Source organism: Bufo bufo, chromosome 6, assembly GCF_905171765.1.
Source record: "Bufo bufo chromosome 6, aBufBuf1.1, whole genome shotgun sequence".
NCBI classification, from domain to species: domain Eukaryota; kingdom Metazoa; phylum Chordata; class Amphibia; order Anura; family Bufonidae; genus Bufo; species Bufo bufo.
Window position 1 is genome coordinate 372,809,714 of NC_053394.1, and position 144,179 is coordinate 372,953,892.

Genomic DNA, 144,179 nt, shown 5'->3' on the forward strand with positions numbered 1-144,179 from the left:
AAGCTTGTCCCCAAATTCCCTAAGTATCCAGCTTGGTACTTTGTGCCAAAAGTACACAAGTCCTTATCGCACCCTCCAGGGAGACCCATTATTGCCGGTATGGGGTCCCCGACAGAACCCATTTCAAAATATATAGATTGGTTACTTAGGCCTCTTTTAGTCGGTACCCCCACGTATCTCAAGGACACCGGGGACTTCCTCTGCGCCGTCAATGATGTTGAATGGCGGGAGGAATTAGACCTTGTGTCCTTGGACGTGGAGAGCCTATACACCCGTATCTCACATGATTCTGGCCTCAGAGCCATTGCGTCAGTCCTTGCCCGTACGGACAAAAATACAGTGTTCTCCCAATTTGTACAGAAGTCCCTCCATCTGGTACTCAGTAATAATGTCTTTCAGTTCAACCGCCAATGGTACCGCCAGATACAGGGTACTGCAATGGGCACACCTGTGTCATGTACCTTTGCCAACCTGTATCTGGCGGTATTTGAGGAGACCTACGTATTCTCCTTGTGTAATCCCTTTCTCCCATTGCGTAGGATCAACAGCACCGACGCTGACTTTTACAAGCAGTCACACCAACTTATGGGTAGACTGCTGGAGAGGGGTTACCCAAGGAGGACCGTATTGGATGCATTGCATCGAGCGGCTATTCGCCCTCGCTCTAGTCTCCTCGGAGATAACATAGGCGGAGATAAAGACGAAAAATTTGCTTTCGTCTTTAAATACAGTCCCGTAGCCAACATTATCAAACGGGCAGTACATAACAACTGGGACCTTCTGAAGCATGATTCATCTCTGGGCATAGTAGCATCCAGCAAACCGCTCATTACCTTTAGGAAATGCCACACTTTAAGGGACAAATTGGTCCACAGCGCTCTTCGGCCACCTAAGAGGTCTGACTGGTTGCAAAGCAGAATCCCCATAGGCAACCACAAATGTGGAACCTGTTCATTTTGCCGTCTGAATTCTCAAGCAAAAAGTCTGTCTCTAGGGGGCGTCGCACATAAAGTTACACAGTTTATCAACTGCCGTACTCCCTTCGTGGTATATGTCATCTCATGTAGTTGCAACATGTTCTACATTGGAAAAGCAATCAGGCCAATGCTTGAACGGGTACGTGAGCACATTAATTCCATCCGTACCGGACGAGGCTCTCCCCGCTTAATTGAACATGTATGTACAACTCACAATGGTGATCCCTCTGGCCTCTCCTTTGCTGGCATTGAGGCCGTGGGACCCATCCCTCGGGGAGGTGATCGCCACCGCCTCTTGCTGCAACGGGAGGCCAGATGGATCATCAGGACCAATGCCATGGGACCCCATGGACTCAACGACAAGAACGACATGGCTGTCTTCTTGTGACCTTATCTTCCCGCCATCCACCTATCGCCGCTATCTCCATCATTATACTCTAAAAACATTTTTGATTATTCACATCCCCTTTTTCTTGAGAATTCCCCACATAGTCTCTTTCCCACGTTTACCTTCCAGGTATATAAGATATCTAGATAATTATCAACGTCCCCATACATGATTCGGCTCCTGAAACTTGTCGCCTAATTTAAGAATGAGTACTTTAGTTTTTGCATCAACTTTTGCATTGTTTTGCTAATTGATACTTTTTGTACTAATGCCTTGTGTCTCTGTTTATATCTGTTTTGCAGCTGCACACAGGGGAGGTCTGGGATCACCACAGTGACGCCCAGCATTTCTCCCTATAAAAAGGTTTACCTGTGCACCTGCACGTCATATCCGGCCTGAAGAAGCGATATCTCTGCGCGAAACGGCCGTCGCGGCCGACGCACATTGTAGCCATCCCGCTCCCCTGCCTGCGCAGCATGCCGCTTGACTTGCAATAAAAGCAACCAGCAACGACCTTTGGTGAGTGCCGCGTCTCTCTCTACATATTCATTTCTGAGAGCTATAGTTTCTTTATTTTTTGAGAGATTTTCTCATGTAGGGGCTAATTTTTTGCGGGATGATGTTACGGTTTTATTGGTACCATTTTGTGGGACATATGCGTTTTTGATCACTTGATGTTGCACTTTTTGTGATGTAAGGTGACAAAAATTGCTTGTTTTGACACAGTTTTTATTTTTATCTGCGGCTATACAGGACCTCATTAAGGCGGTTAGAGACACCCTCAACGTGCAGGAGGGTACTCCCTCTTCTTCTCAAGACCCGGTGTCCTTCCGCCGTTCCAGGCGTTCCATGTTGGTTTTTCCTAACTACCCGGACCTTGACGCACTCCTGGCCAAAGAATGGAGTCAGCCTGATAAGCGCCTGCAAATTTCTAAAGGTTCGGACGCTCTGTTTCCTTTCAGTGCAGAATCCGTGAACCTCTGGTCAGTCCCAACTCTGGTTAATCCTCAGGTGGCCCGTTTGGCCAAGGCCACCACCCTTCCCTTGGCCGATGCAGCTTCCTTGTCGGATTCCGCTGACCCGAAGATTGATTCCTTGGCTAAGGCCATTTTTGTAGCGGCAGGCTCCGCTGTTCAGCCTGCTTTTGCCGCCTCCTGGGTTGCCAAAGCCTGCGTGGTCTGGGCGAAGCAGCTCATCCGTTCACTGCCAGTCTCTGCTCCAAGTGAGGTTTCTATTCTTACCTCTCAGCTTCTCCAGGCTTCCCGTTACCTATGTGATGTCTCCCTGGAATCGGCACGCCGATCTAGCAGGGCGGCCGCTAACTCGGTGGCCATCCGCTGTACGGTCTGGTTCCGTTCATGGGTGGCAGACGTAGCTTCTTAAAAAGCTCTTATCTCTCTCCCCTTTCAGGGCGAAAAGCTGTTTGGGAAACGCCTGGTGGAGCTCATTTCAGAAGCCATGGGAGGAAAAAGCTCCCTCCTCCCCCAGAGGTCCAAAAATTTTCACTCCTTTCGGGATTCTACCTCCCGCTCGGACAAGAAGTCGGGGGGCCTTCCTTCAAGGCCAGACCTGCCTGGCACTCTCGCCCTAAGCCTTCAAAGCCCCTGTGTCACAGGGCGCCAAAGGCGCACTTGGTCTCCCATCAGCCGCAGACCTGCTGCTTAGCTTCGGGAGCGAGGATCTGTGTTTGGCCTTGTTCCCAGGGCGGCTTTGCTAGCTGGGAGGCTCCCTGCTCCTAGGTCTGCCTTGACTTGCCTGTCTGTCGGTCATGTGACGCTGGCCACGTCACATGACCCTCAGACCCCACTATAAATACAGGCAGCCTGCTGGCCACAGGTTGCCTGTTAATTTTAGGTTCCTGGCTATTTGTTGGACTATTGAATACTCTCCTGATCCTGTTCCCTGACGATCCTTTGCCTGCTCATCCTGTACTGCGCATCCCTCCTGGTATTATGACCTCGGCTCCCACCTGACTACGCTTTGCGGACTCCTCTGGTACTTCTCTACTCTCCTGGTATTTGACCCCGGCTTCTCCTAACCATTCTTTGCTTAACCCTTTGTACTGCGTAGCTCTCTTGGTTCTGACCTGGTCCGTTCACGTTCCGTATTTTGTCTTGTCTGTCTTCCCTGCACATATCCTAAGTAAGGGACTGTCGTCCAGTTGTCCCCTGTCATCAGGACTCGTGAGGCAAGTAGGCAGGGCCAGAGGTGAGGGTGGAGCGCAGTGGTCACTATCCTTCCCCCTGTGTGTGTGTGGACGCGACCGTTACACCCAGTCTGCGAAAACCTCTTCTGCATGACTGCGCTTTACCACATGTGGGGGCCGCTTGCTCGACTTCCAGGAGTCATGGCAGGCAAGCGTTGACGACGCATGGGTCCTGGAGATCATTTCCTCCGGTTACAGAATAGAGTTTTCCACTCTTCCTGCAAGTCGTTTCTTCATGTCAGGCCCCCCCAAGTCTCCCGTAAAAGCGGCAGATTTTTTCCGGGCCATTCATTCCCTTCAGTCCCTCGGAGTGATCGTTCCTGTCCCCGAGTCCGAACGCTTCCAGGGATTTTATTCATATCTTTTTACAGTTCCCAAAAAGGACTGCTCCCTCCGTCCTATCCTAGATTTGAAGGCGCTCAACCGCCTGGTGCGGACCCAACACTTCCGCATGGAGTCACTCAGGTCGGTGATTTTCTCCCTGGAGGAGGGCGAATTTTTGTCGTCCATAGACATACAGGACGCATACCTCCATATTCCCATTGCCGTGGCCCATCAGCAATTCCTTCACTTCGCGGTGGGTTCTCTGCATTTCCAGTTTGTGGCTCTGCCCTTCGGCTTAGCGACCGCCCCAAGGGTCTTCACCAAGGTTCTGGCCCCTCTAATCGTTCTCTCCTCCGCACTCGGGGGGTGGCAGTGATTCCCTACCTGGGCGACCTGTTGGTGAAGGCTCCGTCTCTGGAAGACAACCTGACCACCCTCAGTATGACCCTGTCTGTCCTATCTCTGTTCGGGTGGTTGGTCAACTTCCCCAAGTCCTCCCTGGTTCTCCGCCAGAGAATGGATTTCTTTGGCATGACCTTAGACACTCGCCTCTGTCGAGTGTTCCTTCCCCAGGACAAGGTAGCTGCTCTCCAAGATGCAGTGGTTCGCCTTCGCAAGCCGTCCCCTCTACCTCTTCGGATGTGCATGCAGGTTTTAGGCCAGATGGTTGCCTCCTTCGAGGCGATCTCATTTGCACAATTCCATTCCAGGCCTCTTCAGCTGGCGATCCTATCCAGCTGGGACAAGTCCCATCCGGGTCTCGACCGTCTGGTTCGTCTTCCCCGTCTTGTCCGCAAGGAGTTGTGCTGGTGGCTTCTACCTCGCACCCTATCTCTGGGCAAGTCCTTTCTTCCCCCTTGTTGGCAGGTGATCTCCACGGACGCCAGCCTGACAGGTTGGGGAGCTGTTTTTGGATCCCTATCAGCTCAGGGCCTGTGGTCAGCAGTGGAATCCTCCCTGCACATCAATATTCTAGAGCTCAGGGCGATCTTTCTGGCTCTATCTCATTGGACAGACCTTCTCCGTCTTCCAGTTCGTGTCCAAACGGACAACTCCACTGCGGTGGCGTACCTGAATCATCAGGGGGGCACCAGAAGCAGGAGGCTCATGGAAGAGGCATCCCGCATACTTCAGTGGGCAGAGTCCTTTGTTCCGATCCTCTCCGCAGTCCACATTCCTGGTGTCGACAATTGGGCGACGGACTCTCTCAGTCGCCAAAGCCCCGATCTGGATGAGTGGTCTCTTCACCCAGAGGTGTTTGTTCGTCTATGTCAGCGTTGGGGCACGCCGGACATAGACGTTTTCGCCTCTCGTCTCAACCACAAAGTCCCGCTTTACTTCGCCAGGTCTCGGCACCCTCAGGCCCTGGCCTCGGATGCTTTGGTCCCAGTTCGGTCTCGTTTACCTCTTTCCTCCCGTTCCGCTCCTTCCCAGGGTTCTCAAGCGCCTGAAGTTGGCCCGGGTTCCGGCGATTCTGGTGGCCCCGGACTGGCCTCGCCGAGCATGGTATGCGGATCTTCTGTTCCTACTGGCAGACGCGCCGTGGCGCATCCATCTGCGTCCCGACCTCCTTCCCCAAGGTCCGCTACTCCACCCGAATTTACATCAGCTGCGTTTAACGGCGTGGCTGTTGAGGCCGCGGTTCTGAAGTTCGGCGGTCTCTCGGAGTCTGTTATTCAGACTATGCTCCACGCACGCAAGCCCCAGTCTTCCAGAATTTATCATCGTACTTGGAAGACTTATTTTTCCTGGTGTGAGGCTGCTCAGTTTCACCCCATCTGTTCTTTTCCAGAACTCCTGGCTTCTCGCCATCAAGTGAGGACTTTTATGCAGGGGGTCGCTCACCGTGTTCCGCCTTTTCGTCCTCCTGTGGAACCGTGGGACTTGAACGTTGTCTTGGACGCTCTTCAGGCCTCTCCCTTTGAGCCGTTACAGGATATTTCTCTTTCCTTTTGTTTAAGGTCGCCTTTCTTGTGGCGATTACTTCTATTCGCAGAGTTTCTGAACTTGCTGCGCTCTCTTGCAGATCCCCTTTCTTGGGTTCTGCAAGCAGCCGTGAGTTAGTTGCGTTGCATGGCAGTTTTATTGTTCCCCTCCCTTGTGGCCTGCTTTAGGACGTCCCATGGTGCTGTGTCCCCCAATGCATTCAAGAGAACTGGATTTTTGTACTCGCCGTAAAATCCTTTTCTCGTAGGATGCATTGGGGGACACAGATCCCACCCTTTTGGCTAAGTCTTTCTGTTGGTCCCTTCTGGTTTAGGACTTGTTGGCTTACAGTTTTTTCTTGGGCTCCTACTGCTTTTCTACCTACTCGTTTGCTCCTGCATCTGCAGTTGGTATAGCCCAGATAGGAGGAGCCAACACGTTTTACTTCTAGTGTCAGCCTCCTAGTGGCAGCTGGGCATATACCCATGGTGCTGTGTCCCCCAATGCATCCTACGAGAAAAGGATTTTACGTGACTGCAGTGAAATATCTCATCAGAGACTACTGCTCTCGAAATGCATGGCCTGAGACGACGAGCCGTGTAGTATTACATGGTGCCATTCACATGCATGGCCTACCATGTAATACACAGCAGAACGGGAGAGGGTCCAACAGGGCGACATACTGCTCACCTCTTTCTGCGCTCATTTCCAGTTCAGGAGGAGCATACTCTGATTTTTATCATGGCAGCTGCTGCATGGACTTTCTGCCCGGAAGTAGTGGTCTGTTGGCAGCCCCTGCCGGGAGATTTGGAGCTGATGCTTTCAGAGGCAGGATATAGGTAAGGCCAAACAGGGCAGAACTGGTGGGGCCATGGTGTGGATAGAAACCACCTCTGCCGTTTTATAATTAAGTTTTAGGGGCTGTCTCTTCTCCTGAATTGTCTGTTTTAGTAACTACTTGCATTCACCACGTAATAACTATTCTGCAGCATCTTTTTATATAACTATGGCCTCTTTCACACTTGCGTTGTTGGGATCCGGCATGCACTTCCGTTGCCGGAGGTGCCCGCCGGATCCGGAAAAACGCAAGTGTACTGAAAGCATTTGAAGACGGAACCGTCTTCCAAATGCTTTCAGTGTTACTATGGCACCCAGGACGCTATTAAAGTCCTGGTTGCCATAGTAGGAGCGGGGAGCAGGGGAGCGGTATACTTACAGTCCATGCGGCTCCCGGGGCGCTCCAGAATGACGTCAGAGCGCCCCATGCGCATGGATGACGTGATCCATGCGATCACGTGATCCATGCGCTTGGGGCGCCCTGACGTCACTCTGGAGCGCCCGGGGAGCTGCACGGACGGTAAGTATGCTGCTCCCCCGCTCCCCGCTACACTTTACCATGGCTGCCAGGACTTTAGCGTCCCGGCAGCCATGGTAACCACTCTGAAAAAGCTAAATGTCGGCTCCGGCAATGCGCCGAAACGACGTTTAGCTTAAGGCCGGATCCGGATCAATGCCTTCCAATGGGCATTAATTCCGGATCCGGCCTTGCGGCAAGTGTTCCGGATTTTTGGCCGGAGCAAAAAGCGCAGCATGCTGCGGTATTTTCTCCGGCCAACAAACGTTCCGTTTCGGAACTGAAGACATCCTGATGCATCCTGAACGGATTTCTCTCCATTCAGAATGCATTAGGATAATCCTGATCAGGATTCTTCCGGCATAGAGCCCCGACGACGGAACTCTATGCCGGAAGACAATAACGCAGGTGTGAAAGAGCCCTAAGCTGTGTCATTTCTCTATTATTACTGAATAGCCAGTAGACTGCAGTAAAGGTCCATCTGGGTGTTACCAGTTGGTGGTGTCCCTGCACAGTTTGCAGAAGGACTATCAATTTGAAGATCCTGGACGGCCCCTTTAAGCCCTTAAGGACACGGCCATATTTCACCTTAAGGACCCGGCCATTTTTTGCAAATCTGACCAGTGTCACTTTATGTGTGAATAACTTTAAAACGTTTTTACTTATCCAGGCCATTCTGAGAGTTTTATCGTCACATATTGTACTTCATGACACTGGTAAAATGGAGTAAAACAAAAATATTTTTTATTTATTAAAAAAATACCAAATTTACCAAAACTTTGGAAAAATTAGCAAATTTCCAAATTTAAATTTCTTTACTTTTATAATACATAGTAATACCTCCAAAAAAATATATTTTACATTCCCCATATGTCTTTTTCATGTTTGGATCATTTTGGGAATGCCATTTTATTTTTTGGGGACGTTAGAAGGCTTAGAAGTTTAGAAGCAAATCTTGAAATTTTTCAGAAAATTTCTAAAACCCACTTTTTCAGGACCAGTTCAGGTCTGAAGTCACTTTGTGAGGCTTACATTTTACAAACTACACCCCTCAAGGTATTCAAAACAGATTTTACTAACTTTGTTAACCCTTTAGGTGTTCCACAAGAATTAATGGAAAATAGAGAAAAAATTTCACTTTTTTGGCAGATTTTCCATTTGAATCCATTTTTTCCAGTTACAAAGCAAGGGTTAACAGCCAAACAAAACTCAATATTTATGGCTCTGATTCTGTAGTTTACAGAAACGCCCCATATCTGGTCGTAAACTGCTGTACGGGCACACGGCAGGGCGTAGAGGGAAAGGAATGCCATATGGTTTTTGGAAGGCAGATTTTGCTGGACTGGTTTTTTGACACCATATCCCATTTGAAGCCCCCCTGATGCGCCCCTAGAGTAGAAACTCCAAAAAAGTGACCCCATTTTGGAAACTACGGGATAGGGTGGCAGTTTTGCTGGTACTAGTTTAGGGTACATATGATTTTTGGTTGCTCTACATTACACTTTTTGTGATGTAAGGTGACAAAAGTATACTTTTATTTACTTAAATTTTACACAATACCAGCATTTTTGAAACAAAAAAAAATGATGTTTTAGTGTCTCCATATTCTGAGCCATAGTTTTTTATTTTTTTTGGGGGGATTGGCTTAGGTAGGGGGTCATTTTTTGCGGGATGAGGTGACTGTTAGATTGGTACTATTTTGGGGGGCATACGCCTTTTTGATCACTTGGTGTTAAACTTTTTGTGATGTAAGGTGCTTTTTTTAACACCGTTTTTATATTATTTTTTTTATGGTATTTATCGGACAGGGTGGATCATGTGATATCTTTATAGAGCCGGTCATTACGGACGCGGCGATACCTAATATGTGTGTGTGTGTTTGTTTTTTCTTATGTTTTTTCTTATAAAATGAGGGGAAAGGGGCGTTTTGTTTTTTCTTTTTTTACTTTATTAATTTTATTAAAAACATTTTTCTTTTACTTTTTTCTTTACTTTATTTCTGATGTTCACTTTTGGGGTCTGATGCCCTCTGCAATGCAATACAATACATCTGTATTGTAATGCATTGCCTGTTAGCGTATTACACTGAGTCATACACTAACAGGTTGCCTAGGAGACCGGGCCTGAGGCTGGATCTCCTCTGCTCCTGTAGAAGGCAGTTCCCGATGCCGTGCAAGGCATTGGGCAGCCACTGCATGGCATCGGGCTGCCTTTTGAGACATCGAGTCCCCGCCACAGCAGCACGGGGACTCGATGGGCTCCCTCGAACACAAACCCCTTCTATGCCGAGGTAGCGGCCTAGAAGGGGTTAATCCGCAGCGATCGCCGATACGGGGAGGTCACAGAACCCCCCTCGGCATTGACCCAGGGTTGCCTGCTGATTGATTTCAGCAGGCACCCAGTTCCGATCATCGACCGCCGCACGGCAGTGATCGGAAATGCACAGGGCGTACAGGTACGCAGTGTGTCCTTAAGTAACGGGACATCATGGCGTACCTGTACGCCCTGTGTCCGTAAGAGGTTAAAGTGGTTCTTTGGTATTAGTATTTTGTGTTCATTTTCATGAAACTGTTCTGTTTTTTCCACAGTTTATAATAGTAAGGATGAGCCAGTAGCATTCATCTAATTGCGACTAGATGTGTGTATGCGGAGTGCAGTGTACACAGCTTGTCCATAAGTTCAGCTACAGGAAAGCATGTATATCGAGAAACGCATTCCTCATGCAGTGTTTCCTGTGAAAATGCAATCAATGTGACTTCATATCACTAACGGGGAGCCAATTCTAAAAGGTGGCGCTAGCGAGATGGTTTTCTTTCCCTGGGAGATACCTTTTTGCATATTATGTTCCCATGGAGCATTGCCACTAATACTCCATACACAGCTGATCTCCTTAAAGGTTATGTGCACCTTAAGGGGCATTTTTTATTGCATTGTACTCATTCTGAACTAAAAATCATATTTTCATTTGGTCTTTATTAGGGATAAGCGAACTTCTGTTTTAGGGCTGTTTCACACGAGCGAGTCCATTGCGGGAATCACGCTCCGTGTGTGTGTGAGATCCTCCGCTCTGGACTAGCAGGGAGCGCACAGCATTATCATGATTTATAATGCTATGTGTCTCTGCTTGACCTTATTTCTACAGAATCATACTGACAGCTTTATGTCACTATGATTCTGTATCAGAAAGGTCATGCAGAGACACATAGCATTATAAATCATGATAATACTGGGACCTCCTGCAAGTCCAGAGCGGAGGATCACACTCGCACACGAAGCGTGATTCCCGCAATGGACTCGCTCGTGTGAAACAGCCCTTAGAAGTTCGGCTTTCGGTTACCACAGAAGTGCGCTTATCCCTAGTCTTTATTAAAAATGAGTCCTTTTCTCTGTACAGCCTTGAGATTCTCTTGTAGCATGATGACTGTTTTCACTGTTTCTGAACTCCTAAACATTCATTGTAGCTCAATTCTTATTTAAGCCACATTCTTGACAGTAAGTGTTTATGACCTTTTAGTAATTTGGAGATAAGGGTTATTAGATGACCAAAGTACAATTCTCATAGCAAGACAAATAGTTAACCCTTTGTGACAGAACGGCAGAATATTTTTTGAATAAAAACCAATTGAAAAAAAGATTTTCAGCCCAAAATGAGTACAATGCAATCATTAAAAAAAATGCCCCCGAAGGTGTACATAGCCTTTAAGGAGAGCTAGTACCTCCCCTAAGCTGCATCCAAGGCCCCACACTCAGCCAACCAGCATCCTACTCTGTACAGATAAAGGGCAAGCACCCAGAAACAACTGTCTATGATGGATATTTGTCTTGGCTAGGTTCCCTTGTCATGTCTCAAGACTTCTTACAAGGTCAGCTTTTGACTCATAGGGAGCCACTTCCACAAGATGACACTAGTGAGATGGTTCTTTCGCTAAGAGATACCTCTTTGCATATCGACTAGTGAGACAAAGGGATTTGTCCAGATTCTTGCAGAAATGGTGCCCACACCTGTCCATAGGTTGTGCCTGCTATTACAGCTCACCTCTTTTGAAATAATTGGGGCTAAGCTGCAATACCGCACACAACCTACGTACAAGTGTGGCACTGTTTTTGGAAGTAAGCAGCCATTTTTTTTTTTTATAATCTTGGACAAACCCTTACCATGTTCTGAGCCCTATATTTGCTGTATGTAGTGGAAAAGCTCTGTGGTTGTATACGTCAAAGGTATCCATAGCGCTCCATTCACCTGATAAGAGGCCAAAGGAGCGTTCTTGTTGCGCGTGCGTAACGGTATACCATTTTTCCACTGTATAGTTGATAGCGCTTTTCTAGTCTGAGGCATTCTGCAAAACTACTATGCATTATACGTTTTTCTTTACCATGGGAGCCCAAGGGCGATGAATGTCACATTACGGCTTCTCAGTGGCGTATATCAGAAGCCAGGCAGTGCTCCTGATCGAAGGCTCAGACCCCAACAGGTTTGTAAGAAAAAAATCCATGAAAAACACTTATAATTCATGATGTTTTTTTACTAGTTCATCTAACTCCATCAGGAGACAAATCTATGTCAGAAACATTTGTTTTTATTAAAATGATTGCTCCTTGTATTACTGCCATTGACCACTAGATGGCACTAGAGCATCGCATTGTTTGGGTAAATTCGCTCCCCGCGTCCGCATGCTGAAAACATATTCTCTCTGCATGTAATTCAGTGAAAGGTTAAGAAATTTCCTCCGTCTTCTCCCACATTGTCGTACATTTCCTTAATTGCAAAAGAAAATAAAAAGTACTGCAGATAGGTATTTCCATCTATTACTGTCCGTGCCGATGAACAAGTAAAGGTTTTAATTTAGGAAGGATGTGACTCCCTCCATTGCTGCCGCATTAAAAAAAAAAATGGAAATCTATCCTGGTGAGGTTAATTGCGGCAACGCTTCACTAAGTCTAAAATTAAACAGATGAGGAACAGTAAAACTTTCATTTGAAAGTAATCAAATTTTCATTTGAGGACATCTGCTGAATAAAGAGAGCGGATCCGAGGAATATTAGTCCTGTCCATTCAGAAAAAATAAAAATTCCGATAAATTCACCCGTTAACGCGAAAATTAAAAACTTGACTTGGAGAAATTGACTTCTATGTTGATATAATTATTAGAATGAATTAAAAATCTTTATGGGGTTTGGATCTTGTTTTTTAGATACAAAGCCCTACCGTTGCCATAGATTTAAAGTGTAAAGCCTCAGGCACACGTCTGTGGAACACGGACCGTGAGATACTGGCCAGGATTCCTGCTGAGCGCCGCCGCTGTTGTACTGTACAGCAGCGGCCGCACAAAGCGCACGCCGTCATAGCAACCAATGACACCGCGCGCTCCTGCGCTCAGCAGGAATCCAGGCCGGTATCTCACGGTCCGTGTTCCACAGACGTGTGCATGAGGCTTAACTGTCTTTTTATTTTTTTTATTTGCTAGTTTATTAGAGCTAGGCATGTATACCGGAGGTTTTTTTGTTTTTGCGTTTTCATTTTTCTTCCCTATTTCCCGTGAGCCATAACTTTTTTATATTTCCGGCCACATGGATGTATGAGGGCTTATTTGTTGCGGGATAAGTTGTACTTTCTAATGCCACCATTAATTATGGCATACAATGTAGTGGAATTGGAAAAAAAATCGCAATCCCTCCACCGTTTTACGGGTTTTGTTCCAACGGTGTTTCGTTTACGGCAAAACTGACCCATGCCCTTCATTCTCTGGGTCAGTACGATTACAACTATACCCCATATGTATACATTCTTTATGTCTAAATAGTGTATAAATAAATTTAAACTTTGAGAAATATTTTTTTTTTATATCACCTTATTCTGACCCCCAAAACTTTTTTATACTTATGTCTACTGAGCTGTTTATGGGCTAGTTTTTTGCGGAACAATCTGTACTTTTAATTGATACCATTTTGGAGTGTGCATGACTTTTTGATCACATTTTATTACATGTTTTGGGGTAAGAAAAGCAATGAAAAAATAGCAAATCGGCCATTTTGACCCTTTTTTCCGTTATGCCATTTGCCGTATTGGATTTTTTTTTCTATTTTAATAGTATGGGCATTTTCGGTCGCGGTGATACCCATGATGTTTATATTTATTGTTATTTAGGTATTTTTTAATTATACGGAAAGGGGGGTGATTTAAACTTTTATATATTTAAAAAAAAAAATTTTTGTGATCATTATGTGCCTCTTATTAATTTAATTTTTTTTTGGTCTATCAGAAATCTTTTTAGCAGCTTATTTTGCTTACTTTTGCTCATTTCTTATCCTGGCCTGCCATCTGGTGGCCAAAATAAGAATTGCAGCTTAAATACTGTTCGCCTCATACAGTATTCAGCGCAACTGCCTATGCCCGGATTGGACACACGGAGCATCGGTAGGAAGCCCCGAAGTGTGAGCTTCTAGGTTTTTGTGCATTTAGATGCCGTGATCTCACTTGATCACGGCATCTAAAGCATTTAATTACTGCGATCAGCACTATTGCCGGTCACTGTAATTAGCCGTAGGTCTCGGCTGTATGGAACAGCAGAGATCTGCCGGCCATGACTCCCGCTGCACGTGCGAGCGGGCGTCATGTTTACACATCGCACCAGTGCCGTACATGTATGGCGCCAGTAGCGAAAGGGTTAAAACAGGGTTCAACTCCAGTCCTCAGGGCCCACCTATCGGTCATGTTTTCAGGTTTTCCTTAGTATTGAGAAGCTGATATAATTAGTGTCAGTGCATTAGGACTTACCACAGGTATTCATTCTGTGGGATATTCTGAAATCATGACCGGCAGGTGGGTCCTGAGGACTGGAGTTGAGAAAACTGCCTTAAAAGACTGTTGCTAGGGCTTGTCTGTTATCCTGTTAGTATAAACAGAAGACACAGGGGCGGTCCTTCACACTGCATGCCTGCATTAGGCTTCAGAGTGAGGAGGTGTATCTCTCAGTAATCCAATCTGATTGGCTGGCAGGGAGCTGCTGGCTACAGCAGGTGTATGGGAAGTGAGGGAAAGCAGTTTTGGCCTCACAGAACTGGCAGAGAAGCCATCTTGAGAAGGTCCTCATATTGTAAATGTTTAAACAGCCGTAGCTAAGGAAAAAACTCAAGGAAAACAGTGGTATGTGAAGTAAATAAAGATTGCATAATGCTGCTGCAGCAGTAACATGCTAAAATAGTATTTTTTTTTTATGAAAACATGACCGTTACCCTTTAAATAATAATATTCTAGCTACCTGCAGCCACCACTAGAGGAGGCTCAAGAACAAACTATATTAATTATTGGGTTCCATAGGAGCCATATAAAATCTGTCTTTAGTAACCTCCCCCTAGTGGTAGTCAATTAATTAGGCTGAAAGAGTTCGAAGTGCAACCTCTTAGCACTAGGGGCTAGTGGAAGCAACATCTTGAGACATGGGTGAGATTTCAGCTTGGATTTCATGTTTACGACCACAGAATTAAACCGCTGTTCTATGTAAACGGTGTTCCAGTCCACCCCACGCGGTCGTCATGATGTCACTTTACAGCCTTGAGAAAGTTAGCCTTCTTCCACCGTAGGTGCTCGTTCCGTTCATCTGATGCATCGGTAAAATCAATTGTTCTTCTACATCCGTCTGTCTATCCCCCGAAGCGTGAGAACGACCTGTCACAGAGGGTTAAGGGCAATTAGAAATATACACCCCTCAATCCATTTCTACATATTGTAGAGCTGTGGAAAAAGTATTTGCCCCCTTGTAGGAGTGACCACTTTTTACTTGTTTGTTGCACTGAACAGTCTCTGCTGCAACCAATAGGACTGCTGTATAATTGGAAACAGGCCAATGCTAAATATATGTACCGTAGATTGCGTTTGGCTTCACAATTGTTCTAGGCACTGATGCCCCCATAGGGGGAACTTACTGTCAATATAGAAGTTATTGCATTAAATTCCCGGAACTGTGCTCATTGCCACCGATGTCTGATCAGCGGTGGTCCAGCGCCCTCAACAATCAGCTCTTCTGTAGTAGTTCTGGCACCACATAGTGGATGGAGCTGGTTAGTGCAGCAATGTTCCCATTCACCTCCATGGTCCGTCCACTACACAACGCACCAACTTATGGCGCCAGAGCTACTGCAGAGCAGCCGATTGGCGGGGGTACAGGATGTCTGACCCCAGCAGATCAGATATTGATGGCCTATCTTGAGGATCGGCCATCAAAATCTAAGTTCTGGAAAAGCCTTTTAATGAGCTCCCCCTAGTGGTGAAAAGATGCAGAATTAATTTTCAATACTACTCTATCGCTGTGCTGCAGGGTTGGGCACCAGGTACAAGCTACAAGGTCAGTTTCTTATGTGTACCAAGGATGTGACTACAGTTTGATTCCCTCCTGGTAATAATTTCTGAACTCACGTGTAGAGTCAGAGACATTTGTTTGCTGCCTGAATACATACGGACTGGTGATAGATATTTTTGAGGGATAAGCCCTTTAACCCCTTAATGACTGGGCCATTTTGCACCTTCCTGACCAGGCTTATTTTTTGAAAATCTGACATGTCACTTTATGTGGTAATAACTTTGGAACACTTTTATTTATCCAAGCCATTCTGAGATTTTCTCGTCACATATTGTACTTCATGACAGTCATAAATTTGAGTCAATATATTTTACCTTTATTTATGAAAAATTCCAAATTTACCAAAAATTTTGAAAAATTAGCAATTTTCTAAATTTTAATTTCTCTGCTTTTAAAACAGAAAGTGATACCTCATAAAATATTTATTACTTAACATTCCCCATATGTCCAATTTATGTTGGCATCATTTTGTAAATGTCATTTTATTTTTTTGGGACGTTAGAAGGCTTAGAATTTTAGAAGCAATTCTTAAAATTTTTAAGAAAATTTCCAAAACCCACTTTTAAGGACCAGTTCAGGTCTGTAGTCACTTTGTGGGGCTTACATAGTAGAAACCCCCCATAAATGATCCTATTTTGGAAACTATACCCCTCAAGTTACTCATAACTGATTTTACAAACTTTGTTAACCCTTTAGGTGTTCCACAAGAATTAAAGAAAAATGTAGATTAAATTTCTAAATTTCTCTTTTTTGGCAGGTTTTCCATTTTAATCCATTTTTTTCTTTAACACATGAAGGGTTAACAGCCAAACAAAACTCAATATTTATTACCCTGATTCTGCAGTTTACAACCATATGTGGGTTGTTTATGTAAACTGATGTAAGGGCACATGGCAGGGCGCAGAAGGAAAGGAGCGCCGTATGGTTTTTGGAAGGCGGATTTTGCTGGACTGGTTTTTAGACACCATGTCCCATTTGAAGCCCCCCAGATGCACCCTACAGTACAAGCAATCAAAAAGTGACCCCATTTTGGAAACTACCGGGATAAGGTGACAGTTTTATTGGTACTATTTTGTGGTATATATGGTTTTTAATCACTCTATATGTTTTTTGTGAGGCAAGGTAACCAAAGAATGGATGTTTTGGCACCGTTTTTACTTTTTGTTTTTTAAAACGTTCATCTGACAGGGTAGATCATGTGCTATTTATATAGAGCAATAGAGCAGGTTGTTACGGACACAATGATATCAAATATGTCTACTTCCTTTGTTTGTTTGTTTTACATAAAGCATTTTAGAAATTTTTTTATTTTGTGTCTCCATTTTTTGAACGCCATATTTTATTTTATTTTCTGCCGATCGTCTTGTGCAGGAGCTTGTTTTTTGTAGGCAGAGTTGACGTTTTTATTGGTACCATTTTTGGGTACATAGGATTTTTTTTATCATTTATTATTACACTTTTTGGGGCAAGGTGACCAAAAAATTTGTAATTTTGGCACGGTTTTTGTTTCTTTATTATTACGGCATTCACCTGAGGGGTTAGGTCATGTGATATTTTTATAGAGCAGGTCGTTACGGATGTGGAAATACCTAATATGTATTATTTTTCTTATTTATTTAAGTTTTACACTAATACCATTTAAAAAAAAAAATAATAATGTTTTAGTGTCTCCATAGTCTGAGAGCCATAGCTTTTTTTTATTTTTTTGCCGATTTTCTTATGTAGGGTCTCATTTTTTTGCGGGATGAGATGACGGTTTGATTAGTACTATTATGGGGGGCATACGTCATTTTGATCGCTTGGTTTTGCACTTTTTATGATAGGTGACAAAAAATTTCTTTTTTGGCACTGTTTTTATATATATTTTTTTTACAGTGTTCATCTGAGGGGTTAGGTCATGTGATATTTTTATAGAGCTGGTTGTTACGGATGCGGCGATACCAAACATGTTTAGGGTATTTTATTCTCTTCATTTTTACCCAATTATAAATGTGCGTATATGGGAAAATGTTAGATATTTTTTTTCCTTTTTTCCTTTTTTTTTTTGTACTTTTGACTCAGACCCACTTGGTTTTTGAAGATCCAGTGGGTCTGATGGCTCTACCATACATCTGTATACAATCTGTATAGTGTACTGCAGTCTGGCTTACATACCATGGCAAGCCTGGATGCCTGTGTAAGGTGTCCAGTTGCCATGGTAACCATCGGGACGCTGCCACAGTAGAGCAGTGGCCCGATGGGAGGGGAGAAGAGGGGGGGGGGGGTGATCAACACAGCAGCGCAGCCCTGATCTCCTCAACACTCACTGAGGAGATCGGAGCTTCGCTGCTGAATGCTGCGATTGGTCAGTCAAATCTGACTGACCAATCGCAGCGATTCAAACGCAGGGACCATGCTGATTGGTCCCTGGTGGGTGCCTAGACAGCTCTGCTTTCCGTGACACCCGTTTACATGCCGTTGTGACTGCAAGTGTACTTGTGGTGACACTTTGATGCGGTAACTAACACCACATCATGACATACACAGTACGTCATTGGTCATTAAGGGGTTAAAAGAAATAAAAGGGTTATTACCCCACACAGAGCACTAGCAAGAACTATTTTTCGTTTTCCATGATGCAATATCAATTTCTTCATAGATAGCCCTGAAAGACAGAAAACACATTATTAGCACCCTGGTCAGTAACCTACAGGGCGTATATACCTAAAATAATCAAAATAGTAAAAGTTACCATTAAAGGAAGGCTGTCAGCAGTTCTGACTATGCTGAACTGTTGACAGCACTAGGCAGGGGCTGGGGCAGAGCAGTATAAATGTACCTTTTTGTTGAGCTTTTCTCATCAGGTGTGTATATGAAGTTTTATTCTGCCAGGTTCTGCTCCTGCCATTGCACTGGAGGCAAAGCTTTACTGTAAAGTGATGTCTGCACTAAGCTGCTGCACAGCCCCGCCCCTCTGCTCTGAGCGAGAGATGTAGCATCCAACCAGGAGATCACTAGAGCGGTCACTCAGAATTTATTTTTACCGCTATTTCAGGGAAAATCGCTTTGCTACCACGAAGCACGAGGTAATTCGGCTTCGCGGCAAATCGAATTTTCCCTGAAATTCGAATCGAAATACACTTTGTGGCCTTCAGTTAAACACTAATTACAATAGTAGGCTACACTATTTGATCGAACAAAAAAAACAGTGCACAGTATATGTTTACTACTATGCAGTGGCATATGTTGGAGACTTCTGTTGGATGTGTACGTCGGGAAATCCTCCTGACATATACAGTACAGCAGCTTTACATGTGGAGGACACGTGGTACTATTATCCGTATAGGAAAGGGTTCTATATAGTAAGAGTGCTCCAGCACAACTGATGAGAATCTCGGATCTGCGCGTATCATATCTGTATAATTACAACTATATTAGGAAGAAAATTAGTGTTGACCCCACAAGGACAGATGAGATCCCCGAGTTAGTCTTTGTGAAGGTGGGCATACATATTAGATGAGTGTTGGCCAAACCCAACAGCTGCTGTGTATGGGGGTATTCCTCCTACTTTCCTAATCAACCCTATTAAACCAGGAACACTGCCTGGTAGGATTGATCCTGCTGATTAAAATGATACTGTCACCACCAGACATCTGAGAAGCTCTGACAGACGTTCTTCAGAACCTCCCACTTGAGGTTTCTTTTGTTTTGCTTTAGTTTCCTCATCTCGTTAGCCTCTCTCAGCTGTCATGTAGTTGCACTGATTGCATCCCTTTAAATCCCTTCCCATACTGCATCACTTTGCGGTTTATACAACTTCCCGGAGTGTATGCATGCTGGATGCTACTACTGAGTCTCCTACAGATAAGTTTTGTTCATTCATTTGTATTTTCCTGTTTGCTGGATCCCAGGTGACCCTGACTCCCTCCGTATCAAGTGTAGGGAGCCGGTGGTCGTGTCCCTTCACTATTATAGGGTGTTCAGGGGTTATACAGTCGAGGTACGAGGATATGCGATCTTCTACCATTGAGAATTTTGCATAGGCTGAGCAGTTAGGGAGAGAGCGAGGTCTGTTGCAGGGCTATCCCTTTGGTTCCTTAGTTTTGGATCCAGTCAGTCGGATCTTCCTTTTGTGTCTTTTAGTTTGCTGTACACCTTCCGTGACAGATACCTGTCTTGTGCAAATCGGCTGCAGCGTTCCCGAGAAAAGAGACTTTGATTCCTTATGCGGAGTAAGGCTTCAGGGCCCCGAGGAGGGGGGGCCTATCCCCTCTGCTCTCCTCAGCTTTCCAGTGCTGTCCACACCCCTTGCTATACAGAAGCCCTAATCTGCATAAAGAATAAAAGTACTTTTTCTCAGGAATGCCACAACCGATTTTCACAAGATATGTATCATTTTAATCAGCAGGATCAACCCCAGCAGATAATATACCTGGTGTAATATATTTTATCCTGCTGAAAGGTGCCCTTCAAAAGAAATAGATACTTCTTAAATAAGTCAGATCATAGTCTTGGTATTTTACACCTTCTCTGGTAAAGATATTATATAAATCACATGAAATGACAGTGATGGATGACGTTTGCAGTAGGTATTGTGCAGCAGTACTTACTCCGTCTTGTTACTGTCAACGAGCGGATCAAACTCTAAAAGCTCGTAGTAGTTTGGCAATGGCGTGCAGGTGTCTGAAATATACATTGACATGGAAAATCAGAATGAAAAACGTAGATTTGTGTATTTGGGAGAATTTAAAGGGGTCATCCCACCAAATTTATTTCTTGCCTATCCACAAGACAGGCAATAAATATTGGATTGGGGGGGGGGGGGGGTCGGACCACTGGGACCCCTGTGATCCTGAGAACGTAAGCTCCCTGAGTCCCCTCTCTGCATGAAGCAATAGTGTCCATCGCTCCATTCACTTCTATGTTAATGCAATATTGATCAGATCGGTGGGGGTCCTACTCCTGGCACCCCCACTGTTTGAAAGGGCTGAAGCACACTTGGCCTCCTGACAGTATGGCAAGCACAGCGCCATACCTTGTATAGTGGTCATGTTTGGTATTGCAGCCCAGCCCCATTCACTTGAATAGGACTGAGCTGCACATGGGCCATGTGACTAATGAATGTGACGTCATCGGCCTAGACAGAGGCTGCAGCGCTCACCACAGTGCCACAGCCTCTTCAAACAGCTGATCAGTGGGAATAACTAGGGCAGCGGCACTGGATCTTCTAGGAAAGCAATGCTTCCATTATTATTGTGGCCCATGTCCCAGCGTTGTCCGTTTTCTTGCTGAAGCTGGACAACCCCTTTAATACCCACAACAGGATTTGAATGGACATTGACCCAAGCTGCTTTGTAGCTGGTACCTGAAGGTCTCTTTGCGGGTTCCTTTGGTAATGGCACAACTGTGGGACTTAGAGTCGGGACTGCAGGTAATAGAGATGAGTTTCTTTCCGCAGGTAAAGGAGGCGTTGATAAGGGAACTGTGGGCAAGAGCGGAGCTGGATGCTGGGCAAATGGGAAAAAAGGTGTCGAAGCCGGAACCCTTGGGAAGAACGGGGCTGCAGTCTGTACTGCAGGAGGGAACGGAGGACGATAAGGAGCCTGTGCAAGGAAGAAACATAAAATATATTGATGTTCTTGATGTTGACATCCATTCACAGAATACAGGCTGCCACCCACCGCTGGCTCAGGATGGCTGCAGTAAACTATTCCCTGCAGTCCTGTAAGGCTATGTTCACATATGCCACATAAACTCTAGTACTCTGTTCAGGCAGAGGAACAGAGTACCGAAGTGTACCGTGTCAGCATAGCCAGAAACGGCAATGCACCGCCAAATCCTCATTGACTATAATAGGATCTGACAATGATCCGGCCACTTTCCGGTATAAATGCTGGCTTTGGCTGGACGAAAAGTTGCACATGCAGGATTTTTTTTTTGTCCAGCTGAAAGCCGGAATTTATGGCAGAATGCGGCCAGATCCCCGTCGGACTCATCATAGTCAAAGTTGATCCGGCGGTGTGCGGCCATGTCTGGCTATGCCAGATATGGTAAATTCCGGTACTCTGATTCTCTGCAGGAACAGAGGTACCGGAGTTTTTGCCTCACATGTGAACACAGTCTAAGATCACTATCGGAACTGCTTCAGGTTTCTAAAGTAGATAAAAAGATTATATTAGAGAAACCCTATTCTGCAAAAAGGGACCGTCCCGTGGAGCTTCACTTTCAAGGGGTTGTTCAGCCGGAGGCAACATAGATGTCACATGGATGTCATCCTTATTTTGCGAATGCGTTATTTGAGGACCTCAAAATACATACGGTTGTGTGCACGAGGCCGAAGTGATAAATTACCTTACTGGTTCCCCACCAAAGTCCCCTGTTGGTCTCTACTTTCTGGTCCCTCTTGACACCCATGAAATGTCCCGTCAGCCAATCACTGGCTGAGCTGGGTCACTAGGAAGCCAGTGGTGGGGGGTCGGTAAGGACAGGTTGGACTTTATTCTTTTACACCATGCAGAATCTTTTTTTTTTTAAAGAATATAACTGGCTGGACAACCCCTTTGAGAGCAACACTACTTCACCGTCAATAGAAGTGAGTATCTCAGCGGCGTTAATAGCCTGGGGGGGACCTTCAGCTGTTTGGTGCCATTATATGGGTGGTATTATTTTGTGGCTAGATGGCAGTCTCTGTGTTGTGTTCTCTTTTTCTATTGGGTACATATGTTATTACTAGCCTGGGCTGTGCTCTCCCATCCTCCATAAAGGGATGTTTGCTCAGGTGTCTCTGCTGTGTTTCGCAGTACATTGCATGCTGCAGAATTCCTTCCACAGTGAAATCCCTCAGAGAGCAGTGCACCCCTGAATACTCCATCTCCAGTCCCTCTCTCTCTCTTCTCCTGAACGATCTTGTAAGCTGGCTTATGCCCAAATCAAAGTCGAACCTTGACGGATTTCACTGTGAATGGCCTCCTGCAGTTTGCTATGTCCTGTGAAACGCAGAAGCTAAATGAAGCAACAATTTTTTATAAAAACCTATTCCAAAAATGTGATCAAATCATCATGTCAGATGCAGATTCATGGTAAAACATCACAGATATGTGCCCCTCAGATGTGTGATTGGATGGTTTCATGAATTAGACTTACATTATCATACAGGTTTCTCAGGGGAAGTGGCGGCAGCTGGTTCTGACCTCCATACGGAAATCTGGTTAGAAAGTTAATAGAATAAGAGCTCATTTTTCTCCGAGAGTTTCAGTGAAGTTATAACATTTCTAAGTGAATGAATCCATCGGATGAATGATCCTAAATTTATTCCATAGCAAATATTTCCCCCAAAGTCAACCAATAAGGGCGAGCTCCCGTCTGCGCTGAAGCCTCTGTCTGGGAGCCGGTGTCACAGATTCCATTAAAAAGCCCAGAAGAAAAAGTCCTGCTTGCAGAACTTTTTTGTCCGGTAAAAAAAAAGAGGATTCTGAAGGGAAACTGATTGGGCTCCATTTGGGTCAGTTTTGGGCCCAATCCGGATCCTCTAATGGAGCAGAACAATGGGGAAAAATAGCAGTGACCCCGGCCTTAAAAACATGCCGAGTGTGCATGTGTTCTGAGTGGATAGAGTGGAGTAAGGGTACTTTCACACTAGCGTTTTTCTTTTCCGGCATAGAGTTCCGTCCTAGGGGCTCTCTACCGGAAAAGAACTGATCAGTGTTAACCCCATGCATTCTGAATAGAGAGTAATCCGTTCAGGATGCATCAGGATGTCTTCAGTTCAGTCTTTTTGACTGATCAGGAAAAAGATAAAACCGCAGCATGCTACGGTTTTATCTCCGGCCCAAAAAACTGAAGACTTGCCTGAATACATTTCCATAGGAATGTATTAGTGCCGGACCCGGCATTCAAAATACCGGAATGCCGGATCAGTTTTTCCAGATGGCAATGAAAAGACGGATCTGGCATTTCAATGCATTTTTTTTGACTGATCAGGCATTTTTGAGATTGATCAGTCATACGTTTTACCGGATCTGGCAGGCAGTTCCGGCGACGGGACTGCTTGCCGGATCACTCTGCCTCAAGTGTGAAAGTAGCCTTAGCCGCTGCCAGACCCCTCAGCTTATCCCCCCCTGAGATCAAAAGGATTAAGCAATTGTTGAAACACAGTAGGTTCCATCTCCGACATCTACTGTCAGGACATCCTCATACACATCCTCGGCCAGTCCCACTGGTGAACTGGCTGAAAATCTAAGGTGTACTGGACGTCTTTCAACTTGCCCGATCCTTTGTTCTCCAAGAAGATAACCCACCACAGGGAGTGTCGGCCAGTTCTTACTTCCTATTACCCCCCCATTCAAAACACACGCATGCTTGGCCAAACTGAGCATGCATGTGTATGGGAAGGTTGAGGGGAATAGCTGTTGACTTTGAATGTGTATGGTCAGCTTAAAGTGGTTGACCCACCAACAACTTTTAGAAGTTATCTACAGTATAGGTGATAAATGTAGGATTCTTAGGACCCCCAATGTTTTCAAAAACTGGAGTCACCAAGTCCCGTGTGTGAATGAAGCAGTAGTGCACATACATAATCACTACTCCATTTACTTCTATAGAACTGGTGTAGATGGCCAAGTCCAGTCCTCCCTCAGCCAGTCCCATAGAAGTGAATGTAGCATGCATACTACCACTCCGTTCACACAGAAAACTCAGGGACCCCCATTCTCGTGGTCACTCCAGTTGGACCCCCAGTGATTATACATTTATCACCTATTATATGGTGAGGTGATAAATACTGTTCATGGGCAACCCCCATAAGGATAGGATCAGCGTTTAAGACTGATGTTAGCCCAAGGGAGCGTCCATCCAGCAAAGACGTAGGACTAGGAGATCATTCTTCACGTACGGAGTATTTACAGCCGCCCTCAGTTCCATCAGGTCCATCTGTGGGTACAGGAGGTCCCTGCTGTTATCATACGGTGGAGGTTCTGTGCTTCCAGTATCTGCGATATAAAGTCAGACTGGTTATAAATGACAAAAAATAACATGGTCTTATGATGTCATCAGTATCTTCCTAGCGACGGAACGATGCACCAACTCCAATGATGTCAATACTTGGATTTGGAATTGATTTCTTAAAGGGGTTATCTCATAACCAATCATATAATCCAGGGATTTATTCTAAGATTTGGAGTCGGGAAGGAATTTTTCACTCTAATATGGAATAATCAGCATCCGCCTCATGGGGTTTTTTGCCTTCCTCTGGATCAACACAACAGGATTAGAAGTTGGACTTGATGGACCTATGTCTTTTTTCAGCCTTATGGACCATGTACCTACGGTTCGGCTGTAACTTTTTTTAGGGTTCCTGGGGGAAGGACAAGCATAGGTAACATTCACACATGCACCAGGTAATTTTTCAAAAATACAATGTGAAGATAAATACTAAGAATGCTTCGGTTTCAATGATCTATAAGATCTAAAGAGCTTTACTTTAACTGTTTCATCAATACACTTCTTGTTGGCGACCCTGACGTCCACTCTTGGTTGGTGACCCTTAAGTCCACCTTTGGTGAAGACCCTGACATACACTCTTAGTGGCGTCCCTGACGTCCACGCTTGGTTGGCGTCCCTGACGTCCACGCTTGGTTGGCGTCCCTGACGTCCACGCTTGGTTGGCGTCCCTGACGTCCACGCTTGGTTGGCGTCCCTGACGTCCACGCTTGGTTGGCGACCCTGACGTCCACCCTTGGTGGCGACCCTGACGTCCACCCCTTGGATGGCGACCCTGACGTCCACCCCTTGGTGGCGACCCTGACGTCCACCCTTGGTGGCGACCCTGACGTCCACCCTTGATGAGGACCTGACGTCCACCCTTGATGAGGACCCTGACGTCCACACTTGGTGGCGAGCCTGATGTCCACTCTTGCTGGTGATAACAATAATAAGTACTAAATATGTTTCCCAGGTAACCAGTTCTAGGATTAGACAAGGAGAAATGTAAATGATGAGAGGATCCACAGGTTCTGCTCACCTTGGTTACCATGACTACAGAGGTTATATTGCTCCTTCTTACTCTGTACAGTGACATATATATGGCGGGGGGTCACATGTAGTTTCCATGGCGCTCTAATACCATATGCATTATATGGAGGGAAATGGATCAAGTTAAAGAAATATAACTGGGCTATACAGAAAAAAACAAGGTATTATGGTCTACTCTTGGCAACCAATAATGTGCAATTTGGTAAGAAAATCGAGCACCTGTCCGAAAGGATCAACCCTATTAGAAAAAGCCATACTGCCTAGTAGGGTTGATCCTGCTGATTAACATAATACCTGTCTTGTGAAAATCAGTTGTGGCATTCCTGAGAAAAAAACTAACAAACTTGTATTCTTTATGCAAATTGATTTCTTAAAGGGGTTATCTCATAACCAATCATATAATCCAGGGATTTATTCTAAGATTTGGAGTCGGGAAGGAATTTTTCACTCTAATATGGAATAATCAGCATCCGCCTCATGGGGTTTTTTGCCTTCCTCTGGATCAACACAACAGGATTAGAAGTTGGACTTGATGGACCTATGTCTTTTTTCAGCCTTATGGACCATGTACCTACGGTTCGGCTATAACTTTTTTTAGGGTTCCTGGGGGAAGGACAAGCATAGGTAACATTCACACATGCACCAGGTAATTTTTCAAAAATACAATGTGAAGATAAATACTAAGAATGCTTCGGTTTCAATGATCTATAAGATCTAAAGAGCTTTACTTTAACTGTTTCATCAATACACTTCTTGTTGGCGACCCTGACGTCCACTCTTGGTTGGTGACCCTTAAGTCCACCTTTGGTGAAGACCCTGACGTCCACGCTTGGTTGGCGTCCCTGACGTCCACGCTTGGTTGGCGACCCTGACGTCCACCCTTGGTGGCGACCCTGACGTCCACCCCTTGGTGGCGACCCTGACGTCCACCCCTTGGTGGCGACCCTGACGTCCACCCCTTGGTGGCGACCCTGACGTCCACCCCTTGGTGGCGACCCTGACGTCCACCCCTTGGTGGCGACCCTGACGTCCACCCCTTGGTGGCGACCCTGACGTCCACCCCTTGGTGGCGACCCTGACGTCCACCCCTTGGTGGCGACCCTGACGTCCACCCTTGATGAGGACCCTGACGTCCTCACTTGGTGGCGAGCCTGATGTCCACTCTTGCTGGTGATAACAATAATAAGTACTAAATATGTTTCCCAGGTAACCAGTTCTAGGATTAGACAAGGAGAAATGTAAATGATGAGAGGATCCACAGGATCTGCTCACCTTGGTTACCATGACTACAGAGGTTATATTGCTCCTTCTTACTCTGTACAGTGACATATATATGGCGGGGGGTCACATGTAGTTTCCATGGCGCTCTAATACCATATGCATTATATGGAGGGAAATGGATCAAGTTAAAGAAATATAACTGGGCTATACAGAAAAAAACAAGGTATTATGGTCTACTCTTGGCAACCAATAATGTGCAATTTGGTAAGAAAATCGAGCACCTGTCAACCCTATTAGAAAAAGCCATACTGCCTGGTAGGGTTGATCCTGCTGATTAACATAATACCTGTCTTGTGAAAATCAGTTGTGGCATTCCTGAGAAAAAAACTAACAAACTTGTATTCTTTATGCAAATTAGGGCTTTGGTGCACTGAGAGGCGTGGCCTCCATTTGCTGAGGCGCACTGAAAGGCTTAGCCCCGCCCCTCGGTGCAGTGAAGCCGGCATTTGCATGAAGAATAAAAGTCTTTTTTTTCTAGGGAATGCCACAAGGCATGTATCATTTTAATCAGCAGGATGAGCTCTGCCCCAGGTAGTATGCTTGGTTTAAAAGGGTTGATCCAGCTGATAGGTGCTCTTTGAACAGCTACAGAACTGAGCTTGCTGAAATGTACAGCGCTAGATCTGTTTGTGATTAACCCTGAAACCACTGTGCCTTTTTGCGTTGACATTTTGATTGTGAAGTTTTCAATGACCGCTGTAAGCCCTTCTGTCAGTATTGGTTATGTCTGCGGGCGTAAGCAGAACATGATATTGGTGAAGGTCTGGGAGTTAGGGAGCCTCCTGCTGCTGAGGCTCGACCACCTTGGATCCTAGATCATGCGACCTCCAATAGGTGCTGCAAAACATCCTTATCTACCGTATGTAGTGTATGACATTTAGATACATGGGTATTATCTGCATACTGTATGGCAGTATTATTTAGACACAAGGTTATTATCTGGACACTGTATGGTAATATTATTTAGATACAAGGGTAGTATCAGGGCACGGGTAGCATTTGGGTACTGTATGGCAGTATTATTCAAAAATAGGGGTTGTATCTGTGCACTATATGGTGATATTTAGATACATGGAAATAATCTGCATACTGTATGGCAGTATTATTTAGATACAGGAGTAGTATCTGTGCACTATATGGCAGTGTTATACAGACATAGAGCTAGTATCTGTGCACTATATGGTGATATTATATAGACACAGGGGTTATATCTGTGCACTGTATAGTGGTATTTAGATACATGGGTATTTGCATACTGTATGACAGTATTATTTAGACACAAGGTTATTATCTAAACACTGTATGGTGGTATTATTTAGATACAAGGGTAGTATCAAGGCACTGTATGGCAGTATTTAGATACAGGGTATTGTCTGTATACTGCATGGCAGTATTATTTAAATGCAGGAGTAGTGTCTGGGCACTGTATAGCGGTATTATTTAGATACAAATGTACTATCAGGGCAATGTATGGCAGCATTTCAATATAGGGTATTTTTTGGATAGTGTATTGCAGTATTATTTGGTAGTATCTGTGCACTCTATGGTGGTGTTATTCAGGCAGAGGAATAGTATCTGTGCACTGTATGGTAGTATTATTTAGATACAGGTGTAATATCTGTGCACTGTATAATAGTATTATTTAGATAGAGGGCCAGTATCTGTGCACTATATGTTGGTATTATTTAGACACGGGTGGTATCTGTGCACTGTGACGGTGGTATTATTCAGACACAGAAGTAGTATCAGTGCACTGTATGGTGGTATTATTTAGACACAGGGGTACTATCTGTTCACCGTAAAACAGTATTATTCAGACACAGGGGTGGTATGTGTGCACAATATGGCAGTATTATTCAGACACAGGGGTAGTGCCTTGCACTGTATAGCGGTCTTCATACACAGGGGTAGTGCCTTGCACTGTATGGCGGTAATATTCAGACATGGGTAGTGTCTGTGCACTATATGGTGGTATTATTCAGACACGGGTGGCATCTGTGCACTGTATGGTGGTATTATTTAGACACGGGGTGGTATCTGTGCACTGTATGGCGGTATTATTTAGACACAGAGGTACTATCTGTTCACTGTAAAACTGTATTATTCAGACACAGGGGTGGTATCTGTGCGCTGTATGGTGGTATTATTTAGACACAGAGGTACTATCTGTTCACTGTAAAACGGTATTATTCAGACACAGGGGTGGTATCTGTGCGCTGTATGGCAGTATTATTCAGTCACAGGGGTGGTATCTGTGCACTGTATGATGATATTATTGAGACACAGGAGTAGTATCTGTGCGCTGTATGGTGGCATTATTCAGACACATGGGTGGTATTTGTGCACAATATGGCAGTTTTATTCAGACACAGGGGTAGTGCCTTGCACTGTATAGCGGTCTTCATACACAGGGGTAGTGCCTTGCACTGTATAGCGGTCTTCATACACAGGGGTAGTGCCTTGCACTGTATGGCGGTAATATTCAGACACAGGGGTAGTATCTGTGCGCTGTATGGTGGTATTATTCAGACACGGCTAATATCTGTGTGCTGTATGGCGGTATTATTCAGACACGGGTATTATCTGTGCACTATATGGTGGTATTATTCAGACACAGGGGTATTACCTGTGCACTATATAGCGGTATTATTGAGACACAGGGGTGGTATCTGTGCGCTGTATGGCGGTATTATTCAGACACAAGTAGTATCTGTGCGCTGTATGGCGGTATTATTCAGACACAGGGGTGGTATCTGTGCGCTGCATGGCAGTATTATTGAGACACAGGGGTGGTATCTGTGCGCTGTATGGCGGTATTATTGAGACAAAGGGGTGGTATCTGTTCACTGTATAGTGGTATTATTCAGACACAGGGGTATTATCTGTGCACTATATGGCGGTATTATTGAGACAGAGGGGTGCTATCTGTGCACTGTATGGCGGTATTATTCAGACACAAGTAGTATCTGTGCCCTGTATGGCGGTATTATTCAGACACAGGGGTGGTATCTGTGCGCTGTATGCTGGTATTATTAAGACACAAGTAGTATCTGTGCGCTGTATGGCGGTATTATTCAGACACAAGTAGTATCTGTGCGCTGTATGGCGGTATTATTCAGACACAGGGGTGGTATCTGTGCGCTGTATGCCGGTATTATTCAGACACATGGGTGGTATTTGTGCACAATATGGCAGTTTTATTCAGACACAGGGGTAGTGCCTTGCACTGTATAGCGGTCTTCATACACAGGGGTAGTGCCTTGCACTGTATGGCGGTAATATTCAGACACAGGGGTAGTATCTGTGCGCTGTATGGTGGTATTATTCAGACACAGCTAATATCTGTGTGCTGTATGGCGGTATTATTCAGACACGGGTATTATCTGTGCACTATATGGCAGTATTATTCAGACACAGGGGTATTACCTGTGCACTATATAGCGGTATTATTGAGACAGGGGTGGTATCTGTGCGCTGTATGGCGGTATTATTCAGACACAAGTAGTATCTGTGCGCTGTATGGCGGTATTATTCAGACACTGCACTCGCCTGTGTCTGGGGGATCAGGTCTTTGTGATGTTGTGTCTGCCGGGCTGAGGAACCTCATGGTCCAGGATGAATATCCGCACGCTACAAGACCAGGATCGCTCACTTGTTTTCTTGTATTTCTGATGGATACGAGCAGTGAGGCGGACATGGCGGTGGAGAACACGCCATGCGGGGAGGTGGGTGCTGTTATTCCGCCTCAGTACTCACTCAGGTGGATCAATAGGAACGTGCACGACAAGTGGAGGGGGGTTAAAGAAGCCAAGCCGGTCATTGTGAGGGGTGTAATAGTCACAGATGTAGCAGAGCTGAGATTGTGATCCATCTTAACTCATTAGGTACCAGAAGGAATCAGCCATACGTCTTACACTGATTCCTCACAAGACACTGTATCAGTGATAGTGTTTGTCACCTTAGGTACCAGATGACGTCCGGGCCCAGCAATGGCACTAAACACGTGCATGTTCGGCTTGTGTCAGGAGAGAAAGCTCTGGTCCGAGTGCTTGCCGCTGTCTAATGTGTGTGGCCAGCCTTAAACAGATCGCTCACCCATCCTGACGTCTGTTTTAGTAGATTGTATTCTAAATGACAATTCTAGAGCATCTATTCTTATCTCTATATATTGTGATGTTTCTCTATTATTCCTACTAGAGATTTAGGACTGGGTGTTACAAGTTGAGGGCGTGTCCCTGCACGGTCTGACACTGTCCAATCAGGGCTGCCAGTATCAGACTGGGAAACGGGACACCCCTTTACCCCTCTTATAAGAGGGAATGGTAACGCCCATCCATAAACGTCTAATAGGAATAATAGAGGAAAAACACGACATACAGTTACTAGAAAAGATAAATGCAATTAGTTAGTAAAACCGGTTAGGAGGGTCCTCTTTAAAGGGGTTGTCTGGGGCTTAAATACTGATGAATTATAGGAAGGAAGTGGAGCCTCTATGCAAATGAGCATCAAGGAGCAACGGGGGCGTTGCTGTTGCACCTAGAGGCTCAGTTCTCTCTGCAACTGTTGCGCACTCTGATTGACAGGACCATGCAATGGAAATGTCATCACACCTGGCCCTGTCAATCAAAGTGGAGAGGGCAGGGCAGTTGCAGAGAGAGCAGAGCCTCTAGGTGTAATGGCAACGCCCTTAAAACATCATTTTTCTCAGTAATGCAGGCACATATGAACATGGGACCAACACAGATGTCTTCAGCTGCTAAGTGCACATGTAATAGGTCAGCCAGTGTCGTAGGTGCAAAACTGCTGACAGATGCCCTTTAATTCAGCCTGCTGGAACTTTATGTTCCTCTCTATCTTGTTGCGCCGCACGCTCCGGTTGTCGGTATCACGCCCGCTGTACGTCGTCCTTGTTCCATTAGATACTCGGTGACAGCCATTTGTAGATTCTCCACAATGTGACAATTACAAGGAACGTACACGCTGCAATGTGACACGTGTGTGATGTCTGATCACGCTCCCAGCTCCAAGCAAGCTCAGCATGTGTACACCCGCTCCCTGCCCTAAGGGGCCCAATTATCTGGCACGCATACAACTCCATTGATTAGCTATACGAGGAGGATGGGAATGTAGTTCTTTAAGATCCTAGTCACCTCTGCTAAGATTCTCACATGCACAGAATTAGGGCTTGTTCACACGACTGTGTCGTTTTTTGTGGTCCGCAGATTGTGGATCCGCAAAAAACGGATCAATTTAAGGGTCAATTTAAAGGGGTTGGCCACTCTAAGTATTTTCAACTATATAGTGGGAGGTAGGGTAAAACAGAGTTTCCTAATATACTTTATAAAAAAAATCTGAATGGTAATGTTTTAATAATGAGCCCCGCCCCCTCAGCCCCGCTCTGCACGCGACATGGAGGAGCTTTAGAGAAAACTCGTCCATGGCTTTATTCTAACTGCACATGCGCTGCTTTTCCTAATAAGAGCAGCGTATGCCCAGTCTGCCCCTGCCACTGGCGCGCACTTACTTTTCTTCCCGCTCCGAACTCTGACAGGAATAAGCCGGTTGTAGAGACAGAGTCGGAGCAGGGAGCGCGCCAGGGCATGCGCTGCCCTTATTAGGAAAAGCAGCGCATGTGCAGTTAGAATAAAGCCATGGACGAGTTTTCTCTTAAGCTCCTCCATGTCGTGTGCTGTCATGGGCGAACTGGCTTCACGCAGAGCGGGGCTCATTATAAAAACATTACCACTCAGAGTTCAACACATCGCAGATCGGGTTGACCGATTACTGGGAGGGGCTGGAGAAGATCCAGCAGTCATGGTCCTTATCGGAACCAATGACAAAGTTATAGGTAGGGATTTAGGTCAAAAGCTTAGGGTAAGGACCTCAAAGGTAGTATTGTCCGAAATACTACCTGTACCACGGGCCACACAAGAAAGGCAGCGGGAGGTTAACAAGTGGCTCAAGAACTGGTGTAGGATGGAGGGGTTTGGGTTCCTGGAGAACTGGGCCGACTTCTCTATCGGCTACAGGCTCTATCGTAGGGACGGGCTGCACCTCAATGGGGAAGGGGCAGCTGTGTTGGGGGAGAAGATGGCTAGAAGGTTGGAGGAGTGTTTAAACTAGGGACTGGGGGAGGGTAATTACGTTATAGGAGGGGAAGATAGTGCAGATAGAGACCGGGGGCAAGGTAGTGGGACTGGGGGAGGAATGGAAGGAGGGACTAGAACAGTTCAGAAGGAAAGGTGTAGGGTAAAAAATATACATAAACCTCTCAGATGTATGTATACTAATGCCAGAAGCCTGACTAATAAAACTGGTGAACTGGAATTAGTGATGTGTGAGGAGGACTATGACATAGTGGGAATAACTGAGACATGGCTGGATGATGGCTATGACTGGGCAGTTAATGTACAAGGTTACAGTCTGTTAAGAAAGGATCGTCAAAACCGGAGAGGGGGAGGGGTTTGCCTTTATGTAAAGTCCTGTCTAAAGCCTACAGTCCAAGAAGATATAAGTGAGGGCCATGAACATGTGGAGTCACTGTGGGTAGAAATACATGGAGGCAAAAACAATAATAAAATACTAATAGGAGTTTATTATAAACCACCTAATATACCAGAGTCCACAGAAAATCTACTACTAAACGAGATAGACGAGGCAGCAAATCATAATGAGGTGGTTATTATGGGGGACTTCAACTACCCAGATATAGACTGGGAAACTGAAAGCTGTACATGTAGTGTCCCACTACGAAAAGGTGGGCACTACTAAGGGTTATGTTGCTCCCACCTCCTGTGAGAGAATGGTGTTTTGTATTGCATTGTAATGCCATGTTAATTCCTGTGTACCAGGCCTGTTAGGGGTGTAGTTTCTCCTCCCAAGCTGTAGAGGGAGCTAGGGCACCCCCTAGTATATATAGTTAGGCCCAGACAGGAAAGGGTCAGTGCAGTATATTCCAGGAGGTTAGTGAGTACAGTCTAGCCTGCCTGATGTTCCTGAGCAAAAGAAGCTCAGAAGTTGCACCAGGAGAAGAGTCTGCCTCCTGAGAAACCAAGTTCCTATAAAAGTACAGTGTAGAGCCAAGTTTATTCCAGCCAAACAGAGAGAGCTGAAGGGCAGAAGGATATATTCACAGCAAGGAGACATATACTAGAGGAAGTTTTCCCTACCAAAGGATAAAGCCAGCAATAGGGCATACGGGCCTTGGAGAAAGACAGACAGGATCCTGAGGAAAAGTGCAGCCTGATCTGTAAGTGTTTAACCCTCTGAGTATCTTGCAAGACCATTGCCTGCCATTTGATATCAAGCCTGCCTGTCACAACCCTTTTACATGAGGAACTGCCTAAAGACTGTAAATAGTTAAACTGTTCAGTAAAAGGACGTTTTGGTTCACTGCAACGTGTGTTCCTCAATTATTACTTCAACAAATCGGTGTGCCACCGTTACCGGCACTGGCGTCACGAACTTTAAGGGATCTTGCCACAGGCAAACTAAACCTACAACACCTAGGGCACCTCACCTACCACCTGGCCCTGTCCCTATACACAGAGATTGCCCCAGAGGATCCATGTGCCAACCTCTCCATCACTGCTGTACGCCTGCCCAGGGTATATAAAAACTGTGAGTACCAAGAGCAACCCTCGTTTTGCCTATTAACCGTGACCTCACATTCGCTCACCCTGCAGGGCTGCGTACTGCATACATCTCATAAAGGAAACAGGTTCTTGGCAATAACCAAAGACCATTACCTTTTCCAACTGGTTCAGGACCCGACTAGAGGGACGGCCATACTGGACTTAGTATTAACCAATAGGCCTGACAGAACAACAGATGTGCAGGTTGGGGGACACCTGGGAAATAGTGACCATAAAGTAATAACCTTCCAATTATCATTCAAAAGAGCGTTTCTACAGGGAGGAACAAAAATACCAAACTTCAAAAAAGCTAAATTTAGCCAACTAAGAGAGGCCATAGGCCTAACTAACTGGGACAAAGTCCTCAAAAATAAAAATACAGCCACAAAATGGGACATTTTTAAAAGCATCCTAAAATCTAATTGTGAGAGGTACATATCTTATGGGAATAAAAGGTTAAGGAACAAGAGAAAACCAATGTGGATAAATAGAAATGCAAAGAAAGCAATAAATGACAAAAATAATGCATTTAAATGACTAAAACAGGAGGGTAGCGAGGAAGCGCTGAAAAACTATATGGAAAAAAATAGATGTGGACTATGGAACTCTCTGCCTGAGGAGAAGGTGATGGTGAGTACAATAAAGGAATTCAAGAGGGGCCTGGATGTATTTCTGGAGTGTAATAATATTAAAGGCTATAGCTACTAGAGAGGGGTCGTTGATCCAGGGAGTTATTCTGATTGCCTGATTGGAGTCGGGAAGGAATTTTTTTTCCCTAAAGTGAATAAAATAGGCTTCTACCTCAGTTTTTTTTTTTTTTGCCTTCCTCTTGCAGGATAACAGGCCGAACTGGATGGACAGATGTCTTTTTTTGGCCTTATGTACTATGTTGCTATGTTACTAAGAAACCTGACCCTAATGCTGCGATGTCAAAAGACTGCGGGCGGTCATATAGACGTTAAATAAGAACATTCATGTCCTCACCTGACGGCATGCCTGAGACATCAATGACATTGCCAAAGAAGCTTTATGTTGTAGAAGGTCTGACCTGAGGGCTAAGGGGGATCATGGGGCTGTTCCAACAAAAGAGCTCATCATCTATTCAAAGGATAGGTGAAAAGTATTTGATTGGATGGGTCCAGCCACTGGTACCCCCCACCAATCATGATTTTCTGGGGTGAGCGGCGCTATGGCCATGCATGAGCATTGCCGCTCTATTCATCTCTATGGGACTTCTAGAGATAGCCGCGCGCTGTTCCTGGCCTCTCTTGGACAGAAGCATGGGGCGTCCTACTGCTGTAGCCTCAGCAATCAACTTTTATCTGCACAGGAAGTGTTCAGTTCCCCTACAGCGCCAAAATACGGAAAGTCAAGTACTGCATAGCGCCCTCAGACCACGGGATGAATGGACAGGTGTCCAACCAACCAAATAGATGAGGATCTAGAACAGAGAACCCTCCTGGTAATTCAGGATTCACAATTGGTTTTTAGGATTTAGGCGTCAAGACCAAACAAAGACGTTACCGATATTGGGGGCTTGCTGTGGATGGACATTTGGCACCGAAACAGGAACAGTGGCGGCAGGTGGAGGGTAGCCATTAGTCTGGTCATGTGTGGTCGGCATTGGGTCAAGGTCAAGTTCAATGAGTTCACTGGAAGGTGCTGAAGGCTGATTCTTTCCAATCTGTAAGAAGAATGTAAATTCGATTTAAGGGGTTTTCTGGGACGTAGATATTGATGGCGCATCCTCAGGATCTGTCATCAATATAAGATCAGTGGGGGTCTGACAAACAACACCCCCACCATTCAGCCATTTCTGGCAGCTGCTGGTGCCGGACACTACACAGAAGTCTCCATGTGTAGTTTCTGGTGCTGGCATATTAAAGCTGGGGAGATGAGCGGCGCCCCCCGGAACATCTACTACACAGTAGATGGAAGCATTACCCCCCCCCCCCCCCCACGATAGCTAATACCGGGCTTTAAAACCTAAGACCCTCGGGATCAGCTGGGGGGAGACGACCCCTTTAGGCTGTGTTCACACATTGCTGTTCCATCACAGTTTGATCTGTGCAGAACCTCGGGGAAGATGGCACAGAGCAGAAAACACAATACAAAAGCAACGTGTGAACACAGCCTAAGGGTGCATTCACACGACCGTAAGGTGCTTTGCGGTCCGCAAATTGCGGATCCGCAAAACACGGATCCCTGCACATGGCCGGCGCTATCTAGAGAATGCCCAAGCGTATCTTTTTTGCGGGGCCACGGAACGGAACAACGGATGCGGACAGCACACGGTGTGCTGTCCGCATCTTTTGCGGCCACATTGAAATGAACGGGTCCGCACCCGTTCCGCAAATTTGCGGAACGGATGCGGATCCATTTATATGGTCGTGTGAATGCACCCTTACACCCCCAGTTACAGTATTTACCCCGCCCTCAACTGACCCCCACATGACCCGTAATGTATGTGCAAATAGACATGATCGAAACAAAAATAACCCCTTACCACGCCATGGTCCTGTCTGTCATTGGTCACCTGGTTACTTCTGTTGCGTAAGAACCTGAAATAGGCAATAAACGGTTTATATATATATAAAGTTACTAAACTTTTTTTAGACACATGGGTGGGGGAGGGGTGTTGGGGGGAATTTATCACCCCCCGAAGCCACTTGTCTGGCATGAAAAAAGTCACAAGCCTCACATTTGCAACTTTTAAGATGTCATTGTGTCTAAATCTACTCCTCCCTCATCACTTTCCTGAAAAGGGGTGTGGTCAGGGCAGAGATGGGGCGGGGCCAGCAGGCACAACAAATTTATCTTCATTTATGCCAGTTTTCTGGTGTAAATGAAGACAGAGATCTACGGCAGCTCCGACCACGGGCTGCCGAGGTTGTACCTAGGCGCATAGACCAAGTTCGGACCTGGCAGATGTGGTGTAGATTTTCTGTGTGGCGAATCCGCAGCAAATTACGGTACACTGCATCCACATCTAGCGGAAATTTCCTGTGCAGACAAACAAGCATGCTGCGGATTTTCACTGTGAATTTCACCCCTTCACTGTATAGGGGTTAATGTGCCGTAATATGCTGCTCATCCGCTGCTGGGAAATACCCACCATAGGTCACACAGGAGGGAAATCGGATTCTGTGCAGATTTTGGTGCGGGAAATGTATCAAATATCAATGACCCCCCATACAGTATAATGACCCCCAGAGCCCTCATTCAGTACAATGACTCCCAGTGACCCCCATACAGTATAATGACCCCCAGTGGCCCCCTCACTGGGGGTCATACTGTATGCAGGGGGCACTGGGGGTCATTATACTGTATGGGGGAGTCATTGGGGATCATTATACTGTGTGTAGGGGGAATGGGGTTCATTATACTGTGTAAGGGGTCCTCACACAGTATAATGACCTCCCAGTGGCCCCCTCACATACCTATCATTGCTGAAGTGCAGAGGAGCCGGCGGTCCTTTCATTCACGAACCGCAGCTCATCTCCCTGCGCTCCTTCTCTCCTCCGGCCCGCTGCAGCAGTGAGACACACGTCACAATGTCACCACTGGGCCGGGCCTGGAGGAGAGAAGGAGCTGCGGTTAGTGAATGAAGGGACCGCCAGCTCCCCTGTGCTCCGGCAATGAGCGTTTCCATATGTATTGATGGAAGCGCTCATAGCAGCCGGCCCAGCCCCCCTCTGAGAGCTGGACTGACCCAGCCCCTTCCTTGGCATGCCAGGTATGCCGGGTGCTGACGCTGGCCCTGAGTAAAACCCACATTTCAGAAGAGGCGGTTGATCCTCTCTATACTATATTAAAGGGATTGGCCGCCTTTTTTTGGGAGGGTTGAAATACTCTGGGTCCTGGCTACTTCGCTCTGCGTCCTTAGCTGCGTCGCTTGGGGCCTCTGCTATCGACATCCGCTTTGACGCTGCTGCTGCCCATCACTGGCCACAGCAGGTGTCCTGCCCCGTTGTGTCACATGACAAACTGACCTGACGCAAGGGGAGCAGTTCACTGCTGCGGCCAGTCATTGGATGCAGCAGCGTCAAAGCGAATGTTGACAGCAGGGGACCCAAGCGAAGTAGCCGAGGATGGGGAGCCAGGACCCAGCGGCGGGGAGCAGGTAACTATGCTTCCCTTTTGCAGGTCCGGCCAAGAGAAGGGGTTGCCAAGACCCCCTAAAAAGGTGGCCGACTCCCTTAAAGGAGTATCCCAGAAAACATATTCATCACCAATTTAGAGGATAGGTGCTAAATATCATTTTTTGGGGGGGATCCAATTGCTGGGACCCCAGGTGATCCCCATGTGAATGGAGCTGTAGTACGCGTGTGGATCCACCGTTCCATTCACCTCTATGGGACTGATGTAGTCACCGCTCCCAGATCCACAGAAGTAAGTAGAGCAATGGACCTACATGCGCCCTACCGCTCCACTCAGAGAGGTGACTCGGAGAACCTCGCTCTCGGGATGTCCCGGTGGTGTGAATACGGGACTATTCGACCCATATGGTAGCGATATCGATATCTCTGAGTTGAAGGAAGGAGAAGAATATGAACGGAAACGCGTTACCTGCTGTGTCTCAGGAATATATTATTCAGGTCATCATTGACTTGCACCAGTTCAATGATCACGTCCTCGTTTTGGACAATTTCCAAGAGTTTTAAGATCCTGGCTTGCATTTCCCGGCACGCCTTCTCCAGCTCCTGTCAATGAGGTGCAGCCATTAATGAGGGACATGTCGCTGAGGTAAGTACTGTCTGCTGACGGCGCAGGCTGCCTCCTCTCATTTGTAGAGCCTGGAGGCACCGACGCGGAAGCTGACAGAGCAGTGCCACTGCCATTGATCTACAGGTAATGGCGGGGACTGGGTGTTAATAAGAGAGCGCGCTTCCCACATTGTTACCGAGAAGAGCGCCATCATAAGAGATAAGAAATGTGCCTGCGGAGCGAGAGGAACGAGGAGGATGAAAGGAGGAGAGGAAATCAGGAGATTGCTGGATGGGGGATAATGCAAAAGGAATAGATGTGAGAGAAGGGCGTTTTAAAGGGATGTTACACTCTATGTTGAATTTTCCTTTGCAGTGTAGCTGCCGGTTCAGTCACTTCTCCTGACATGTCTACTTTAGTAAAAACGGGTATTCCCCATTAGGCCTCGTTCACATTTCCGTTTATCAATGACGTGTCCTGTCTGCATTTTCTGTGGACAGCGCACGTACCCATTGATTTAAATGTTTCTGTATTTTTTTTTTTACTGACCATTGGAGACCTGCACTACTTTGATCTGTGATGCAGACCAAGAACGCCCATTGAAGTCTATAGATCCGTGAACATCACGGACACAACACGCATGGCATCCGTGTTGCATCCATTTTTCACTGAAGACTAGTCAGTGAATTACGGATGACACACGGATGGTAAAAACGGACACACGGACCAACCACAGATCCCTCACCGACATCTTCACGGATGATACATGTACGCTTTTTTTCATGGACGTGTCATTGACAACGAAATGTGGGCGAAGCCTTAAATAATTCTGGATTAGTGATGAGCGAACTTGTGTTTTAAGTTCTGCGTCCAAAGTTCGGGTTCGGCTTATCGAAGAATCCAGTTATGGATTCCGCTACCACGGATCATGACGGAATTTGGAATCCATAACGGGATTCTTCGATAATCCGAACCCCAACTTTGGACGCCGAACTTAAACCACAAGTTCGCTCAACACTATTCTGGATCATATTTTCTTACTATTTTACTGTCTGCCCTTCCCCTGTTATTCCCTCTAGAAATGTAGGGTGTTACCAGGTGGGGGCGTGCCCCTCCACAGTCTGATACAAAGGAAATGGTAAAACCGGTTGTCTGTTTATGATCCAGCATTGGGAAATACAAGAATTTACTAAAGCAGACATGTCTCTTTGAGGACTAAGCCAATTGTGGCCAGCAGGGTCTACCCTGTAAAACCACGCCACAACCGATTTTTACAAGGCAAGTATCATTTTCTTCCATGGGATCAACATAGGGTTGATCCTGCTGACAAGGGGTATTAGGCATAGGGGATAACTATTAGATCTTCCTGCTGGGACCCCCACCAATCACAAGAAAGGTAGGGCCCGTATACCCGTAGAACCCTGATGGTTATCCCCTATCCTGTGGATATCAGATAACTTCACATAACCGGAACCCCCCTTTAAGGGTCAGAGGAATTTCTTTGTTTTTGCCTCTCAGCATAACCTTTTTATTTCACACCTGCATACAGTTACCGTATAGGACAGGGGTCAGTAACCTCCGGCACTCCAGCTGTGGTTAAACTACAACTCCCAGCATACTCTGTTCACTTCCGTGAGAGTTCTGAGAATAGCAAAGCAAGTGTGCATGCTGGGGGTTGTAGTATCACCACAGCTGGAGGGCAGAAGGTTGTTGATCCCTGGTCTAGGACATTGTTTTATTTTTTCTGACATCTTAAGTAATAGAAAAGAGTAACAAACCGGAAGGAGGAAAGAAAATGAAGGCAAAGAGATTGGGGGCTGTAGGCAGCAGTGAGGCCATAGGGTTGTAAGCAAGAAAACTTTCCTGGGTTTTCAACATAGGTCTGTACTCAAACTTTGATTCACTCCACCCTAATGATACCTGCAGGAGGTCCACGTCCTGTGGTATCTCTGCTCCCGGGGCGTTCTCCAGCATGATCTCCGACATGACTCTCACGTTCATTTTCACCATGTCCAGCTCACTGTACAGTTTACCGATCTGAGGACAAAGGACACTTTCATGGAAGCTTACCGAGGTGACATCATACAGGAGTGGACGACATTGTCCCCGCAACCCAACATCAAAAACCGCTGCATGCCTTTATATGACATCGGAGGCCCCATACACCTCTATGGCGGCATTATCATGGCTCCATACAACACATAGCTAAGAGGGCCATGAGGCCTGAAGAGGAGCCGTCACCTCTCCTGACGTGTCCGTTTTAGTAAATACTTGTATTCCCCACGATATAACAATTCTGGATCTGTTCTCTGAAATTTGCACTTTGTTATTCCTCCTAGAAATGTATAAATAAATTGTATGTTACCAGATGGGGTTGTGTCCGTGCACAGTGTGACATTGTCCAATCAACGGTGAGAGTGTCAAATTGTGCAGGATACCCCCCTTGGATAAGGGCAATGGTAACCCCCAGTTGTCAATTTATTCATACATTTCCAGGAGGAATAAAAGAAGAATGGCAGAGTGCAAAATTCAAAGGAATGATGATCCAGAATTGTTATTTCATGGGGAATAGAAGTATTAACTCCTGACTTGTCTGCTTTACTAACTACCTGCATCCCCTATGTAGTAACCATTCTGGAGCATCTATTTGTATGGTTCTATGATGTGTCATTCCTTTATTATTCCTACTAGAAACTGTGAATGAGTTACTAGCATTTTGCAATAAAGGTCCAGATGGGTGTTACCAGTTGGGGTGTATCCCTGCACAATCCGACACTGGAAGCACTGGCAAGTGTCAGTCTGTGCAGGGCCCAACTGGTAACATCCATCTGGACCTTCATTGCAAACTGCTAGTAACTTCTAGTAGGAATAACAAAGGAATGACACATGATAGATTCAAAAGAAAAGATGCTCTATAATTGTTATTATATGGGGGATGCAAGTAGTCACTAAAACAGACATGTTGGGAGAGGCGACCGCTCCTCTTTAAATAGAAGGGTAGTGTTACTAGAAGTCCCATTTTTTTAGATGTATACATGACATCCTCTGTGACACAGTACCTGTTCAGGTGAAAGCTCCTGCGTGGACGTCTCTGTACATGATGGGGTAGTAGTTCTGTCCGAAATAGCCTGCTTTTCGGCCTGAAGAAAAAGCAAAGACCACATGGATTTAGCTATTCTTATTATCTGCCGCTGTTACCGTTGAAGTTAAAGGGGTTGTCTCATCATAGACAATGGGGGCATATCGCTAGGATTTGCCCCCATTGTCTTACAGGTGCGGGTCCCACCGCTGGGACCCTCACCTATATCGAGAACGGAGCCCGGCAAAGTGGTGGCTGGAGGACTCCGGTCCGGCCAACACCAAGCCGGCTCCCGATAGAAGTGAATGGGAGCGTACCGCGCATGCGCGGCCCCCGCTCCCATTCATTTCTATGGGGCCGACGGTAATAGCCGAGCCAGCGCTCAGCGATTTTCGCCAGCTCCATAGAAAATGAATGGAGGGCAGCTGTGCATGCGCAGTGCGCCCTCCTTCACTTGCGGGGCTCTGTTCACGATATAGGTACGGGTCCTAGCGGTAGGATCCGCACCTAAAAGACAATGGGGGCATATCCTAGCGATATGTCCCCATTGTCCATGATAAGACAACCCTTTACATGCACGCGAACGTTGTTTGTTTCCGTGTCCATTCCGTTTCTTTTGCGGATAGGATGTGGACCCATTTCAATGGGTCCTCAAAAAACGCAGACAGCACACCGTGTGCTGTCCACATCAGTATGTCCGTTCCGCCGCAAAAAAATTATGCTTGTCCTATTTTTTTCTAGTTTGCGAACAAGGATAGGCATTATTACAATGGATCCGCAAAAAAAAACGGATACCATATGGAACGTCATCTTTTTTTTTTGTGAATCCGCAATTTGCGGACCGCAAAACACATACGGTTGTGTGCATGTAGCCTAATGCACACGACCGTATGTGTTTTGCGGTCCGCAAATTGCCCAAAGGACAAGGGACAAGGGATTATGGGGCAGCACCGACACGACCGCTGCAGTTTTTAAGCAACTGGTGGGAAATTGCTGCTTCAGCCTGCAAAACCTGCAAAACAAGGTGGAACAACTATTTTGTGGCCAAATCAGTTAAATTGGGTGTACCACGAAACATAATCTACAGTTTTCAGACCAGCACCTGGATTGGAATACTTTTGCATTTGCATATAATTAAAAGTTTAGTATAGCTAGTAAGCTATTCAATAAAATGCATTTGTATAGCGCCACCTGCTGTTTGTTCTTTTCCTTATTTCTAGTCCACCTTACTGAGCTGGTCGCACATGCTCAATTTAAATCTTCAACTGCCACCAGCCACATGTTCTATTAGAAGCTGTGGCTGTTACAGGGAAAGAGCTACAGCAGAAAAGACACGCCCTCTGAGAAAGAACACGCCCCTGAGGAGCCAGTATGAAGATCATCTGACAATTGGAGCAGTGAATGTGAAGATCCCTGGATCCATGTGAGGTACAGGCTGGTTCTAGCATTGTTATAAAACATGACAATCTCTTTCTATGATGCCTGATTTTAATTTTTTACATCAATCATGAAATAACCCCTTTAACGACTACTTAACATCAGTTTAAACTCCCCTGTCGCCGCATGCTGCCACAGTTTTCGCCCTTGTTGTCACCGGGTCAGTGCCGTCCTATGTGGCCCTATCCTTACTTGTCTATAAACAGGCATGTGACACATTTGTGCCGTACAGATCCCGCTAATTACTAAACCCCCCTAATCTTGTCTTACTCAGTCTTACATGTGCACCCTCCAGTATCTGAGCTGCTGCCTGAGCCTCCTTGGCTTTGTTTCTGGAGCGGTGTCATAAAATGATAATGCGATGCATGATAGCAGCCGCCGTGCTCATAAAAATGTTCCTGCCGACTCAGCTGCTTCTGGCTATTAAAGAAGTCATGAGCGTCCGGGAAGAAATCTATAAGATGAATGTATTTGTTTAAAAAGGACGTGTCCGGTGGCACCGCCGTGATGGTCCGGCGTGGAACGGGCCTCAGCTTATGGATTCTTTAACCTTTCAAGCATAGGCAGCATGTTAGATCTCCTTATGGAGACTTATTGGCAATGCTCCATGGGAAAACAACTCAGAGAGGTATGGCCATAAGAAAGACAAACAACTCGCTAGCGCCACCTTGTGGAAGTGGTGCCCTATGATACGACTTTATTAACAAGCCTTGGGACATGACAAGGGAAAATAGCCAAATATCCATCCATGGAACGTCGCCAATAAGTCTTCATACACAACTGATCTCATAAAGGAGTCGTCTCACTTCAAAAATGGCATTTATCATGCAGATAAAGTTAATACAAGCCACTTACTAATGTATTGTGATTATCCATATTACCTCCTTCACTGGCTGGATTTATTTTTCCATTACATTATACACTGCTCGTTTCCATGGTTACGTCCACCCTGCAATCTATCAGTGGTGGTTGTGCTTGCACACTATAGGAAAAAGCACCAACCCGTTGTGAGCTCCCTAGGTCCAGGCCACCAGACAGGCCAGCACTTTTGCCTATAGTGGGCAAGCACGACCACCACTGCTGAATTGCAGGGTGGTCGTAACCATGGATACAAGCTGTGCATAATGTGATGGAAAAATGAATCCAGCCAGCAAAGGAAGCAATATGGACAATAACAATACATTAGTAAGTGGCTTGTATTAACTTTCTCTACATGATAAATGCCACTTGCTGAAGTGACACAACCTCTTTAAGGAGATTCAGCACCCTGCCTAAGCTGCTTCCAAGGCATCGCACTCAGCCAGCCAAAGTCCTACTCATTACTGATGAGGGGCAAACACCCCGAAACAGCTGTCTACAGATGGATATATGGCTTGACTATTTTCCCGTGTCATGTCCCAAAGCTTGTTATAAAAGTCGGATTTGGACTTACAGGTATAGAGAGTCACTGCCACGAGGTGGTTCACTTTCCTTAAAACCTCTTTGCATATTAAAGGGTAACTTTCATGTTTTCATCAAAAAAATCTATTTTAGCATATGTTACTGCTGCAGCAGCATTATGCATAAAGCAATCTTTAGTTTCTTCACATACCACTGTTTTCCTTAAGTTTTTCCCCTAGTTATGGCTGTTTAAAAATTTAGGACTTTCTCAAGATGGCTCCTCTGCCAGTTCTCTGAGGCCAAAACTGCTTTCCCCTTACTTCACATACACAACTGCTGTAGCCAGCAGCCCCCTGCCAGCCAATCAGATTGCATTACTGAGAGACACGCCTCCTCACTCTGAAGCCCAATGCAGGCAAGCAGTGTGAAGGACCGCCCCTCCGTCCTCCAGTCTTCCTAGTCGGAGACAGACAAGCCATACCAACTGTCTTTTAAGGGAGCAGTGGAAAGGAACAGGAGACATTAATGAAAGTTGTTATTATATAAGGTAATTACAGATCTTTTGACAATCACTGACCGACTAACTCAGGTATACATGCCTAGCTGTAATAAACTAGCAAATAAAATAAAAAATGACAGTTACACTTTAACCTTTCAAGTAAAATATTACCACGTAAAAGAATCTTATATCCATAGAAAGTGCTTGAAGAAACTAGCATGCATTCTTAGTCGAACTGAGCATGCATGTGCATTCTGGAGTCAGGAGGAATAGCTGTAATAGCCGTCTGGTATATGAAACCTTAAAAAGGTTTGATACTGATGGTCTATAGTCAGGATAGGTGAGTGTCATGGTGAGGTCTGACTCCTGGCGCCCCCGCCAATCAGCTGTATTAAGAGACTGGAGTGTTTGATGAGCCCTGCATCTTCTTCAAACAGCTAATCGGTGAGGGTGTGGGAGTCGGCCGCCTGCCAATCTGATATTAATGGCCTATCCTGAGTATAGGCCACTAATATGAAAATAACACCAACAACACAACATCTAGACTAAAGGTAATTATAATAGTAAGAACACTAGATGTAATCAAAGTGTATTCATTCATTTTACACAGAAAACAATATTAGAAGCAAAACACAGTTACATGATAAAATATACTGTAAAACAACATTTCATTTATTTGTTTAAATTAGTGATGATCGAGCATGCTCGGCCGAACACCAGTCGCGATGCTCGGCACATCGCAGTGTTGAGTCAAATACCGCGTGTGCTCGAGCGCCATGCTCGAGTCTCCTCCCCGCACATTTGTTGGCTGCTACGCAGCCAATAAACGTGCAGGTAAGTGCTGCCACTCACTGTAATGCCGTAACCATGTTGGTAAGGCCTCATGCACATGACAGTTGTGTGTTTTGGGGTCCGCAAATTGCAGATCCGCAAAACACAGATGGCGTCCGTGTGCGTTCCGCAACGGCACAGAAAGCCATTGATATAACTGCCTATTCTTGTCCACAAAACGGACAAGAATAGGACAGGTGTCACAGCCAGACAGCTGAGAAGCGCTCACAGGAGCTTCTCAGATCCTCCTCCTTGAATTTCTTTGTTTTGGTTTAGTTTCTCATCTCGTTAGTCTATCTCAGCTGTCATGCAGTTAGACTGATCGCTACCCTTTAAGTTCCTCCCCATAATGCAGTAGTGTGCGGCTGATACAACTTCCTGGAGTGTGTGTGCGCATGCTGTTCCCAGTTCCCAGTCGTCATTCGTCTGCAAGATAAGTGCTGTTTATGTATTTATGATTTTGTCTTTTCTGGATCCAGGTGACCCTGACTCCCTCCGTGTCAGTGTAGGGAGCCGGTGGTCGTGTCCCTTTACTATTGTAGGGTCTTCAGGTAATAGATAGCCGAGGAACGTGGATATGCGGCCATCCACCTTTGGGGTGTTCGCATAGGCTGAGCAGTGAGGGAGAGCGGCAGGTCTATTGCAGGGGTCTCCCTTTGTTCCTTAGTTGTGGATCCAGAGAGACATTGTTTATATGGTATTGTCTTGTTTCCTGTACACCATCCGTGACAACAGGTTATATTTTTTTTGCGGACCACGGAACGGAGCAACGGATGCGGACAGCACACGGAGTGCTGTCCGCATCTTTTGCGGCCCCATTGAAGTGAATGGGTCCGCATCCAAGCCGCAAAAACTGCGGCTCGGATGCGATACCAAAACAATGGTCGTGTGCATAAGGCTTTACTGGCATTATAGTGATTGGCTGGATGGAACGAGTCATCGGGTGCTATAAAGCACCCGATGACACGTGGTTCGGCCAATCTTAGTCAGGGAGAGCTGTGCTGTAGATGGGACAGATAGTGTAGGGAATTGAATTTTATTTTTTGGTGAGGAAGGGTTGGTGTTAAAGACCTTTTAAGGACTATAGTTGTATCTGGCAGCAATATACACTCACCTAAAGAATTATTAGGAACACCATACTAATACGGTGCTGGACCCCCTTTTGCCTTCAGAACTGCCTTAATTCTATGTGGCATTGATTCCACAAGGTGCTGATAGCATTCTTTAGAAATGTTGGCCCATATTGATAGGATAGCATCTTGCAGTTGATGGAGATTTGAGGGATGCACATCCAGGGCACGAAGCTCCCGTTCCACCACATCCCAAAGATGCTCTATTGGGTTGAGATCTGGTGACTGTGGGGGCCATTTTAGTACAGTGAACTCATTGTCATGTTCAAGAAACCAATTTGAAATGATTCGAGCTTTGTGACATGGTGCATTATCCTGCTGGAAGTATCAGAGGATGGATACATGTTCTCATTCTGTTTACGCCAAATTCGGACGCTACCATTTGAATGTCTCAACAGAAATCGAGACTCATCAGACCAGGCAACATTTTTCCAGTCTTCAACAGTCCAATTTTGCTGAGCTCGTGCAAATTGTAGCCTCTTTTTCCTATTTGTAGTGGAGATGAGTGGTACCCGGCGGGGTCTTCTGCTGTTGTAGCCATCCGCCTCAAGGTTGTGCGTGTTGTGGCTTCACAAATGCTTTGCTGCATACCTCGGTTGTAACGAGTGGTTATTTCAGTCAACGTTGCTCTTCTATCAGCTTGAATCAGTCGGCCCATTCTCCTCTGACCTCTAGCATCAACAAGGCATTTTCGCCCACAGGACTGCCGCATACTAGATGTTTTTCCCTTTTCACACCATTCTTTGTAAACCCTAGAAATGGTTGTGCGTGAAAATCCCAGTAACTGAGCAGATTGTGAAATACTCAGACCGGCCCGTCTGGCACTAACAACCATGCCACGCTCAAAATTGCTTAAATCACCTTTCTTTCCCATTCTGACATTCAGTTTGGAGTTCAGGAGATTGTCTTGACCAGGACCACACCCCTAAATGCATGGAAGCAACTGCCATGTGATTGGTTGACTAGATAATTGCATTAATGAGAAATAGAACAGGTGTTCCTAATAATTCTTTAGGTGAGTGTATATTTTTAGCGCAACCTGCTCTAAATAGCTTGAAATTATTTGGCCGCTGCAGCGACATTATCTGCACTACATCTCCTGTGTAACGTGTGCAGATCCAAAAAATATCTGTGCCATCCGGTGCACTTTTTCCGTAGCCTGTGTCCGCTGCGGACAGTGACATTAAATTCCAGCAATATCAATATACATGGATATATAATGGGGTAAATAGTTGTAAACAATTCCAGCATATAGAGTAACCCCTAGGACAGTGACATTACCTGCGCTACATCTCCTGTATAACGTTTGCGCATCCTAAAAATATCTGTGACATCCAGTGTACTTTTTACGTAGACGGTGTCTGCTGCGGACAGTTACATTACCTGCGCTACATCTCCTGCATAACGTTTGCGCATCCCAAATAGCTGTGACATTCACTGAAATTTTTTATTAGCCGCTGGTGACACCAGCGACATTACCTGCTCTACATCTCCTGTATAACGTTTGCGCATCATAAATATCAGTGACATCCAGTGTACTTTGTACGTAGATGGTGTCCGCAGCGGACAGTTACATTACCTGCGCTATATCTCCTGTATAACGTTTGCACATCCTAAATAGCAGTGACATTCAGTTTAATTTATTTGCGCATACAATTACAAAACCTGCGCTACTGTACGTGTGACATACTTGCAAGCATATATACCATTTAGTATGCAGAAGGCAAGCAGTAAGGGACCGGGAAGTGGCCGTGCTGCTGATGGGGCACGCAGAGGCCGTGGCCCTGGGCACGGTGAAACTGTGCCTGCTGCCGAAGCAAAAGAAACACACTCATCCACAATGCCTAGCTTCATGTCCCAGTTTTCAGGGCGGCGCAGGACACCACTCTCGAAGTCAGACCAGTGCGACCAGGTGGTCGGTTGGATTGCAGCAGATAATGCTTCCAAGTCGGTTAAGCACCACCCTGTCTTCCACAAAGTCCAGTCTCAGTAGTCAAGAGTCTGGTCAACAGAATCCTCACCCTGATCCTCCTTCCTCCCAGCATGGAGAGTCTTGCCAAACAAGTGATCCCACACTCGGATATTTCGAGGAGCTCTTTTCATCGCCATTCCTTGATTTGGGCCTCTCGCCAAGCCCGCTTGAGGAGGGACATGAGGAGATCGTGTGCACCGATGCCCAAACCCTTGAGCATCCACAGTCACAAGAAGATGACGGTGGGGGGCGGCAATTAGTGTTTCACGAGGTGGATGATGATGATGAGACACAGTTGCCAATATGTCAACGGCAATTATTATCTCAAGAGGTTGATGATGAGGATGAGACACAGTTGTCAATAAGTGAGGTTGTTGTTAGGTCAACAAGTCAGGAAGATGACCAGAGTGAGGAAGTGGAAGAGGAGGTGGTGGACGATTAAATCAATGACCCAACCTGGGAAGGTTGCAAGCCGAGCGAGAACAGCAGTACAGAGGGGGAGGGATCCGCAGCACCGCAACAGGTTGGAAGAGGCAGTGAGATGGCAAAAGGGAGAAGGCGGTAGGTGGGTAGGTGTTCCGCAGTCTGGAGCTTTTTTGAGGAAAGTGCTAAAAGAATTGTCATTTGCAACCTGTGCCATACCAAAATGAGCAGGGGCGTGAACACTAGCAAACTCACCACCACCAGCATGATCCGCCACATCAAAGCACCCTAATAGGTGGGCCGAACGCCTGGGTCCACAACTAGTGTCTGCAGGTCACACCACTGCCTCCTCTTCCCCTGTGTTACGTGCTGGCCAAATCCCTGTCCAAGACGCAGGCCGGATGCCTCCCGCCCTGCACCTGGACCTTCGCAAGCACCATCAGCTAGCACATCCACTTCTGTGTCCCAGCACAGTATACAGATGTCCATACCCCAGGCCTTAGAACGAAAGCGCAAATACCCAGCCACCCACCCACAGGTGGCACTAAAAGCGCATCTTTCCAAATTGCTGTCCCTGGAAATGTTGCCATTTAGGCTTGTGGACACTGAGGCTTTCCGCAGCCTGATGGCGGCGGCCGTCCCTCGTTACTCAGTCCCCAGCCGCCACTATTTTTCCAGGTGTGCCGTCCCCGCCTTACACCAGCATGTGTCCCGTAACATCAGCCGTGCCCTGACCAACGGAGTTTTGGGAAGGTCCACTTAACGACTGACACATGGACAAGTGCTTGTGGCCAGGGACGCTACATTTCCCTGACAACACACTGGGTGAACGTTGTGGAGGCTGGGAGCTAATTGTACCCTGGGATGGCACAGGTGCTACCGACGTTGAGGATTGCGTGCCCTACTTCCATCAGGATTTCCGCCACCACCTACAATCAGTGTCGGACTGGGGCGCCTAGGGCCCACCAGTAAAATTTATTTTGGGGGCCCACCATACAGATACATTCAAATATTACCTGCAAGATACTACCAGATGATTGAATACGGGGTTTCCTGCAGCAACTCTGAGAAGGTAGGTCCTGGGGAGAAGAGGACACTGGCAGCTTTCCTCTATACCTAGAAGTCATCTCAGGCTCTGATTGTGTCCATAATAATAAACTGGGGAGTATCTATAATAATCTATCAGGTTTTTTTTATATGAACATAGGCTGCTTGAGGTTCTGTACATTGAATATATGTATGTAGTGCAGTAAGTCTACTGTGTTATGTGCCACTTGTGCAGGGGGTGGGAGACTAGGGGCCCACCTTGCTCAGGGGCCCACAGGGGGATTCACCTGTACCCCTGTGGGCCAGTGCGAGCCTGCCTACAATAGTAGCGGAAAGCCCCCCTTCTCCTCCTCCACCTCCTCCACTTCCACCTCTGAATTCTCATCGTGCAGCACCAGTCAGCCATCAGTCAGTAGCTGGAAGCAGTGCAGCACTGCAGTGGGGAAGCGGCAACAGGCCGTGCTGAAACTAATTTGCTTACTGACAAACAGCACACCGCCGCAGAGCTGTGGCAGGGGATAAGAGACCAGACTGAGCTGTGGCTCTTGCCACTCAACCTAGAACCAGGCATGGTTGTGTCTGATAATGGCCGTAACTTGGTGGCTGCTTTGGAGCTCGGCAAGCTCACACACATACCATGCCTAGCCCATGTGTTCAACTTAGTGGTTCAGCAGTTTCTCAAAACCTACCCCAATTTGCCTGAGCTACTGGTGAAGGTGCGCAGCGTGTGTGCCCATTTCTGAAAGTCATCTACAGCTGCTGCCGGTCTGGCAACGCTGCAGCAGTACTTGTAATTGCCAGCTCACCGACTGTTGTGTGACGTGAGCACTCGCTGGAACTCCACATTCCACATGTTGGCCAGGCTTTGTGAGGAGCAGAGGGCAGTAGTGGAATACCAGCTGCAACATCGTTGTCGCCTTTCCAGTCAGCTTACGCTGTTCATAAGCGACAAGTGGGCATGGATGTCTGACCTCTGTGAGGTTTTATGCAACTTTGTGGAATCAATACAGATGGTGAGTGGCGATGCCGCTATTATGAGCTTAACCATGCAGCACGCCAGACCTGCAGGGTATAGCGAAGTGAGGTCACGGTTATGGGCAATCGAGGGTTGCTCACTGTATTGGAGAACCCTGGGCAGGCATGCGGCAGGGAATGAGAGGTAGACACAGTTCCTCTGGGGCACACTCGGTATGTAGGGACCAGGCCTGATGGTGGATGAGGTGCCCTGGATGTTACAGGTATTTTGAGTGCCTGGGGCAAGGTCCCTTTTGGATTCGTGACGCCAGTGCCTGTAACGGTGGCACACCGATTTATAGTTGGAATAAGTGAGATACACAGGTAGTATAGTGAACCAAACGTTGCTTTACTTAACAGTCCAACTTTGTACATACAGATGGTAATACAGTCCTTTAGATCAAGTACTTCACAAGCAGGCTTACTCCACAAGATGGCAGGTATTGATCATGCAAGATACTCAGAGGGTAAATCCACAACACACTCAGAATCAGGTTGTACCTTTCCTCAGAAATGGCGTACACTGTTCCTTTCTAGAACTCCTGTCTGGTTTCAATCCCAAGGCCCGGATGCCTAAATGGTGGCTTAAATCCTTGGTATATATATCTTCCTCTCGTATTAAATCCTTGCTTTGCTTCCTAAAGCATCTGCCTATCAGCGTTACTTATCTTTGCTTGTAATATCCTTGCTTGACTGGTGAAGGACTGCGGGTTTCTCCCAGGAGGTGCTGTCCTGCAACTGGGGTGTCTCTACTGAGCTAATCCTAGCCTCAGGAGCTTCAGGTGGACGAAGTAACTCCTCTAGTCCCCTGGAATGAACTACCACTCCCCTGTCTGGGCCTTCCTATATATATCTAGGGCTCTCTAGCTCCCTCTTACCTCTGGGATGTCTAACTACACCCAACTAGGCCTGCTAAGCATTTACACAGGGAAATGCATATAAAAACACATTAGATGTAATAAAGACACATTAACCCCCTTTTGTGCAGTGCCCACCTTCACCTAGTGGGACACTACAACCATCCCACTTCTGTGTGTACTCAAACGCTCGCTGCTCACAATGAAGGCAGACGCTTTGCATGTGGAAGAGGTGGAAATGGGAGAAGACAGTACACAGGGTGATAGCCAGACCACCCTCCGTTCGTCTTCTCAGCGCGAATTGGATGATGATGAGGAGGAGGAGGAGGAGCAGGAGACAGTTGCCTCCGCTACAGAGGGTAGTACCCACAGCAGGTTTATTCCATTTGTTCAGCGTGGATGGGCCCAAGAGGAGGAATAGGATGAGGAAATTGAGAATCATCCTCCTGATGAGGACAGCGAAGTCTTGTCTGTTGGGACTCTGGCACACATTGCTGACTTCATGTTATGCTGCCTTTCCCGTGACCCTCGCGTTATACACATTTTGGCCAACACCGATTACTGGTTGTTCACCCTTCTCGACCCCCGCTACAAAGAGAACTTCTCATCTCTCATTCCTGTGGTGGAGAGGACTAGCAAAATGGCGCAATAACAGAAGGTCCTTGTGGAAAAATTGCTCCAAAAATTTCCAGCTGACAACGCTGGCGGCAGAGTACGTAGTTCCTTGGCCAAACGAGGAGGGGAGACGAGGGGAACCCTTAGCAGTTCCAACAGAGGCAAGGCAACACTCTCCAAGGCCTGGGACAGTTTTATGACACCCCATCAGCACCCTCACCCTGATGTGCGGCCTGGTGTCACAAGGAGAGAAAGGTTTTGGAAGATGGTGAATGAGTACATAGCAGACCGTGTCAGCGTCCTCAGTGATCCCTCTGTGCCTTGCAACTATTGGGTATCCAAGCTGAACAATGGCACGAACTGGCACATTGGAGGTGCTGGCCTGTCCTGCCGCCAGTGTTTTGTCAGAGCGGGTATTTAGTGCTGCTGGGGGCATAATAACTGATAAGTGCATCCGACTGTCAACTGAAAATGCTGTCAGGTTGACTCTTATCAAAATGAACAAGGCCTGGATTGCCCCTGACTTCTCTACTCCACCAGAGGAAAGCGGCTGAACATAAAGGCATTCTAAATGTGGCTTTTATGGTGTATTGAATACACTGTATTCCCATGCAACCCTTCCACCACAAAAAAGGGTATATGGTTCAATCTTCCTTTTCTCGTCCTCCTCCTCGCTCCTAATGTTTTAGAGGGTCAGCTCAGCAGCAGGCCCTCAACCATAATTTTTTCGATTGTCAGCTCAGCAGCAGGCCCTCAACCATAATTTTTTCGATGGTCAGCTCAGCAGCAGGCCCTCAACCATAATTGTTTCCATGGTCAGATCAGCAGCAGGCCTTCGCCCCTAATGTTTTAAAGAGTCAGCTCACCAGCAGACCCTCAACCATAATTTTTTCGATGGTCAGCTCAGCAGCAGACCCTCACCCCTAATGTTTTAGATGGTCAGATCAGCAGCAGGCCCTCACCCATAATGTTTTGAGGGTCACCAACAGGCCATCAATCATCATTTTTCAAGGGTGTGTATGATGACCTCTTTTATGTGTAATAAAGGGTGTATTGGAGTGCCGGTTCCTTGCAATTTTTGGCAGCCCTTTCACTTAGCGCATAGGCTTTATTAGTGTAGTCCCACTACCTGAACAATTGTTCCACAATGTGAATGAGGTCCTCCTTTATGTGATATACAGGTTGTATTGGAGTGCCTCTTCCTTGTAATTTTTGGAAGCACGTGCACTTTATAGACAAGTAAATATACAGGAAAGAATGTTTCCTAACAATTTTTCCTCTAAAATCGATTTTATCTTTGGTTTTGTGCGTCTGTAAAAGTGGCGTACTACTCGGACAACATCGTTCCCAGCAGCGACCTGGGAGTCCAAGATGCATCCAGACATCCTCCCCAGGCTGTTCCCGAACCATTTCAGTGGTGTCCATCAATTTCTGACCTTTTCCTAGGAACCAGACACCCTCCCCTCTTCAGAGCAGGGGGTGCCTGTTTAATGCTTTGGTTCTCCCATTGACTTCCATTGTGCTCGGGTGCTCGGTAGAGCACCCAAGCATCCCGAGGTGTTCTACTCGAGCACCCGAGCACTTTGGTGCTCGATCAACACTAGTTTAAATATAAATATTGACACAGAAAATTAAAAATAAATTGTCTTTAACATAAAAACGTGATTTAAACATTTTCTGATGACACATACAATTGTTTGTTCTCAAGTCATTCTGCATATTTTCAGCAGCACATCCTTAGTTTACACAAGGCAACGTGCTGCCGACAAGGATTTTTGGTGCCCCATGAAAGATAGGATCTCCTGATCGGCGACACTTTTACAAGGTCCAGTTTTTGGGAATGAGCGCTCATACAATACATAAAATCGTACCTGATAATCGGCCTGTGTTTGTGCATTTCTTTTGTCTCTTACAATCCTAAAGTAACCCACAGTATTACAACCCTGGCCCAGATTTACTAATCCTAAAGATGGTGTAATCTTAGACTGCCACCAGATTTACTAATCCAAAAAATGGCGTAATCTTAGACTGGCACCAGATTTACTAATCCTAAAGATGGTGTAATCTTAGACTGGCACCAGATTTACTAATCCAAAAAATGGCGTAATCTTAGACTGGCACCAGATTTACTAATCCTAAAGATGGCGTAATCTTAGACTGGCACCAGATTTACTAATCCTAAAGATGGTGTAATCTTAGACTGGCACCAGATTTACTAATTCTAAAGATGGTGTAATCTTAGACTGGCACCAGATTTACTAATCCCAAAAATGGCGTAATCTTAGACTGGCACCAGATTTACTAATCAAAAAAATGGTGTAATCTTAGACTGGCACCAGATTTACTAATCCTAAAGATGGTGTAATCTTAGACTGGCACCAGATTTACTAATCCAAAAATCGGCGTAATCTTAGACTGGCACCAGATTTACTAATCAAAAAAATGGCGTAATCTTAGACTGGCACCAGATTTACTAATCCTAAAGATGGCGTAATCTTAGACTGGCACCAGATTTACTAATCCTAAAGATGGTGTAATCTTAGACTGGCACCAGATTTACTAATCCTAAAGATGGTGTAATCTTAGACTGGCACCAGATTTACTAATCCCAAAAATGGCGTAATCTTAGACTGGCACCAGATTTACTAATCCCAAAAATGGCGTAATCTTAGACTGGCACCAGATTTACTAATCAAAAAAATGGCGTAATCTTAGACTGGCACCAGATTTACTAATCCTAAAGATGGCATAATCTTAGACTGGCACCAGATTTACTAATCCTAAAGATGGTGTAATCTTAGACTGGCACCAGATTTACTAATCCTAAAAATGGCGTAATCTTAGACTGGCACCAGATTTATCACAGGGGCTCAGACTGGATGATAAATCTGATGCATGGAGAGACACTTTTCTCTGGCTCTATACCAACTATTGGTTGGCTTACTTTAAGACAGATTTTTACCCCAAAATTGTGGCGCATTTTTGGCACAAATTGACATAATAGGCTCTACCCATTTTCAGAGAAGCCCAACCCATTCAGATAAGCCACACCCCCTTGCCAAGCACAGCTGAAAAAAGTGTAGAAATCCTAGGTGCACAAATTGCACCATTTATTAGACAGATTTTTGGCGCACCTTGGACGGCAAATTCTGGATCGATCCATCGCATATCTCAGTGAAGAGGCCTTAATGGTATAGCACAAGCTACCGAGAAACTTTTACATGACCATCAGTTAGAAAAAAGTTATTTGCTTGAAAATGTCCCATTTTTATAAAATTCCTTTTCCCTTCATAAACGGGAAAGAAAAATCTTTTCATTCCACTGAAGTATCTACTTTAAAGAATTTATTTCTTCAGATCATCGAGTACACAGGCCGGGAAGTGCTTGAAAACATTTTATTTCTCTATAAATCACCAAGTACAGGTTGAAAAATGCTTAGGGACCAACACTGGCACCTCCGAAGCAAAAAGCAAAAAAAAAAAAACTGCCATAAAATGTGCCGTAAAACCACAGCACACTGTATAGCGGTGATAACGAGATGCACAAAAAAAAGACACAATTAGTAAAAAATAAAAATAAAATAATAAAAATTCTGCTTTGCAATCTAGGACTTGAGGAATAAAATAGAGACTGTTGTGTTACGTCTGTACAATGATAAATTACTTACTGATCTAATTTCCTCCAGAAGCTGGCACTATAAATATAGGTCTGGAGAGGTGAAGGATTTAATCCAGGAATGATTGCTCTGTGAAGATTGGGTCCTCCCAGACCATGTTATGAGGACAGTGAATGTGCCAACAGCTGAGAGTTTATTACTTTGGTGCTAAGGGCCAGCAACTGCAATGAGCTCCAGAACACAACACTCCCCGGGACTGTCGCTGCCCCCCTCTAACCACCATATACAGTTTTTATTTCCTATTATATGTCCTAAAAGAGCTCCTTATGCTTGCTGGCGGAGGTTTCCCACATGTGGGAAGCAAAACACATTGACTGGTATTTAACCCTTTGAGGACCGGGCAATTTCCCCTTTTTTCTTTGCGTTTTAATTTTTCACTCCCTGCCTTACCAAAACCATAACTTTTTTATTTTTCCATTCGCATAGCCATATGGGGGGCTTGTTTTTTTTTTGTGGTACAAGTTGCATTTTCTAATGTTGTCACCATTTAATATTGCATATGATGTACTGGTAAAAAATGATTCCAAATGGGGTGATATTGGGAAAAAATGCAATTCCACCACAGTTTTATAGGTTTTGTTTTTACAGCGTTCCCTATGCAGTAATAAACTGTTCCCTTCATTATCTGGGTCAGTACAATTACAGTGATACCACATTTGTATAGTTTTTCTTACACAAAAAAAGATAAAAAAAACTTTTTACATGTACAGAGCTGAGTGAGGGCTCATTTTTGAAGGGTGATCAGTACTTTTCAGTGATACCAATTTGTGTTGTGGCAGACTTTTTAATCACTTTTTATTACATTTTTTGGGGGAGGTCAAGTGACGAAAAAATGGCAAATCAGCAATTATTTTTTTTCCATTACACCGTTCAGCATTTGGGATAAATATTTTTAGATTTTAGTAGTATGGGCGTTTTGGGACACGGCGATGCCTATGATGTTCATGTTTTTATTATGAAGAAAGGGTATGATTTGAATTGTAATAAAAAAAAAATTAAAATATTTTTCAAAACTTTTTTATTTTACACTTTTGAAAGTTCCCTTAGAGAACTTGAACATGCAATCAGCAGATCGCTTGTGTCTTAGACTCCAGTTCATTAGCATTGAAGTCTATGAGAAGTTCACTGTGTTCGTATGGAGCCCTGCCACAAGGAACATGCCTCTGGCAGCCATGTATTCTTCAGAGGGACTGAGGCTGCCGTAAGGAATGAACTCCTCTGATCGCCGCTATGGGGGAGCTGATTCAGCCCTGGGAGTGCAACACTCACAGGTTTTCACCGCTCAGATGCAGTGGCCACATTTGAACACGGCCTCTCAGGGGTTAAATGTCTGCGATCAGCATTACCGTCAATCGCAGACATTAGCCCCAAGTGTCTGCTGTGTGAAAGAACAGGCACCCGGTGACTATGGCACTTTCTCCACTCTGGAGCGGGCGTGATTTTTAAAGAGACGACATCTGCCGTACATGTACAGCGGATGTCAAGGGGTTAATATGCTGGTCTTAGTATAAATTCTGCTGGTGAAAGATGGTCCAAAATTGCTAACCCCTTAAGGACTGGACAATTTTTGTTTTTTTGTATTTTCTTTCCCACCTTGGGAGGGCCATACTAGGGATAAGCAAATTGATTCAAATAAATCGATTTGTCTCATTAGCAAGACTTCTTCACCTGGGATGTCCCCAGAGGTAAAGCAGCACCATTTGATTGACAAGACTGGACATAGCCCGGCCTTGTCAATCTCCTGCCTGTGCTGCTGCTGTGAATAGCTGCGCAGGTACCGAAGCCAACATTTGGGTCAGAAGAAGCGACTGCGCATCCGCCGCTACTTTTATGATATGTTTTACTCCAGATAATTTTTTTAATTCATGGAATAACCCCTTTCCTAAAAGCCTGAATATTACTATGCCCATGCATAGTCCCTACATGGGTACCTGAGCAGCCCCAATGTGCAGAATCTAATCTCTACCTGAAACCGGCCAGAAACACAAGCATTACCGCAGGATTGTAATGACCGGCGTCACGCAAAGGGAGGGAAATGGGAAGGCCCTGTCCAAGGGAGAGGGAAAGGTGGTGACCCCTGACTCACCTTGCGGCTGGCACCTGACTGCCCTGACGTCCCTAGACGGGTTCCTCATCACGTGCCTAAACCCTGGCTTTCCCTAAGATGAGCCCTATGTAGTGAACGGGGCGGTGGGATCACTAGTCCGCACCACTGACACTAAGAGGAAAACACCAAGGAGAGGACAGACAATACAGACAAACATATAATCCCAGGTGGGCAACAACAGCAGACCACGAAGGCCCAACAGGGATCCGGAGGGTAACGCTCTGGAACAACATCCAGGGATCACAGTTACACAGCTCCAGTGGGTCAGTATAGAAGTCCAGGCAGGAAGCTCTATATCTGGCAACCAGAGAAGTGGGAGAGGGGAATATAAGGAGGTTGGGAGTGCTGGACAAGAAACAGCTGAGGAGAAGGAGCTACGGATCCCTGAGTGAGCCAAAAAGGGTTGCAAGGCAAACCCAGAAAGCTACCATAAAGAAACAGCACAATCTTTCTACATAGAGCGCGCAGCCACCCGCTGCGACTTCCTGACCCCGGGTATAACGGAGTCAGGCGTGGCTCTTGACACCCTCGTGACAAGGACGATAGATTTTTTTGGGTAAGCCCAACCTCCATCAGGGTCAAAGAAAATGACATCAGGGTTGTTGGCAGGTTTATTACTGTACATTGTTCTCCACCCAAGCTTACGCAATCTACAGGATTAACAAATCTGGGTCATGGTTGTCTGCAACACACCTGACCTGATCATAACTGTGGCTTCAGGCTGTTATAGTCACACACATACACTCACCTAAAGAATTATTAGGAACACCTGTTCTATTTCTCATTAATGCAATTATCTAGTCAACCAATCACATGACAGTTGCTTCAATGCATTTAGGGGTGTGGTCCTGGTCAAGACAATCTCCTGAACTCCAAACTGAATGTCAGAATGGGAAAGAAAGGTGATTTAAGCAATTTTGAGCGTGGCATGGTTGTTGGTGCCAGACGGACCGGTCTGAGTATTTCACAATCTGCTCAGTTACTGGGATTTTCACGCACAGCCATTTTTAGGGTTTACAAAGAATGGTGTGAAAAGGGAAAAACATCCAGTATGCGGCAGTCCTGTGGGCAAAAATGCCTTGTTGATGCTAGAGGTCAGAGGAGAATGGGTCGACTGATTCAAGCTGATAGAAGAGCAACGTTGACTGAAATAACCACTCGTTACAACCGAGGTATGCAGCAAAGCATTTGTGAAGCCACAACACGCACAACCTTGAGGCGGATGGGCTACAACAGCAGAAGACCCCACCGGGTACCACTCATCTCCACTACAAATAGGAAAAAGAGGCTACAATTTGCACGAGCTCACCAAAATTGGACTGTTGAAGACTGGAAAAATGTTGCCTGGTCTGATGAGTCTCGATTTCTGTTGAGACATTCAAATGGTAGAGTCCGAATTTGGCGTAAACAGAATGAGAACATGTATCCATCCCCTGATGGCTACTTCCAGCAGGATAATGCACCATGTCACAAAGCTCGAATCATTTCAAATTGGTTTCTTGAACATGACAATGAGTTCACTGTACTAAAATGGCCCCCACAGTCACCAGATCTCAACCCAATAGAGCATCTTTGGGATGTGGTGGAACGGGAGCTTCGTGCCCTGGATGTGCATCCCTCAAATCTCCATCAACTGCAAGATGCTATCCTATCAATATGGGCCAACATTTCTAAAGAATGCTATCAGCACCTTGTTGAATCAATGCCACATAGAATTAAGGCAGTTCTGAAGGCAAAAGGGGGTCCAACACTGCATGCATCAAGCAGAGAAAACATCTAAGGAGATTGCAGAAACTACTAAAATTGTGTTAATAACTGTCCAACACATTATTAAAAACTGGAAGGATAGTGGGGACCCATCGTATTCGAGGAAGAAATGAAAAAATCCTGAATGATCGTGATCGGCGATCACTTAAACGTTTGGTGAAATCAAATCGAAGAAAAACAACAGTAGAACTCAGGGCTATGTTTAATAGTGAAAGTAAGAGCATTTCCACACGCACAATGTGAAGGGAACTGAAAGGATTGGGACTGAACAGCTGTGTAGCCATAAGAAAACCACTAATCAGTGAGACAAACCAGAAAAAAAGGCTTCAATTTGCTAGGGAGCATAAAGATTGGACTCTGGAGCAATGGAAGAAGGTCATGTGGTCTGATGAGTCCAGATTTATCCTGTTCCAGAGTGATGGGCGCATCAGGGTAAGAAGAGAGGCAGATGAAGTGATGCCCCCATCATGCCTAGTGCCTACTGTACAAGCCTGTGGGGGCAGTGCTATGATCTGGGGTTGCTGCAGTTGGTCAGGTCTAGGTTCAGCAACAGTATGTGCCCCAAGAACGAGGTCAGCTGACTACCTGAACATACTGAATGACCAGGTTATTCCATCAATGGATTTTTTCTTCCCTGATGGCACGGGCATATTCCAAGATGACAATGCCAGGATTCATCGGGCTCAAATTGTGAAAGAGTGGTTCAGGGAGCATGAGACATCATTTTCACACATGGATTGGCCACCACAGAGTCCAGACCTTAACCCCATTGAGAATCTTTGAGATGTGCTGGAGAAGGCTTTGCGCAGCAGTCAGACTCTACCATGATCAATGCAAGATCTTGGTGAAAAATTAATGCAACACTGGATGGAAATAAACCTTGTGACATTGCAGAAGCTTATCGAAACAGTGCCACAGTGAATGCGTGCCCGTAAAGGCGGTCCAACAAAATATTAGAGTGTGTGAACTTTATTTTTTGGTGGCGACTTTTTTTTTGGACAGGCAGTGTAGTAAATCTGCTAATGTACTTAGTAGCCATCGGCCCACAGCTATTCCTCTCCTCCTCTTGGCTGAGCATGCATGTATTGTCAATGGGGAGAGGGGATTAGGCCGCTGTCACACACCTCTGACAGACGCTTATCTCCTGCAGGGCAGGTTGAAATCCAAAATGCCCAAATCTTCTTTCCTTTGACATCTACCAACGGTGGAGAGCCACCCCCTTACATACTGGATAGACAGTGTGGTGTGGAAGACATTTATATAATGTATATGGACTTCCTAACGTCAGATGTTACATCTTGTGACATGGCCTGACATGTGCAGTGATCCATGGAACCAGATATTACTGTGTGGGCTGGACTTCAAATACACCATAGCAGGGCTCGGTATAGTAGGAAATGCCTTTCTATAAGGGGGTCTCTTAGTAATAACATGATTACAACTGTAAACTGAAAGCTGTAAGCAAACGTGTTTAATTTACAGCGCCACCAGAGGACAAATCAAGAAGTACAACCCACTGGGAGGAGGATGGGAGTGGGAGTTGTTCATGGTGGCTATCCTCACTCTGGTGCTCCCTAGCACCAGGCAACATTGAATGGAGGGGCACAACCCTTCTTGCTATTGGGGCATGCCCTGGCATTGGGGCTCGTGCCTGGTGTTAGGTGGGATGCCCTGGATGGTGGGTGTTTGGCAGGGTGCAAGGCAGAACAGCTGATGCAGGGCCAGCGCATAATGGAGGCAGTAATCAGGCCCATTGATTGCAATAAATAAAGTCTCTCTGTAGGCTAGCTTCACACTAGAGCTAAAATCACCCGGCAGGCTGTTCTGGCAGAGGCCAGAAACTGCCGGAGCACCGCCAGGCCCCATTGACTGTAATGGGACCTGGCTGGGATCCGGCCTGTTTCCGGCATTAGTGCCGAGATTCAGCTGGACAAATATCACTGCAAGTAGCCGTTTCTGTCCGGCTAAATCCCGGCACTAATGCCGAAAACAGGATGGATTCCTGCTGGGTCTCATTATAGTCAATGGGCTCTGGCAGGGAAAAGGTAGTGTCCTGATATACCAGATATGATGAGCGATTTTATCGCTAGTGTGAAATTAGCCTTATTGATTTGATGATGAGAGTAGTAGTACAGAAAGCAGAAAATGCACAGTTCTGAGAGTAGGATCTCCCCAATAGCTGTATATGGGCAGCAACAATGATGGTAACAGTAGTACTCCCTGTCTCTCCCTATAATTACACTTTGCATTCTCTCCAAATAACTACAGACGTGCATTTCCATACTCTTTCTGCAATTTCAGGGCTCAGGGGTGGAGATCTTAGATCAGATGGCCAGTTGTTCTCAAAAAGTGGTGGGTGCCGAAACAATATACCCTTTCCATCAGCAGTAAAGTCTTTTGCCATAAATGAGCAGTACCTTACTGACTTTTCTAGGCACAGCCTCCAACATGGTTCTAAACCTTTCCCTTAGGGGTAGTTATTTACTTCAGTTGTTCCCTGGCAGCTTTTTAAGTCTCAGGAATGGTGTTTCCTGGATGAGGGTTTTCCTTTGGGCCTAGTTAGCAGGAGCTCACACATAGACATCTTCCTTCTAGCTCTGCTTAGCTAACACCTCCTATCACCAGGGAATGGGGACAGCCCATCACCCTAGCAACCTAGCTAATACTGCCAAAGTTAAATACTAGTTACCCATACCACAGGTAGTTTTTTTTTGCATTAAATCACAGCACTTACCTTTTTGCATACAATTAACTCTTAGTAGTCATCCACTGGGTCACTGCACACAGTTCCCATTCAAATCAATAGGTTATCTGCGTAATATAGGACAGGAAAGTTCCTCCAGAGCGAGAAACGCTCTTTATAATAACTCTCTGCTCTAGCCAAGAGATTAGTATCCCATGCAGTGGACCCCCCTTTATTAAAAGGGTTGTCTTGTCTACAGATATTGATGACCTGTGTTCAGGATAGGTCATCAATACCAGATAAGCAGGGGTCAGACACCCAGCACCCCTGCACCATCATTACAATGGAGACGGCATGTTGGTAAACAATAAAGAGGCCCTTCCAACAGGGTAGGGGTGTCAGAAGTCAGACCCCCACGATCTGTTATTGGTGACCTATCCTGGGGACAGGTCATCAATGTCTGTAGCCCGGACAAGCTCTGTAACTCAGTATTCTCCATTTCCTAAACTGAAAAACCCCTTTAAATGGAGTTGTATTTAGCCATTGGGTTGACTGATCCCGAAACCTGAAGACTATACAAAAACAGTGAATTTAATACTGTGTTTCATGATATCAGACACCGATTGCACTAAAAGGTCTGTTTACCTGGACCCTTAAAAAAGGCAAATGTAACCACAAATGGTAGAGCGGAGTGCATAAAACGCGTTAGTGGCCAGTCATTTGTCATACACAATTATTAAGGGAAGAACAACCACTGAAAATGCCTTCACCGGCTGATATATTACCCAGCATAAACAAAGCTGCTGGACAAACAAGATAAACAGGATCTAATTACATCCAAGTACACAGGCCTAATTAACTGCTTCAACGAGCCATAATTAAAAGAAACGTTCTGATAACCTCTACAAGCCAGAACATTGCAAATGAAAAGAAAATGTGCTCAAGGCAACACGCAGAGGGATTCTCCATCCATGGGTAAAATACATCTTGCCAGTTCTATACAATATATTTCGGCAAGTCCTCTTAAAGGGGTTTAAACGTGGCTACTTTATTCCAAAAACAGCTTCACACCAGTCCATGGGTGGTGTCTGGTATTGCAACTTAGCTCCACCGAAGTGAATGGGGCTGAGCTGTAATGCCACACACAACCTGTGGACAGGGGCGGTGCTGTTTTTAGAAGAAAGCAGCCCTCTTTTTTCTAGTCTTGGACAACCCCATTTAATATACAGAGAGGGCATCAATCACAAAATGCTAAATATTCATCAAGAAAATTGTGGAGATTTCAAGCCTCCAGAGACTGTTATTTTTGTCACTGGGACTCAGGACGTCTCTGTTGGCTTGAAATAAAGGATGGAGAGTTGGATTTTAAAGGTATATCTAACTTAAAAGTTTAAGGGGTTGTCCAACTATGGCTGAAACGATTAATCGATTGAATCGAGTAACTCGAGACAAAAAAATCCTCAATGCAAATTTTTTGCATCGAGGATTCGCTTGTGTCATGTAACCATGGAGCGGGAGTGAAGTGCTTGCTATTACCCACTGCTCCGTGGTCTCCCGCCTGCCCGCACCGCGCTGCACTGGATCCTGACACATCGTCAGGTCATAGTGCACGTAAGCGCGCCATATGACCTGACGCTGTGTGCCGTCAGGTCCCAGTGCAGCGCGCAGAGAAGAAGATGGATGAGCTGTGGAATGGTTCCCCTACAGGAGAGGTAAGTGTTTTGTTTCACTGGTGCTGGGGACATGGCTAGGAGGGGAAGATGGTGGCACTGGGGGGGAGCTGATGGCACTAGGGGGGCTGATGAGTTTTTATAAAGAAACCTTCTTTGAATTAGTTTTTGGTTATTAGAGTACTCGATTAATAGTTGGATTAATCAATAGAATACTCGATTACAAAATTAGTGAATAGCTACAGCCCTATGTCCAACGTTTTGATCTTTTTTAACTATCCATAGCAGCCTGTTGTACCTGCTGTAAAAATCATACTCACCTGCTCCCCACTTCTAAGTTCCTGCTCACTTGTTCTCTTCAGAGGTCTTCCACTTCCCGTCCTATAAGCTTTTGGATGGATGGGGTCACTTGCACTGCTGCAGCCAATGACTGGCCTCAGCGGCATGCCACTGCTGAGTTATGTGCTACAGGAGGGGACACATCATGGCTGAAGCCAGTGATTGGCTGCAGAGGTGCCTGTGAACCCATTCGTCTAGACATTTACATGACATTGACCATAAAATTGCTGAAAGAAAGCTTGGGACCGAGGGAATCTGAATGGAACGGCGGGTAGTATGTGAGTATATGATTTTTTTCAACAAGTACAGGCTGGGGTTCAAAGTTAAATAAAATCAAAAAGTTGGACAACCCCTTTAAGGAAGCAAAACCTGCTGTCAGCATTGGTGGACTGACACAAGCCAAGACAGTGCTCCATCTCAATTGCAGCAAGTTGTCCGGTCCAGAGCTGTACTGTCCATCACCACAGCTCCCGATGCTGAATATTTATTGTAGATTTGCTATGTTTGACCCGTTTTTCACACAGTGGTTATCAGTCTATAGAGTTTTCTGCATTTTCCGGTAACAGTCTTGTAGAAATCATACAAGGATTTGTTTCCTCCTTATGCCTCCCATGATGTCATGTCATGTCTGGCAGATGGAGGAGACTCGGACCATATCAAGAGTTTGGATAGAGAACAGACGGACATGTCTTATGGAGACAGACTCCTTATAGCCAGATACATATCTTTGAAAAGGAGAAGGGGGAATGGCTGACCACCTGGGGTGCATTAACTAAAGGAGATTTCTTTATATATTCTCACAGTTATGATTAAAATATGAAAGAGGATATATATATATATATATATATATATATATATAAAAGGAAGTATTACTTTACTGAGAGAGTAGTGGATGCATGGAATAGCCTTCCTGCAGAAGTGGTAGCTGCAAATACAGTGAAGGGGTTTAAGCATGCATGGGATAGGCATAAGGCCATCCTTCATATAAGATAGGGCCAGGGACTATTAATAGGATTCAGATATATTGGGCAGACTAGATGGGCCAAATGGTTCTTATCTGCCGACACATTCTATGTTTCTATGTTTCTAGGATAGGAAGTAAGCGAGAAGTAGATTAAAGGTGGAATTTTTTACCATTTGTGTGTTTTATTTTGCTATTTCATTTCAAATTTTGAGGATTGTCTCTCAAATGCTTAAGGGTCCTTTTAGATGGTCCAACGGAGGGTTCTAAAAAGCACTGGGTAACAATAAATAAAGCTGATCGTCAGACGTTTAAAACAGGACTAATCGAAACTGCATGAAGGATGAATAATCGTTACTACGATCATTCATCCCCTATACGCTTTACATTATAACAGCAGCACCTTCCCTGTTTTTATGAGATGTGCTGCTGATTAGCGAACTTTTTGTGATCGTAGAGAAGATCAGCTGACAAATGAGTGGCTCATCGTGTTTAGTAAGGCTGAAGATCGGCTGAACGAACGTTCCTATGAAGATTCATTCACGATCATCAGTCCATTTAAAAAGGCCCTATAGACTGGTGTTTATTTGTATTGTCCACAGTCCAAAAAAGAATGAGATCGGCACCACTTTAAGCAGAGTTTGGGCCATTCGTAACAGTAAACACCTGTAGGATATCCCGGAGGCCCTCCCAAAGCCTAAGCAAAGTCCAAGGACATTCCCATAAAATAGATAGCTGTGTCCCTCACTGATAATACTTCATCCTTTATTGCCTTTCACCCATTAAATCAAAGCCATGGGCTGGGGAGCATGAGTAGATCCAGCCGACGTTTCACATTCCTTCACTCTTCTCCCTAGTCCATGGCTTTGTGATAATGGGTGAAAGTCAATAAAGAATGAAGTATTACCTGTGAGGGCCACAGATACATTTTTGATGGGAATTCACTTGCATTGTCTATGGAACATAGTGGACGCCCTCTTTAGCCAAAAGTTACACAGATATAGAAGAGCTAAAGTTTGTTGTTTGGTAAAACTTATCGTCATGCTGCCACCTTTTCCACAAACTATTAGACAAAGTCTTAGGAATTGAAAAGATTTAGACATTTTATGAGAACCAGAATACTAGGCAGGAACCTGGAGTTGATCGGTGCTTAGTAATTTGAAGTTGGTCTTTTTAATAATTTTTTGTACTTGCTGCTGAGATAATCTTTTTAGGCTCATGACTGTGAGTTACAGCTTTTATTTCAGTCCAGAGCTGCATTCATAATTCTGCTTGGAAATGGACAGACACCCAAACAATTTAGCTGAGCTCCTACGGTTAAGTAGACAAGTGTGTCCCACCCCTGAAGACTACAGTAAAGTTGACACTTCCTAGAATTTATATTTTGTGTCCGTGCCCTGAGGAGACACTGCACAATCTGAGAGATTTCACCTTTGAAGGCTGCAGAATAATTAATGCAGCCCTAAAAGATACGTAATACAATGTATTAACAAAGTTGCTCAACTATTTGAGTGTGAGCTGTAAATTGGAGTTTATATGATTTAATACTAGCACTGGTTGTGTGTTCACATATTATGTTTATACTAGATCATATCTCCCATACATTGTCACCCCCTGGAGGTCCACTACCCATATAGACCAATGGAAATACTCAGAGTATGTACAGTCTTACCCTTTCCATCTCTGTGGTTGTTTCTTCATTCGCATCCAATGGAGGGAACTGGATTCCTTTCTTAATCATTTCCAAATACAGTTCTTTGACCTCTGTTAAGTCGACATTCACGTGTGATTGTGTAGACCATGTCTGGTGAGAAAAAGAAGAAAAATGGCAATGATTATCTTCTAGAATGTGTCTTATGGATGGTCCTATAAATTATACCCAATTCTACTTCAAACCTAGCAGCATTATCCATCATTCCTATGTCATATTCAGTACATTGCCGGCTTTCTGTGCCACCTATGGAAGCAGCGACAGGTACAATGCATGTGCCCTTTGTTGTTTTTGTGGATATATAGACCTGTGGGTTCCTGCAATTGCATTGTAAATAGTTATATATTTCATGTTATCTGGCCGTACTTTCCAGTAAAGGATGCGGTTGGTAGGAATAGGGCTAACCTCCCTGTTCCTCTACTCTTGGCTGGTCTTGCTTACTGCCAGGAAGGGGAATTCCTGTGTAGAGGGGAGAGGAAGCACATGGCAGAGCTCCTGCTCCTTTTAGATTTTCTCCAGAGACCAATTTGAGTCAGTCTCAAGAACATACAGGTGAAACTCGAATATCGTGCAAAAGTCCATTTATTTCAGTAATGTAAATTAAAATGAATTGCATTAATGCAGCTTAAAGTTAGAATTTTGTGAAAAGGTTCAATTTTCTAGGCTCAAAGTGTCCCACTCTAGTCAGCTAATTAACCCATACCCCCTGAGCAAAGGGGACCTTAAAATGGTGACCTTGGGGTTTCATAAGCTGTAAGCCATAATCATCCAAATTATAACAAACAAGGGCCTAAAATATCTCGCTTTGCATGTAACAAGTCTCATGTGTTAGTTTCACCTTTTAAGTTGCATTACTGAAATAAATGAACTTTGCACGATATTCTAATTTTTCGGAGTTTCCCCTGTACTTGAGAGACAAGACAACAGAGTAAACAGCTGAAAACTGCATTCCAGACACCGCTGCAAAGTGACAGCATCTCCAGTGAATCCTTTATTGGGCGGACTTTACAGAAAGTGTGCCATAAAATCAAGCAGCAACGTTGCTGCTTGATTTTATGGCACACTTTCTGTAAAGTCCGTCTAATAAAGGATTCTGGAGATGCTGCCGCTACCTCTCTTCATTTACTATACGGTCGACTGCTGAGGATCTGCGGTCGTAGCTCGGCTGTTGCATTACCGGTGTGGCCATTTATGTCCGTGGGTGCTGCTCTACAATCACTTTTGTCTACTGCTGCAAAAGTCGGCTCAGACACCCATCACCCAAACTACCACAAGGCCAGATAAAACTAAAGTCTAGACCTGATAGTGGCCACCTATACCCACAAGGGCTAGGTTACAGCCATCTGCCTCCATACTTCTTTACTGGTGCCAGAAATTGCACTTTGAATCTGCTGCTGTTGAAGGTACCAAAAGTTATATTTTGCACTTAGTAAAAAGAGACTTTATACATTAACTTCTGGTCTCATTCTTCAAACTACATTTGCACTGCACCAATCCCAAGGGAGCAACGGCCTGAGGGAGTATACCGTGACACAACAATTCATCAGGGCCACTAACACTCCCATCCTCCTCACTAGCTCCTTAGGGGTCTATTACATGGGCATAGACCTGTGATGACTAACCTCCGGCACTCAAGCTGTGGTAAACTACTACTCCCAAGATGTACACTTGCTTAGCTGTTCTCAGAACTCCATAGAGATGAATGGAGCATGCTGGGAGTCGTAGTTTCACCACAGCTGGTGTGCTGGAGGTTAGCCATCACTGGCTTAGGCCCTTCTGGGGAGGATGTTATTAGGTGTATCTAAATGTGTACAGTAGCAGCTTTCGTCTGTTTTGCCGGACCGCTTACTTCAGAAAACAAAAGAACTGAACCACATTCCAGGCTTCATGCAAACAAGGACTATTTTCATCTGCCAATCACTGTCCGCAGCACTGAGCTGTCCCCTATGCGGTATGTCACTGAGACATGTATGGCGTGAGTGACAGGCCAATGTCACGACCAGTGATTGGCTGCAGCGGTTATGTGGCCTCTGTCAAGAGGGTGTTGATTCCGGGAGACCGCAATCTGCGGAGGAGGCCGTGGAGTGATGGAGCCGGAACCCAGATGCGGGGACCAGGTAAGTATGATCACCACCATGGGTCCGGACACTCTGTGAGGTCTGTTAGCCTCTTTAGCCTTTTCAAATGAATCCACAGATTTGTTACATCAGCTGGTAAAACGATATATATTCCAGATAAATACAGACATTTCACTCACAATAACGTCTACTCCACAATTGCACAGGGATTACTGTACCATGATGAAGCGGAGGATCCTGTTTTGCATGCTGATCGGTAGATTGTACTTGGGGTTTAGCAGTTTGACCAGCACATCCTTGCAGAATTCCTTCTTCAGAACCAGGGACTGAAATGTTGTAATGCAGTTCTGCATGCACATCTCCAACAGCTGAATTTCAGACGGAGAAAGCACAGAGATACAGTTACCAAACACTAAAGGATCGCTTTGTCTCTGATCCGCACCTAGTGGCTTTAAATGCTGAAGGCAACATACAGGTGGATCTCAATAAATTAGAAAATCATCGAAAAGTTCATTTATTTCATTAATTCAATAAAAAAAAGGAAATTTATATATTTCATAGATTCATTATACACAGAAGGATCTATTTCAAGTGTTTATTTCCTTTAATGTTGAGAATTTTGGCTTACAGCTAATGAAAACCCAAAAGTCAATATCTCCGAAAATTTGAATATTATAAAAGACCAATTAAAAAATTGAAGAAAAAAAGCGATTAGCCTGGGGCACTGCTGAGGTGTTATGGAAGCCCAGGTTGCTTTAATAGCAGCCTTCAGCTTGTCTGCATTTTTGTTGGGTCTGGTGTCTATCATCTTCCTCATAGGTTCTCTATGGGGTTTAGGTCAGGGGAGTTTGCTGGTCAATGAAGCACAGCAATACTGTGGTTATTACACCAGTTATTGGTACTCTTGACACCATGGGCAGGTGCCAAGTCCTGCTGGAAAGCATGAAGTGCTCCAAAGTTTCCTGGTAGATTGCTGTGCAGACTTTGGACTTGATATAACACAGTGGACCAACACCAGAAGATAACATGGCTCCCCAAACCATCACTGACTGTGGAAACTTCACATTGGACCTCAAGCAACTTGGATTGTGTACCCAGTCTCTACTCTTCCTCTAGACTCTGGGACCTTGAATTCCAAATGAAAAGCAAAATTTACTTTTATCTGAAAACAGAACGTTGGACCACTGAGCAACAGCCCAGTCATTTTTCTTCTTAGCCCAGATAACACGTTTGTGACGCTGTCTCTGGGTCATAAGTGGCTTGAAACAAGGAACGCATCAGTTATAGCCTATGTCCTGAAACTTATTTTGGGTGGCTCTTGAAGCATTGACTCCAGCCGAAGTCCACTCCTTGTGAATCTCCCCCAAATTCTTGACAATCCTTTCAGGGTTGCCTTTATCCCTGTTGCTTGTGTACTTTTTTTCTACCAGACTTTTTTCTTCGACTCAACTTCCCATTAATATGCTTGGCTACAGCACTCTGTGAACAGCCAGCTTCTTCAGCAATTACTTTTTATGGCTTACTTACTGATTTGTGGATGGTCTCAATGACTGTCTTCTGGACAACTGTCAAGTCAGCAGTCTTACCCATGATTATGCAGCCTACTGAACCAGACTGAGGGACCATTTAAAGGCTTATGAAACCTATGCAGGTGTTTTGTGTTGATTAGCTGATTCGAGTGTGACACCATGAGTCTACAATATTGAACTTTTTCACAATATTCTAATTTTCTGAGATACTGACTTTTGGGTTGTCATTAACTGTAAGCCATAATCATCAACATTAAAGAAATAAATGCTTGAAATAGATCACTCTGTGTGTAATGAATCTATAGAATATATGAGTTTAACTTTCTGAATTTAATTAGTAAAATAAATTAACTTTTTGATGATATTCTAATTTATTGAGATGTACCTGTATGTGGCTGACTGTTACCTTCACTGCACACTGCAGCTTTGTTAAACTATTATAGAAATCTGCTGGAGAAAAGTGTAAACTAGTATGATATAATGGCATGGCTGTCAGATTTCAGATTTAGATGGGTTAAGGCTAGATGACAATCAGAGCCACATGGACAGTCCCTTTAAATATTTAGAAATGGCTGTAAAGTATCATGTACATCAATTTACACCTTTAGGCTCATGATACTTACAGAAAGTGAATACCTGACTTCTTTCTTATTGTAGTTTTTGCTCATTCTTTTCTTTAGAGCTTTAACTGCATCTCGTGACCTAAAACAAAAAATAGTGAAAGTCTTCAAAAGAAGGTCACAAACACCATGTAGAGTCTTAATCAAGGGGTGCGGCCTCATCAGGTTGTACAGTTTAGGCAGTGAATGAGTTGCAGATGGGTCCTTTCCTCTTGGTTGGACGAGATGAGCAGCTTTTTGAAAGAACATGATTTTGTGCCACGAGATGTCTATCCTATATGTGTAATCACCCAATGGTTGTGTTGTGTGTGGCAGTGTGGTACCAAACCAGTTGCATACATAGTGAAGTAAGAGCCCCATAGCAAGGATCAAACCAGACCCCCCACACAGGACAGAAGGGTTTCTGCCTAAACCCTTTTCAATGACCCTTGAGCCATTTTTCCACTGCCTCATTTGCTAAAAGTTCTTCCTTTAGAGGGTAGAGTCCTGACCAAATATTCATCTCCAGATCTCCAGTAGAAAAGATAATCCCAACTAAGACCGGGCCTCCTCTTGCCCTGGGCCCCATAGCAGTCGCTTGGTCTGCCGCTATGATAGTTACACCCCTGTACCAAGCATTCATTTTGGATTTGGTTTATACATTGTGTTTATGCTTGATATTTATGTGCTCTATTTTGGTCTTTTGTGTTCATTGTTATAGGAAGGGAGAGGAAGACTCTCCGAGACTCCCTTAGCTTATGTCCCTGAGAGCAAAATCATTGAACAGTTGAAATTAAGCTTGCAGATGTCGGGGGAGAGTCAGGAGGCCTCATACGTATTACATGGTCGGCTGGTTCCACCAAAATTGCCAGATTTGGGGAACATACATCCAATGTGTAAGGCCAACTTAAAGGGATTTTCCAAGACTTTTATACTGATGACCTATCCTCTGAATAGGTTATCAGTATTTGATTGGTGGAGGTCCAACACCTGGGACCCCCGCCAAGCAGCTGTTTGAGAAGGCACCGGTGCTCGCAGTAGTGACTCAGCCTTCTTGCAGCTTATCCTAGACCAGTGATGGTGAACCTTTTAGCGACCGAGTGCCCAAATTGAAACCCAAAACCCACTTATTTATCACAAAAGTGCAAACACGGCAGTTTAACCTGATTACTACAGTCCAATGTAGTATCTTTCATGTACTTTATCATTTAGCTATAATACGTGCCTACATTCAATGTGCTGCCTGTGCTGTTGATAGTGCGCCCTGCGCTGATGAATGCAAGAAAAGTCTAAGCTATATTGGTACACCCAGGGGCGGACTGGGAACCTAAAGTGTCCCTGGAAAAAATACTAAAAGTGGCCCCGATTTGTAGTCCTGTCCAAATTGATGGAAGGCAGGGCCAGCAATACCATATTGTGGCACATTATACCACCGCAACAGAGCCAAATACCACAGTCCTTTACAAAATACTGCCAGCAACACAAAATACATCACCAAAAACTTCCACTGGCCAGTTGTGAGGAGGGCTCAGACACCCCCCTGGGTATCGGCCCACCGGGAAATTTCCCTGTAAGTTCTATGGCCAATGCGCCCCTGGGTACACCACAGACTTTTTCCAGGGTGTGGGTGCTCTGAGTGCCACCTCTGAAACCCGTGCCATAGGTTTGCCACCACTGGCCTAGACCATGTGATGGCAAGTTCATTGGTCACATGGTGTTGGGGCAGCTCAGCCCCATTGAAGTTAAGGGCTGAAAAGGATGTTATGCAAACCGGAAAACCCCTTTAAGTCTTCCGTGTACTCACCCATCAGGAGTGGAGTTAATAACATCGCAGATGTTCATAAACTGGCCCCAGTCTTCTGATTTGTTTGTGGAACTTGTGTGAATTTCTGTAAGAAATAAATGAAATGTTAATGCAAAGGTGGACATACCCTTTAAGAAACATTACATTTCTTTTATGATGTTTGGATGTTTTCTCTTATTTATGTTTGGATTAAATTTTCTCTAAAAACACAAATCCAGACCCCCCCCCCCCCTATAAAGCTCTTTATAAGGCTACAGACACATTTGACATGTAAAAAAAATATTTTTACTAGTTGCTTATTTTTTGCTAGTTGTTACTAACCACCTTAAAGGAGTTGCCCCATGAAAAATATTCTACAGTTTTCAAACCAGCACCTGGATCTAAATACTTTTGTAATTGCATGTAATACATTTTTTTTTATAGCCACTGAGTTATTCAGTAAAACGTATCTTTATAGAGCCACTTAATTTCTTATTTCTTTGACCTGTTCACAGAGAAGGCCGCACATGCTCAGTTTCATCTTTCAACTGCCTCCTGAGCTGTGATAGGGAGAGCTGAGACACGCCCCCTAAACTGTGATAGGTAGAGCTGAGACACGCCTCCTGAGCTGCAGCAGAAAAGACACTCCCCTTGAGCTGTCAGCTTGATATAATTCTAGCATTGCAATGAATGGGGAGATCTCGGATCCATATGAGGAACAGGGCTAGTTTTAGATTTGTTAGAAAGAGATTGTCCTGGACTATATGATATCTGATTTTCATTTTTTACATTATTCATGGGATAACCCCTTCAAGTTACTTTAAGTTTCAGGTTGCAATCCTGATTCCTTTATTCATAGTCAGACCCCTGTGTGCTGTCCGCATCCGTATATCTGTTCTGTAGCCCCGCAAAAAATATAGAGCATGTCCTATTCTTGTCCGTTTTCCGGACAAGAATAGGCGGGGTTACAATGGATCCCCAAAAAAAACAGATGCAATAGGGATGCCAAAAGGACGTCATCGGTATTTTTTCTGATCAGTGTTTTGTGGACCGCAAAACACATACGGTCGTGTGAATATAGCCTAAACATGCACTTTGAGGGCCATGCACAGAAGAAGCTGAATTTACAGCAATCCTATAGTAAACAACAAATGAGGGCTCATACACACGACCGTTGGCTGTTTTGCGGTCCGCAAATTGCGGATCTGCAAAACATTGATACCGGCTGCGTACATTCCGCATTTTGCAGCCCATTGAAGTGAATGGTTCCACCTACGGGCTGAAAAGAAAAAAACGGTACGGACACGGAAAAAAAATATATTCGTGTGCATGAGCCCTTATACATATAATAAGACTCCGGTTAGCTACACTGACAAACACAGCTCTTCTACATGTGATTATCAGTGATGCAGGAACTTGGTGACTACGCTTTCATCATTTCATCATTCCTGTCAAATAGCTGTAACGCGCAGTCATGAATGCCAAGAGTGTAATCGCTTCTAATGTGTTCATAGTTCAAAGATCATATCTGAAAAACAAACACTGATAGTAATGGAGCTAATGACACAGCCCCAGGGAAAAAGACATGCCTCCGTATCGCAGCGCCAATCTAGTCATAGGCTTTTCTTACATTGCTTATATCAGCTTTCAAATAGCGTTACATAGTATTGGGACATTAAAATTAAATAGAAAAACAAATCTAACCTCTTCAAAAAGCAAACAGGCATCACTAGCCGATAAAGAGAAGGATCTGTGTCTGCCTACATTGCCCTATGGCTAAGTTCGTGTGTGACCCGTGCCCGTGCTGCAGGCCGCAATGCACGATCGCCGGCCGTAGGTCAGCCGCATCGGATCGCGGACCCATTCACTTTAATGGTCAGTGGTCAGTGGTTTATACGTGCAGATCTCTGCGAAGAATCCATGTTTGGTCCGTGTATCCGTTTTTACCTCTTCGTGTGTCATTGTATACCATAGCCACTGCTAGGCTGAAAATTTATTTCCAGAGCATCTCCTAGCAATGATTTGTTAATTACACAAACCAAACATGGATGTGGTTTTCACAGACCCATAGGGCCAGATTTATCATTAGCTCAGGTCAGAATAATGGAGTGAAAAAGTCCCAAAAAAGTCCCAAACGCTAAAACTGCGCACAAATTTGCGACTTTTTTCTGCTCTGCACTATGCTCGCCAGTTTTCTGAAAGTGGGCATGTTTTCTTATGTAAATGAATCTCTAGACAGATTTACTATTGGGACTATTTAAAAAAGTCGCAAAAAAGTCGCAAAAAAGTCCCAATTTCACTCCAGTGAGGACCATGCTTATCTTCTGAGACTTTTTAATAGAACATGCGACTTTTTCATAAAAACGTGCGACTTTTTCGTAAAGATGTGCGACTTTTGTAAAGCTGCTTACTGACAAATAAACTGCTACCGTCAAACCACATTTATTACAGTCTTAAAGGGCCGATCATAAATCTGACTTGGCTAAAACTGACTTTAGCCATATGTGAAAGTGGAGTGAGTTGTCAGAGTAATGATATATCTGGCCCATAGACTGTAATTGCCACAAGCCCGGGAAGAGCGAAGCGGAGCATGAGAGTGGTAGTGCCTCTGGCTGCAATAATTATTCAGTGTCTATCCTAACACGGATGATGCCTGGGGCTGGACAGGATGGCACACCCTTACATCCTTCATGGCATACTCTGATGCTGCGGCTCCTGCCTGATGGTAGTTTGGGTGCCCATGATGTTATAAGTGTTGTATGGCAGGATTTGTAGGTGCTGTGGCCGGCGATTGGTGCTGGAGTCAGAACCAGGCCAGCTGTAGAGAATAAACAAGTCTCTCTTTACTAAAGTGCAGAATGGGAGTTGTAGTACATTCAATGATATCAAAACACAGTTCAAAACAATTCGCAGTGCAAATCTTCCCAGATACTGATGATGATATAAGCAAGGATGGGGATTGTAGTACTCCTCCTCTCTATCTCTCCAAAGTCTCTATCAGCCTTAGGCCTCATGCACCCGACCGTTGTGTGCATCCGCGTCCGTTCCGTCATTTTTCACAGTTTAGCGGAGGTCCCATTCATTTCTGTAGAGTTGTAAAAAAAAAACTGATAGTCCTCCGTTTTTTCTCCGCGTCCGTGACCCGTGATTCCAGTCGGTCAAAAAAATATAACCTGTCCTATTCTTGTCAGTGGAAAACGGAGGACGGACCCATTCAAGTCAATGGGTCCGTTAAAAAAAAAAACAACGGATGCACAACTGGTATGTCATCCGTGTCCGCTTTTTTCTACAAGACCTTGGTGCAATAAAATTACACTTTTCATTAACCTTCCTTTTTTTTCCCCTGTCAGACAAAAAAAAGGGCGACACGAGGAAACACAACTGAAGCAAAATCGGACACGGACCACTGAAGCCAAATCACTGACAGTGAAAAAACCCTGTCGTGTGCATGAGGTCCTAAACAGCAAACACCTTACAAACTGACTCCAGTGCCCGGCCATACAAATTTTGGACCTTTTTGGTTCTTTCTCCATCTCTCTTTCTGGAGCACTGTAGAGTAGAAAAAGGCTTTCTGCCTATAGATCTCTCAGAGGGATTGATTCTCTGGATCTTTGGCCTAGTCCTGTGAGGAGTGGACTACATGTCACTGCTCTCACTTCCTCTGCTAACTAGACTGAGCTAGGGGCGGACCTAAGTCCACACCTACCTTCCTGCAGGGGCAGAGTCAGGATTATTAACCCCAACAGATTCATACAGAACTATACTGAGTATATTACAAAACATTAAATAACACCCTAGAGCCCTGGGGAATCCATAATCACAGACAAAATACTGTAGGACACGTTTCCCTGGTCCACGGAAAACCACTGATGTGTGAATACACATATTAAAGTCAATGGATACATGTGCTGTCCGTGATTCACTGATGTGTAAAAGAGGTCTTATGGGGGTCATTTACTAAGACAGGCATTTCACGCACCAGTCTTAGGCTACTTTCACAATCGCGTTTTGGCTTTCCGTTTCGTGAGATCCGTTCAGGGCTCTCAAAAGCGGTCCAAAATGGATCAGCTTTGCCCTAATGCATTCTGAATGGAAAAGGATCCGCTCAGAATGCATCAGTTTGCATCAGTTCAGTCTCCATTCTGCTTTGGAGACGGACACTAAAACGCTGCTTGCAAAACGGATCCGTCCTGGCACACAATGTAAGTCAATGGGGACAGATCTGTTTTCACTGACACAATCTGACACAATAGAAAACGGATCCGCCCTCCATTGACTTTCAATGGTGTTCAAGAGGGATCCGTCTTGGCTATGTTAAAGATAATACAAACAAAACCGTTCAGAACGGATGCAGACGGTTGTATTATCTGAACGGATCCGTTTCATGAGTATGACAGTAGCTTTAGTAAAAACAGTGCTGGAGGAAGGTCCCACCCGTTTATTAAAGTGTTTTATCTTGCACTCTCCATTTGTGGTGTTTTGTGCACCACCTTTCCGGTTGGGCTGCAGAGCTCCCACCTGTGGCCTACTCCCTCCCTGTCTGCTTGGAAAAATTGCAATGGTGTCTGAAAAAAAAACCTAAAAAGTAATAATTTTTGTCACAAAATGCCACTTTTGACAAAATTTGAGACTTTTCTACCTCAGAAAACTAGCATAGAGCGGTGGTAAATGACCCCCAATGTCTACCCTCCAGCTCTGCCCCACATCACAAGAAGTGCTTTGTATGGCAGTGCAGGGGGAGATTTACCAAAATTGGTGTAAAGGAAAACTGGCTTAGTTACCCGTAGCAACCACTCAGATTTTACTTTTCATTTTCCAAAGCAGCCCTGAAAAATGAAAGGTGGAATTTAGAAACATAGAAACATAGAATGTGTCGGCAGATAAGAACCATTTGGCCCATCTAGTCTGCCCAATATACTGAATACTATGGATAGCCCCCGGCCCTATCTTATATGAAGGATGGCCTTATGCCTATCCCATGCATGCTTAAACCCCTTCACTGTATTTGCAGCTACCACTTCTGCAGGAAGGCTATTCCATGCATCCACTACTCTCTCAGTAAAGTAATACTTCCTTATATTACTTTTAAACCTTTGCCCCTCTAATTTAAAACTATGTCCTCTTGTGGTAGTTTTTCTTCTTTTAAATATTCTCTCCTCTTTTACCTTGTTGATTCCGTTTATGTATTTAGCAGTTTCTATCATATCCCCTCTGTCTCTTCTTTCTTCCAAGCTATACATATTAAGGTCCTTTAACCTTTCCTGGTAAGTTTTATCCTGCAATCCATGTACTAGTTTAGTAGCTCTTCTCTGAACTCTCTCTAGAGTATCTATATCCTTCTGGAGATATGGCCTCCAGTACTGCGCACAATACTCCCAAGTGAGGTCTCACCAGTGTTCTGTACAGCGGCATAAGCACTTCACTCTTTCTACTGCTTATACCTCTCCCTATACATCCAAGCATTCTGCTGGCATTTCGTGCTGCTCTATTACATTGTCTTCCCACCTTTAAGTCTTCTGAAATAATTACTCCTAAATCCCTTTCCTCAGATACTGAGGTCAGGACTGTGTCAAATATTCTATATTCTGCCCTTGGGTTTTTACGCCCCAGGTGCATTATCTTGCACTTATCCACATTAAATTTCAGTTGCCAGAGTTCTGACCATTCTTCTAGTTTTCCTAAATCCTTTTCCATTTGGCGTTTCCCTCCAGGAACATCAACCCTGTTACATATCTTTGTGTCATCAGCAAAAAGACAAACCTTACCAGCGAGGCCTTTTGCAATATCACTTATGAAGATATTAAACAAAATCGGTCCCAGTACAGATCCCTGTGGAACCCCACTGGTAACATGACCTTGTTTTGAATGTTCTCCATTGACTACAACCCTCTGTTGTCTGTCACTCAGCCACTGCCTAATCCACTCAACAATATGGGAGTCCATGCTCAATGACTGCAGTTTATTGATAAGTCTTCTATGTGGGACAGTGTCAAAAGCCTTACTAAAATCTAGATATGCGATGTCTACTGCACCTCCACCGTCTATTATTTTATTCACCCAGTCAAAAAAATCTATAAGATTTGTTTGACATGATCTCCCTGAAGTAAACCCATGTTGTTTTTCATCTTGCAATCCATGGGATTTTAGATGTTCCACAATCCTATCCTTTAATAGGGTTTCCATTAATTTGCCTACTATTGATGTCAGACTCACTGGTCTATAGTTGCTCGATTCCTCCCTACTACCTTTCTTGTGAATGGGCACGACATTTGCCAATTTCCAATCTTCCGGGACGACTCCTGTTACTAATGATTGGTTAAATAAATCTGTTAACGGTTTTGCCAGCTCACCACTAAGCTCTTTTAATAATTTTGGGTGTATCTCATCAGGCCCCTGTGACTTATCTGTCTTCACCTTAGACAGCAAACTTAGAACATCTTCCTCTGTAAAGATACATGCATCAAACGATTTAATAGTCATTCTTTCTAGTGGAGGTCCTTCTCCTTTTTCTTTTGTAAAAACTGAACAGAAGTATTCATTAAGGCAGTCGGCTAGCCCTTTATTCTCTTCTACATACCTTCCGTCCTTTGTTTTTAATTTAGTTATTCCTTGTTTTAATTTCCTTTTTTCATTTATATATCTGAAGAATGTCTTATCCCCTTTTTTCATAGACTGAGCTAGTTTGATTGGTTGCTATGGGCAACTAAGCCAGTTTTCCTTTACACCAGTTTTGATAAGTCTCCCCCACTGAGTTCTGTAAACTGGACGATTATTTCGCTCCTGGTCTTATGCCTAAAGACTTGGCCGTCCCCCATATACTGGTTTGAAGAGAAGCTTGGCTTCTACGTTACAGTCCTGTCTCTTACACCAGATGGCCATTTATGACCCATTAAAATGGGATGATGAAATCTGTTGGCACATCAATAGGTATCAAAGGTTGTCAAATCTGTAAGGAAATAAACTATACAAGAAAAAAATATATATATATATAAAATCAGATAACGTCTTCAGGAGTAGATTTGACAGCAGGCCAAGCATATCATGAAGTTCAGGCCATGTTTGAGGCTTCTGTAGGAGGTCTCCCGCCATATACAGAGTGCCCCTATGCAAGAATAAAAACTGGCTTAGTTGCCCATAGCAACCAATCAGATTCCATCTTTCATTTTGCAGAGCTCCTTTTGAAAATGAAAGGTGGTTTCTGATTGGTTGCTATGGGCAACTAAGTAAATTTTCCTTTGCTCAGTTTTGATAAATCCCCTCCATGTGCTATCTATCTGTTTTACAATATGCAAACAGCAGAGTACAGTCTATTACACCCATATTTTCCAACTCTCCTGGAATGTCCGGGAAGCTCCCGGAAAAAGGAAAGACCTCCCGGAATAGCTTCCAAATCTTCAAAGCACAGCATGAAGGGCTGCTTGTACTGTAAGGCCTCTTTCACACGGCTGTATGCTGGCCGGGCCCGTGCTGCGGATCGCAAATTGCAGTCCGCAATGCAGGGGCACCGACTGTGGGGCAGCCGCGTGCGGATCGCGGACCTATTCACTTGAATGGGGTCCGCGATCTGTCTGTTTCGCAAAAAGATAGAACAAGTTCTTTATTTTTGCACAACGGAAGCACGCAAAGCAACACCATGGAAGCACTCCGTAGTGCTTCTGTGGGGTTCCTTTCCGCACCGTATCTCCAGATTTGCGGACCCATTCAAGTGAATGGGTCCGCATTCCGTGATGCGGAATGCACTGATATTGCGGAATGGATGCGGACCCATTCCACGGACGTGTGAAGGGACCCTTAGCTATGGTCACATGGGAAGCAGTGATGTCAGTTGGTTGCAGGTTGCAGGTCTCTCTAAACACATGGCACGATGTGACCTCACTTCAGAGAAAAGACACGCCCGCTTGCTGGCACAAGCCTTTTAACCTGTAGCCGGCCCCTTCCCTCCCGGCCTCTGGGAGGGGTCCACTCCCCCTCTTCTGGGCTGGCAGCAATTGAGCCACAAAACCGATTAGGGCTCATGGCTCCAGACCAGAATGTCGCAGGGAGGTGGTTCTGGGACCAATGGATCCGCCTGGGTTCCGGCTACCAGCAGAGTCCAAGCATGGTACCGTTATTTGGTTTCTGTGGGGAGATATGTGTATCTCCCATCCCGGGCATCCCACCGCCCAACTATGACCACGGGCCTGTTCATCGTGGCCACAAGGACCCAAGTATGTATTTGGTTTACGCCTGTGATGAACGGGCGATTCATAATTCCTTATGAATAGCCGGTTCCAGAAAATCTGCTAATTTTGATTGAACCGGGGAATGGCCTAGAACCTTGCAGAGAGGTTTTTCCTGTTCCATTAGCTGGGTTCCTGATTGGCTGAATGGAGGTGAGAAATTGTAAACAACGGTGGCCTGCTAGAGGTTCTCTGCCATATGGCTGGACTTTGAGGGCCCACCTGTGGAGTTCACTACCTCCGTTATCTGACAGCAGATGGCTGACAGTAAATAATAATCCATATTCCTCACAGTTGGCATGTATGATTAAATTACACTTCTGGAATCACGTACCGTACATTAGGCACGTGATCCTAGCCTGGGGTTAGAACTCACAGCGCATGTGTGAATCTGAATCAATCACTAGTGCTGAGACGAGACATTCAGACTCCGTCATGCGTTGCAGGTTCTAACCCCAGGCTAGGATCACGTGCCCAATGTACAGCACATGATGCCGGAATTGGCCACCGCACAGGATCACGGCTCTACCTGGATAACCCCTTTAAAACAAATGGAAATCTATGCTCTTTCTATGCTAATGATAGACTCCTAAGCATAGAAAAGGCAGAGGGTTAAATGAATGAAATACAATACATTTACCACAAAGCTATATATGCAACTGCTCAGCTCCTCCTGCTCTATGACCAGCTGCCCACAGATAGGACTGCTTGCACTATGTGACAGCAAGCACCATAAAACCTAGAGGAGAACCTTGCCATCTGGAGTTATCAGTGAGGTTAATCATTTACTAATTTTCAGACCTTGAAAGCTCAAAAAGAACTGGCCTGTAGACCTTACTTTGCAAAAGTTTTCAACCCCCTACAAACCCTCTTACAAATAACACCTTCAGTTAATGCAGTTTCCAGGAAATATATTCAGTGCAAACCATCATTCTCTAAAGGCCGCTTTAGACTGGCCGAGTGCACAAGCGTTTGTAGGAATGCTCGTTAGCAATGACCTGGTGTAAAGGTACCGCCGATTATCTGATGACCGAACCGTCACCTAAATAATCATTTGCCGGCAGAAAACTGTGTTGTCTAAGCTGGAAAACAACTAGTCGGTATGGGGATGAGCGATGGCATTAGTGATCACTGCTCCCCATACTGTGGAGGAGATTGCTGCATGTACATTGCTCTTTCACTGATGAGCAGATGATTACCAGAAAGTAACTCTTTCTTCTCGACAATCTCGGCAGTTGAGCAGTGTAAAGGGTCCTTTAGGCGATCTTCATGTGTGGCAGATTTGTTGCAGACGTTTCTACGACTATCCCTTTCACCTAAATGGGGCTTGTATAAATCCAGGTGTTGGCCATCAATGGAACTGAACTCCGCCAAATTTTTGCATCATATCTGCTGCATGTGAATTTACCCTTATGCCTCATTCACATGTCAGTGATTCACGGACATGTGCCCTACGTGTTCTCCACAGACAGCACACGTACCCATTGATTTTAATGTGTGTATTCACACATCCGTGTTTTAGCACGGTCCGTGAAACATGCTAAATCATACCCATTATAGTCTATGGTTCAGTGAAAAACATGGACGCAACATGGATGCCATCCATGTTATGTCCGTGTTTCATGGACCAGTAGGAGGAGAATCTATGAAAATTATTTTTCAGCTGTACAGTATCCGTGAAACACCGATGACAAACAGAGCAAATGCGAAAACTTCACGGATATCTTAACGGATGCATCAACGACCATCTTATCATGGATTTCATGACGAACACAGACGTGTGAATGAGGCATGAAAGGGTTGTCCAGCTTTATACAAATTTTTACATTTGACCAGTACTACGTTGTACCTATAAAATAAATACACTCAACCTGCTTCTCGTAGTTTCATTCCAGTTCCAATTCATTCCAATTCATTCTCCTTTTGGTCCCCAGCCTGAAATCTTCCAGAAGGGGTCATGTGTGCTGCAGCAGCCAATGACTGTCCTCAGCGGTAATGTATCCCCAAGTGGCACGTGACCCAACAGTGACATGATGACACTTGTGGACGTGTCACCTCTGAGGCCAGTCATTGGCTGCAGCGACAAATGTGAGTATGACTTTCTTCACTGAGGACATCTGGCTGGGATTGAGGGTTAAAGTGTAACTGTCCTATTTATTTTTTATTTGCGTTAGGCGTTGAGTTAGGCAAGTATACCTGAGTTAGTCAGTCAATTATTGTCAAAAGATCTGTAATTATAATAACAGCTTTCATTAATGTCTCCTGTCCCTTTCCACTGCTCCCTTAAAAGACAGTTGGTAGGGCTTGTCTGTCTCTGGCTAAGAAGACAGGAAGACAGAGGGGCGGTCCTTCACACTGCATGCCTGCATTAGGCTTCAGAGTAAGGAGGCGTGTCTCTCAGTAATCCAATCTGATTGGCTGGCAGGGAGCTGCTGGCTACAGCAGGTGTATGTGAAGTGAGGGAAAGCAGTTTTGGCCTCAGAGAACTGGCAGAGGAGCCATCTTGAGAAGGTTCTCATATTGTAGAGGTTAAAACAGCCGTAACTAAGGGAAAAACTCAAAGAAAACAGTGGTATGTGAAGAAACTAAAGACTACTTTATGCATAATGCTGCTGCAGCAGTAACATATGCTGAAATAGATTTTTTTATGAAAACATGGCAGTTACACTTTAAAGGGTTTTTCTGGCTGTTGAATAGGTCATCAATATTTGACCAGTGGGAGTCCGGCACTCAACAGAGTGCTGTAGCCTCTTCAAACAGCTGATCGGCGGGGGTCCTGGGTGTCAGAACCTCACTAATCTAATATTGATGACCTATCTTGAGTATAGGGATTGGCCAATTTCTGGCTACTTGTGACCATTGTGTATGTAAGATGACTATATGGCAATTAGTAATATAGATGTTGTTGATATCCTGTGTCATTTGCTATATTTTGTAAGCCATGCCCCCTTGATAGGCAGATCTTCTGTGCTGTCCACACAGAGGTCGTGTCCATAAAATGGCCGCTGATGGAGGGTCATGTGAGACAAATCACCTCCATGTGATGTCTCCTCCATTCAAACACACTGCACTAAACTCCCAATAGTACATGTGCAGATGGCAGGTGCAGTCTATTTGAATGGAGGTGACATCACATGTAGGTGATCTGCCTGATCACATGACCCTCCATCGGCAGCCATTTTATGGAAAACAAGGGGGCATACCTTATGGAATATAGAAAATGGTGCAGAATTTCAACATAGGCTTTATTAGTAAGTTCCATATAATCATCTTACAAACACATTGGTCAACAGTAACCAGAAAGCGGACAACCTCTTTAAAAACCCCTTTAGAAAAAAAAAAAGTCCATAAAGCTGTACAAACCCTTTTAAGGGGTTAAGTAACATTCACACAAGGTGATTTAAAAAAACAAAATTGGAAGAAATTCTATCAACATCTAGAACAGTTTTCTCCCTGAGGGAAACAGGAGAAAATGTTCCCTAATATCAGAAAATAGTTCTATTCTTCGTCCTACTTGGGAGGAAATTACAAAAGTCACAAACCGCCTCCACTACAGACGGACTAAAGTCTGTGCAAACACAGGAGACTAAATGAAGAGGGGAAATTTCATATCAATGTGCCATAAAGTAATATAAAACTGATCTGCACTTATTTGTTTTACTCGGAGACACAAGGCCAATAAAGCCGCGCTGGCTGGATGTGGGATTCCTTCCTAGGATTCATTATCCGAGAGTCAGAAGCAGAACAGTTGCCGAACATTAAGCAAATGCAATATCACAAGTCGGGAGCCCCACAGACCTCATAGACACAGGCTGGAAAGATGAAGCATGCTGGTTTTAATATCAAACTTCCAGGTTGCACTTTGAGATTGCGTTAATAGATTGAAAAAAATACAACCGCAATACTCTGACAATATGCAGACATTTTAATACGAGTCAATGTATGCCAACATATTCTTAACCACTTGCCTACCGCTGCATGACTTTATAGGTCACGAGGGTAGGCTCTTATCTCTAACCCGATGTATAAAATCATCGGGTTACATCGGGATCTGCCGAAAAGCCTGTGCCGCAGCGGATCGCTGCGGTCACAGGGAGAGGTCCGTAAATGAGCTGGAGAGGTCTAGCTGTGGTAGAGGCTTGCAGCACTCCGCTACAAGCATCTATCACACTGTAAAATGTAAAAGCCGGCAGGGAGTACTTTTTCTTATGTAAGGGCACCACCCGCTTGCTGTAAAATTAACTGTCAGCCTGAAGATTGTGAATTAACACCTTCCTGCCTTGACTGTGGCAGGAAGGGGTTAATTCACTTAAAAAAATAAAAATATAATAATAAATAGAAAAAATTAACGTTATAGCAATAGTTACTAGTATTATAGCAGACTACGTTCACACCCATACAAACATCCCGCCCGTTTTTCGTTCATAAAAATAATAATACATGAAATACAGTATACACTCTGTCTATTTCCTACACGTGTATACTGTATGTCATGTCACTGTCTATAATGGAATGCTATAATGCTGTTGAGGGAGCCCTGACAATAAAATCTTTTAGTCCTCCTCCTGGGTGGGCCCCTTCTGAGTTCTGGCCCTGTAGAATCCGCTTCCACTATAGCTACGCCCCGGATACCTGGATTAGATCACAATCATGCCACAATAATCAGTGTTATAGCTTCCCTTCCCGTCTCTGAATACTACCCCAGGGACTCAAGCCTCCTGCATGTGGAGCCCTAGTTGGTGTTGCAGGGAGCTCTTGAGGAGCCGATGCAGAGGATGGGAGTGGTAGTGGGCCTAATGAGATGTTGTGTCACGGTGTACTCCCTCAGACCATTGCTCCCTGGGGTTCGAAACCGTAGAAAGGTGATGTGAAGGAATCAGGCAGACATAGAATAACAACAAACATCTTTCTTTACTGTGTGCAAAGGATGAGTTACAGTACACCCAGCTGCCACCTGTACCAGATGCAATGCCTCCATCCTCAGATGATGAAGTATGGTGCCAGGCAAGATGGCAGACTATAGCACTCTAAAGTAGTCCTTCTTTCTCTCCTGATTTCCCTTCACTAGCAGCAATAAGCTGACACTTGTGTCTGTAGGTGTCCACTTGTGAATTGCAGGCTTTTGAGTGTGCCTGTCCTGAACTGTGGTGATGGGTATCTTAACTTGGTATCCCCTCACCTGCAGTGGAGTCTGTATAGATGTAGTGCTGATAACTCTGCTGACTGTAAATGCTGTGGCTTGCAGATCTTCTGTGGCCTGGGACTCTGGGGTCTCCCTGGAGTAGTTGTCCTCACAGATGAGCTGTAACGTTAGTCCCAAGAGCCATGTAGCGGAAGCAAATGGACGCACTCCCTCACTCCAGGCTTGCTCAGCTAACTCTGGAACTCTCTAGAGCTCCCCTTAGTGGCAGGAAGCAGGAACAGTCCACTCCCACCAAGAGCTGAGGAATGGAATGGTAAGTTCCATTCCTGATGCCAACCTTACCTTATCATTGCTGAAGCATTCGGCAGATACATAACACATAATATAACATTAGTACTAATTATAACAAACAATTGCAGGGGTATTGCAGTGGCACCACTAAATACTACTGCGCTGGGGCAGAGGTGGACACAGAGGGCCCCATGTAAAACCAGCATATGGGCTCCTTTCTCTGTAACCACTCGTTATAGAGAACCTCATGATGTCTCTCTAATAATCCACAAAATACCTGAGATTGAAATTAATTTGATCAGTCCATTACATACGGACTAAGAGGCAGCAGAAAGCAGCATTTTAGGTGACAGTGGCGCCCCCTTAGCTTCTGGTCCCTTGTTTAGCTGCACAGGTTGCACAAACAGTACGTCCACCCCTCTGGCCTTGGGCAGTCATACCATATGTGCAACCCGTGCACCTAAACAGGGGCCTTGAGGGCAAGGGGCCTACTGTTAGGCTAGTTTCACATAAGCGGGGAACAGCCTGCCAGCTCTCTATGTATCCGACATTGCTGTCCGGCGCTAAGAACTATAATGACGCCCTGTAGAGAGCAACTCTCCCTCACATCCAATGTTCATAATTACGGGTGGACTGGCTAAGCAATGAGGGCTTTTGGGCAAGTTGTGGTCTATACAGTAGCTATGGCGATGTGAAGAGAGGTGGAGAGAATGGTAATGGTGGCTACAGTGAGGATGAATGTGGTAGTACTTAGCACTCTCTGGGCCATGCACACAGTGGGGGGAGAGGCGAACCCTTTCTTCCCTCGGAGCACATCCTGGTTTGAAATCTCCTGCCTGGTGGTAGGTGGAGTGCCCTTGGTGTCGGTGGTTTTGGAGGTGCAAGGCTGGGTTCCCTGAAGGTGGCACAATCTAGTGCTGTGATAATGTTGATGAGGATGCAGTGCAATCATAAGGCCGGTTTTAGGTGAAAACAATTCAACTGTGGTTTCCTGAAGCAACTCGGCAGAGGGTACACACACTTACAGGTGCAAGATTTGGCACAGTCTTTACAGGTTGCATAGACAGTTTTCCCAAGACTGCATATAGGGAGGAACAGGCAATATGGTGGTTCTGTCCCTTTCTGGTTAATCTGAGCAATCTTCCCAATCCGGCCAAGGAGTGCAATTCTCTCTCTATATTGTCTTGTTCATTCATTATTTCTACAATTTCCAGTTATGGGGTGTAGTCCTTTAACAGATGGACAGTCCCCAGATGGGACATACTGTATCTCTGACTGGGCATTTAAATCATGCTAATCATACAATTGCTGGATCAGGGAGCCCCATTGAGAAGGCAGCAATGGTTTTTACTGTCGCACATTCCAGAGGACCGGGCAGGCCTCCGGAACATCGTGCAAACAGGACGCAGGCAGATACAGACCAAGGACCAACAGAATACGTTATTACACATGTAATAAAGGAACATGACAGTAATCATATGCAGGTTAGGCAATAGTGGTAGACCTACTACAGAACCAAGTGCACCGGCAGACCAGAGGCAAAGCCCAGGGGGCGGAGAGCCAGTGAGCCCTATTCTTTACAGAGCCCCAGGTGGTGGGGATCAACTGGGCCAAGGGCTCACTGGTCGCACCTCCAGGAAGGTCCCTGTACACTTGGCCGCTACCTGCAGAGAACCACAGACAACAGGACTGGAACCCAACCAAACACAGGACATGGATGAGACGACAATTCAAACAGGAACCAGCACACAAGCAGATGCCTGGACTCCAAGTGGAAAGGAAGCATGGCGGTCTCAGGTAGAGCTGCACACAGCCTAGAGATCCTCCTTCCGGAGAACCCAGGAGCCCTCTCACAAAGGCAGGACATACACAGGATAGGAACAGAAGTAGTAGGCGCTGCCAGGCTATCATAAGCAGTTAGAGCACTGCCAGGCTAAACATGGAACAGAGAGGATACAGACACAGAACAGGTACAGAAGATCAGACAAGGCTATAACATCAATGCTTTAACAGGCGACACCACACAGAAGGCCAGATGGCAAAACCCCCTGGGTCAGCAGCAAGGGGCTACGCCCAACAAGGCATGGGACAGACTAACTCCAAGCACCACAGATGACAGGTAGAAATAGCTGCATAAGGAGGGCATCTGATAAGCCACACCCAGGACCAAACCAGGGAAAGTTAACCCCATCAGAATTTGGATTAACAAGAAGCACAGAACAAACGATACATACCATAGTTTACCCATAAGGGCGCAGCCAGCATGCATGGCAGAACTAGCATACATGGGAACACCCACAGGCAGTACACAAAGTACATGCAGCCAGCCTGCACGGCACCGGTGACAGGAACCACAGAGATACAGGCACGTGGAGAACACACATTTACAGGCATAGTTCACACAAGACACTGCAGCCAGTACGCAGCCCCAAGCAACCAGCATACACAGAAGTCAGCCTGCAGCCAGTACGAGAGAGGACATGCAGCCAGCCTGCACGGCCACAACTGTCACAGTGAACCGCACCGTGACACACTGCTCCTGCCTTCCCTGTTACTCTGTACACATCGCTCATTGAACGCTGTGCATAGAGATCAGGAAGGCCACATCCTGATCGGCCCTAGTGGTCATGTCATTGCTGGAGTGAGGGAGTCTGCACTAGCTGCTGGGCCTTAGCAGACCCAGATCAGCTCTGCAATGAGGTTGTCCAACTTTTCTGGGGGCTGTATTGCCCTATAACTCCCCTAAATAACTACTATAGAAAAAATAAATAGATATATTAGGTATTGCCACACCCAAAACTACCTTTACTAGCTTTATAAAAAATTGCACATTATCTACGCCATCAGGGTAAAATATGTTTAATATCTGTTTTTCAATAAAATAATTAATCACATCATTCTCTAAAATGAGTTACTACTAATTCTCATTCAAAAAAGACTCCAGGCACAACATAGGAAGGGTGGGACCTGCCCACACCTGCTAACTGTATCTGAGGGCTGGTCCCACCAACAGAGTCACTGCACTCTCCCCCCCCCCAAATTTATTTTTTTATTTATGATTCCATAATATATTCATCACAGGAACTGTGACCTTTAGGTACATCATAGCAGGATGTCCTTTAAAGCAGTGGTCCCCAACCTTTTTTGCACCAAGGACCGGTTTCATGCGAGACAATTTTCCCAGGGACCGGGGGGGGGGGGGGTTCTGGGCGGGGCTTAGGGGGTGGGCGGGGCTGACTGATTCACGCGCATAACAAAACACAAGGTGCATATTAAAATATATAACACTATATAATGACTATATAAACTGACTATGGTCTCTGCTGCACTGGTCTCTGCTGCACTGGTCTCTGCTGCACTGTACCGTATTTTTCGCCCTATAAGATGCACCTAGGTTTCAGAGGAGAACAATAAGAAAAAAAAAAATTCATTACACCTCAGGTCAGACCAGCAATCAGACCCCCAATGTTAATCAGACCTCAGATCAGACCCCCAATGTTAATCAGACCTCAGATCAGACCCCAAATGGCTCAGATCCACCCCCAAACCTTTAGCCATCTATCAGCCTCCAATGTCAGCCATAACCCCCCCCAATGTCAGCCATACCCCCCCCCCCCCAATGTCAGCCATAACCCCCCCCAATGTCAGCCATAACCCCCCCAATGTCAGCCATAACCCCCCCCAATGTCAGCCATAACCCCCCCAATGTCAGCCATAACCCCCCCAATGTCAGCCATAACCCCCCCCCCCAATGTCAGCCATAACCCCCCCCCCAATGTCAGCCATAACCCCCTCCCCCCAATGTCAGCCATAACACCCCCCCAATGTCAGCCATAGCCCCCCTCTGGTCAGCCATAAGCCCCCCTCTGGTCAGCCATAAGCCCCCCCTCTGGTCAGCCATTAGCCCCCCCTCTGGTCAGCCATAAGCCTCCCCTCTGGTCAGCCATAAGCCCCCCCTCTGGTCAGCCATAAGCCCCCCCTCTGGTCAGCCATAAGCCCCCCCTCTGGTCAGCCATAAGCCCCCCCTCTGGTCAGCCATAAGCCCCCCTCAGGTCAGCCATAAGCCCCCCTCATGTCAGCCCCATGTCAGCACTGGTCTCTGCTGCACTGTACCGTATTTTTCGCCCTATAAGATGCACCTAGGTTTTAGAGGAGAACAATAAGAAAAAAAAAATTCATTACACCTCAGGTCAGACCAGCAATCAGACCCCCAATGTTAATCAGACCTCAGATCAGACCCCCAATGTTAATCAGACCTCAGATCAGACCCCAAATGGCTCAGATCAACCCCCAAACCTTTAGCCATCTATCAGCCCCCAATGTCAGCCATAACCCCCCCCCAATGTCAGCCATAACCCCCCCCAATGTCAGCCATAACCCCCCCCAATGTCAGCCATAACCCCCCCAAAGGCAGCCATAACCCCCCCAATGTCAGCCATAACCCCCCCCAATGTCAGCCATAACCCCCCCCCCAATGTCAGCCATAACACCCCCCCAATGTCAGCCATAGCCCCCCTCTGGTCAGCCATAAGCCCCCCTCTGGTCAGCCATTAGCCCCCCCTCTGGTCAGCCATAAGCCCCCCCTCTGGTCAGCCATTAGCCCCCCCTCTGGTCAGCCATAAGCCCCCCCTCTGGTCAGCCATAAGCCCCCCCCTCTGGTCAGCCATAAGCCCCCCCTCTGGTCAGCCATAAGCCCCCCTCAGGTCAGCCATAAGCCCCCCTCAGGTCAGCCAAAGGCCCCCTCATGTCAGCCATAAGCCCCCCTCATGTCAGCCCCATGTCAGCCATCAGCCCCCCTCTGGTCAGCCATAAGCCCCCCTCAGGTCAGCCATAAGCCCCCCTCATGTCAGCCATAAGCCCCCCTCTGGCCAGCCATAAGCCCCCCTCTGGCCAGCCATAAGCCCCCCTCTGGCCAGCCATAAGCCCCCCTCTGGCCAGCCATAAGCCCCCCTCAGGTCAGCCATAAGCCCCCCTCAGGTCAGCCATAAGCCCCCTTCTGGCCAGCCATAAGCCCCCCTCATGTCAGCCATAAGCCCCCCTCATGTCAGCCATAAGCCCCCCTCATGTCAGCCCCATGTCAGCCATCAGCCCCCCCTCATGTCAGCCATAAGCCCCCCTCATGTCAGCCATAAGCCCCCCTCATGTCAGCCATAAGCCCCCCTCATGTCAGCCATAAGCCCCCCTCATGTCAGCCATAAGCCCCCCTCATGTCAGCCATAAGCCCCCCTCATGTCAGCCATAAGCCCCACTCATGTCAGCCATAATCCCCCCTCATGTCAGCCATAAGCCCCCCTCATGTCAGTCATAAGCCCCCCTCATGTCAGCCATAAGCCCACCTCATGTCAGCCATAAGCCCCCCTCATGTCAGCCATCAGCCCCCAGTGCAAATAAAATAAAATAAAAAACCACTTACCTCTCCTGCTCCTGGTCACCATCGCGATCCTCTTCATTCTGCTGTCGGCTCTGGCTGTGTATAGCGGCGCACAATGTGATGTCACAGAGCGACCTCACGCTGTGCGCAGCCCTGCACAGCCGATAGCCGAGCCGTGGACCAGGAAGTGGTGAGTACAGATCCTTCACCGCTCCCTGGTCCTTCTGTACTAATGAAGCGCTTCCATAATGGAAGCGCTTCATTAGTACAGAGTTAAAGACTGCCCTGATCGCCGCGGCCCGGCTAACAATCCTCCACGGCCCGGTCCTGGGCCGCGGCCCGGCGGTTGGGGACCGCTGCTTTAAAGGGATTCTGTCACCTCTCATAACACAAATTCAGATTTTAAACCAGTCATGCTCCACAGCTTACCTTGAATCGGCTGTGCTGTTCTATATTGTAATCCGTCCAGTAGTTTTGCAGAAAAACGACTTTTATAATTATGCAAATTAACCCTGAAGGTGCCCAGAGGGGCGTTATGTTCCCCTTTGTGTGCCCAGTAACGCCCCTCTTACAGTGCCCAAAACGCCTTCCTCCAGAATCCCTAACCGCCCACAGCGTCTCATCCCTCTCCTCCCCCTCCCTGACGGCCGAGCGAAGTCTCGCGCAGACGCAGTACCCACTGAGGGCTGCGCCAGTGCGATTTGCTGGAGACTGAGGGAAGAGCGAGCATCGGACGTCACTGGGCTCGGCGCATGCCCAGTGACGACGATGAAGCTCCTTCCCTCAGTCTCCAGCAAATCGCACTGGCGCAGCCCTCAGTGGGTACTGCGTCTGCGCGAGACTTCGCTCGGCCGTCAGGGAGGGGGAGGAGAGGGATGAGACGCTGTGGGCGGTTAGGGATTCTGGAGGAAGGCGTTTTGGGCACTGTAAGAGGGGCGTTACTGGGCACACAAAGGGGAACATAACGCCCCTCTGGGCACCTTCAGGGTTAATTTGCATAATTATAAAAGTCGTTTTTCTGCAAAACTACTGGACGGATTACAATATAGAACAGCACAGCCGATTCAAGGTAAGCTGTGGAGCATGACTGCTTTAAAATCCGAATTTGGGTTATGAGAGGTGACAGAATCCCTTTAAATCTATTTAAACATCACTGCCACAGAAACATAGTTATTACATTTTATATGAAGGTAAAATTGAGCAGTGTTTGAACATGCCTAATATATGGAATATCTATGAAGGAACTTATACAGTCACCACACCCATCTTAGTAGTCAAATGAGGAACCAGGATTTCCTGTGGAAATTATGCAAGGGGGACATGAGCTATGTGTTCCTTGCATTTCTCTGTATGCAGATCATTTTTAGGGCTCATGCACACGACTGTATGTATTTTGCGGTCCTCAAAAAATGGATCCGCCAAAAATACGGATGACATCTGTGTGCATTCCATATTTAGCGGAACGGAACAGCTGTCCCTTCATAAAAGGCCTCCTGAACACGACCGTATGGTTTTGCGGTCCGTTTTAAATGGATCAGTTTTTCAGTTTTTTGTTTCCGTTTCCATTCCACATCCATTCCATTTTGCCGTTCCATTTTTCTGTTTGGTTTCCGTTTGTGATCCGTTTTTTGCGGATCGGAAACGGAAGCATACAATAATGTTTAAACAGTAAGTACATGAAAAAATTGGGCTGGGCATAACATTTTCAATAGATGGTTCCGCAAAAATGGAACGGATACGGAAACATACGGATGCATTCTGTAAGCATTCTGTTTTTTTTGTGGAACCATTGACTTGAATTGAGCCTTGGGACGTGATTTGCGGGCAATAATAGGACATGTTCTATCTTTGAACGGAACGGAAATACGGAAACGGAAGGCATACAGAGTACCTTCCATTTTATTTGTGGATCCATTGAAATGAATGGTTCCGTATACGGTCCATATACGCAACGCAAAAAACGGAACGGAAACGGAAAAAAAATATGTTCGTGTACAAGAGGCCGAACAGTACTATCCTTGTCCGTGATGCGGACAATAATAGGACATGTTCTAATATTTGGAGGAACAGAAATACGGACATACGGACACGGAATGCACACGGAGTAACTTCAGTTCTTTTTGCGGACCCATTGAAGTGATTGGTTACGCATACGGTCCGCAAAAAAAATTGAACGGATACGGAAAGAAAATACGTTCGTGTGCATGAGCCCTAATGGTCATAGAGATTGGATTTTAGATGCAGAATTTGCATAGAAAAATGTATGATTCCACCACCACTGATCTCACCCATGAAGGGTATGTTCACCACTGGAATTTATTTTACCTAGGGTTGTTTCGATACCAAAATTTTGATTCGGTTTCGATACCATAAAAAAGTATTGCGATACTCGATACCATGCAATAAAAATAAAACGCCAAAAAAAGCCGCGTGCATTCCGCATTTTATGGAACGTCCGTCCCATAATCGAACAGTCCTATCCTATTTTTTTTGGGGACAAGGTGACTAAAAAAAAAGGCGAATCGCGCAGTTTTTATTTTATTTTCTTTTTTTCTTTTCCAGCGTTCACCGCATAGGAGATATTTTTTAATATTTCAATAGTTTGGACTTTTCGGACGTGGCGATATGTAACATTTTATTTATTTATTGTTTATATATTTTCTATGTAAAATTGGGAAAGGGGGTGACCAATATTTTGGTGTGTTTTTTTTAACTTTTTTTTTTTTTTACAGTTTATTTAATAACTATTTCCCCCCCTTAGGGGCTAGAACCTGGGATCTTTTAATCCCTTGTCTATTATAATAGGGCTCCATTAGAGTGAATAGGATCTTACACGCTGCCCTGTGCATTAGTGCACACAGCAGAAGGGAGCTGACCATGGCAGCCAGGGCTTCAGTAGTGTCCTGGCTGCCATGGTAACTGATCGGAGCCCCAGGATTACACTGCTGGGGCTCCGATCAGAAGCTGCCACTGCCACCAATAAGAGGAGGTGAGGGAACTCTGTGGCCACTGTCACCAATGATTTTAATACTGTGGAGGGGGGGGGGGAAGCTTGCACTGTGCCACCAATGTTTTTAACACTGTGGAAGAGGGAGGGGGGCGCACTGCGCCACCAATGTTTTTAATATTGTTGGGGGGAAGGGGGGGGCGCACTGCGCCACTAATGTTTTTAATAGGGGGGGTTAATTTCCGCGGATCGCAGCGCCCTGTCAGAGGCAGGGTACCAGCAATGTGTTTCTGTCGCCGCCCGCATTTGTAATGTATTAAACGTAAGTTATCATTGGTGGCGCAGTGGCCACAGCTCCTGGGAGGGAGAGACTGCTTCCTTCTTCCCTGTGCTGCTGAGGGAACATGGTGCACGCTGAGAGCAGCGCGATCCATATTCTCTGATACTGGGCTGTGCAATAGCACAGCCTAGTATCGATAAAAGACAAATCCCGGTATCGTATCGATACCGGGTTAAAAGTATCGATTTTGTATTGAAAGTTTGATACCCGAAACAACCCTAATGTCACGGCGCCGTCTAGGAGGCGGGCACGTCCAGAGCGTGCGCGCATCATCAGTGCGTCCAGCGTCACCCGCGCTCCTGATAATACTATGTGTGCATCTATCTGCATTCATGCAAATGGTTTTAGGGCTGAGCACCGAGCTGATCACTCGGTGCTCGGCTGTGTAGTCTGTGTGAAGTCATGTGACGCTGGCCACGTCACATGACCCCTCTAGCTCCCTATTTAAACAGGCAGCCTGCTGGCCACAGATTGCCTGTTATTTAGGTTCCACCTGCGATTTTGTCTTTCCTGGCGTACTGACCCCCTGCTGAATTCCTGACGATCCTCTGCCTGCTCCTTGTGTACTTTGCTGTTCTCCTGGTATTCTGACCCCGGCCTCCTCCTGACGATCCTCTGCTGACTCCTTTGGTACTTCACGACTCTCCTGGTATTTATGACCCCGGCTTCTCCTGACTATTCTCTGCTTGCTCCATTTGTACTTCGTAGCTTTGGTATTGACTCGGTCCGTTCACGTTCTGTTGTTTGTCTGTCTGTCATCCCTGCACTTATTCCAAGCTAGGGATTGCCGTCCAGTTGTCCCCTGTCATTAGGACTCGCGAGGCAAGTAGGCAGGGCCAGGGGTGAGGGTGGAGCGCAGTGGTCACTTCCCTCCCCCCTGTGTGTGTGTGTACGCGACCGTTACACCTAATTTTACCATCTACTTATAAAATCTAAAGTAACTAGCAAGTTGTGTGACCTTGCAAATACATTATTTTATTTATTGTACGCTGAACCTGAATTGCAACCTGTATTACAATCCACAGCTGAATTCACAATTCTGTAGGGTTCACAGCTGAATTCTCCCAGCCAGGGGAGTAGGTATAGTGGAAGCAGGAGAAGTGGCTGCTACAGGGACCAAACTCAGAAGGGGCCCCCTTAGGAGGAGGACTGAAATTTTTTGTCTGGGCCCCCTCAACAGTATAATACAATGACATTATATATAGTGACATGACATACAGTATATACATGTAGGAAACGGACGTGGTGGCTGCCGGGCCTGGTCTGAGAGAGCTATCTTGACTAACAGTAGGAGTGAGGGATGCACAGGAGGAGGGGGTGGCATGGGAATGGGGGAGCATTACTTGTTTGCTTAGTATTTACACAGTTAGCTTTGGTGATTTGCATTCTAGAAAGTGTAATTGTAAAAATGACAAATCAATTCTAAAATACAGAAATCCAACTGAAATAAAAAAAAAAAAGTTCTGATTCTACTTAACCCATGTTTTGAGTAATTTCATTTGGGAAAATCAGGACAAGAGAGGAAGAGACAGAGAGACAGACAGACACACTTTTCACAGCACTTTTGGAATACACACACACATTGAATCAGATGCTCAATTTGACCAAATAGGGGGGCAGCACGGTATGTTTGTGAACAAGCTTGTCGACTGTTTCTAATGCCAATGAGCAGAATTATGATTGCAGCTGTGGATTATCATACGAGGTGTTACTGAGGATCCATCCAATACAAGTACTGTACTATATAAATGGCTAGGATATATATATAAAATACAATTCCCATGGGAGTATATGGGACCTATATGGATTCCATATTACAAAGCTATTCTCCTGTAGTCGAATGTCGCTGTATGGAGCACCCTTTGGCAGCACACGGCACACCACCATACAACCTCCTGCACAGGGGTTTCTATACTCTTTAAGAAACATTAATGACTCTGTATTCCTCCCCAACTCTACCCATCTTGGTGGCTATGATTTTGGTTTAAATTCATTTTGTTCCAATTTTTTACTGTTTAAAAAGTTGCTTAAAGTTGCTCTCCGAGAGCTGATTTCTTTTTTTGGGGGTGCTATGGTTGCCTGTGTTTTTCGGGTTACGGTTGCATGTAGTATTGGTTTCTTTCTGTGCTACTCAGCAATGGGGATGATAGTCAGCGATGTTTGTCTACGGCAGTTCTGCATGCTGGGAGTTATAGTTCACAGGTTGGAGATCACTGGCCTATAGAACTATTGGCTTAATTTATCCCATCCGCTGAGCCATCCACACAAACTCCATGTGCAGAAGAACATTTCATTTCCCACCTAACTAGCCATTTTACATCATTTGATCTGGCCGTTCCTTCCTAGCCTTCATCCTCCTGCATTCTCATTACTCAGTTCTTAAGACGAGCCGATATCTGGGCTCTCCTGCTGTGAAAGCCCAAGGGCAGCAGAAGAGAGCTGCGATGGCTCCTATCAGTTATCTAGGGGATTGCTTCACATGCATCACTGGAGTATGGGCGAGAGGAACAGAATCTCAGTCCATCTGTGTTTCACGGGAGCAGTCTGCAATCTGTTCTGACAGTGACCTACAGCACGGCAGTCCCCGGTGAGCTCGGGGACATCTATTTAACATGCAGCTCCAGGCTACAGAGAAATCCTTGGAGGAGATGACGCAACTTCGTAATAAAAGAGAGAGGAGAGCTACTGAAATCACGGAGAGAGGAAGAGTAGGGCGTATTGATTGAACGCAACAGAAGAATCCTCTATGCAGGTCTATTCATGGGATGTACAGTTGTAGCAGAGCTGTGTTTATGTCCTGGTTGGCCAAATTCTGCTGAAAACCTGCTCCCTGTTCCATTACCCATGTGAGATGCAAAGAAATCCAAGAAGCTGAGATATGGGGAGCTGTTTGGTGGGGTCAGAGGTGTGACTTGAACCTTGCTCTTTGTGGGACAGGTTGCATTTTTAGTGCCATCATTTTAAACGAAAGCTAATGTACTGTATTGTATAACATAGGCCTCATGCACACGACCATTGTTTTATTCCGTGTCCGTTGTGGCGTTTTTCGTGATTTTCTGCAGACCCATTGACTTTCAATGGGTCCGTTGAAAACTCGGCTAATGCACCTTTTGCCATCCACGTCCGTGATCCGTGGTTCCAGTCCGTCCAAAAAATATAACCTGTCCTATTATTTTTCGCGGAAAACAGTTCGCGGAGCGATTCAAGTCAATGGGACCGCTAAAAACCGCGGAGGCACACAAGATTGTCATCCGCGTCCGCGTCCGTTTTTTTCCTATCATTTGCATGGCAAACCTGTCTTAGACTTTTTTTTACTTTTTTTTATGTCTGGTGGTCCTCCAAAAATCAAGGAAGACACACGGACACAAAAGCGGAAACGGATCATGGAACAACGGAACCCCATTTTGCGGAATGGAACACAACAACGGTCGTGTGCATGAGGCCTTATACATATTTTTGGATGATTGTGCAGTGGTCAGGTTTGGGGTGGTCCCAACGATACGCTGGGTACCCACGAGGTGTCACCACATCTTGCTGCTCTCCGGAAAGGATGGTAAGGGCATGGTGCACTCTAATGGGAAATAAGTCCAAAGAGTCAGAGTCTGCAGTAAACCAGTATGCTTCTTTAGTGGAGGAATTCAGGTGCAAAACAATACAGGCAAGGCATAGGGATGGCTTCTCCAGTTTTCTCCCTGGCAGAAGAAGGCTTGGTGCTGAGGAAAGGCCTGAGCTAGCTGTCCCTCTCTCTCTCTCAGAAGGTTGGTACCATGGCCAAAGGCTGGTGATCAAGGGTCTGTAGCTCAGTAGTCCGGATGGCTCCTTGGTCATAGGGCTGATGACCCAGGGTCTGTGGCTCAGCGTCCCCATCTCAGCGTCTCTTCTGGTACTGGCATGAGTCTCCCACTCCAAGCACTGATCCCTAACTGCAGAACACTAGGGTCTCTGACTGCTCTACTTATATACAGTTTCTAGCTGAACTAGAATCTTCTAGTGGGAGGGATAGAGTGGAAGCAAAGCAAGGCGCTGGGCTGGCTTCTTCAGTCTCCTCCCGGCAGAAGAAGGTTTTGAGTTGAGGAAAGGCCTGAGCTAGCTGTTCCATCTCTTTCTCAGAAGGCTAGTACCCTGGGTCTGTGGCTCAGAAGTTTGGCTGGCTCCCTTGTCACAGGGATGGTGACCTAGGGTCTGTGGCTCAGCATGCCCATCTCGGCGTCTTCTTCTGTTCACTTATGCAGTCTGCCAGTGTCTCTCCTATTGAACACTGGTCCCTATCTGCAGACAACTAGGGGTTCTGACTTCTCTCTCTATACAGTTTCTAGCTGAACTGGAACCTTCTAGTGGGAGGGGTGGAGAAGAGTCTAAACAGAAGCATTGTTACAATTTCTGTCTGTCATAAACTTGTATAGAGTCTTCAAGGAAGTCTATGGGAATGACTAAGCAGTGTTTTCAGACATAAACATGTCTCCAGACTTAAAGGGCTTCTGTCACCCCACTAAACCTTTTTTTTTTTTGCTTACTTATAATCCCCACACTGCGATTTATGCCTACATAATCAAATTAATCATTTTGGTCCTGTAGATTTTGTTTAAAACATGCTTTTAAAATATGCAAATTACCTTGCTACCAGCAAGTAGGGCGGCTACTTGCTGGTAGCAGCCGCATCCTCCGATCCTAAAGACGTTCCCTCCGCATTGTGATTGACAGGGCCAGGGAACGGAATCGTTCTCTGCTGGCCCTGCCTGTTAGCATTCAAAATCTGGCGCCTGCGCCGCGGCCGTACCTGTCTTCAATCGGCGCAGGCGCACTGAGAGGCGGCCGCTCGCTCGGCCGCTCCATCCTCAATGCGCCGATGACGTCACATCTACAACCGGCGCAGGCGCATTGAGGATGGAACGCCGAGCGAGCGGCTGCCTCTCAGTGCGCCTGCACCGATTGAAGACAGGTACGGCCGCGGCGCAGGCGCCAGATTTTGAATGCTAACAGGCAGGGCCAGCAGAGAACGATTCCGTTCCCTGGCCCTGTCAATCTCAATGCGGAGGGGGCGTCTTTAGGATAGGAGGATGCGGCTGCTACCAGCAAGTAGCCGCCCTACTTGCTGGTAGCAAGGTAATTTGCATATTTTAAAAGCATGTTTTAAACAAAATCTATAGATTAATTTGATTATGTAGGCATAAATCGCAGTGTGGGGATTATAAGTAAGCAAAAAAAATAAATAAAGGTTTAGTGGGGTGACAGAAGCCCTTTAAAGAACAGAGCTTAACCAGCCAGAAGGTTAGTGTGTCTGTTTTTTTCCCTCCAAAACTTTGCAGAGGTAGAAAGTCCCAAAGTCTCTCAGTATCAGCTGTGTATTAACCTTTTCCACAGTGCAGTGCAAATATAGAGCGACAGCAGTGCAAATGAACAGGATATCTTACAATAAACATATCAAAAGTAGTTAAACAATATAAAAACAGTAAAAGTGCACCAACAGCATAAATCACGATAACCTTTCAAGGCGCAATAAAGTAGCTTTGCATAGCAGCAATAGGGGCAAATATCCACAAATGTCCATAGTCCAAAGTACCCTTGCTCCAGGGCACTACAATGACAACTTTGTTCTTTGGGGTAGTAAAATTGAGGCAGTAAAATTACGCCGGTACCAATTTTATATAGTTTTTTAAAAATATTTTTAACATGCAGCTCCTGGCAATTTTTTGTGTCGCTGCATTCAAAGACCTGTAACATTTGTATTTTTCCATTTTTTCATTGACGAAGCAGTGGGAGTTTTTTTTTTTTTTTGCAGGAAGACATGTAGGTTTTCATTGGTGCCATTTTGGGGTAAATTCTTTTGGACAATTAGAATGAACAAAAAACTATTTTTGGCATTTTTTTTTTACAATGCTCACTATACAGGATAAAAATGTATGCATTTTATTGTATGGCTCTTTATAGATGTGGCAATACAAGTTATGCAGTTTTTTTTATATTCTTTTATGCATATTTTACTTGATTTTTTTTATTTTTTCAAACACTTTTTTGAGTTAAAAATGATTTTTTGTTCAAGTAGGGCATTTGAACATGCAGTTTTCTGATTACCCATATAATACACTGATCGGCCCATTGCTGCCATAGGCTCTTGGCACCCTGCAATCACATTCCTGGGGAAGGTTGTTGGGATGAGAGAGAATGCCCCCCCCCACTTAAAGTGTAATTGTCATGTTTTTTTTATTTGCTAGTTTATTAGAGCTAGGCATGTATACCTGAGTTAGTCTGTCAATGAATGCCAAAAGATCTGTAATTACCTTATAATAACAGCTTTCATTAATGTTCTCTGTCCCTGTCCACTGCTCCCTTAAAAGACAGTTGCTAGGGCTTACCTGTCTCTGGCTAAGAAGACAGAGGGGCGGTCCTTCACACTGCATGCCTGTATTAGGCTTCAGAGTGAGGAGGCGTGTCTCTCAGTATTCCAATCTGATTGGCTGGCAGGGGGCTGCTGGCTACAGCAAGTGTGTATGTGAAGTGAGGGAATGCAGTTTTGGCCTCAGAGAACTGGCAGAGGAGCCATCTTGAGAAGGTCCTCATATTGTAAATGTTTAAACAGCTGTAACTAAGGAAAAAACTCAAGGAAAACAGAGGCATGTGAAGAAACTTAAGATGGCTTTATGAATAATGCTCCTGCAGCAGTAACATATGATAAAATAGATTTTTTGATGAAAACATGACAGTTACCCTTTTAACACATAGATGCCACAACTACGTAGTTAAAAGGCTGGGATCAGAGTTATCACTGATCCTGGCCATTAGAGCAGGGTGACACCTGGGAGTGATGAGCCCGTACCCTCACAGCGCTGTACTATTAATCTGCTTTGTGTTAACTACCTAATTGCACCACCGTAATAATGCAGGGTAGGATGGGGTTAAAGAGGACCAGTCTTCTCTCCTGACATGTTTTCTGTTTGCATTCTCCTAATCTATGAGTGCTGGATGATCTCTGAGATGTGTTGTCCCTCTGTTATTCTTCCTAGAAATATACAAACATATTGACAAATGGGTGTTACTGTACCCCTTGTCAAATGAGTGCGTCCTTATGAAGTCTGTTACTGGCAGCACTGATTGGATAGTGTTGGACTGTGCAGGGACACACCCCAACTGTATTCTAGTAGGAATAACAGTGGAATGGAACAAAACAAAGTTTTAAGAAAAGATAATCCAGAGTCCCATGGTGTTTTTTGTGTAAACTCTGTAATGTACCCATAATGTTAGCATGACCAGGGCCACCTTAACCATAGGGAAAATGGTGCAACAGCATCAGGTCCACCAGCGGCAGGTTACATGAATCATGCCTTCCGACTGTCCCAGATCTTGCTTTACCATTCCCTGTCCTGTGCTCTCCTCTCTTCATGCAGTGACATCATTGCGTCTGCTGAGCTGTGCAGGAGAGCGCACAAGCCGGGAGATGATGTGCTCCATTCATTGGGGAAATGGGGATGGGGGAGCATTACTTTTTTATTTTAGTAAAACTACAGGGCAGCACTATTGTGAGGGGGCACTAAGAGGACATCACTATTGTGAGGGGGCACTAAGGGGCAGCACTATAGTGAGGGGGCACTAAGGGGGCAGCACTATTGTGAGGGGGCACTTAGAGTGCACAGACCCCAGCTTAAAAAAGGGCAACCAATGTAAGTCAGAAATGTCACTTTTTGTTTGCAAACTGGTGGTGGATTCTAAATAAAAACCACAGGCGATAGCCTGAACATGAAGGAATGCTGTCCCATTACACTACCGATATCTCAGACCTTCTGGCAGAAGAGGGTATTAGGGACGTGCACCACGTACAAAGAAACAGTGCTGTTGCCCAATGTATTTATTGGGGCACTGAGGATTCTCTTTCTTAATTTGAGGGGGTTATAACCAGGGCCGGATTGGCCATAGACCTTACAGGAAAATTTCCCGGTGGGCCAATGCCCAGGGGGCCACCTGGGCCCTCCTCACGGCTGGCCAGTGGAAGTTTTTGGGGATGTATTCTGTGCTGCTAGCAGTATTTTGTGATGGACTGTGGTATTTGGCTCTGTTGGGGTGCTATAATATGGAATTGCTGGCCTTGCCTTCTATGAATTTGGACCCAACAACAAAACTGGGACACTTTTTGTATTTTTTCCAGGGACATTTTAAGTTTCCAGTACGCCCCTGGTTTTAACTACTGTGAGGGGACATTAAGGATGCATAACTACTGTAAGGGGGCACTGGGGGGGATGGTGTCATAGAAACATTGAAACATAGAATGTGTCGGCAGATAAGAACCATTTGGCCCATCTAGTCTGCCCAATATACTGAATACTATGGATAGCCCCTGGCCCTATCTTATATGAAGGATAGCCTTATGCCTATCCCATGCATGCTTAAACTCCTCCACTGTATTTGCAGCTACCACTTCTGCAGGAAAGCTATTCCATGCATCCACTACTCTCTCAGTAAAGTAATACTCATGAAATGTCTGCACTGGGCTCACACCGGGTAGAGAAGACAACCACGTCATCCTGTGCCATGTACCTGATTCACTGATCCTAAGTGCATCATCCTGACGTGTAAGGCTCATAAATTTTATTTGCTTCCAGGGTGTGTAAGCTGCTTTCTGTGTTGATTGATTTTATTTTCGATATTCTTCTAGTTAATTATTTATCTAACACTTGTTAGGGCAGGCTACTTCTCCGAATTTTACAAATAAATTTGCTTAGTGACAAATTACTTTGTCAGAAAGCGCATTTTTTTTGTAAGTTGCGGGTGGAAGGACAGGGTACAGCTATTGCTCCACCCCCCGTAATTGAACCCTTCAGATGCCGCGTTCATTGCTGATCGTGGCATTTGAGATCAATATTAAAGCATTTTAGGGGTTACTCATAAAAAAAAAATAACCTTATCCATTTCAGCACGAAGAGGCCACAGCGGCCATCTTGCTTGAAGATCCAGAGCAAAATGTCGCACGGCGCATGATGATGTCATCACATCAGGTAGGATCTTTAAGAAAGATGGCTGCAGTGGCCTCTTTGCGCTCAAATGGGTAAGTATGATTTTTTTTTTTAACTCCATTTTAGGGAAAATCGACAAATTAATTACCACAAAGCACAAGGAAATTCGGCGTCGCCGCAAATCAAATTTTTTCTGAAATTCGGATAGAAGTCCACTCTGTTAACACTAATTATTAGTGATAAGCAAAGCGAGCTTCGGATGCTACATCTGAAATTGCCTAGTTCAAAACTTCTGATTAATACTGTACGGAGATCTGAATGTGTGGGCTCCGTTGAATCGAATTTGCGCGTGACTTCGTTGAATAACTTCAGGAGTTTTAAAACTTGGCACCGAACTCGGCTTCAGTTCCGAGGTACCAGTCAGAACAGAAGCCGAGTTCGGTTCCAAGTTTTAAAGTGTTTTTCCACTTTAAAAATCAGCTACCGAAGTTATTCAACAAAGTTTCGAGTGACTTCGCAAATAACTGACTTTGCCTAATCGGAGCCCATACATTCTAATACTGTACGGAGACTGATCTCCGTACAGTATTAATCAGAAGTTTTGAACAAAGGGACTTTGGATGTAGCATTGGAAGCTCACTTCGCTCATCTCTGATAATTATCATGACATGACCCCTTTAGCTCTAATTAGTTCAACTTACAGGTGGCTGCATGTTTAAAAGTAATACACTAGATTCACATGCTCTACAATATTCAGGTATCATACTAGATAAAAAAAATAAAAAAAACTCCTTAGGTAACTGACTTCATCTCTGTCTGGTAATGTAGTCAGGACCCCTCCGTCACCTATTGCAGTAGACTGTTCCACAATAAGTTAGCTGGGGACAGATGCCCTGTGTGTTGTGGAACAGACTATCTGTCAAGATAGTGGAGGGGGACTGACTACACTAAGAAACGGGCAGTGAAGTTATAGGGAGAAATTCACTAAACCCTACATGTCACTTTACAATGGTGCAAATTTTTGCGCAAGACAACATTTGGACAAAAAAATTGTGAATTTTTGGAGTTTTAAGATGCTCACCACCTTTCAGAGAGTAGGCAAAGCAATGGCAGAGATTACCTGAAGGCACATAAAATGTACTAAATTGTACTGCTGACACTGTTCGATACCTCAGACAGCTAAAAGCTGCTCCAACTCTTAACACTTTGGGGTAAGCCCCATATGTGGCCTAAATGTTAGACCATTCTTTCTAGTAGCTTCAAAATGTACAGTACAGACCAAAAGTTTGGACACACCTTCTCATTCAAAGAGTTTTCTTTATTTTCATGACTATTAAGGCATCAAAACTATGAATTAACACATGTGGAATTATATACATAACAAACAAGTGTGAAACAACTGAAAATATGTCATATTCTAGGTTCTTCAAAGTAGCCACCTTTTGCTTTGATTACTGCTTTGCACACTCTTGGCATTCTCTTGATGAGCTTCAAGAGGTAGTCCCCTGATATGGTCTTCCAACAGTCTTGAAGTAGTTCCCAGAGATGCTTAGCACTTGTTGGCCCTTTTGCCTTCAGTCTGCGGTCCAGCTCACCCCAAACCATCTCGATTGGGTTCAGGTCCGGTGACTGTGGAGGCCAGGTCATCTGGCGCAGCACCCCATCACTCTCCTTCATGGTCAAATAGCCCTTACTTTCAAAGTTTTCCCAATTTTTCGGCTGACTGACTGACCTTCATTCCTTAAAGTAATGATGGCCACTTGTTTTTCTTTACTTAGCTGCTTTTTTCTTGCCATAATACAAATTCTAACAGTCTATTCAGTAGGACTATCAGCTGTGTATCCACCTGACTTCTCCTCAACGCAACTGATGGTCCCAACCCCATTTATAAGGCAAGAAATCCCACTTATTAAACCTGACAGGGCACACCTGTGAAGTGAAAACCATTTCAGGGGACTACCTCTTGAAGCTCATCAAGAGAATGCCAAGAGTGTGCAAAGCAGTAATCAAAGCAAAAGGTGGCTACTTTGAAGAACCTAGAATCTGACATATTTTCAGTTGTTTCACACTTGTTTGCTATGTATATAATTCCACATGTGTTAATTCATAGTTTTGATGCCTTCAGTGTGAATCTCCAATTTTCATAATCATGAAAATAAAGAAAACTCTTTGAATGAGAAGGTGTGTCCAAACTTTTGGTCTGTACTGTATGTGGTATTTGGTCCTCTGGAGAAATCTTATGATATTTTTGCTGTTTCCCATGATTACTAATACTTACGTATGAGCCTACCTTTCAGGCACACTTCACTTTAGAAAGGATAAACACAGTGGGATAGATTTACTAAAGTGTTTGCGCCTGTTTTTAGTATAAAAATGCTGTTTTAGACAGTTTTTTTTCTTACATTTACTAATTAAATTGCACCCGTTTTGGAGGCTTTTGCGCCTCGTACCACTATTTTGATTTTTGAAACTAATTTAGAAGTTTTCGAACTTCTACTACTTTTTTACCGACCTATTTGTGTAGGTGCACCTTTTTTGCGCCTGAGTTTGTCGTAAAAACAGTCTAATTTCTACTCCGTCCCAGGGTTGACTTACATTTCATTTCTGCAAAGATGCGACTTTTTTCATGCACAAAGTGAATATGAACCTGTTGTACTGAAAAACAACCACCAGAGGTCAAACTAATAACAATACATTCTGTGCCAACCACCAGGAACGGTCATCTGCTGACATCCATGTGGATCAGAGACACCAATGCGAGCCAACAAACTTGTGTTTTCAAGTTCAGCGTACAAGGTTCGCGTTCGGGGTATCTAAGAATTCCGCTATGGATTCCACTTCCACAGACCGTAAGTTATGGTCCGTGGTAGCAGAATCCATAACGGAATTCTTAGATAACCTAAACCTTGGATTGCTCCAAACAACATTTCATTGTATTGTACATTGTATTACATTGTATTGTACAGTGACAATAAAGGCATCTTATCTTACCTTGTATGCCGAACTTGAAAACACAAGTTCGCTCATCCCTATATATGTGGTCAAGATACAGGCTGAGGTCAGGGCAGCCAGAGTCAAAGTCCAGTAATCCAGAAGCAGTTGGTACACAAGAACAAACAGGACATAGCTTTTTTTTTTTTTAGCAAAATCTAGCAGAACCAGACTGGACCTGTAGCCAGTAGGGATGAGCGAATCGACTTCGGATTGTACATCTGAAGTCGATTCGCTAAAAACGTTGTTCTAATACTGTACGGAGATCCCGCTCCGTAAAGTATTAGAATGTATTGGCTGCGATGAGCCGAAGTTATTACTTCACGAAGTCGTGCAAGACTTCATGTAACAACATCGGGAATTAATTACTACTGTAAAAAACCTTGGTACCAAACTCGGGTTCGGTTCTGAGTGGTACCTTGGAACCAAAACTGAGGTTTTTTTTAACAGTGAAATAATTAATTCCCAAAGTTATTACACAAAGTCTAGCGCGACTTCGCAAAGTTATAACTTCGGCTCATCAGAGCCAATACATTCTAATACTGTACGGAGCGGGATCTCCATACAGTATTAGAACGAAGTTTTTAGCGAATCGACTTCGGATGTACCATCCGAAGTTGTCGCTCCTCCCTAGTAGCCAGCCTTTATGGGGGAGTAGATAAGTTATTAGTCAGCAGGTGGAAACCAGCACACACCAAGGAAAGAAAGGGTGTAACCCCTGCAGTGCAGAACCTGAGGTGAAGTACACTGAAGTTCCTGTTCACACATACACACCAGAAAGGCAGACACATAGCGAGTGGAGCGGCGGACACAAGCCAAAAGACAGTGACTCTTTCAGACCATTGCATAATCCTGTCTATGATCTGTCGACAATGGGGGTCTATCAGCAGATTTGATCATGCGAAACTGCTTACAGCAATAGGCAGGGTTCAACAAGAGGAGGACAAACATACATTGTGCAGAGATTTTATCAGAGGTCAAAACAGACATGAAAAGAGACTTTTAGTGAACAGTAAATATAACTGTAGAAACCAGTGTCAGGCAGCTGCTGCCAAGGCTAATGAGATCATGGAGTACATCAAAAGGGTCATAGATGTACATGACGAGAACAGTTCTGCCACTTTACAAATCGCTAGCACACATGGTGGACGCCTCGTCATAAATTAAGTGCAGCCTCCAACAGCGCTCCTGGTTATCATTGACCTTGTACTATGCTGATCTATGTTAAATCTGACCCACTGAGTATTGTGTAGAATTTTAGATCCGTTCTGAGCGGATACAAGCGTTTGCATTATAGGTGCGGATCCGTCTGTGCAGATACCAGACGGATCCGCACCTAACGCAGGTGTGAAAGTAGCCTAACTAAGCATTGCGTGGCACACTCAAATGTGTTTCGCGCATCCCACTTCCCCCTGTGCAGAACCGTTACACCTCTGGATATGCCGCTCAGTTGGTGGATTCAGTAAAAAAAAATTGTGATTGGTGGTGTGCATATGATGATGAAATGATTAGTTCTGACAAGCAAAACTCCATTAAAGGGATATTGGAATGATGTATAGCATAGACACTATTCAGTCCCACCTATTTGTGCTTGGCTGGTGTTAGAACTCCTGTAGACGTCAATTGAGAGAGCCACCTATGCACAACTACCTGTACATTCAAAGCAGTGGCAGATTGGGGTTGAGGGACCCCCTACAATTTTTCCCAGGTAAAATGGTGTGATTGAAGCAACATATTTCTGAATTTTCACTCCTCTGTCACATATTACGTCAATGTGTAGCAAAAAGTACATATTACCGTGTTAGCCAGAAAAAAATCTGCCTGAAGGAGCATCTGTGCTTTGAAAACTTTCAATCTGGTTTTTGCTGGTTAGCCAATAAAGGTATCGCTCCCATACATCATCATATACATCCTGATCTCTTACGTACTTTTGGTTGTGTAAATAATTGGCACGCCAACCGTCCATTGTTTACATACAACTCGAGAAACCAAAAAATTCCATTGCATTGGGTAACGTGCACCATGACTCCAACAAAGTAATTCTGGTTTCCATATACACCATTTATAGGAACCTGAGGAAATATGATAACCTACCTACACTACAAGTGACGCAGGAAAGACAGGTTGGACCTACAGGTTAAGCCTTCTAACAATTTAATCGGCAATTATAAGATGCGTCCTATTTGTACCTAACCATGATCTAATCATTAAATTTCCAAAAATCATAGGGTTTAAGATATGTTTTCTACCCAAAGTTGCAGTATTGTGATCACACAGGTAATGTAGGTAAACTGATTCCAGCTTTCATTTTGCAGAGCTCCTCCGTGGATCGGTTGCTATGGGCAACTAAACCAGCTTTCATTTTACATCAATTTTGATGAATATCCCTCTTCGTTTAATTTTTTTTTTTTATTATATATATATACAGTACAGACCAAAAGTTTGGACACACCTTCTCATTCAAAGAGTTTTCTTTATTTTCATGACTATGAAAATTGTAGATTCACACTGAAGGCATCAAAACTATGAATTAACACATGTGGAATTATATACATAACAAACAAGTGTGAAACAACTGAAAATATGTCATATTCTAGGTTCTTCAAAGTAGCCACCTTTTGCTTTGATTACTGCTTTGAACACTCTTGGCATTCTCTTGATGAGCTTCAAGAGGTAGTCCCCTGAAATGGTTTTCACTTCACAGGTGTGCCCTGTCAGGTTTAATAAGTGGGATTTCTTGCTTTATAAATGGGGTTGGGACCATCAGTGGCGTTGAGGAGAAGTCAGGTGGATACACAGCTGATAGTCCTACTGTTAGAATTTGTATTATGGCAAGAAAAAAGCAAAGTAAAGAAAAACGAGTGGCCATCATTACTTTAAGAAATGAAGGTCAGTCAGTCAGCCGAAAAATTGGGAAAACTTTGAAAGTAAAGGCTATTTGACCATGAAGGAGAGTGATGGGGTGCTGCGCCAGATGACCTGGCCTCCACAGTCACCGGACCTGAACCCAATCGAGATGGTTTGGGGTGAGCTGGACCGCAGACTGAAGGCAAAAGGGCCAACAAGTGCTAAGCATCTCTGGGAACTCCTTCAAGACTGTTGGAAGACCATTTCAGGGGACTACCTCTTGAAGCTCATCAAGAGAATGCCAAGAGTGTGCAAAGCAGTAATCAAAGCAAAAGGTGGCTACTTTGAAGAACCTAGAATATGACATATTTTCAGTTGTTTCACACTTGTTTGGTATGTATATAATTCCACATGTGTTAATTCATAGTTTTGATGCCTTCATAGTCCTGAAAATAAAGAAAACTCTTTGAATGAGAAGGTGTGTCCAAACTTTTGGTCTGTACTGTATATATATATATATATATATATATATATATATATATAAAATAAAACCTGATTTAAAGCCTGATGTCTTGTCATGACGACACCTCCCCCTTAATGTAACGTACTGTACACACGACTTTCTCCTGCGGCCAGTGTGCAGTAGCATTGTGGGTAAGTAAATATCCTGACATAATGTAATCAATGGAGGTGTTAGGCAGGGCCAGGCTAGATAACGACGTGTGCAGTCATGATTCTGCTAATATACGGCATCTGGGGGTAGTGTACGGAGCACAGTGGACCGAGGTAGGACATGATATGGAATAATCATCACCAGGATCAAATTATCGTCAGGTTTTACCTAATATGAATCACGACATGAGACAGCGCAGCGGAAGGTGAAGGGTAATGAACTCTTACCTCGGGTGATTACATAAGTACACTACGTATGGGTGTAGCAGAGCTGAATTGGTTATCTACCTCTTTGGGACCGTGGCATCGCTAGAGGGAATAATGAGGTCGCAGTCACACCCAGGCCGTGGTGCTCCGTGGAATGTACTTTATTTGGGTGTGCCCCAATATATATTTTGGGGGGCTCATACTACACCACAGCTTCCGTATATTGTGCTCAGTCAGGTAGATCTACAGATAACGCTGTGCAGTATTGTAAGATGAGCTGCATGAAATCACATCTGCTAGCCTCAGCTGTCATACAGTCTAAGGCCTCATTCACACAACCGTATCGCGGATCCTCAAAACACGGATACCGGTAATGTACATCCAGCCTTATCCCTTTCTGTGGGTCCCGCACTATGTTACAGATGCCTGATCTTGACAAGAATAGGACATTTTCCAATATTTTTTTTCCCCGGGACCGCAGAACAGACATACAGATGCGGACAGCACACAGTGTGTTGTCCGCATTCTTTACGGCACCATTGAAATGAATGGGTCTACATCCGATCCGCATTTTTTATACCAAACATACGGCCATGTGCACAAGCTCTTATGTAAAAGTTTTGGTGCCCCTGACAAACTTTTCTAATTTTTTGTTACTTTTTTTTTTCCCATCCACCATCGGTTCAGTGCCTCTTTCTGTCCCATCCAGGGGTTACACAGAAACGCCCCAGGGTGTGTTTTTGTTGCTCCGACAGGTTATCTCATGTTCTGAGAATTTCAGAAAATCTGCCGTCACTTACCGATGAGATGTCCCACGGTGGTGCTGAAGGGGTCTTTCACAGTTTTCCCAAAAGCCATGATTGTGCCTCGGTCCTCGAAGTCCTGAAGCTTTCAGGGCAGATAGTGGACAGTGAAACACATTAATGACGTGACTTGTCTTCTGTAGTTTCCATTGAGCGAGAAGAGACCTGCTCGGAGCAGAGAGTGACCTGGCTGAGGAGAAGAGGCGGGGGAGGACCTGGGTGGAACAGAAACCCAGGAAGCAGCTCCAGGTAACCATCACGTGAGAAGGAATCATCTCTGCCCTCATAATGTGGGAAGTCCTGCTCTCCTCTGAGAAAGATAGAAAAAACCGGTATGGTCTGGAGGACAGAAGAAAAGGTGGGGTGGAGATGAGAGAAACCTTTAAATATGTTAAAGGGTTACTTAAGATTTAGAAGGGAAGAGTTTTAACCCCTTTCCTTTGCAACCAGTTTTTGTTTTTTTCAACCTCGCTATACCTTTATGATTTGTCCATTTTTTTTAGGGAGCGAGTTGAATTTTGTAAAGGAGTTTTCCAAGACTTCTCAACCTCACGTTCATCGGTCACATAGCCTAGATGCAGCTGTGCCCCATTCGAGGCCTTCTCAAACAGCTGATCGGCAGGGATCCCGGGTTTCGGACCCCCACCCATCAGATACTGATGACCTAGCCAGAGTATAGGTCATCAGTTAAGACGTCTCAAAGACCCCATTTAATCTACCATATAATGTACTGAAAGACGTTCTGCACAGAGTGAAATAAAACAATGTTCTTTTGGGTTCGTTTTTTTTTTTATGTCATTCACTGTATGGTAATAACGATATTATTATTCTGCGGATCAGTACGGATACGGCGATACCACATTCAGGATGTGTACTTTTCTAGCTTTAGTTGCTTTTTTTGTACTGGCAGTTGTTTGGTGTTTTTGCAGTAAAAACACCAGCTCCTAATAGTAGCTGAAGGTCTATGGGAAATATGAAGCTCAGGAGACACAAGTGTGTTTCTGCTCCTGGTGTTTTTTTTTTATTTTTTACATGCAACATGTTGGAGGTTTTGGCATTTTTCTGTTCTTATGACTAGTGTTGGGCGCGAATATTTGAATCGCGAATATTAATCGCGAATATCGGCACTTCGAGAATTCGTGAATATTTAGAAAATAGTGATATATATTCGTAATTTTGAATATTCTAGATTTTTTTTTTTCCACCGGTATCCTCCCTTCTTGCTTGTGGGCCAATGAGAAGGCTGCAATGTCTTTGTCTGAGCTTAGCAACATCCCTAGCAACCAATAGGAAAGTTGCCTACCCCTTACTAAATATATAAGAACCTCCCCAGCAGCCATTTTCTACAGTTTTTTAAAGTTCTGAGAGAGACTGCAGTGTCATTGCTGTGCTCTGTGCCATTACATTAGATAGATAGTTAGATAGCTTATATACACTCACCTAAAGAATTATTAGGAACACCATACTAATACGGTGTTGGACCCCCTTTTGCCTTCAGAACTGCCTTAATTCTACGTGGCATTGATTCCACAAGGTGCTGATAGCATTCTTTAGAAATGTTGGCCCATATTGATAGGATAGCATCTTGCAGTTGATGGAGATTTGAGGGATGCACATCCAGGGCACGAAGCTCCCGTTCCACCACATCCCAAAGATGCTCTATTGGGTTGAGATCTGGTGACTGTGGGGCCATTTTAGTACAGTGAACTCATTGTCATGTTCAAGAAACCAATTTGAAATGATTCGAGCTTTGTGAAATGGTGCATTATCCTGCTGGAAGTAGCCATCAGAGGATGGGTACATGGTGGTCATGAAGGGATGGACATGGTCAGAAACAATGCTCAGGCATTTAAACGAGACCCAATTGCCACTAAGGGGCCTAAAGTGTGCCCAGAAAACATCCCCCACACCATTACACCACCACCACCAGCCTGCACAGTGGTAACAAGGCATGATGGATACATGTTCTCATTCTGTTTACGCCAAATTTGGACTCTACCATTTGAATGTCTCAACAGAAATCGAGACTCATCAGACCAGGCAACATTTTTCAAGTCTTCAACAGTCCAATTTTGGTGAGCTCGTGCAAATTGTAGCCTCTTTTTCCTATTTGTAGTGGAGATGAGTGGTACCCGGTGGGGTCTTCTGCTGTTGTAGCCCATCCGCCTCAAGGTTGTGCGTGTTGTGGCTTCACAAATGCTTTGCTGCATACCTCGGTTGTAACGAGTGGTTATTTCAGTCAACGTTGCTCTTCTATCAGCTTGAATCAGTCGGCCCATTCTCCTCTGACCTCTAGCATCCACAAGGCATTTTTGCCCACAGGACTGCCGCATACTGGATGTTTTTCCCTTTTCACACCATTCTTTGTAAACCCTAGAAATGGTTGTACGTGAAAATCCCAGTAACTGAGCAGATTGTGAAATACTCAGACCGGCCCGTCTGGCACCAACAACCATGCCACGCTCAAAATTGCTTAAATCACCTTTCTTTCCCATTGTGACATTCAGTTTGGAGTCCAGGAGATTGTCTCGACCAGGACCACACCCCTAAATGCATTGAAGAAACTGCCATGTGATTGGTTGACTAGATAATTGCATTAATGAGAAATAGAACAGGTGTTCCTAATAATTCTTTAGGTGAGTGTATAATACAAATAGTCAGTTTAGGTTATATCCTGATATAGTGTAGCTGTTGCAGTGCAGTGTGTTAAGTAGTGTGATAGCTTCTGATGTCCATACATACATGCAGACCTGCTAAAATGTGAAGTTTCATGTATTGCGTCAAAATATTTGCATCATTAGTGCCGATTAGCGCAATCACAAATATATTGGAGCACTCTAACTGCATATAAAGCCATTTTTAATGTTCTGCCGTGCCAACCATTTTCTCCAGTCTCAGGAAACTTCTAGCAGCTTGGAAAATGTAGCAAAAGCGACCCACGCCTGTATTTCGCGCGCATTACGCGAATATTACATAGCCGATTTTTCGCAATCAAGAAAATAATCTTGAATTCGCGAATACATGGCGAATATTCGCCCAAATATTTTGTGAAATATTGCGAATTCGAATATAGCCCCTGCAGCTCATCACTAGTTATGACATCACCTCCTCCGTAGAAGAAAATAAAACAGCAAAAAAAAAAGGTTGTTCGCTTAGTTGTTTAGAAAAGGAAGCTGATAAAAACACCTCAAAAAAGGCATGCAGCATAGAAAATACCGCAAGAAGTTTCTGTGACGTGTTTTTTTCGGAGCCCTCAGGCTGGGTTCACACTTGAGCGTTTTACAGCGCGTTCAAACGCGCTGTAAAACGCTCAACACATGAAAACCAATGCTTCCCTATGGCCCTGGTTCTCACTTGAGCGTTTTACAGCGCGTTTGAACGCGCTGAAAAACGCCCTACGCTCAAACAAGTTCTTGAGCTTCTTTGGGGCGTTTTGACGCGCGTTTGTGGCCATAGGACACTGCAGTCAATCACACAAACGCGCGTTTACTATTGCAAAAAACGCACATAAAAACGCGCGACAAAAACGCGCGTTAAACGCGCATATCAAATACGCTCAGGTCTGAACCCAGCCTTATACGGTATCGTTTTATTTAGCAAGTTGATCATATTCTGATACCCATAAGTTTTTAGGTTTTTTTGCTGTCAATGGAGTGATGTGAGGGTTTGTTTTTTTCCGGGGTGAGCTCAAATTTTTAAAGGTACCATTTTAGGGTAACTTTTGTTGACTTTTGGCTAATTTTTATAACTTTTTTGTGGTGCAATTCTGGGATTGTGACGAGTAGTGACCTCTAGATTTCCTGTGGAAAAGTCCACGCCCCTTTGGACATGTCTGTTTCAGTAACTACATGCATGCCCCATGTAATAACAATTCCAGAGCATTTATTCTTAGAACTCTATGTTGCACCATTCCTCAGTTTGCATTGAAGCTCCAGCTGGGTGTTACCAGTTGGGGTTGTGTCCCTGCACAGTCTGACACTGGCCACACTGATTGGATAATGTCAGGCTGTGCAGGGACACATCCCCAACTGGTAACACCCAGCTGGAGCTTCATTGCAAACTATGAGCAATTCATTCATAACTTCTAGCAGGAATAATAAAGGAGTGGTACAACATAAAGTCAGAAGAATAGATGATCCAGAATTGCTATTACATGGGGAATGCAAGTAGTTACTGAAAAAGACATCAGGAGGGGTGACAGGTGTGCAGTCCCTTAAACTTCTATCCCTTGCTTAGCCTTGTCCAGGGTAAGAAGAACATTGCTTACTAATAGAGCACCACACCTGTCCATAGGTTGTGTGTGGTATTGCGGCTGAGCTCCATTAAAGTGAATGCAACCTGTGGACAGATGTGATACTGTTTTGGGAATATTTTTCTTATCCTGGACAACCCCTTTAAATGAAAAACGTTAGCGACCCAGTGGGCCCATGCCTCCTGTTGCAAGCCCTTCTATCCCATTCCTATCTGGTCTGTACCTGAATACCACTAAACACAAGGCTTTTTATTTTAAATCGGACTTGCCATGCAGCAAGTACGCATCCAGTGAAGCAATGTTCTCCCTACGGAAGACTGTTGCATCCTGACGATGTAATTCAATAGGGAAAAAAGAAGAAAAATACATTTTTAAAAATAGTTTTTAAACATTGTTTTCATATTTTTGATTTTGGTAAGACCATACAACAAGATATGACATATTGCAGTTCTCACATGTACTGCCACCTAGTGGTCGCACAGCTACTCTGCAGACTGATTGATATCTCGTTTTACTGCCTACAGTAAAACTGATTGCAAGAGCTCGTTATCTCTAATGGGAGGTTGGTTGATGGCAGAATGACACGTCTATTGTACGGCAGGTAGTACACAGAGAAGAGTGTAGGCAGCGGACATGGAGCTGTGTGAGTGCTGCTCTCACTGCCCATTTCACCATTCAGCGCCCCCTAAGGCCTCTTTTACACGAGCGTGGCGGATTGGCTCCGGATGCATTCAGGGTGCGTTCAGTGAAACTCCCACCATTTTGCAAGCAAGTTCAGTCAGTTTTGTCTGCGATCGCGTTCCGTTGTTCAGTTTTTTCCGGGCAAGTGCAAAGGGTTTTGATGCGTTTTTCACGAGCGTGATAAAAAACCGAAGGTTTACAAGCAACATCTCTTAGTAACCTTCAGTGAAAAACGCATTTCATCCGCTCTTGCTTGCGGATGCAATGAGTTTTTCACTGAAGCCCCATTGACTTCTATGGGGCCAGGGCTGCGTGAAAAACGCAGAATATAGAACATGCTGCGTGAATAAAAACACATGTGCATCATGCAAAAAAAAAAAATCTTTAAAAATATCAAATTAAGGACAAAAGGAGAAAATAATCTGCGCTGTAGTGACACTTTCATATACGGTCAAATCATTTTGGCAATAGTGTCACTTTGAGGGAATAAACAGCATAGAGAATAAATCCATAGATTGGCCTGGTGAAGCTTCTTTGAGGGTTATCCCATCTTGGACATTGATGGCATATTAGCCCCACCTCTGGGACCCGCTCCAATTTCTAGAACACGCCTTCCGTTCACCGCTATGGGACTTTCAAAAACAGCCAATTGTGGTTTTTTGGAACTCCCATAGCAATGAGCAGAGTGACTGCCTTCACTTAGGGTGCCCAGTTCTGAAGATTGGAGCATGTCCCAGAGGTAGGACCACTACCTATCTGACATTGAAGGCCTATCCTAGCAATATACCATCAAAGTCTGAGATGGGCCAACCCGTTTAAAGGGTTGATTAATGTAAAAAAAGAAAATCGGATATCATATAGTACATGACAACCTCTTTCTAAGGCCTCATGCACACGACCGTATTTTTTTGCGGTCCATCCGTGACCGTTTTTTCGTCCGTGGGTCTTCCTTGATTTTTGGAGGATCCACAGACATGAAAAAAAAGTCGTTTTGGTGTCCGCCTGGCCGTGCGGAGCCAAACGGATCCGTCCTGAATTACAATGCAAGTCAATGGGGACGGATCCGTTTGACGTTGACACAATATGGTGCAATTGCAAACGGATCCGTCCCCTATTGACTTTCAATGTAAAGTCAGGAGTCCCTTTTATACCATCGAATCAGAGTTTTCTCCAATCCGATGGTATATTTTAACTTGAAGCGTCCGCATCACCATGGGAACGCCTCTATGTTAGAATATACCGTCGGATTTGAGTTACATCGTGAAACTCAAATCCGACAGTATATTCTAACACAGAGGCATTCCCATGGTGATGGGGACGCTTCAGGTTAGAATATACTAAAAGAACTGTGTACATGACTGCCCCCTGCTGCCTGGCAGGTGCTGCCAGGCAGCAGGGGGCAGCCCCCCCTCGTGTAGTTAACACATTGGTGGCCAGTGCGGCCGGCCCCCCCCTCCCTCCCCTGTAGTTAACTCATTGGTGGCCAGTGGGCCCCCCTCCCTCCCCTGTAGTTAACTCGTTGGTGGCCAGTGGTCCCCCCTCCCTCCCCTGTAGTTAACTCATTGGTGGCCAGTGCGGCCGGCCCCCCTCCCTCCCCTGTAGTTAACTCGTTGGTGGCCAGTGGGCCCCTCCTCCCTCCCTTGTAGTTAACTCGTTGGTGGCCAGTGGGCCTTCTCCCCTCCCTCCCCCTCCTAATTAAAATCTCCCCCCTATCATTGGTGGCAGCGGAGTGTACCGATCGGAGTCCCAGTTTAATCGCTGGGGCTCCGATCGGTAACCATGGCAACCAGGGCGCTACTGCAGTCCCGGTTGCCATGGTTACTTAGCAATTTGTAGAACCATTATACTTACCTGTGAGCTGCGATGTCTGCGTCCGGCCGGGAGCTCCTCCTACTGGTAAGTGAGGTCCGGCCGGGAGCTCCTCCTACTGGTAAGTGACAGGTCTGTGCGGCGCATTGCTTAATGACCTGTCACTTACCAGTAGGAGGAGCTCCCGGCCGGACGCAGACATCGCAGCTCACAGGTAAGTATAATGGTTCTACAAATTGCTAAGTAACCATGGCAACCGGGACTGCAGTAGCGTCCTGGTTGCCATGGTTACCGATCGGAGCCCCAACGATTGAACTGGGACTCCGATCGGTACACTCCGCTGCCACCAATGATAGGGGGAGATTTTAATTAGGAGGGGGAGGGAGGGGAGAAGGCCCACTGGCCACCAACGAGTTAACTACAGGGGAGGGAGGGGGGCCCACTGGCCACCAACGAGTTAACTACAGGGGAGGGAGGGGGGGCCGGCCGCACTGGCCACCAATGAGTTAACTACAGGGGAGGGAGGGGGGCCCACTGGCCACCAACGAGTTAACTACAGGGTTAGGGAGGGGGGCCGGCCGGACTGGCCACCAATAAGTTAACTACAGGGGAGGGAGGGGGGCCCACTGGCCACCAATGAGTTAACTACAGGGGAGGGAGGGGGGCCCACTGGCCACCAATGAGTTAACTACAGGGGAGGGAGGGGGGCCCACTGGCCACCAACGAGTTAACTACAGGGTTAGGGAGGGGGGCCGGCCGGACTGGCCACCAATAAGTTAACTACAGGGGAGGGAGGGGGGCCCACTGGCCACCAATGAGTTAACTACAGGGGAGGGAGGGGGGGCCGGCCGCACTGGCCACCAATGAGTTAACTACAGGGGAGGGAGGGGGGCCCACTGGCCACCAATGAGTTAACTACAGGGGAGGGAGGGGGGGGGGCCTTCCGCACTGGCCACCAATGTGTTAACTACAGGGGGGGGGGGGCCTGCCCCCTGCTGCCTGGCAGCACCTGCCAGGCAGCAGGGGGCAGTCATGTACACAGTTCTTTTAGTATATTCTAACCTGAAGCGTCCCCATCACCATGATAACGCCTCTGTGTTAGAATATACTGTCGGTTCTGAGTTTTCACGAAGTGAAAACTCAGCTCTGAAAAAGCTTTTATGCAGACGGATCTTCGGATCCGTCTGTATAAAAACTAACCTACGGCCACGGATCACGGACACAGATGCCAATCTTGTGTGCATCCGTGTTCTTTCACGGACCCATTGACTTGAATGGGTCCGTGAACCGTTGTCCGTCAAAAAAATAGGACAGGTCATATTTTTTTGACGGACAGGATACACGGATCACGGTCTCGGCTGCAAAACGGTGCATTTTCAGATTTTTCCACGGACCCATTGAAAGTCAATGGGTCCGCGAAAAAAAACGGACAACGGCCACGGATGCACACAACGGTCGTGTGCATGAGGCCTAACAAAGATCTCCTTGTTCATTCCTCCAATTGCTCTGCTAGATTAGTTCAAGTTAATAGCTAAGGAGGCATGTCCTTTTTCAAGGAGAGTGACCTTTCTCAGTGAGAGTAATCTTTCTCAGGTGGAGTGTCCTTTCTTAGGAGATATGTCTTTTCTGCTGCAGTTCTCCCCCTGTAACTTTGACATCTTTTCACAGAAGAACCGGTGCCAATTGATGGGTGAATACACATACTATACACACATCACACACATACTGTACATACACACCACACGTATACACCACAAACACCATACACACCACACATGTACACACACAACATACACACACACGTATACACTACATGTACCATACTGTCACGGACGTACTGAAACATACAGACAATCCCACGACAGGTGGCAGGAGATCTGTGAGACTGGCAACACATGGTTTGATCTAACATGTTTTTCTTTTGTATCAAATTACAGTATGTCTGTGTTGTTTCTGGTGCTTCCACACCTTCTTTCCCTGGTGTGGCTATTGTGGTCAATTATCCTTCTTTATTTATTGCTGTTTCTCCCACTATGCTATGCGGTTTATAGCTTCTGTTGGACTTGTGGTTAGATTGTGTTTGGTTCTTGGCTGAGTTCCTGGTGCTACCAAAGCTTCATTGAAGATAAGTGTTTCTTTTCCCTTTTATATTTTGTTTATATATTTGTGTGTGTTGCCTTTCCCTGTTGTTTGTCATTAGGCCTGAGGGAGACTCCTGTTCGTCCTTCCCTTTGGAGGAACAGGTAGACTCAGTCCTGACATGAGTTCCAGGGTCCTATAGGGTGAGATAGTATTCTAGGTATCCGATGTATGAACTTGCCTACTTTTGGGGCCTGTTCATACTGGTAGTCTGTCAGGACTGGAGTTAGGGTTTTCTCTAGGAGGTGTCCATCTTTCTTCCCTAGTTTCCAGGCCTTATTCCAGTATCCCCTTTCCCTCCTATGCTTGGTGTGGTGTTTTTTTCTCCCACACATGAGCGTGACATTATAAACCGCCAAAACTGTAATTTTTGGTTGTTTCAGTACAGCCATGGATCCTATTGCTGCACTGGCCGGACAGCTGCAGGGGCTGTCTTTGGAGGTAGCTGACCTCCACACGACCGTCTTGCAGATCCAGAGACCACAGGCTGCTGGTCCTAGTGGTGGTGTTTAGAGATGAGCGAATCGAAGCTGACAAAGTGGAATTTGATCCGAATTTCAGGAAAATTTGATTCGCACTGAAGCCGAATTTCCTCGCAATTCGTGATAACAAATCAAATTTTTTTTATAAAATGGCTGCTGCATGTGTGAGGACATAAAGCAAGGAACTCTGGGAAGGCGGCATCACCCACAATGCCATGCATGCAGCCAATCATCAGCCAGCCCTGTGATGTCACAGCCCTATAAATAGCCTCAGCCATCTTGGATTCTGCTATTTACCAGTGTACTTAGTGCAGGGAGAGACGTCAGCAGGCGCTAGGGAAAGTGTTCGAAAAAAACTTCAGTGTGCTAAAAAAAATGATTTACAAGTGCAGAGAAAGATTATTCAAGGTGTAGGGAAAGGATATGGAGGAATCATTCCACAGCATTTATGTTGAACAGGGTTCAGTAGGGGAGGTTACAGCCTGGGTAATAGGAACAATCCGATTACACCTTGCTGCACTGACTGAGGATCCAAATTGCCATTATATAATTTCAGCAAACCGTTCTTGTTATTGGAGTGTTACAGCCATTAACAGGGTTTATTACATGGAAATATTTCTACGTCTTATTTGCCCTTGTGCGGTGCAGTTATATGTTCTAAAGCATTTTTTGGCTTGTATTAATGGGAAAAAAAGGGCTTATTAGCCGTTGTCTGGTGAAGTGCTAAACTAGACAGCCAGCAGCTACTGCCTAGCCAAGATCTGGAGGAGACATCCGCCGCTTCCTCCGGTAGGCGGGCAAGTAGTGATTAGGAGAGTGGCGTGGGAGCTGGTGTTGCAAGCAGTCAGGCTCCTGGCTCAGAGACGATTGAGGAGGACATCAGTGACGTGCAGACAGTACTCAATAATGATGTAGCCGATCGCAATTGGGAGCCGGGTGACGAAGGGGCTTCATCATCATCGGGAGAAGAGGGTGGCAGCTTGCCCGTGAGGCAGCAGTGGAGCCAGCAAGTCGCTAGCATGGCCAGGAGTCAGCAGGGTGGCAGTAGTGTGAGGTCGGTAGCCAAACGTGCCGGGGTAGACCACATGCTTTGCAGGAGCCTACCTGCCCGGGAAGTAGCGGTGCACAGGTTACGGAGGCAGTGGCGGTTGCAGTCTATCAGTGCGTAGTGTTGGGGGTAAAATCACCTATAGGCGGTGTGGCAGTTTTTTGTTAAGCCGGAGGAGGTGAACATGGCCATATGTAGAATCTGTGGGAAGATGAAGCGTGGACAGGGTGTCAATGTTGGCACCACGGCCCTGTGTCAACATATACAGCGTCACCAAAAAGTGGCCTGGGAGAACCGTGGCTCCGATGTGGTGGTCCAGTCTGCCGCAGGAACCGCTGCGTCACCCAGTGGCACGCATCCGGTTTCAGGCAGCCAAGGTTCCACCACCTCAGCCGAAGGGAGCTCTCTGTCCTTCCCATCATTTGCTGGTCCTGATGCTCCTGCTCCTCGCCCTCCTACTCCTCGTCAGTCATTCTGTCAGCAATCGATCACCGAAGCGATTTCCAAGAGACAACAGTATGCATGCACTCATCCAACGGCGCAGAAGCTGAACATGCTCCTGTCCAAGTTACTGGTGCTACAGTCCCTCCCTTTCCAAGTGGACTCTGCACCTTTCAGAGAACTGATGGCTTGTGCCGAGCCGAGGTGGAGAGTCCCAAGCCGTCATTTCTTTGCCAAAAAAGTAGTACCAGCCCTGCACAAATATGTAGAACAGAAGGTAGGTCAGTCCTTGAGCCTGTCAAAGTGCATGGCAGCGCCGATGTGTGGAGCTGTAACTACGGTCAGGGACAATACATGTTCTTTACAGCCCATTGGGTGAATGTGGTCCTGCACAGCCACACCAGCATCTGCCTCCACATTCTCACGCCGATGGTTCTACGACAATGTCCGCCTGTCACGGCCCTTGTGTGACGGCTCATGTTGTGTGCGCCATGACACGGTTGCCACACATGCTGTTGCCTGCTGCTACGTGTTGTTGTTGTATAATGTGTGTGGACATCTGCACTTGTGCACGGGTTCCAGTCGGTGTGCCTGTGGCAGGTAAGTGTGTTGTATTCGTCGCTTACCTGCCAATTCCATATGCTGTATTCGGTCCCCTTTCTTTGCAGCTTGGCCGGTGGAGACTCCTGTTCGTACGTGTTTTGGAGGAACAGGTCGTCCTTACCCTGCTCCTAGTCCAGGGATTTCTTGAGGGTTAGTAGGGCTCCGAGGTTCCGGCAGCATCCCTAATTCTGACCCTGACTCCTAACCATATGAGAACCCAGATGCTAGGAGGGCTCATTCTCCGGAACCTCTGGGCCCTACTAACCCTCAAGAAATCCCTGGACTAGGAGCAGGGTAAAGACGACCTGTTCCTCCAAAATACGGACGAACAGGAGTCTCCACTGGCCAAGCTGCAAAGAAAGGGGACCGAATACAGCATATGGAATTGGCAGGTACTTGGATGTTACTGTTACTAGGAGCAACGTTCAGTAAAAGTTATAAGTTGAATTACACCATCCTCGTGTCAGTCTTCAGTTCCTCAATTAACAGTACAGTAAATGGTCGTACCACCACAAAAGGTACTGGCGTCACGACTACAAGGGACCTTGCCATAGACACATTTATACAGACCATCAAGGGCACCTCGAACCACCATCTGGCCTGTGTCCCTTACACCAGAGTGTGCCCCAGATAATTCTTGTGCCGTTCTCCTCTTCACTTATGCGAGCCTTCCCAGGGACGACGCAACCGTGAGTAACCAGAACTGTATTTACCTCGGCCCACCTACTGCTTTCACTGTGACCTCACAGATAATTCCCCTGTTGGACTGGCATACCGCAAATGCAACACACTTACCTACCACAGGCACACCGACTGGAACCCATGCACAAGTTCAGATGTTCACACACATTATACAACAACAACTCGTAGCATCAGGCAACAGCATGTGTGGCAACCGTGTCACGGCGCACACGACATGAGTCCTGACACAAGGGCCGTGACACAGCCTCTGCCTCCTAATCCTCCACCGTGTCCTCAGCCTCCACTGTAGGGACAATTCATAGTGCCCCTCCAGCATACCACATGTGCAGGGCACGGCAGTGTCACGCTGTTCTGCACCTCGTTTGCCTGGGCGAACGGAGTCACACAGGGGAGGAACTGCTCCGGGTCCTTCATAAAGAAATCAAATCCTGGCTTTCTCCAAGACAACTGGAAATTGGAACCATGGTGACCGACAACGGGAAGGACATGGTGTCAGTGCTGCGTCAAGGAGGGCTGAGTCATGCGCCCTGCATGGAACGTGAGTTCAGTCTGGTTGTCAAGCGGTTCCTGAAGTCTTCCACCCATCTGCAAGACATCCTAAAAATGGCCAGGAAATTTGCATGCACTTCAGCCACTCATACACCGCAAAGCACACCCTTCTTGAGCTGCAGCGGCAGAACGGCATCCCCCAACATAGGCTGATATGCGACGTTTACACCCATTGGAATGCCACCCTCCATATGTTGGACCGACTGTACAAATAGAGAAAGGCCATAAACGATTTCTTGATGATCTCTTGAATACTGTAAATGCATGTGATTGGCTGTTTTTACAAAACCCTGTGGGTGGTAACCTTGTTGGAAGATGTGTATAAATCAATGCTTGTGTGTTCAAATAAAGAGAGTTCCTGCTTTGCCCCTTTATGAAGTCTTGGCTCATGTTTGGTCGATGGGATAACTACACTCTTGGGGATTGCTATTTTATAATACTCCCCTGAGTATAAGCTCTTGTAAGAGCTTGTTCTTGGTTCCTGTCTCTGCATTTAGGAAAGGTTCACCCACTGGAGCCTGGAGCCTTGTCATAGGTCCAGGGTGGGTAGGAGACGGCGAGACCTCCACCAAGCTTCGGCGGTTCGTGGGGTCTGCAGTGCTGACGGTGTCAAGTAGAGTGCTTGGAGTCCTCTGGAAGCACTAGGAGCATCTATCAACAGAGGTACCAGGTCGGGGTGCTAGGCGTTCCGTTACACTGGTAAATCTGGCTGGTCAGGGGACTGGAGATGTGGCGCCTAGATCTCACGGCCACATGAGCCCTATGGGGGCTGAACTGAAGGAGGAGGACATTGGAGCACAAGCAATGTGTAGCGAAATGAGTGGTTTTTCTACACAGGTGACAGGAGAGGAGGAGCAGCCAGAGAAGCTACAGGGCGAAGACGAGGCAGAGAACCCAGACCCTGGAAAAGCTGTCCTGCCCGGTCAGTAGTGTGGCATGAGAGCGGGTGTTTAGTGCAGCGGGGGCCATAGTTACCTCAAGAAGAACTCACCTGTCCACCCTAAATGTGGAGATACTGACCTTTGTCAAGATGAATCAGGCGTGGATGAGCCAGGATTTACACCACCAATGCCTGATGCATCAGACTAGATCATTCATGGTGCCACACCAACACTTTGACAAAAGAGACCGGTTTCTTCTGGCTACCTGCCTCATCTACTATTCTGATGCTGCCACCTGCCTGATGCCGCACATCTGATGCCAAGTGCTCCTTCTTTCACCTACCATCTTCAGATGGTACTGGTATTTGCACCCACCTCCCCACTCTGTCACCGGGTCACTCTGTGGCCTCCTGATGCTGCTGCCACCTCCACACTATGTCACCTTGCCACTCTGTGGCCTCCTCATGCTGCTGCCACCTCCACACTGTCACCTTGCCACTGTGTGACCTCCTGATGCTGCTGCCACCTCCACACTATGTCACCTTGCCACTCTGTGGCCTCCTGATGCTGCTGCCACCTCCACACTAGGTCACCTTGCCACTCTGTGGTCTCCTCATGCTGCTACTACCTCCACACTATGATTAACACACACAGGTTACAAAACATTAGTATCAAATATGAGCCAAAATATAATATAGACCACTACCAAAGACTCCAACCAAAATCTACTCAGTAAATGATGAATATACCTACACAGAACAGACTGAGATCAAACAGGCTTCAAATAAAAAAATAATACTTTATTAAATACACGGGTAACATAAATAAAAAGAGACATGATACACCCCTGAGGAGATTGCATTAATATACATGTTATGAGGAAAATAACAGGGATTATATGAATATAATATCCCAAAAAAAGGGAACCAAAATTAATAGAGTAATACCCCAAAAACATGAATTCATATGTGGAAAAGCATAAATGCATGGGCTCCAATATGGTAATAATATTAAAGTGCATGTGCAAATATACACCCAAAACGTTCCCTCATAAAAAAATAACATGTAAGTATCACACACCCATAATGGGGAAATACATATGTGAAGGAAACAACAGGGATAATATAAAGACATAATCGCACAAAGGCACCCTAGTAAAAAGAATAACTAGCCAGATCATATGAATTTATATTTTGAAGTGGATGGTTATAAAGTCCCTTACATAATAATGATATTCAAGTGCAAGTGCAAACACATAACTAAGTTGTTTCCTCATATAAAGTAATACATAGCGGATGTAGTCGCACTTTACCCTAGTATTCCTCATAAACTGGTGAATATTTCCCTGGTATGGTTTTTGGAGAATTTTGGAAATTTTTCTGTGGTGCTAATGGAGTATGTGGTGGCCGTGGTGGACTTCCTCCTGAGGCGGAATTATTTTATGTTTGATGGAAAGTTTTTCCTGCAGACATCGGGTGTGTCGATGGGGGCTAAGTTCTCTCCCTCCATAGCAAATATTTTTATGGCATGGTGGGAGAGGGGCTTCCTCCTCATCGACACCAACCCATTTTCGGATAGCATAAGATGGTATGGCCGTTACATCGAAGACCTGATCTTTATCTGGTCTGGTGATGTGGCGACCATACCATTTTTTGCAGACTATCTGAACGCATGTGTGAACGGTATCCAATTTACCGTTCAACATAGCGCCAGGAACATTGAGTTCCTGGATCTCCGCCTCAGAGGAGACTCCGCCACGGCCTCCATATACACCAGCACCTACAGAAAACCAACATCAGGCAATACAATATTACATGCACAGTCATGCCATCCCATGCATACCATCAGAAATATACCAAAAGGAGAACTAATTAGGGCTAGAAGAAATTGCAGTGATGAGTCGACCTATAAAACAGAGGCGCAAAACATCATAAGTAGATTAACACATAGAGCATATTCCGAAAAAAAGATGAAGAAATGCAGCAGAGATATCCGACATATGAATAGGAATATACTATTGAACACACCTGTAGAAACAAAGAGACAAAAAATCAGAGAGATATCTAACCAGGAAAGAAAAAATATTTTTGTCACACAATATAGTAAGGAATACACTGAAATTTGTAACATCGTCAGAAAGCATTTCCCAGTGCTAGCGTGTGACAAAATATGGGCATCCATGGCACACAATGGCATTAAATGCGCAGCCCGAAAGGCACCCACCATAGCCAGTTCCGTGAGCCCATCTCTCTTTAAAAATGACAAATCCCGAACAACACAAAATACATGGTTGTCAACAACAGGAAATTATAAATGCGGTCACTCCATTTGCATTTGCTGTAAATATATGAAGATCTGTCAAAATTTTGAATCCAGTATTAACGGCCAGGTTTTCAAAATAAAATCCTTTTAAAATTGCAATACTACCTATGCGATTTATTGCATAACATGCACTAGTTGCAAGTTACAATATGTGGGATGTACCACAAATGCAATAAAAACATGCATCAGAAAACATATATCAGACATACCGCACCATGAGAACCGCAACATATCTGCGGCAAGTCTCCATTTTGCCATGGTACATGGTGGTGATGTCTCCTATATGTCATTACAAGGCATTGAAAAGGTTAAAAAACCAATAAGAGGTGGCGACAGAAAAAGGAAACTCTTAAACAGAGAATCATATTGGATTTTCCGACTTGAAAGTCGCCAGCCTCAAGGTTTAAATAAGAAACTGGATCTAATTTTGCAGTATTAACCAACGGTTTATTTCTCTTCTTTTCTTCCTTTATTTCCCATTTCCTTCAATCTATTGTTTTATGGACCATATGAATTGTCTTTTGGCATGTTTTTACCTATGTACACATTTGTGGAAGGGAGGGGTTGAATTTCAGCCTGATTATCCCAGGTGAGGGATCCTCCCCCTCCTCTCTACAAAAGTAACTCACAGTGTATTTGAAACAGTGATGAGTAAGGGCTAAGATTGCATTGTGCCCGAAACATGTAGACTCTGCTTTCTGTACCTGGATTTTATACTGAATATTCAATAAAGAAGCCTTTGGATTACCACAACCATAAGCTGGACAAAACCTCTTTTTCTCTATACTTCCGTATTTCTCCTGATTCGGGTGAAGGAGTTGTTCCGTACTACAACAGTGGAATCCCTGGCAGGTGAGAGCTGCTCAAAATCTCTGTTTTCTTTAAAGTAATACATAAGTATCACATACCCATTGTAGGGAGATACACCTCAGGAGAGCCGCAACCCCGACGCGCTTTTCGGCGATGCCTTCCTCTGGGGTGTGGCTCTCCTTGCAAGTGTGCTCCTTTTTAAAACACCCAGCTCACCTAATGAAGATAATAAAAATTACGAAAATGCGCGTTCACTCGCGCACCCTGCGAGGATCGTCATCCATATGTGGGCGGAAGGCGTGCGCCGAACACCCGATGGTCAGTCAGGTGATCGCGCGCATGACTTCGCCCACGTGACGCGCCCAGACACGTGATGGCCAGTCACGTGCCCGCCCGTGTCACGATCAGGTGACCATCCCCACAGGCAGGTCCTTAAACCCGGATACAATGCTGTGCGATAAGAACTTAGAGATGAGTCACACTCAAACTCATTAGATCGCAAGTAGTGGAAGAGTAAAGGAATAAAAATACAAATATGGCAAAGATATATCAGGAAGATTATATAGGCATTAGAATAAATTAAAATAGATCTAGTAACATGGTATATATACATAAAGAATGTAAACAAATAGTGCACATATAACATATATATATACATACTGTATATAAAAATAGTGACATGATAGCACAAATAAATAATAAAGGTGACATAATTGTACAAACAATAAAAAATCACAAAATCAACAGCCCATGATTGTAAGAACAGAAATACTGAGTAAATATCTCAATGTGAGGTGCAAATGCGAAGTGTGTAAATAATTCTGAATAAATAAACAGATTTTTTTTTTTAAAGGTAAGGTGAGTGCAAATGTTAAAAAAAAACTACTACGTGTAAATACATGCTATAATTGAGTAATAAGTGAGTAAAAATAGTGGGTGGGAAAAAAATGTAAAAATTTTTTTTTTCTTTATGTAATAAAAATAAATTAAAAAATCTGTCAGAGCAAGCCAATTTATATTTATCAAAAGTTCTTCTTTCTTCCTAAATTCATCCAGGAATACACCAGAAGGCGAAATCGCAAAGATGTAAGAATGAGATAGGACAGTGGTGGGCAACCTTTTTTGTCAACTGAGCCAAATATCGCCAAAACCACGATTGGAATTTCTTTCGAGAGCCACATTTTTAAAACCTAAAATATTGCGTCAACAGTACCAGTGAGGACTATTAGGCTCATGCACACAACCGTGTGCCCTCAAAAAAGTAGCGCATGCTGAAGTGAATGGGTCCATGATGCGTGCTGCACACGGCCGTGTGCAGCCCGCATCAAGGACCCATTCACTTCAATGGGTCCAGGATCCGGGCGCATGCACTACTTTTTTGCGGTGCGGAGGCACAGCTAGAAGCACCACGGAAGCACACTGTAGCACTCATATCCTGGATCCTGGACCCATTGAAGTGAATGGGTCCATGATGCGGACTGCACACGGCCGTGTGCAGCCCGCATCATGAACCCATTCACTTCAGCATGTGCTACTTTTTTGCGGTGCGGGCAGTCGGATGCGGATCGCGAACCCCATTCAAGTGAATGGGTCCGCGATCCTCATGCAGCTGCCCCATGGTCTGTGTTCGTGCATTGCGGACCGCTATTTGCGGTCCGCAGCACAGGCACGGCGCCCTTACATTCGTGGGCATGAGCCCAGAGTGTGTTTTTGAATACTTTTATATGTACTTTCTTTTATTTGGATCTTGATTATTATTTCCTTCTATCTTAATCATTTTTTACTTTTCTTAAACTTGTCTGCAGATGTGGATGTAATGTGGAAGACGCACTTATGGGGGATATCTGTTGATGACGCACTTATGGGGGATATCTGTGGATGACGCACTTATGGGGGATATCTGTGGATGACGCACTTATGGGGGATATCTGTGGATGACGCACTTATGGGGGATATCTGTGGATGACGCACTTATGGGGGATATCTGTTGATGACGCACTTATGGGGGATATCTGTGGATGACGCACTTATGGGGGATATCTGTGGATGACGCACTTACGGGGGATATCTGTGGATGACGCATTTATGGGGGATATCTGTGGATGACGCACTTATGGGGGATATCTGTGGATGACGCACTTATGGGGGATATCTGTGGATGACGCACTTATGGGGGATATCTGTGGATGACGCACTTATGGGGGATATCTGTGGATGACGCACTTATGGGGGATATCTGTGGATGACGCACTTATGGGGGATATCTGTGGATGACGCACTTATGGGGGATATCTGTGGATGACGCACTTATGGGGGATATCTGTGGATGACGCACTTATGGGGGATATCTGTGGATGACGCACTTATGGGGGATATCTGTGGATGACACATATATGGCATAAGATGCTATATATGTGTCATCCACAGATATCCCCCATAAGTGCCCTCCACAGATATCCCCCATAAGTGCCCTCCACAGATATCCCCCATAAGTGCCCTCCACAGATATCCCCCATAAGTGAGCCATCCACAGATATCCCCCATAAGTGCCTTCCAGTAAGTAATGTATTAGTGGGGGGAAGGAAGGGGGCAGTGCACACACCGGGGGCAGCTCCTACCTTTCTGCCGCAGGACATTTCGTTCCTCCTGAGCGGCGGCCTCTTCACCACTCCACCCCTCCTCACAGTGGGCAGCCGAACTAGAGCCGCGCTGCCCGCCCTTTTGCTGCTGTGCGCAGCGTGACATCTCTCCCTCTGTCATGCGCCTCCTGCCCCGCCTGCCTGCTTCATTCATAAAGTGGAAGGAGCAGACAGACGGGGCAGCAGGCGCATGACGGACAATTTACAAGCAGCTTGAGCGGCGCGATATGGCTGCGCGGCCGCCCACCTGCCAGCCCGAACCAAAGAGCTGCAGTGAAGGATCAAAAGAGCCGCGGCTTGCCGACCACTGAGATAGGTGAACTAGGGGATATAATAAAACAATTGTAACGAATTATGAAATATAATAAAATAAAAGAACACAAAAACAAGGACAACATACATAACATGCAAAGTAAAATATGAAATATACAAAAATATATCATAGTAGTACTCAAAGAAAAGGAGCAAAACTCAGAACATCATTAAGACCCCTGGGTTGCATTGTGTCCAGGGTCCAAATCCATCTTGTTTCGCATTGTGCTAGTAACTTCATAATATTCCCTCCTCGCATGCCTAAATCAAGATGATCGATTCCACGTACTCATAAGAGGGAGGAATCTTCCCCATAGCAATTTTTAAAATGTTTAGGAATCGGTTTTAAATTCACCAAGTCATTCCCTAACTCGCACTTTTAATTCCCTGGTGGTTAGGCCAACATAAATTTTTGGGCATGGACAGGTCGCATAGTAGAGCACAACTTTTGTGTTACAGGATATACAATGTGTAATCCAATAAGTTTTGGTCTGAGTAGAATTAGTGAAATCAGTAGCTTTTTCTACATTCGGACATGCGACACATCTGCTGCATGGGGAACAACCCCATTTTGGTCCTTTGGACCCAAAAATTGTCCCCATCCCTTTAGGAGAGTAATAAGACTTCACTAAACAATCCCTCAAATTCTTTAACCTCCTAGCCACCAGGGCTGGAGAGGGCTTCAGGAATTTCTCTAGGGTAGGGTCCATCCTTAAAATTGGCCAGAATCTTTTTAACAAGTCACGCATGTTCTCCCATTGTGAATGATACTTAGTAATATATCTTACCATTTCCTCTCATTTGTTCCTTGGTTTGGAATGAACCAGACTCTACTGTGTCATATTCGTAGCCCTATTATAGGCCTTCTTGATAGATCTCTAACTATATCCTCTTTCAAGGAATCGATTTTTTAAAATATCCGCTTGATGTTCAAAGTCGCTATTACTTGAACAGATCCTTCTTAGGCTACTTTCACACTAGCGGCAGGACGGATCCGACAGGCTGTTCACCCTGTCGGATCCGTCCTGCCGCTATTTTGCCGTGCTGCCGGACCGCCGCTCCATCCCCATTGACTGTAATGGGGATGGGGCGGAGCTCCGGCGCAGCACGGCAGTGCATGGCGAAAGGCCGCCGGACTAAAAGTACTGCATGTCCGACTTTTTAGTCCGGTGGCCTCTCACCCAGAAACTGCCGTGCTGAGCCTGGAGCTCCATCCCCGTCCCCATTATAGTCAATAGAGACTGAGTGGCGGCACGGCGAAATAGCAGCAGGACGGATCCGACAGGGTGAACAGCCTGTCGGATCCGTCCTGCTGCTAGTGTGAAAGTACCCTAATCCTGATGAATTAACCAGTTGGAATTCCTCTAATTGTCTGTTTCGGATGTGAGGATGTAGCATGTAATAGCAGGAAACATATGAAACATATGAAATGGTCCAGACCTAAGTGTGTCTGATTTTGTGTGCTGTCCACAAGAAATATTAAGTTGAAGGTTCCTTCTTGGAAGTTGGGTCCAAGGATTATTCGTCCATTTAAGATCACTGCCATTATTAATCCTGTAGCTTTTCATCTTGAACTTCCTCAGGCACGGAAAGTTCATAATGTGTTTCACAGATGAGAGGATGTGGATACCGGCATCTGACGTGAATGCCAGTCATTTGGTGAAAGCCTTTCACAGGTCTCATCCGGATAAGGTTGGTTCTGGGTGCCCGGAGGTCACCCGTAGAAGCGGGGTACTGTCACGGATGTACGAAACATACGGACGTTCCCGCGACAGGTGGCAGGAGATCTGTGAGACTGGCAACACGTGGTTTGATCTGATATGTTTTACTTTTGGATCAAATTACGTTTGTGTTGTTTCTGGTGCTTCCAGACCTTCTTTTCCCTGGTGTGGCTATTGTGGTCAATTAACCTTCTCTATTTATTGCTGTTTCTCCCACTATGCTATGCGGTTTAAAGCTTCTGTTGGACTTGTGGTTAGCATGTGTTTGGTTCTCGGCTGAGTTCCTGGTGCTACCAAAGCTTCATTGAAGATAAGTGTTTCCTTTCCGTTTTGTATTTTGTTTATATAATTTGTGTGTGTTGCCTTTCCCTGTTGTTTGTCATTAGGCCTGAGGGAGACTCCTGTTCGTTATTCCCTTTGGAGGAACAGGTAGACTCAGTCCTGACATTAGTTCCAGGGTCCTATAGGGTGAGATAGTATTCTAGGTATCCGGTGTATGAACTTGCCTACCTTTGAGGCCTGTTCATACTGGCAGTCTGTCAGAACTGGAGTTAGGGTTTTCTCTAGGAGGTGTCCATCTGCCTTCCCTAGTTTCCAGGCCTTATTCCGGTATCCCCTCTCCCTTCTATGCTTGGTGTGGTGTTTTCCTCTCACACACGAGCATGACACATACATACACAAGCACACTCCACACACATACACACACATGTACACATTTTTACACACATTATACACACACACACACACACACACACACACACACATAATGAGGCAGAGGCCAGTTCTAGCACTGTGTACGAGGTGTCCTTCGCCTGAGATGACCTCATGATATAAATCATATATGTGCTTCCTTTTTGTAATACAATTTTTTTGGGGTCATTTATCAAACTGGTGTAAAGTAGACCTGACTTAGTTGCCCATAGCAACCAATCAGAATCCACCTTTCATTTTCCAAAGGGGCTGTCAAAAATGAAAGGTGGAATCTGACTGGTTGCTATGGGCAACTAAGCCAGTTTTACTTTACACCAGTTGACCCAATTAGCCTTTAGACAAAAACTGTGCACAGCTGGAACCACAGTATATCAAGACCTTACCGTACCTTTCTAGTGGCCTATTTAAAGGACAAAAATGAGTGGCCCCTATATACACTGCTCAAAAAAATAAAGGGAACACAAAAATAACACATCCTAGATCTTAATTAATGAAATATTCTTCTGAAATACTTTGTTCTTTACATAGTTGAATGTGCTGACAACAAAATCACACAAAAATAAAAAAATGGAAATCAAATTTTTCAACCCATGGAGGTCTGAATTTGGAGTCACACTCAAAATTAAAGTGGAAACACACACTACAGGCTGATCCAACTTTGATGTAATGTCCTTAAAACAAGTCAAAATGAGGCTCAGTAGTGTGTGTGGCCTCCACGTGCCTGTATGGCCTCCATACAACGCCTGTGCATGCTCCTGATGAGGTGGCGGACGGTCTCCTGAGGGATCTCCTCCCAGACCTGGACTAAAGCATCTGCCAACTCCTGGACAGTCTGTGGTGCAACGTGACGTTGGTGGATAGAGCGAGACATGATGTCCCAGATGTGCTCAATTGGATTCAGGTCTGGGGAACGGACGGGCCAGTCCATAACATCAATGCCTTCGTCTTGCAGGAACTGCTGACACACTCCAGCCACATGAGGTCTAGCATTGTCTTGCATTAGGAGGAACCCAGGGCCAACCGCACCAGCATATGGTCTCACAAGGGGTCTGAGGATCTCATCTCGGTACCTAATGGCAGTCAGGCTACCTCTGGCGAGCACATGGAGGGCTGTGCGGCCCTCCAAAGAAATGCCACCCCACACCATTACTGACCCAATGCCAAACCGGTCATGCTGGAGGATGTTGCAGGCAGCAGAACGTTCTCCACAGCGTCTCCAGACTCTGTCACGTCTGTCACATGTGCTCAGTGTGAACCTGCTTTCATCTGTGAAGAGCACAGGGCGCCAGTGGCGAATTTGCCAATCTTGGTGTTCACTGGCAAATGCCAAACGTCCTGCACGGTGTTGGGCTGTAAGCACAACCCCCACCTGTGGACGTCGGGCCCTCATATCACCCTCATGGAGTCTGTTTCTGACCGTTTGAGCAGACACATGCACATTTATGGCCTGCTGGAGGTCATTTTGCAGGGCTCTGGCAGTACTCCTACTGTTCCTCCTTGCACAAAGGCGGAGGTAGCGGTCCTGCTGCTGGGTTGTTGCCCTCCTACGGCCTCCTCCACGTCTCCTGATGTACTGGCCTGTCTCCTGGTAGCGCCTCCATGCTCTGGACACTACGCTGACAGACACAGCAAACCTTCTTGCCACAGCTCGCATTGATGTGCCAGCCTGGATAAGCTGCACTACCTGAGCCACTTGTGTGGGTTGTAGACTCCGTCTCATGCTACCACTAGAGTGAAAGCACCGCCAGCATTCAAAAGTGACCAAAACATCAGCCAGGAAGCATAGGAACTGAGAAGTGGTCTGTGGTTACCACCTGCAGAACCACTCCTTTATTAGGGGTGTCTTGCTAATTGCCTATAATTTCCACCTGTTGTCTATCCCATTTGCACAACAGCATGTGACATTGATTGTCACTCAGTGTTGCTTCCTAAGTGGACAGTTTGATTTCACAGAAGTGTGATTGACTTGGAGTTACATTGTGTTGTTTAAGTGTTCCCTTTATTTTTTTGAGCAGTGTAATATTATCAGTCTCACAAAATGACATGGCTGGTTGATACCAATGGAGAAAGTGACACATTGATAAATTTACCTCATCATCCTCAGCATTAGAATTATCTCTGCGGACAGCAGCCGGGATTGAGCCGGACCAGATCTCCCCTCCCCAAGTCGGGATTACACAAAGCAATTTTTATAAGTTTTTTGTTTTTTTTTGAGTAGAGACACATGATTGAAACACATAAGATAGAGCAATACATGGTTTTATTATGTGTGTGCGGTGGGTTCCAGTCTGTTTCTTGCAGGTTTGAATTATTCCACGTGACTGACATTGGTTTCTGGGCCCTTCTTCCAGGTTGACATGATTGCATGGACACATTTACAGTACATACCTAAATGACACTGTGTTAGCTCTACCATTAGATGAAACCTTGCAATCTGTGGCACAATTCTTAGGCCTTCCGTAAGGGGTTTTCAGACAATTTTTTTACTGTGTGGTCATCAGTATCCGATTGGTGTCAGACCGACATCTGGGACCCCCGCCGATCAGCTGTTTGAGAAGGCAGCGGCACTCTCAGTAGCACTGCAGCCTTCTCCAGCTTTTCCTAGGCCGTGTGACGTCATCAGTAACGTGGCCTAGGTGCAGCTCGGTCCCATTGAAGTTAATGGAGCTTAGCTGTAATTCTAAGCACAGCTACTATATTATGTATGACAATGTGCTTGTGGAGCTGAGAGAAGACTGCGGCATTCAGATTGGCGGGGGTCCCGCAGATCGGTCATCAGTGAAAAACCTGGACATCGATCAAATATACCACAATTGTCTGAAAGGCACGGATCCACCTCTGGGACCTGCACCTGTCTCAAAGAACATGGTTTTGCCTACCATGATTGGAGAGCAAGTTGTGCATGCCCAGCTTTCTCCATACACTGCTATGAAACTTTCAAAAATGCCGTCTGTGTATTTATTTGCAGGTCCTCTCATACTGTGCCTTAATAATATTGTTATGCAACTGTTATTACAAGCACTGTGCCTGGTTGTCCAGCAGGTGGCAGTGCATCTGGCAAAGAATACCTTTAGATAGAATGGAACTTACCATTCCATACTTTCCCCCTCCCTCCCCCCCTTTGGGCTAGTCCTACCAAGGGAAGGGTTGTAGGAAGGTGGGAGTTAGTTGAGAGTTGGAGGGAGACCAGACATGGCACAATGAATGGAGCATCCCCCCCTTCCTGCTGCAGAAGCTCCGGGAAGCAGCTTGCAGAGCACCACGGCTCCAGGCAGTTCATAGACTGAGTATTATAAGGAGCCAACGGCTAAGGCACCACACTCAAAGGTACCAGAACTGCTAGAAAGTCCAGTAACCAGGCTGAAGCCATATATTAGCACAGCAGAGGGAGAGAAAGCAAAATACAATGAGCCGGGTACAGTTAGGCGGACGCCAAAATATGCAGTGGGTCCGGATATGTGTATCATAGTCTATGTTTTTTGTTCGTGACGCCAATTGCAGCGTGCGCAGGGTACAGTCTCAGGGCCCTTTAAGGTGTTGCAACTCACGTACCAGGTTAGAATGCCAGAGTGGGGTAATGTCTCTGTGTAGTAGTAGGTATAGTGTCAACGGTGTCTCCTACCTTGGTACGGTTGGACTCCTGGATCCTGGCTCACTTGCAATAAATGAGTGTGTTGCTAGTAGGAGTAATTTAGGGTTTTGGTAGCAGTAAATGAGATCCAGACTTGTAATATAATTCAACTTGTCTTTACTGGTTGCAGCTTTAATCCATACGAGATACAGCAATAGTCTTGGGTCCCAGCAGGTATTGGCAATATATGGCAGGGATCAATATCTCTTCTGCTTCTCATGTGCCTGGAGAATATGGCAGGAATCTATATCTTCTGCTCTATCTTCTGCTGTGTATGGGACTGACTAGCTGAGGAGGAATTTGGTTTCTCCTGGTCTCTGGATGTTACTCACAGTTATGCTCATAGGGGATGGTTCGTCCTGAAGATCTGGAGGTGGCTTCTTGCTTGTTACCAGTTGAGGCTGAAGGGCTCAGACTGGGAATGGTGATCTTTGGTCTCAACCGAGACAAGATCCTGGTTTGGGATCCCTATTTCTGGGAGCTCCTACCAGCACAGCCTTCCCCTAGCTGGGGTGGCTGGCACACTAACTCTAACTTCCTTTCCTCCCCATGAGGCAGGATGTGGGAACATTCCACACCTCCTCAAAGAGGGGGGAACTAAACTGGAATGTACTATTCCAGTCTAGATATGCTAAACTGTCTAAGTTCCTGGTAACACATTGCTGCCACCTGCTGGTGTACATGGAAATTACAGCAAATTACATGTAACAGGCTTAGAATATGCACATTTGTGAGAATGTGATGTTAAATTACACAGGATGTAGCGGGGAGAAAGAGTTTAGCAACATAACTCTGGGATGTTACAAAAGTATTTAAGCTTACCTGCCAGTTTACCCTTAGCCTGCTAGAGCCACGAGAAAGGTCAAATATCGTTTGGATGACACATTATTGAAAGGTTGTTCAAGTAAAAACCATTGAACTTGACCAAGTCTGGACTCTACATACTCCACCAACTACAACTCTTTTGTTGCTATGGAGCCTAACACTGGTGAGTGACAGTATCCAGGTAGGAGCACCGTGACACAAGCTATTAGGGCCACAACAAATACACTTGGCATTCCTAAACACTGGGACCCCGATCAGCCCCAGGGGTCCCATACCAGTGAATGGTATGCATGGTGTGCCCTCTGTTCACGGCAGGGCCCTGTTTTGTATATAGGAGTGGGAGAGTAAGGAGAGCAGTCCAAATAAAAATCAATGGAGGTAAGGGAAAAACGACTCAGTGGTTGCTGTGATAAAAAAAAAAAGACCCCAAAAATGCATCTCCAGGAGGAATAAAGCCACAAAAAAACCAATAAAAAAAAACAACGCCTGTTTGTCCTGTATTTAGTATTTTTTTTAGTATATTTCCCTTAGACTTCCATGCAAATTCTGGAACTGGTGGTTTTTGGGCAGCGTGGTGGCTCAGTGGTACTTTGCAGCGCTGGGGTCCTAGGTTCAAATCTATTCAAGGACATCTACATGGAGTTTGTATATTCTCCCCGTGTTTGTGTTGGTTTACCCCAGGTACTCTGATTTCCTCCCACACTCCACAAACATACTGATAGGGAACTTAGGTTGTGAGCCCCATTGGCGACAGCTTGATGCTAATTTCTATAGTGAGGTGGAATATGTCAGTGCTATGTGAGTAAAAAAAAAAAAAAAGCTCCAAAAACAGTAAAACACTCAAAAAGCTCGCTATCTGTGACACCAGCAAAAAGAGAAAGATTAATTGAAATGTGCATCAGGGCACAAGTACTACTGCTACCTCCGTCCCCCTATAACTTAGCCCCCGGAGGGCATACACAGTCCTTGACAAAAATCACAGAAAAAATATAAAAAACAAATATAAAAACATCCTGCACGATATGATAAATAAATATGCGGATGTCCATGGTTATGTGAGCTGGGGAAACAGCTCTCCTTGTCTTAACACTGTTTGTGTAGATTAAATTAAATGATCTGGACTAACATTCTGCTGTTTGGCCACAAGATGCCACTGTTTCCTAAACACAGATACAGACTGCATATATTTCCATATTCATGCGAGGTGGGGTTACACAGAGAAGAGAAAGAGAGCAGCCATCCTAAAGGTAGCTGAGACTGAGGAACTGTGTCAGCAGAGGATCCGATGGCATTCAGGTGTGCGAGCATCCCTCAGTGACCAGAGCTGCAGCTAAGTGAAGCTGATTGTATCCAAGACCCTGATCCTGTCCAGAGGAACGAGGATTGATTTTAGTAATGCTGATGAGAGATAAGGAGCAAAGCTACATACATTGCGGGACTGCATGCTTGTTGGAGAGGCTTTTGTTCAGTTCAGAGTCACCAGCGGATGCAGAGCAGACCTGGGTTGGTAAGATTGTGCACGCACCTCATTACAGTGTTGGTGCCCAGAGACTGAGACCAGGCCTGTAGTTAGTTAGTTAGGGTCTCTGTTTGTGTCAGGCCACAAGTATTACTACTTTCATTGCAAGGACTCCATAATTTAAAGTGACATTTCACATTGGAGAGCTGATAAACTTCCCACAAACTCAAGCTAGGCTGACGTTTTGCTCAGGAGGAATACTTAGGCACATGCTACAGGACCAGTTATTGGAGGTGGAATACTGTAGAGCACTAAGTTTGTAATCTGTTGTGCTGCACCGCACGCTAGCCCGTACCACACACCCATACAGTTATTCTTGTTTTTTATGGTAATAACACGTAAGGCGTGGCAGTTTAGTCATGTCCGCCAGTAGGTAAATTACCACGCTTTCCTCCTGCATCCATCGGAGAGCGCCGCGCTGTGCAGCACAAGGGTCTCAGCCTTCGGGCTAGGTGTATGTAAATCTATTGGAGGTTTCCAGCATTTGTGTTTGTGTTCATTACCACGTTTAAGTAAAATTCTGTTTTGGCAAAAGCTGGTGGTAGAGTTGTTTTCCTCGTTCGTGACTTCGCTGTATCCTGGGGAGCCCACCCCGGTACACGGCTTACAGCTACATTTATGAAAAAAAATCACAGAAAAAAAAATAATAATGCACTAACACAATAGATGCAAGCATTATATATAGACCAAGCCCTTATTCTGATATAACAAAATCTGAGACTCTTAGCCAATATATTTTGATCAAAACACATCTGTGCCCACCTACCCCCACCAAGGTGGTCTCAGTCAGTCAGGAAAGGTAGGTGGGCACAGATGTGTTTTCATCAAAATATATTGGCTAAGAGTCCAAAATTTTGTTATATCAGAATGAGGGCTTGGTCTATATATAATGTTTGCATCTATTGTGTTAGTGCATTATTATTCTTTTTCTGTGATTTTTTTTCTATACACAGTCCTTGCACTGGGTCTCTATACCGTGCAGTATTTTAGGTAGAAATCAGAACATTAGTCAGGACTGTCTTTATAGTCCTCATCTATGTGACTGACCTGCTGCTCATTGCTTGTTTATTGCTTTGAGGCGACACATATGTATTGTTTCCATTGATCTCTGCCATAGCCTGCAGTTCCCCTTGTCTGGCACAGGGTGGCGCTGTGACCTCATAACTTCAAAGCTTAACACCGGGTACCTTGCATTTTCTTTGTATTTCACTAGGACAACTCAATCCATCATTAAAAGAGGGAGGAAAAAAAATGCTATAATTTGGGCTGGAATTACCGCGTATTTCTATGTACTCTTTAAAAGAGTTAATCTGCTCCACTGTGTTTCAGGGCAGGCGTTGGAGCACTTCAGAGCATACGGCAGTGGGTGAGGACTTGCCGAGCACTTAGGTACAAATAATGGGAGATGGTACACGATTGAAATTCAACCTTCGATGCGCGTGTTTTGAAGAGATTTATTCTTCCAGGGCTCGGCGCAAATACAAGGCAGCGAGACTAAACATTCCATACATTACAATGAAAATGTAATTTATTACCACAGAAGTGGCTACTTTTACAGTTCAAGATCTGCAATTCTCGAACCGGTTCAAGGATTGTGGTGATGATAAATCAGACTGATGGAAACACTCCTTATCGGTCACGGGGACAGGCAGGGAAGGACGAGAGAGTGACACTGGGGGAATCGTTATGTGTTCAGGTCACAAAGACCATCACCTTGTTTTTTCGTCAGGCATGCCAATGATTGCATAGTGGTTCTCCATTCTATATTGAAGACTAGAATTATCATCAGGCTGTTCATTATCATCAGATTATTCATCACACCCTCCTTCGATTACTTCACGGTCTAGTTCTGATGCTCTGTGCTCAATGTGAGTGCTGTCAGGGGTCATCATGGGCACTCTGGCTACACAGCCCCATACTTGGCAAGCTGTAATTCTCTGCATGTACTGAATCTCTTCTATCATAGCTATTTCTATCTGTAAGGCCTCATGTACGCGACGTTATTTATGGTCCGTGTCCAATCCGCATTTTTTGTGGATCGCAAATGGACTCATTCATTTCTATGGGGCTGTGAAAATGCAGACAGCACATGGATGTCATCCATCAGTGGCCGTAAGTCTGTCCTTCAGAAAAACTTTATGATTGCAGGACTGGAAAGTGCAGACAGCTTCAATATTTTGCGAATCTGAGGTTGGTGGACTTGAAATGCGTGAAGTTGTGTGCATGAGGCCTTTGGACCTGCCTTTGCTTCATAGGTTGTCCTTTCTTCCCCCACTTTTGGAAGGTACTAAGCACTGCCTGCCAGAAACACCCCTCAAGACCTGCCATTTTAGGAAAGTTCTGACTCATCTCACCCTCACGTCAACCATCACTGGTTATGTTATGGCTGATCGGTGTATATACGCTGTGCACAGTATGTACATTTTGGAACTACATTGTATTAATTTTCTTGTATGGATCCTGAGTTACACGCTGTGTTATACTCTAGAGCTGCATTCACAATTCTGCTGGTTGGCATTTGAAAAATGTCAACTCCAGTAAGTTCTTGTCACAGTACTAACATTTTATAGAAGATATGATAAATTGGGACAAATAAAAGAGTTGTCCAGGATAAGTAAAATTACAGGGGCAGGCAGCAGTGTGTTAAAAAATAAGAAAAAATCATTTTAAATGCCCTCTGTTGCAGATCTGCAACTCCCCATCAAACTGGAGGTGATGGGGTCCATTGATTGACTGCAGTGGATCTTCAGAGGTGTAGCTAGAGGCGAGGGGGAGGGTGCAGAGGGATCGGTGGCCTGATAGCTTGGGGCAGATTGGTTCTGACGAGCGCCATTCTCAACGATGTCTGTGTCTGTAGGACATTGATACAGTTATGGCCATAGTAGAGTAGGGAGAAGACTCCATGCTTTACTATTCCCCCTCTTGCTGGCCTACAAGATGCTGGACCACGCACATGATGTCAGCAACCCGGTGCAGTTGG

At 45.3% G+C, this 144,179-nt stretch overlaps 1 protein-coding gene across 1 annotated transcript; it reads right to left on the reverse strand.

Annotated features, from left to right (window-relative positions):
- Nucleotides 1-14,333: 14,333 nt before the first annotated feature.
- On the reverse strand, nucleotides 14,334-113,461 carry TOM1L1 (target of myb1 like 1 membrane trafficking protein). Its single transcript, XM_040437018.1, has 16 exons — nucleotides 113,120-113,461; nucleotides 74,371-74,455; nucleotides 72,591-72,669; nucleotides 70,657-70,806; nucleotides 68,322-68,453; nucleotides 42,222-42,302; nucleotides 41,083-41,199; nucleotides 39,025-39,158; nucleotides 36,962-37,016; nucleotides 35,980-36,139; nucleotides 24,402-24,498; nucleotides 22,655-22,715; nucleotides 20,877-21,114; nucleotides 20,122-20,194; nucleotides 18,106-18,176; nucleotides 14,334-14,841 (listed from the first exon to the last, which is right to left on the reverse strand). Exons 1-15 carry the CDS (start codon nucleotides 113,175-113,177, stop codon nucleotides 18,119-18,121), a joined length of 1,578 nt encoding a protein of 525 aa, XP_040292952.1. The 5' UTR covers nucleotides 113,178-113,461; the 3' UTR covers nucleotides 14,334-14,841; nucleotides 18,106-18,118.
- Nucleotides 113,462-144,179: the final 30,718 nt, after the last annotated feature.

Coding starts and splice junctions, on each gene's coding strand:
- TOM1L1 (XM_040437018.1), bottom strand. CDS start 113,177: ATGGCTTTTGGGAAAACTGTGAAAGACCCCTTCAGCACCACCGTGGGA. Junction 68,454..70,656: donor GGATCCTCCGCTTCATCATG/GTACAGTAATCC, acceptor TTTTCTCACCAG/ACATGGTCTACACAATCACA. Junction 18,177..20,121: donor GTTGACAGTAACAAGACGGA/GTAAGTACTGCT, acceptor TCTGTCTTTCAG/GGCTATCTATGAAGAAATTG.